The 144179-nt window shown below is 42.7% G+C and overlaps 1 protein-coding gene and 2 pseudogenes across 2 annotated transcripts; all 3 read left to right on the top strand.

Moving 5' to 3' along the window:
- The first annotated feature begins 2092 nt into the window (after positions 1-2092).
- LOC147883757 (uncharacterized) lies at positions 2093-2669 on the top strand (annotated as a pseudogene).
- Positions 2670-28965: 26296 nt separating this feature from the next.
- LOC147883756 (expansin-A2-like) lies at positions 28966-30054 on the top strand (annotated as a pseudogene).
- Positions 30055-81064: 51010 nt separating this feature from the next.
- On the top strand, positions 81065-135585 carry LOC147883755 (putative hexosyltransferase MUCI70). Of its 2 annotated transcripts, none has more exons than XM_087398383.1 (9): positions 81065-81659; positions 81864-82160; positions 82327-82546; positions 82632-82741; positions 82825-83015; positions 115047-115150; positions 134361-134548; positions 134663-134781; positions 134962-135585. In XM_087398383.1, the coding sequence occupies exons 1-9, from the start codon at positions 81350-81352 to the stop codon at positions 135214-135216; spliced, it is 1794 nt and encodes a 597-aa protein (XP_087254509.1). In that variant the 5' UTR covers positions 81065-81349; the 3' UTR covers positions 135217-135585. The 2 variants fall into 2 exon arrangements, with proteins under 2 accessions (XP_087254509.1, XP_087254508.1); XM_087398382.1 differs by having other exon boundaries at positions 134663-134862.
- Positions 135586-144179: the final 8594 nt, after the last annotated feature.

The following is a 144179-nucleotide window of genomic DNA, read 5'->3' as shown; positions in this document are numbered from 1 at the left end:
TTTATCGATGAAATGATTGCAAGTCACATGGTGAAGAATTTAGGGTGCAAATTTGCATGCATCTATGCCGAAACATTTATTAGTTGCATCAAGGAGATACTTTCATATTCAATTCACCATGATGATCATTTGTACAAAACTCATAGTTTTGACATGCAAACCTTAACTAAGATATGACATGATTGTCACATCTCTAGCAAATAGAAAAAGTTTTATGAAACCAACATGCTCAAAATTGAATATGTGATATTGAGATTAATATTCACGGGTACTCACATGATGTACTAATAGTTCTTCAATATGATTACTACATCTCTAGCAAATGAAATAGGTGCAAGACACCACAAAAGTTATGCATGTTCAATACTAAGGCATCACAAGCAAAATGAATTGCTTGAAGGGAAAAACTCATGTCAAATCACTAGACTCAATCTTCTTTACTGATGTCATCCACATAAATATTGCGATGATACCTTCTCTCTTTGATGGGGGCATTGAATGCAATGTCATTACACATCATCTCAGCCATAGCAAATGAAATAGGTGCAAGACACCACAAAAGTTGTGCATGTTCAATACTAGGGCATCATAAGCAAAATGAATTGCTTGAAGGGAAAAACTCATGTCAAGTCACTAGACTCAATCTTCTTTATAGATGTCATCCACATAAATATTACGATGATGCCTTCTCTCAGCTTCATATGCACAAATCCTTGGCTTTGATATGCACTATGGGAATTTCACTGAGTATTTTCACAAGGATCTGCATCGTTATGGGAATTTTCTCACCCCTTTTATTTTTCCTTTCATCTTGGGAGAGCTTTGAATTGAGTCGCCCAAGAGAGCAACAAATTTGAGACGTATCTTCAGCCTTCTCTTGCACTCTTGCACATGCTAATGACCTATAGTTCTTCCAAAAAGAGCATACCAAGGCCCTGATACTACTGAAACAAAAAAGGACTATTACCACTACTTAAAATTTCATAATCAAGCAACTCATGCACAACGAACAAGAAAAACATGAAAAGAGATGATACAATGCTAGGTTAGGTACAATCTCCCCCCTATAAATGGTAGTTCTAGCTCCCCATCTAGAGTATTTATAGATATACCATTGAAAAGCAAGGAGCCAATAATAATAAATTCTAGAGAAATCCCTTTTTCGCAAATAGAGGGATTCTCAACATAGCTTATTGAGCTTAAAATATCACAAGGCCCTTATCCAAATTAAAGGGAACAAATTTTCTCACGGCTTAATATGCATTATTTACAATATTAGCCTATGGCCCTTATTAATTGTAATTGATGACATCTTAATCATCTCCACTCCTCATTATCCACCTCATCATCTATACTCAAGATGGCAATTGTGTTAGTTATAACAATCAATCGATGAGTCATCACATCAATTAATCCCAACAATATCCACCATCACATACTCCCTCAGCCACCGTCACACTTAGTGTCACGTCTATAGTCATGTACACAATCCCCAAGTCATGACTCCACCCACAGTACAGAGGAGAGCAAATCTTGCAGTAGGGAGCATGGGCATGGAGGATGCAGCAAGTGCTTTGGTGGGGGAGGTGGTAGGGCATGCATTGAGAGAGGAGATAGAGGGAGAAGAGTTAGAGAAGATAGTGAGGATGAGGAGGAGGTGAGAGAGGTAGAGGGAGAGATATACTATGATGTGACGGATAGGGGCAGGATAGTGGTCGATGCGAGGGGGAAAGAGGTAATGAAATACATGCGTGGGGTTGTATCAAACTTGTATAGAAATTGTTTTATTAAATTTAAAGATCAAAATAGCCGATTAGTTGGAGAGGTGATAGATGTTGTACATAGTCGGTACCCAAATCCCCCACATGCGACATTCTTAGATGTATGGGGAAGGATGCGAATGAGGGAGATCTTAAGTAATAAAAGATCTCACCTTAAGAAAATCGTGTATGATGATTAGCTAAATGAAGCTGCGGGTGGCTATCCTACCGAGAAACCTGCCACTGCCCACAAATGCAAGTGGAAGGACACAAAGAAATGAGTAGAGTGTGGCGTGAAGAGTAGGCAGCATGTCGAGGCATGACGGATCCAGATGGAGACCATTGGATCTTCGCATTTTGGATCTGGAGGTGTCGAGTCATGGGAGGCAAAGTTTGTAAGTATCTAGCCACCTTATTTGATTTTTTACTTAATTCATTGATTTTATGATTGTTTTAATCTTACAAATTGTGTCGATTATGTTACAGGATGGGTTATGGGGAGGAAGCCCACAACCCATGAGATTGCATATGCTCGTCGGCATAGCAGATGTGACATGTGGGCCCTCTTCAAAATCAAGGGACGTATTACGGACGCATAGTTTGAGATGGCCATGAGATCATACGGTCGACAGGTATTGAAAACTCTAAATGAATGATTTTGGTTTATTCAATTTTGAATTACATATATATATATTTATATATGATATATTACTTGAACAAGCACAAGTTGCTACTGCACCTGCTGATGCTCCTGTCGCTGATGATCCACCCAGCATCGTCGCTATCACCACTGCTCCTGCTCTTGCTGGACGTGAATGACAGGGTGAGCACTACTCATCGAACATGTATACCAATGTGAGCTCATCTGATCCTGGAGGCAGTAGCTCATCATCATCTGAATCTGAGTAGTACTCAGACTTATAGTATCACATCCGCATTGAGAATGTGGTTGTATATATATTTTTGTAATTGAAGCCATGGGCTTTTTTAGACAAACCAATTTGATTTTGTATATATTTGTTTATAATTGAAGGCATGGGCTACTTCGACATATGGGCTACTTCGACATATGGACTCCCTTGTATATATGTTTTTGCATAATGAAAGCCATGGGCTTATTTTAGCACACATAAAATTTTGATAGTATTGCATTCATGTCTGTCTTGAATCGTGTATTGATAATGTTTGCATTCATGTTGTTCTTGAATCGTGTATTGACAATGCACAAAATGTTCTCCGTGGATGGTGCAATGCACTTTTAAAAAAATCCAAAGAGTGCTATTGGGTGCTGGAATGCTGGAACATCATTCAATTAAGCTTGAAATACATACATCAAAATACACATCCATCAAATGTGTCCATCTACAATAACACCAGTAAAAGTAGCAACAAGTATTGACATGGAATCACCCACAATACTAATCATCTAGCCTATCAAATGACAAATTTAATTAGGCATCCCCAATTAAACCTTACAAAATTTATCCTCCAAAACCCCTGCCATGTCTAGTGTAGCTCTATGGATAACTTTCCAATTAGTTCCCCACAATGGGTCTCATATGAGATTGACTATAGTAACAATTATCCTACAAAAGAAATATGACAATGAAAAGTAATTTATGTAACATTTTTGCACATGACAAGGTTAAAAATCCCATTGGTGGGCCGATTTGTTGCATCATTGAACGCCTCTTTTCATAGCTTCTTGTTATAATCTAGGGATGTCTTCAAGTTCTCAAAATCTCTATATCCGATACTTGATCGCAAAACATTTCCACATTTGTATTCTTCATGACATACTTTGCACAAAATGTCCTTGTTTGTAGTGGGCCTTTCCTCAGACGCCCCCAAATGGATTGCATTATATGAAGCGAGGAATTGGAGTAGCAGAGGAGTACCATGCAAGGAGGATGAAGGCCGTCGGCTACCAAAAACACAAACACGGTAGAGCCAAAGTAATGGAAAATCAAGTGCAACCTAGTATGTAGAAAAAACCAACAAAGCGTCAGCATGGAAACGAGGATAGTAGCAACAATAAAGAGCCAAAGGAAAAGCCAAGGGAAAAGCCAGTGTATTGGAGATCATGCATCCAGCAAAAAAATTTTATGGCTTGGCAAAAGCCAAGCTAAGACTTTTGCCCGGCGTGAAAGTCTCAGCTTGGCATTTGCTAGGGCAAAAAAGTATGATTGAGCTAGGCATGGGCAAAATGTTTTGGAAGTCTTAGCCTGGCTTTTGCTAGGCCAAAAATTTTTTCCCTGGCCTAGCTCAATGCAGGCATGGGCAGTAGCAATAGGACTGTGAAAACTTAACATGAACTTCATGACAAATTTCAAACCTCAAGAGATTATGAAGAGAGAGAGAGAGAGAGAGAGAGAGAGAGAGAGACGCGATAGGGAGCAGGTCTTGAAGAGGAACCAAACATGATAAAATCATAGCCGCATTGGACATACTAATTATCACCATATCAACATTGTTGATTTGGATTTTGCAAACATTGCAGCTTATTCCTACACCTATTTTACGCTCCCAATCTTGCCTTACCTGTCTGTAATTATCGAGCAATTGGCTTCCCTCAAGTGCAAGTTGCCATCTCATAGCTTCAACATACTTTTTGTCTCTGGACTTCCTTCCAATAGCAGATGTTAAATAAAGCACAATAGTTGTTGCCTCATCACTGTAAGCATCCATAGCCACTACCTTGTAAAACCTAGCCCTCATGACCCTTTCTCAGCTGCTTCCACAATTGGTGGAACAATCTCCAACCAACCCAGATTGGAAATCTGGGGAATGACCGGATTGAAAACTGTTGGCCATCCACAAATTAGGTAAGCCCCAATCTTGGACTCTCTAGCCTTGTTTATGAGGCTTCCTATACATTGTACAAGGGGTATAGCCCACAATGTCCATGGATTCAATGCTCATTATATTTCTTCTGGTCTTATATATCAAAAAATTGTTAGTATTCATCCTACCATGGTCATCAAGTGACCGAATTGATTATAACATAGTGAATTGGGTCCTCTCATCTTGAAGTAGTAGGAGCGATGAGGTGAAGGCAGTTTTCTTGATAGGGACATGTTAGATTGAGGCATGTTGAGGAGGTGTCCACATGTATCGTAGCAGCAAGGATTCATTGAAGGAGTCCAAGGGGAAGAATTTGCACCAAACTCCCCAATCCTACAAACTGTGGGCATTAAAGGTCACTATGCCTTTACCCCGGTTATGTACAATACTCAAACACATATATAAATCAATGAAAAAGAAGATAAGGGTGTTCTGCACCCACCAAAACTTGTGTGGCTCTCTGTTTCTCTCTCTCCCTCTTCCATTCTTGCTTCCGTTGAGAGCACTCTCAACTGGTATCAGAGCCCGGGTGATCTAGCTAAACATGTGTGAATGCTTGGAAGCTCAGCAACTTTGTGGGAGGAAGAAGAAGCTCTGTGGGAAACTTTGTGGGTGACTTTACTTGCATCTGAGTGTGTAGAGACCTTGGAGGAATCTTTGGAAAAGTCACTTTGGCTTTGCGAAGTGGTTTTGAGAGCCTGTTAAGTGTTTTCAAAGAAAAAGTCATTTTTTGAGCTTTTCCCTGTTCCGTTCGATGACAGAGACTCTGTATTGACTTGTAGAGGCAATTATTGCTTGCTTTTGGTGTCCACTTCACTTCAAGAGCTTGGAAACATCTTCATTCTTGAATCTAGGATCATTTCATTGGATTTCTGACTCGCTGTGTCAGTTTTTGTGTTTTTCTCCTCGGGTGTTGGAACTCAAGTTTGGAGTAACCATTTGCAGATCTGTCAGTTCCGGTGGACTCAAGAGGTCTAAAACTTCTTTATTGCTCATCATTTGCACTTCGGTGGAGTTTACAAATAGCTCTGTTTCCAAAAACGTTTTTCAGTTAGTGTGTTGGCCCCAGTGATTGAGACCACGGTTTCTAAAACTGCCTGTCCCATTGCATTTCGAACGCCTAAAAACCCCTACATGTCAGTTCTTATGCGATTCGGTGGAGGATTTTCAGAGTTATAGATCTATGTGTATTCGATTTCGTCTCTTTGTTATGCATTTTTCATTCTAAGGTTTTGAAACCTTAGATTTATGCCACATGGCAGTGGATAAGTGTTGACTCCCATTTCTCACTCATCGGTTGGGATTTTGGAGTTCCAACAGAAGAGAGATATTTGCAGATTTTCTTGCTGAGTCCGATTATGCAATGGCACCCATGTTTTGAGGCATCTTAGGTTCTATTTTTAGTAGCGGTCATTACTGTGGGACTATGATTTCTTGAGCAATACCTTATGCAGATCACTCTGGTTGCAGTTTGAGCAGTGTGCACTCATTCGTGGTGTCCATTGGGTTGCAGTGGATGATTTATAGGCCATTTGGATGCATTGTGGTCCTTATTGGATGCGCTGATAGGCCCAAATTGCCTTGTGGGATGCTATTTTTATGGACGTTTTGCACATGGATGCTATTTTATGCTGAGGGATAGCTTTGACACATTGCAAGTGATGCACTAATAGTGCTATGCTCTCTTGGATGAAATATTATTAATGCATATGCCAGTGGACAGTGTTTATGCTTGAGTCATTTAGCACTTATTGGCATTTTGGATTGCCATTGCAGTTGGCAATTTCTTTTGGGCCAGATTTGCTCATATGGATGCATAGTATATGCACATGAGTCAGATGCTTTGAGACATGAGTTTTGGTGATATTTCACTCTATTGTGGCATACACATTTGGGTGCACCTGGTATTTGGTGTGATTCTCTCTTATAGGCACTAGCATCTGGGATTTTTGCTTCATTTGCATCATGGCATCCTCTTCCATGTCTGAAAATGAGTTTTTTAGCATTAAAAAGTTTGATGGGACAAACTTCTCTTTGTGGAAAGAACAAATAAGGGATGTGCTTATTCAAAAGAAGCAAATTAAACCCTTGGCAGGGATTGAAGCTAAGCCTGCAAATATGTCTGAGAATGATTGGAATGAGTTGGATGCATTAGCAAAATCTACTATTAGACTTCATCTTGCAGAGTCAGTTTATTTCACAGTAGTAAATGAGTAGACTATGGAAGATTTGTGGAAGAAAATGTGTGCCACTTATGAAAAGGAAACTGCCTCTAATAAAGTTTACCTCATGAAGAGGTTGTTTGAGTTGCAGATGAAGGAAGGGGTCTCCATTACTTCTCATTTGAATGAATTCAATATTATTTTCAGCCAGCTTCAGGCTCAGAAGATGAATTTTGATGCAGAGACTAAGGCAATATTTCTCTTATGTTCATTGCCATCCTCATGGGATACCTTCCGTATAACTGTCAGTAACTCTGCACCTGGTGGAGTACTGAAATTTGATGATGTTGTGGGTAGCTTGTTGGCCGAGGAGATTAGACGGAAGTCTATGGACAGCAACAAGTAGGATGCATCCTTAAATGTGCAAAGGGGCAAATCACAGTTCAGGGGGAAGTCCCAAGAAAGAGGGAAGTCTCGTAGCAAATCTAGGGCACGCATTGAGTGTTACCACTATGGCAAGAAGGGCCATATGAAAAAGGATTGCTACAAGCTGAAAAGAGAGCAAAAGGATAAGAAAAAGAATGCAAATTGGGGTGCAAATCAAAAGAAAGAGAGTCCAAGGGAGGACAAAGGAAAAGTGAAGATCGAGGAGATCAATGCGACTAGTCACACATGATAGTGACAATGACGTTCTCTTCATGTCTAGTTTATCTGCAGAGTTGCTTACCACTTCAGATGATGCATATTCCCACAATTGGATTTTGGATTCTAGTGCTTCATTCCATGTTACTCCCCATAGGAAATGGTTCTCCACTTATGACAGTGGAAAGACAGGTTGTGTGCATCTTGGAAATGACTATGCATGTGACATAATGGGAGTAGGTGACATAAAGTTTTCTTTTGCAAATGGTTCTGCATTTATTTTGAAACATGTGAGACATGTGCCTAAGTTGACCAAGAGTCTTATCTAAGTGGGTTAGCTAGATGATGCTGGTTTTCACACCACTTTTGGCTTTCAGAGTTGGAAAATTCAGAAGGGCTCTATGCTTTTGGCCAGGGGTGCCAAGTGTGGGACTTTGTATCCCTTACATGTATCAAGGGTATTTGATCATGTTGTTGCAATAACCGAGCAGCCAAGCACTTCTTTCTGGCATTGCAGGTTGGGGCACATGAGCCAGAATGGAATGAAACTCTTATGCCATTTGGGTTATGCATATACCGCATTTGAGTTTCTCTGATTTTGAATTTTGTGAGCAGTGTTTCTATGGGAAGCAGACTAAATCAGTACATAAAAGAAGGGGAAAGAAAGAGTTTGAAAAGCTTGATTTAGTTTATTAAGATGTATGTGGTCCCATGCCTACACGGTCATTAGGCGGGGCTGAATACTATGTGTCAATTCATTGATGATTCAACTAGGAAAGTGTGGGCTTATGCTATAGCTCAGAAGAGTGATGTGTTCCAGGTATTTTAGAAATGGTTGGCCTTGGTTGAGAATGAGTCAGGTAGAATGCTTAAATGCCTATGGACTGAAAATGGTGGAGAGTATCTCTCTCATGACTTTTAGCATTTCTATGATACACGTGGGATTAAGAGGGAGCTCACATCCCCTCGTACTCCAGAGCAAAATCCAGTTGTAGAAAAGCCTGAAGAGGCATGGAGTGGCAAGAAGCCCTCTTACTCTCATTTTCCTATATTTGGGTGTGAGGCATATGCACATGTGCCAAAAGAGCTTCGAAAGAAGCTAGATCCTAAGTCTAAGAAATGCATCTTTCTGGGTTATGGTGAAAGTGGAGAGATGGGCTATCGTCTCTGGGATCCAGAAGCAAAGAAGATCATGGTGTAGTCTTCAATGAAAAGAAGATGCATAAGACACCCATGAGGGATGTGGAAATGATGAGAATCACTTTCCAAGATGTGAATCCACCTGCATATGTTGATAGACAGCAAGTTGTCCATGCACCAAATGTGCGAGAAATGGTACCACCAAGTACTCCCACAGGTATACAATATTTCCTCATGCAAATCCCCATGTAAGAAAGTTGTCTTGACATCCATCTGCATAAGCTCCATATCCTCTGATGCCACTAGTCCAAGCATGGATATAAGTGTGGTCATCTTCACAACCGGAGAGAATCTCTCATCAAAGTCCACACCCTTCTCTGATGGATCATCTATTGGTGGAAATGATGAGCCAAATGTGGCTGATATGCAGGTGGGACAGCAAGCTAAAATGCCCTTGAGAAAATCATCTAGAGTGTCTAGACCACCTGATAGGTTTGTTCCAGGGGTAGAATATGTGATGCTTACTGATTGTGGAGAGCCTTCTTGCTACAGAGAGGCTATGATGCGCGAGAATCAATGCAAGTGGGAGTATGCTATGCAATCAGAGATGAGTTCACTTATAAAGAATAAGACTTGGGACTTGGTTTCTATGCCACATGGAAAGAAAGCATTGCCATGTAAATGGGTCTACAAAATGAAGGTCACAGGTGATGATGTGCCTAGGTACAAGGCCCGTTTGGTTACTAAAGGGTTCAAGCAAGAGAAGGGTGTGGACTTTGATGAGATATTCTCTTCCGTTGTGAAGATGACCACACTTAGATGCGTGCTTGGACTAGTGGCATCAGATGATATGGAGCTTATGTAGATGGATGTCAAGACAGTTTTCTTGCATGGGGATTTGCATGAGGAAATTTACATGGTGTAGCCGGAAGGCTTTGAAGAAAAGGGCAAAGAGCATTTAGTTTGCAAGCTGAAGAAGAGTCTCTATGGTGTTAAGCAAGCACTTAGAGAATGGTATCAGAAGTTTGATGCTTTCATTTGGTCCCAGGGTTTTAGAAGGAGTGAAATTGATCACTACCTCTACACTAAAAGGGCTAAGGATAATAGCCTGATAATCTTGGCACTATATGTGGATGATATGCTATTGGCTAGCAAGAATACTTATGAGCTAGATGCATTAAAGGCCAAGTTGCATGAGGCCTTTGATATGAAGGATTTGGGACTTGCAGGTAATATTCTTGGTATGTGCATCACGCGTGATCGGAGTAGGAAACTCCTTTGGCTTTCACAAAAAGAGTATGTTACAAAAGTATTGCAGCGTTTCAATATGAAGGGGGGGAAGGCAGTGAGTACTCCATTGTCTCCATATGTGAAACTGAGTCATACAGATAGTCCCAAATCAAATGAGGAAAGGGCCATGATGGCCAAGGTTCCTTATGCATCACCAGTTGGGAGTCTTATGTATGCTATGATAGCTACTAGACCAAACATTGCATTTGTAGTGGGAGTTGTTAGCCGGTATATGGCTAATCCAAGAAAGATGCATTGGGAGGCAGTTAAGTGCATCATGAGGTACATGAAGGGTACCAAGGAGATGTGCATCTGCTTTGGTAGAGGAGACATGCGTGTACTTGGGTACATAGATTCAAACTATGCAGGGCATGTGGATAGTAGGAGATCCACTTCTGGTTATGTGTTCACCTTTGCAGGTGGTACAGTGTCGTGGATGTCTCGCACATAGAAGTGCGTTGCTTTGTCTACCACAGAGGCTGAGTATGTTGCTGCCACAGAGGGTTGCAAGGAGGCTATATGGCTTGATCGGCTAGTGGGAGATTTGGGGATTCATACAGGTGCACCAACATTGCATAGTGATTCCATGAGTGCTATTCAGCTAGCACGGAATCCGGTCTTTCATGCAAAGACCAAACACATTGAGGTCAGGTACCATTTCATCAGGGAGGTACTTGAGGACAAGCGCATAGAGCTTGTCAACGTTCATACAGATGATAACCCTACAGATATGCTAACAAAGAGTCTACCTAGTCAGTGGTTTGAGTATTGAAGGTGTGTAAAAAGTATTGTGCCCATCAGATATGCTTTGCATTGTCAATCAAGCATAAAACACCGCTTTTTCCTTACTGTCATACACAACCATATCAAAACATGGCCCTAGGTGTGTTATTCAAACAAGTACTTATCAGATGGGGGCCCCACTTTGCACGCAAGTCCGTTTCAACTACATTGAGGTGCATGCAAAGTATTATCACCATCAGATATGCTTTGCATGGTCGATCATGCATTATACAGTGTTTTTGCCCTAGTGATATGCACATCCGTAAAAAAACACGCCCTTAGGTGTGTTATCTGACCAAGTACTTATCGCATGGGTGTGCCTCTTTGAGAAAATTTCAATACCACCTAGGTTGAGGCATAGGAAAAGTGTTGTGCCCATCTAATATCCTTTGCATGGTCGATCAAGCATTAAATACTATTTTTGCTCTAGTGTCCTGCACATCCATTAAAAAACATATTGCTAGGTATGTTATCCGATCAAGCACTTATGGGATGGGAGTGCCACTTTGCATGTAAGTAAATTCCACCTAGTTGAAGGTGTGTGCAAAGTATTGTGCCCATCGGATATGCTTTGCATTGTGAATCAAGCATAAAACACCATTTTTGCCTTAGTGTCATGCACAACCATGAAAAAACACGGTCTTAGTGTGTTAATCAAACAAGTACTTATCGGATGGGGGCTCCACTTTGCACACAAGTCCATTTCAACTAGGTTGAGATGCCTGCAAAGTATTATTACCATCGAATATGCTCTGCATGGTCGATTATACATTATACAATGTTTTTCCAGTAGTGATATGCACATCGGCAAAAAAAACACGCCCTTAGGTATGTTATCTGACCAAGTACTTATCGGATGGGTGTGCCTCTTTGAGAACATTTCAATACCACCTAGGTTAAGGTGTAGGAAAAGTATTGTGCCCATGGGATATGCTTTGCATGGTTGATCGAGCATTAAATACCAATTTTGCCTTAGTGTCATGCACATCTGCAAAAAAACATGCTGCTAGGGGTGTTATCCGATCAAGTACTTATGTGATGGGAATGCCACTTTGCATGTAAGTCAATTCCACCTAGTTGAAGGTGTGTGCAAAGTATTGTGCCCATCGGATATGCTTTGCACTGTGGATCAAGCATAAAACACCATTTTTGCCTTAGTGTCATGCACAACCATATAAAAACACAGCCCTAGGTGTGTTATTTAAACAAGTACTTATCGGATGGGGTCTCCACTTTGCACACAAGTTCTTTTTAACTACATTGAGGTGCGTGCAAATTATTGTCACCATTGGATATGCTTTGCATGGTCCATCACGCATTATACACCGTTTTCCCCTAGTGATATGCACATCCGCAAAAAAACACGCCCTTAGGTGTGTTATCTGACCATGTACTTATCGGATGGGTGTGCCTCTTTGAGAACATTTCAATACCACCTAGGTTGAGGCATAGGAAAAGTGTTGTACCCATCAGATACCCTTTGCATGGTCGATCGAGCATTAAATACTATTTTTGCTCGTGTCATGCACATCCGTAAAAAAACATGCTACTAGGTATGTTATCCGATCATGCACTTATGGGATGGGCATGCCACTTTGCATGTAAGTCAATTCTACCAAGTTGAAGGTGTTTGCAAAGTATTGTGCCCATCGGATATGCTTTGCATTGTCGATCAAGCATAAAACACCGTTTTTGGCTTAGTGTCATGCACAACCATGAAAAAACACGGTCTTAAGTGTGTTAATCAAACAAGTACTTATTGGATGGGGGCTCCACTTTGCACGCAAGTCCGTTTGAACTAGTTTGAGATGCGTGCAAAGTATTGTCACCATCGAATATGCTCTGCATGGTCGATTATGCATTAAACAACGTTTTTTTGGTAGTGATATGCACATCGGCAAAAAAACACGCCCTTAGGTATGTTATCTGACCAAGTACTTATCGGATGGGTGTGCCTCCTTGAGAACATTTCAATACCACCTAGGTTAAGGCATAGGAAAAGTATTGTGCCCATCAAATATGCTTTGCATGGTCAATCGAGCGTTAAATACCATTTTTGCCTTAGTGTCATGCACATCCGTAAAAAAACATGCTGCTAGGTGTGTTATCCAATCAAGTACTTATGTGATGGGAATGCCACTTTGCATGTAAGTTAATTCCACCTAGTTGAAGGTGTGTGCAAATTATTGTGCCCATCGGATATGCTTTGCATTGTGGATCAAGCATAAAACACCATTTTTGCCTTAGTGTCATGCACAACCATATAAAAACACAGCCCTAGGTGTGTTATTTAAACAAGTACTTATCGGATGGGGGCTCCACTTTGCACGCAAGGCTGTTTCAACTACTTTGAGGTGCGTTCAAAGTATTGTCACCATCGGATATGCTTTGCATGGTCGATCATGCATTATACACCGTTTTTTCCCTAGTGATATGCACATCCGCAAAAAAACACGCCCTTAAGTGTGTTATCTGACCAAGTACTTATCAGATGGGTGTGCCTCTTTGAGAAAATTTCAATACCACCTAGGTTGAGGTGAAGGAAAAATGTTGTGCCCATCGGATATCCTTTGCATGGTCAATCGAGCATTAAATACTATTTTTGGTCTAGTGTCATGCACATCCGTAAAAAAACACGCTGCTAGGTATGTTATCCGAAAAGCACCTATGGGATGGGCGTGCCACTTTGCATGTAAGTCAATTCCACCTAGTTTAAGGTGTGTGCAAAGTAATGTGCCCATCGGATATGCTTTGCATTGTCGATCAAGCATAAAACACCGTTTTTGCCTTAGTGTCATGCACAACCATGAAAAAACACGGTCCTAGGTGTGTTAATCAAACAAGTACTTATCGGATGGGGGATCCACTTTGTATGCAAGTCCTTTTCAACTAGATTAAGGTGCGTGCAAAGTATTGTCACCATCAAATATGTTTTGCATGGCCGATCACGCATTATACACCGTTTTTCCCCTAGTCATATGCACATCCGCAAAAAAACACGCCCTTAGGTGTGTTATCTGACCAAGTTCTTATCGGATGGGTGTGTCTCTTTGAGAAAATTTCAATACCACCTAGGTTGAGGCATAGGAAAAATGTTGTGCCCATCGGATATCCTTTGCATGGTCGATCGAGCATTAAATACTATTTCTGCTCTAGCCTCATGCACATCCGAAAAAAACACACTGCTAGGTATCTTATCTGATCAAGCACTTATGGGACGGGCATGCCACTTTGCATGTAAGTCAATTCCACCTAGTTGAAGGTGTGTGCAAAGTATTGTGCCCATCGGATATGCTTTACATTGTCGATCAAGCATAAAATACCGTTTTTGCCTTAGTGTCATGCACAACCATAAAAAAACACGGTCCTAGGTGTGTTAATCAAACAAGTACTTATGGAATGGGGGCTCCACTTTGCACGCAAGTCTGTTTCAACTAGGTTGAGATGTGTGAAAAGTATTGTCACCATCAAATATGCTCTGCATGGTCGATTACACATTATACAACATTTTTTCGGTAGTGATATGCACATTCGTAAAAAAATACGCCCTTAGTATGTTATCTGACCAAGTACTTATCCGATGGGTGTGTCCCTTTGAGAAAATTTCAATACCACCTAGGTTAAGTCATAGGAAAAGTATTGTGTCCATCGGATATGCTTTGCATGGTAGATTGAGCATTAAATACCATTTTTGACTTAGTGTCATGCACATCCGTTAAAAAACACACTGCTAGGTGTGTTATCCGATCAAGTACTTGTGTGATGGGAATGCAACTTTGCATGTAAGTCAATTCCACCTAGTTGAAGGTGTATGCAAAGTATTGTGCCCATCGAATATGCTTTCCATTGTGGATCAAGCATAAAACACCGTTTTTGCCTCAGTGTCATGCACAACCATATAAAAACACGGTCCTAGCTGTGTTATTCAAACAAGTACTTATTGGATGGGGGCTCCAATTTGCACGCAAGTCTGTTTCAACTAGGTTGAGGTGCATGCAAAGTATTGTCACTATCAGATAGGCTTTGCATGGCCGATCATGCATTATACACCGTTTTTCCCCTAGTGATATGCACATCCGCAAAAAAACACGCCCTTAGGTGTGTTATCCGACCAAGTACTTATCAGATGGGTGTGCCTCTTTTAGAACATTTCAATACCACCTAGGTTGAGGCATAGGAAAAGTATTGTGCCCATTGGATATGCTTTGCATGGTCAATCGAGCATTAAATACCATTTTTGCCTTAGTGTCATGCAGATTTGTAAAAAATCACGCTGCTAGGTATGTTATCGGATCAAGCACTTATGGGATGGGCATGCCACTTTGCATGTAAGTCAATTCCACCTAGTTGAAGGTGTGTACAAAGTATTGTGCCCATCGAATATGCTTTGCATTGTGGATCAAGCATAAAACACCATTTTTGCCTTAGTGTCATGCACAACCATGAAAAAACACGGTCCTAGGTGTGCTAATCAAACAAGTACTTATTGGATGGGGGCTCCCGTTTGCACGCAAGTCCGTTTCAACTAGGTTGAGATGCGTGCAAATTATTTTCACCATCGGATATGCTCTGCATGGTCGATTACGCATTATACAATGTTTTTCCTGTAGTGATATGCACATCCGCAAAAAAACATGCCCTTAGGTATGTTATCTGACCAAGTACTTATCGGATGGGTGTACCTCTTTGAGAACATTTCAATACCACCTAGGTTAAGGCATAGGAAAAGTATTGTGCCCATCGGATATGCTTTGCATGGTCGATCGAGCATTAAATACGATTTTTGCCTTAGTGTCATGCACATGCATAAAAAAACACGCTGCTAGGTGTGTTATCCGATCAATTACTTATGAGATGGGAATGCCACTTTGCATGTAAGTCAATTCCACCTATTTGAAGGTGTGCACAAGGTATTGTGCCCATCGGATATGCTTTGCATTGTCAATCAAGCATAAAACACCATTTTTGACTTAGTGTCATGCACGACCATATAAAAACACGGCCCTAGGAGTGTTATTCAAAGAAGTACTTAATGGATGGGGGCTTCACTTTTCACACAAGTCCCTTTCAACTATTTTGAGGTGCGTGCAAAGTATTGTCACCATCAGATATGCTTTGCAAGGTCGATCACGCATTATACACTGTTTTTTCCCTAGTGATAAGCACATCCGCCAAAAACAGGCCCTTAGGTGTGTTATCTGACCAAGTACTTATCGGATGGATGTGCCTCTTTGAGAAAATTTCAATACCACCTAGGTTGAGGCATAGGAAAAGTGTTGTGCCCATCGGATTCCCTTGCATGGTCGATCGAGCGTGAAATACTATTTTTGCTCAAGTGTCATGCACATCCGAAAAAAAACACGCTGCTAGGTATGTTATCCGATCAAGCACTTATGGGATGGGAGTGCCACTTTGCATGTAAGTCAATTCCACCTGTTTGAAGGTGTGTGCAAAGTATTGTGCCCATCGGATATGCTTTGCATTGTCGATCAAGCATAAAACACTGTTTTTGCCTTAGTGTCATGCACAACCATGAAAAAACACGGTCCTAGGTGTGTTAATCAAAGAATTACTTATCGGATGGAGGCTCCACTTTGCACACAAGTCCGTTTCAACTAGGTTGAGATGCGTGCAAAGTATTGTCACCATCGGATATGCTCTACATGGTCAAATACACATTATACAATGTTTTTCTGATAGTGATATGCACATCCGCAAAAAAACACGCCCTTAGGTATGTTATCTGACCAAGTACTTATTGGATGGGTGTGTCGCTTTGAGAGCATTTCAATACCACCTAGGTTAAGGTAGAGGAAAAGTTAGTGATATGCACATCCACAAAAAAACACGCCCTTAGGTGTGTTATCTGACCAAGTACTTATCGGATGGGTGTGTCTCTTTGAGAACATTTCAATACCACCTAGGTTGAGGCATAGGAAAAGTGTTGTGCCCATCTAATATCCTTTGCATGGTCGATCGAGCATGAAATACTATTTTTGCTCTAGTGTCATGGACATTCGTAAAAAATCACGCTGCTAGGTATGTTATCCGATCAAGCACTTATGGGATGGGCGTGCCACTTTGCATGTAAGTCAATTCCACCTAGTTGAAGGTGTGTGCAAAGTATTGTGCCCATCGGATATGCTTTGCATTGTGGATCAAGCATAAAACACCGTTTTTGCCTTAGTGTCATGCACAACCATATAAAAACACAGCCCTAGGTGTGTTATTCAAACAAGTACTTATTGGATGGGGGCTCCACTTTGCATGCAAGTTCTTTTCAACTACATTGAGGTGCGTGCAAAGTATTATCACCATCGGATATGCTTTGCATGGTCGATCACGCATTATACACCGTTTTTTCCCTAGTGATATGCACATCCGCAAAAAAACACGCCCTTAGGTGTGTTATCTGACCAAGAACTTATTAGATGGGTGTGCCTCTTTGAGAACATTTCAATACCCCCTAGGTTAAGGCATAGGAAAAGTGTTGTGCCCATCAGATATCCTTTGCATGGTCGATCGAGCATTAAATACTATTTTTGCTCTTGTGTCATGCACATCCGTAAAAAAACACACTGCTAGGTATGTTATCCGATCAAGCACTTATGGGATGGGTGTGCTACTTTGCATGTAAGCCAATTCCACCTAGTTGAAGGTATGTGCAAAGTATTGTGCCTATCGGATATGCTTTGCATTGTCGATCAAGCATAAAACACCGTTTTTGGCTTAGTGTCATGCACAACCATGAAAAAACATGGTCCTAAGTGTGTTATTCAAACAAGTACTTATTGGATGGGGGCTCCACTTTGCACGCAAGTTCTTTTCAAGTACGTTGAGGTGCGTGCAAAGTCTTTTCACCATCGGATATACTTTGCATGGTCGATTATGCATTATACACCGTTTTTTCCCTAGTGATATGCACATCCGCAAAAAAACATGCCCTTAGGTGTGTTATCTGACCAAGTACTTATCAGATGGGTGTGCCTCTTTGAGAACATTTCAATACCCCCTAGGTTGAGGCATGGGAAAAGTGTTGTGCCCATCGGATATCCTTTGCATGGTCGATCGAGCATTAAATACTATTTTTGCTCTAGTGTCATGCACATCCGTAAAAAAACACGCTGCTAGGTATGTTATCCGATCAAGCACTTATGGGATGGGTGTGCCATGTTGCATGTAAGTCAATTCCACCCAGTTGAAGGTGTGTGCAAAGTATTGTGCCCATCAGATATGCTTTGCATTATCGATCAAGCACAAAACACCGTTTTTGCCTTAGTGTCATGCACAACCATATAAAAACACGGTCGTAGGTGTGTTATTCAAACAAGTACTTATCGGATGGGGGCTCCACTTTGCACACAAGTCTGTTTCAACTACTTTGAGGTGCGTGCAAAGTATTATCACCATCGGATATGCTTTGCATGGTCGATCACGCATTATACACCATTTTTTCCCTAGTGATATGCACATCCGCAAAAAAACGCGCCCTTAGGTGTGTTATCTGACCAAGTACTTATCGGATGGGTGTGCCTCTTTGAGAACATTTCAATACTACCTAGGTTGAGGCATAGGAAAAGTGTTGTGCCCATCGGATATCCTTTGCATGGTCGATCAAGCATTAAATACTATTTTTGCTCTAGTGTCATGCACATCCGTAAAAAAAACACACTACTAGGTATGTTATCCGATCAAGCACTTATGGGATGGGAGTGCCACTTTGCATGTAAGTCAATTCCACCTAGTTGAAGGTGTGTGCAAAGTATTGTGCCCATCGGATATGCTTTACATTGTCGATCAAGCATAAAACATTGTTTTTGCCTTGGTGTCATGCACAACCATGAAAAAACACGATCCTAGGTGTGTTAATCAAACAAGTACTTATTGGATGTGGGATTCACTTTGCAGGCAAGTCCGTTTCAACTACGTTGAGGTGCGTGCAAAGTATTGTCACCATCGGATATGCTTTGCATGGTCGATCATGCATTATACACCGTTTTTTCCCTAGTGGTATGCACAATCGCAAAAAAACACGCCCTTAGGTGTGTTATCTGACGAAGTACTTATCGAATGGGTGTGCCTCTTTGAGAACATTTCAATACCACCTAGTCCGTTTCAACTACGTTGAGATGCGTGCAAAGTATTGTCACCATCGGATATGCTTTACATGGTCGATCATGCATTATACACCGTTTTTTCCCTAGTGGTATGCACAATCGCAAAAAAACACGCCCTTAGGTGTGTTATCTGACGAAGTACTTATCGAATGGGTGTGCCTCTTTGAGAACATTTCAATACCACCTAGGTTGGGGTGTAGGAAAAGTGTTGTGCCCATCAGATATCCTTTGCATGGTTGGTCAAGAATTAAATACTATTTTTGCTCTAGTGTCATGCACATCCGTGAAAAAACACGCTGCTAGGTATGTTATCCAATCAAGCACTTATGGGATGGGCGTGCCACTTTGCATGTAAGTCAATTCCACTTAGTTGAAGATGTGTGCAAAGTATTGTGCCCATCGGATATGATTTGCGTTGTTGATCAAGCATAAAACACCGTTTTTGCCTTAGTGTCAAGCACATTTGTAAAAAAACACGGTCCTAGGTGTGTTTTGGATCAAGTACTTATCTAACCGACACACCACTTTTCATGCAATTAAATAACACCTAGGTTGAGGTGGGTGCAAAGTATTGTGCCCATCGGATGTACGTTGCATGGTATATCACGTATTAATCTCCATTTGTGCCTCAATGTCATGCACAACCATTAAAAAACACGCTTTTAGGTGTGTTATCCGAGCAACTGCTTATCAGATGGGTGTACCACTTTGCATGCAATGCAATCCCATAATTGTTGAGACTCATGCAAAGTATTGTGCCCATCGGATATGCTTTGCATTGTCGAACAAGCATTAAACACTGTTTTGGCCTTAGTGTCATGCACAACCGTCAAAAAACGCGGTCCTAGATGTGTTATTCGACTAAGTGCTTATGGGATGGGCACGCCACTTTGCATGTAAGTCAATAATACCTAGGTTGAGATGTGTGCAAAGTATTGTGATGATCAAATATGCATCGCATTGTCGATTAAGCATAAAACAACATTTTTGCCTTAGTGTCATGGACAACAACCAATAAAAAACATGGTCCTAGGTATGATATTCTAAAAAGTACTTGTCAGATGGGGGAGCCACTTTGCAAGAAAGTCAATTTCAACTAGGTTGATGTGCGTGCATAGTATTGTGTCTATCGGTTATGCTTTGCATGGGGGATCACACATTATACACCGTTTTCCCCCTAGTGTTATGCACATCCGTCAAAGAACACGCTCTTAGGTGTATTATCATACCAAGTACTTATTGAATGGGCGTTCCACTTTGCATGGAATACCATACCACCGCTTTTGAGGCATGTGCAAAGTATTATGCCCATCGGATATGCTTTACATGGTAGATTGAGTATTAAATACCGTTTTTGCCTTGGTGTCATGTACAACCGTCAAAAAACACGATCCTAGGTGTATTTTTCAAACAAGTACTTATCGGATGGGGATGCCACTTTGCACACAAGTCAATACTGCCTAGGTTGAGGAATGTGCAAAGTCTTGTGTCCATTGGATATGCTTTGCATAGTCGATTGCACATTATACACCATTTTGTTCCTAGTGTTATGCACAATCATCACAAAATACGTTTGGAGGTGTGTTATCCGAACAAGTACTTATGGGAAGGGTGCACCACTTTGTATGCAAGTCAATACGACCTAGTTTGAGGCGTGTACAAAGTTTTGTGCCCATCAGAGAAATGTAGATGCGATAATATTAGAAAATTCTCGATATGTGTATATGTGTGTGTGGCAAACAATTTTGATACAACAAAGTAAACACCTAGTGCACAAATTATGCACTTCATACCTTGAGTATTGTGTCAAAATAAAAGCTGAAATAAGCTTGTTGATGAGGATAAATACGCCCTTGAATAAAAGCACAGTTGTTGTATGACCACAATAGGATCGCTTTGACACTTGTGATTTTGCCCACATGTAAGTTTGCAAATAGTATAAACAATCATATAATAATATATTAATAGTTTGCAAAGGTGTATAGCAAGTGAGTAATGGGAAGTGGAAGTGGGAGTGAGGAGGGAGGAGTGGAATGGGAGAGGGAAGTAATAGAGGTGTATGATAATAAGTATAAAAAATAGTATAATAATATATTAATAGTTTTCAAATGGCAAGTGAGTAATGGGAAGTGGAAGTGAGAGTGGGGAGGGAAGAATGGAATGGGAGAGGGGGAGGTAATAGGGGAGTAGGATAATAAGGGAGTGAAATGAGTGAGGGGAATTAATAGGGGATGAAAAAGAGAAGGGTGAGATGGGGAAATATGGGATTTTGGGAAATGGGAGGAGTATGGGACGTGGTGGAAATGTGGGATGGGAGTGGTGGCAATTGGGGAGGAAGAAGAAATGGATGGGGGGAGGGCCAATGGAAGATTGGGATGAGGGATGGGGGTCCAATGGGAGAGGGGGAGTAATGGGAGCCAATGGGAGAGGGGAGAAATGAAAAGCCAATAGGAGAGAGGGGAGGAATGGAAAGCCAATAGGATAGGAGGAGGAAAACCTAATTTTCTTATATATAGTCTTCCTTCTTCATTCATTCTCCCCTCATTTCATTCATTGAAGCAAGAAAGTAAGGACGAGCAAGAAAGCAAGGAAGGAAGAGCAAGAAAGCAAGAAAGAGCAAACTTACAAACTTTCCACGTACTTGCAAGAAGCAAGGAAGGGATGGAGGGGCGGGGGGGGTCGAGGGAGGGAGGGGATGGAGGGGGGGGGGGGGCGAGGAAGGAGGGGATGAAGGGGGGGGAGGGGAGGGAGGGGCAGGGAGCGGGGTCGAGGGAGGGAGGGGGGGTTCTGGCGGCCACGGACTCCAGGACCCCAGGGAGGGGAAGGAGGGGATGGAGGGGGGGGGGGAAGGGAGGGAGGGGCGGGGTCGAGGGAGGGAGGGGGCGGGGGGGGTTCTGGCGGCCGCAGCCGCCAGGACTCCAGGGAGGGGAAGGAGGGGATGGAGGGGGGGGAGGGGAGGGAGGGACGGGGGGCAGGGTCGAGGGAGGGAGGGAGGGGGGTTCTGGCAGCCGCGGCCACCAGGACCCCAGGGAGGGGAAGGAGGGGATGGAGGGAGGGAGGGGAGGGAGGGGCGGGGGGCAGGGTCGCAGGAGGGAGGGGGCGGGGGGTTCTGGCGACCGTGGCCACCAAGACTCCAAGGAGGGGAAGGAGGGGATGGAGAGGGGGGGAGGGGAGGGAGGGGCGGGGGGCAGGGTCGAGGGAGGGAGTGGGCGGGGGGGGGTTCTGGCGGCCACGGCCACCAGGACCCCAGGGAGGGGAAGGAGGGGATGGAGGGGGGATGGAGGGGGTGGAGGGGAGGGAGGGGGGGGAGGGGAGGGATGGGCAGGGGGCGGGGTCGAGGGAGGGAGGGGGGGGTTCTGGCAGCCACGGCCGCCAGGACCCCAAGGAGGGGAAGGAGGGGATGGAGGGGGGGGAGGGGAGGGAGGGGCACGGGGCGAGGTCGAGGGAGGGAGGGGGGGAGGGGCGGGGGGCAAGGTCGAGGGAGGGAGGGGGCAGGGGGGTTCTGGTGACCACGGCTGCCAGGACCCCAGGGAGGGGGCGGGGTTGAGGGAGGGAGGGGGGGTTCTAGTGGCTACGGCCGCCAGGACCCCAGGGAGGGGAAGGAGGGGATGGAGGGGGGGGAGGGGAGCAAGGGGTAGGGGGCGGGGTCGAGGGAGGGAGAGGGCGGGGGGTTTTTGGCAGCCGCGGCCGCCAGGACCCCAGGGAGGGGAAGGAGGGGATGGAGGGAGGATGGAGGGGGTGGAGGGGAGGGAGGGGGGGGAGGGGAGGGAGGGGCAGGGGGCGGGGTCGAGGGAGGGAGGGGGGTTCTAGTGGTCGCGGGCGCCAGGACCCCAGGGAGGGGAAGGAGGGGATAGAGGGGGGGAGGGGAGGGAGGGGTAGCGGCAAGGTCGAGGGAGGGAGGGGGGGTTCTGGCGGCCATAGCTGCCAGGACCCCAGGGAGGGGAAGGAGGGGATGGAGGGGGGGGAGGGGAGGGAGGGGTGGGGGGCAGGGTCGAGGGAGGGAGGGGGCGGGGGGGTTCTCGCGGCCGCGGCCGCTAGGAGCCCAGGGAGGGGGCGGGGTCGAGGGAGGGAGGGGGGTTCTGGCGGTCGCGGCCGCCAAGACCCTAGGGAGGGGAAGGAGGGGATGGAGGGGGGGGAGGGGTAGGGGGCGGGGTCGAGGGAGGGAGGGGGCAGGGGGGTCCTGGCGGCCGCAGCTGCCAAGACCCCAGGGAGGGGAAGGAGGGGATGGAGGGGGGGGAGGGGAGGGAGGGGCGGGGGGCAGGGTTGAGGGAGGGAGGGGGGGTTTTTTGCAGCTGCGGCCACTAGGACTCCAAGGAGGGGAAGGAGGGGATGGAGGGGGGGGGAGGGGAGGGAGGGGCAGGGGGCGAGGTCGAGGGAGGGAGGGGGGTTCTAGCAACCGCGACCGCCAGGACCCTAGGGAGGGGAAGGAGGGGATGGAGGGGGGGGGAGGGGAGGGAGGGGCGGGGAGCAGGGTCGAGGGAGGGAGGGGGCGAGGGGGGGGGATGGAGGGAGGGAGGGGATGGAGGGGGGGGCATCCTGGTGGCCGCGGCCACCAGGACAGGAGCTAGGGGAGGCGAGGGAGAGAGAGAGGGGAGGGGAGGGAGAGAGAAAGGGAGAGGAGGGAGGGGAGAGGAGGGAGCAGAAGGAGAGAGAGGGAAGAGGAGGGAGGGGAGAGAGAGAGAGCGAGAGAGAGAGAGAGAGGGAGGGGAGAGGAGGGAGCAGAAGGAGAGAGAGGGAAGATGAGGGAGGGGAGGGAGAGAGAAAGCGAGAGAGAGAGTGAGGGGGGGAAGGTATGGGAGTGAGAGAGAGAGTGAGGGAGAGAGAAAGCGAGGGAGTAGAGGGAGAGAGGTCGAATTCTTATAAGAGCGACAAATAAGATTTGACTTAGGAAAAGAATGAAAGGTACTTACGAGAAGAAAGTATCAAAAAGAATGTTGAACACAAATTTGAATTCTTACAACTAAGAGTAGTTCAACTATCACGAGCTCTTCAACACAAATTTGAATGCTTACAACTAAAAGTAGAACTATCACGAGCAAGAGCGACAAATAAGATTCTTGCTCAAATAAGATTTGACTTACTATCACGAGTAAGAGTGACAAATAAGATTTGACTTACTATCACGAGCAAGAGCAAGAGCGACAAATAAGATTTGACTTACTATCACAAGCAAGAGCGACAAATAAGATTTGACTTACGAGAAGAATGAAAGAGACTTACAAGAAGAAAGTATCAAGAAGAATGTTGAACACAAATTTGAATTCAAAACTAATGTACGAGAAGAAAGTATAAGAAGAATGTTGAACACAAATTTGAATTCAAATTTATAATGAATTCAAATTTTCCTCCTTTTTTAAAAATTCAAATTTATGCGTGGGAAGAGTGGGCTAGTTTTTCTTATATATACTCTTCTTTACATTCATTCATTCTCATTCTCTCCTCATTTCATTGAAGCAACCAAGAGCGGAAGAGAAAGGATAAGTGGAGCCTTACTTTTTTCACTTTTTCCAGGTACTTGCATTCTTTTTCATTCGTCTTGTAATTCTTTTTCTTTACTTACAATTCTTTTTCAATTAGTTTCTTGTTAAAGTTTTTGAGTTCTATTTCTTAAAATTCGTCTTCTTTACTTACAATTCTTTTTCAATTAGTTTTCCAAATGACTAAGTGGTAAGAGGCAAGAACCACATCTTAATCTGCATCTGCATGGCACATGTGGGTTAAATTTCATGCTCACAGGAAATTAGGGAACTATCCAAATTAACAAACATGTATACCTCCTTGTTGGATGTCTCCTTCGTTGAGCAAGTCCTCTAGTGGCAAAGGATGTGTATCAAAATCTAATATCTAGTCTCATTCTTGCTTTCCTTCCTGGTAAAAAAATTGGCCCTTGCCTGGCTCAATGAAGGCCAGGGCAAAATTTTTTGGCCTGGAAAGCTGAGACTTTTGCTCAGAACTATTAAAATCCAACTAACAATAGTGAATAGAGGCAATGCAAATGATGCAAGCCCTTATGATGTTGCAATTTGTGAGACACCATCATGCACATGCTCAGATTTTTAAGGAAGAGTGACAAAGAAGCAACCCTATTTGGCATGCAATCATTTGTACTATGTGTTTGTAAGAGTACTAGGGTTGAACAAGGATATGCACTTGTTCATGCATTGACCCATTATGAAGAAGTCAGAAGTGAGTGCTACATTATCCAGGGAATGGACTTACTCTTAACTTGTAGGTGTAATGCATTGAAACACGTATCAACTATTACACAACTACTTTTTGAGGCTTCAACAGTTATTGTGGATGTAAGTTTTCGGGGATTTTTGAGAACAAGATATGATTATTGCAATGTATTTATATGGGCGGTGAGGTTTTAATTACGTGTGCATCACATATTGGGGACCGATACGTTATGTCTAGACTTTGCCTTGTAGGTGGAATCCCCCCCAACATGATGTTCATGACCACCCATGTTTGAGGCTTTAAAAGTTTTTGAGGATTTTGCAATGATTTGAGCTTTTGCATTATAGTGAATAAATGAGTTACAAAAAATTTATAGCCTTGGTGACAAGTTCCAAAGTAGTTTCAAGGTACTGACATGCATTAGTGTTTGTTGTGGATGTGGGAACCTCTCTAAATCCTAAACTGACACGGTCCCTTGTAGAACAATTAATACATAGTGAACTCATAGTGAATAATGTGTCCTCCTTGTAAAGTGATGATGACAACATGGGTTATTATGTGTCTAAAGAGTGTGAGTCTTGCATTGTTGAATCCTTTGAAGACTAATAGCATCCAAATGCAACCAACACATATGAAAACATCATATAGATGCAGAATATGATCTCAATATAATCTGCATGAAACTTAGGATTGATGCTAAGATTCATTTGCATGTTCTTTCCCATAATTGAAGCATCATAGAAAATGGAATAAGGAGAGGGAACTTAGAACCAATAGAACCATCTAGCAGATTGCGATAAGCTATAAAAATTGTTGTGAGCATTAGATTGAGTCCATATAGGAATTGGCGCTCCATTTTTGCCCAGAATATGCTTGCGCATGGCGTAGAAAATGGACTACCCAAATTCAAAATGAGTGGCCATAACAAGGGCAAAAACCAGATGACAAACATAAGCATGTACAGGTTTGCACGTTTGCATGATGGCCTAAGGAATATGTAGCTTAAATACTAAGAAGGTGAACTGGCAAGATTTTGCAAACATCTTCATGAATGTCCAAAACAGTTGTTGCTACTTGAACGGCCTGATTTAGAAGGAGTCATCTAAGTGAAGGCAAATAATTAATGCAATGGGGGTGACCACATCACTAAGTAGACAATCACTCCATTTTGTCAGAAGAGTACCTTTGTTACAGCATAGCAAAATGTTGTAGTAGCCCAATTTGATCACTAAGGGAGCATATTTTAGTGATAGAATAGTCATAATGAGAAGTGTAATTTAACGGCCAAGATTGAACTATCTAGTGACCATGGAAAAGGTCGGTAGGTGTGGTTCTACCATGGGAATGTGCATCATATTGTAAACACTCGAATTAGATTAGAGCAACTTGGAGGAATTGGCGTAGCCACAGAGCCCCTTGTATACGAAAATACTGCATGCAGACCCATGGACAATAATTTATGGATGTGTCTTCTCTAGTATGTTATGTAGGACTAGGGCTAACAAAGGGAAAAATTAAGTACTATGGCCCTCCTGGTCATTCAAAAGCTTGCCTCACTGGAAACCAGATTCTGAATCTAGATTTCAAAAGCTCACCAAAAGTTGACAGTTTACAAAAAGCTCGCTTCGCTCAAAAAAGCTCACCCCCAAAAGCTCGCCAAAAAATCACATCTATGACAATCTTCCTAGCCTCCTCATGCCACTTTGACAGAGCCCTCAATCAATCAAGGAGCATTTACGAGCATTGGAGTGCACTCCACACAAGATCACCTCCTCGGCTCAGCTCATACTCGCCAAGGTCTAAGTCCAACAAGCATGCTTCAATCATGCTCTGGCCTGGCCCTTATATATCAAAAGGGTGGCCGCCGTGCAAGGGGTTTCCATGGATCTTAGGCTATCCAAGGCCATACAAGATTTTAATATTCACATAATCACATGATTTTTTGTGGTTACACTGCATGATCAAAAATTACATGCAAAGGCGTGTAATCGTAGCTTTGTGCTATCCGATGACCTTGACCTACAACCGGCTATGCAGTGGTGGTAATCCCCAGAACACTAGCGGTAATACTAGAAGTACTGCCGGTAATGCATGCAGTACCACTGGGATAGCACTGGCGGTACATGCTAAAACACCATTGATAGTATTGATATTACCAGTGGTATATTACTGTCGCGAGTTATAAAGGTACCACTGGCTTATTTTGAGGCTTAATCAGTGAGAGATTAGAGGCAATCCCTATCTTGTCTACTCATCTTGGCCAAGGGCCTCGTCGTGAAAGTGGCTCTCGATCCCACGTCCTTAATAAGACCAGGGGCCAATCAGAACCATGAGCTAGATTGAATTCAAGTCCCCCTGGAATTGCATATTAGGGGAAAAATTTTGTCGATTTGTTTTAGGATTTCTTTCTGCATCCAAGCATGCATGACTCCTAATCTTGGATTCAGGTTCCCTCGGCATTGCGCATTCAAAAGATGTTTTTTTTTTTTTTTTGTACAAAAATTATGCATGGCACCAAACATGCACAAGGGTTGAAGCGTCCAAGGTGATTCCCAATCGAGAGCTCATGAAATGTAGTTTGAATGTAGTGTGATTCATCCATGTTAGCTGCTAAGGAAGATCTTTGGTAATTTGCGGTTGCAACATGCTCTCCCCAAAAGTTTGTGGGTAGAGAAACAACAATAAAAGATCATTGAGCAGGCTGCCTCAATCAAAGTAGGATTCTTGTGTCTGGCAACTCCATTCACTTTCAATAGTTGGAGTAGTATTCCCTTGCATTATTGGTGCATAAGATCTCGAGGGAATGGCTTGCCTTCCTTTCTACCAATTATTGATATTGTTGAAAGAATAAAGACATCAATTTTTTTGCTTGAGAAATAGACATATGTGAAAGTGCTAAAATCATCAATGAATGTTAAAAAATAGGATGTAGTGTAGAGAGATTGCATCGGGCCATAGAGAGGATCATTTGTGCTTTGGTGCCATTCATGCCAAAAATGAGTTGAACGTTGAAGGGTGGATGCGCTTGCATCAATAATTGTTGCGATACTAGCTCAAAGAGGACATAGTATATTTGCTTCAGCATATTTGCATACAACATGAGCCATGTGAAACACACTGTCATTTCCTTGAATGCAGGTATTAGCTCAAAGAAATGTGGCTAAAGAGACCGTAAACAAATTCTTGCAAGTGTGGGAGCATACTATACATCACAAAGAAGGAGCATTTGTCCATTATTAATGAATTTTATCAATACTCACCAACACCTTCTTCCTCTAATGCCGAATGGTCACCTAAATAGACTATGAGAGGCATTGAAAGGCAGAGTGTAGTCTTTAAACGAGGACTGGGATTAGAGGTCATGTGCTAGGAAGCACCAGTGTCAAGGTACCATTGTTCATCTTCATGTGAAATGTTGGAGATTGTAGTTGAAGTGCAAAACAACGTAAGAGAGAGATGAAGTTATGTAGTATTGGCATGAATAGTCCCTCATGTGGCGGGGGGGGGGAGGGCAAGGGTGCAAGAGAGGGCGGAGATGATGATGATGACAAGAAGGGTGGAGATGATGATGAGCATGAGACGTAGATATAGATTTGTGTATTTTTTACTATGGGCCATTTTGTAATCCTAGTGCCAATTGGCCATTTTGCACATTTTTTTATTCAACCATTTTGCCTTTTCGCTATATAGCCATTGTGGTATTTGGCTGGAATTTTTCATTGTATACACTTTCTTCTCTTCGATGGAAATATAAAAAGGATAACTTCTTGTGCCTTTTTTTGGTAGTGCACTGTGACATGAGTGTCACTTATTGTGGGGTAGAATGGGGTATTGAAGGCAGCACCATTTTTCCCCACAAAAAAATTGTTCTGCACACAGTGTTGGTATGCTCATCGATATACTCATTGATATGTTTGATGGTATCATCGACAAATATACAAACAGCTATACCGATGATTCTCTCTATAGCCATACCATCGGAGTTTTTTTGACAAATTTACCAGCGAGCATATCAACGTACTTTGACTTCAATTTAACAAAAAATTGATGTATAACTTTTCATCAGAATGGTTGTCGAAAAACGGTGTATACCTTGTAGTGGAAGACTTATTAAGAACATCTATTGCTAGATCATACGGGCAATGGTTGCAAGGTCATGCCACATTCTATGGGGAAAACGATGCGTCTGGCACCATGGGTAAGATTCGCATGCTGCCTCCCTCTTTCCTTGGATGTCATGCTAGTGATGTTAAACAGCATCCACTGCAACTCTTCCAAGTGTAAAAGGTCGGGAACTTTGAGAACATCCTTTTATGGATTCATAAGCCTAACGAATCAAATCTGCGTGTCGTTATGGAAACCTATACAGCAGTGGATACGGGACAAACACAGCGGCTTTGAGTACTGCCTTGTTCAATCAAGGGCTGAGCTGCAGGGCATGTTTCCAGATGAACTGCTGGAACAATTCCCAGTGGTGTTTGCTCGGAACTTCCATCACGGTCACTACCACAAATCTCTGCCCTCCGAATTATGCACTTGCAAACGATGCGGGTGGTTGGTGCAATCCTCTGTTGAAACACTTCGACTTGGCAGAGCCTGCTGCCTTCCAGAAGATTTCCATACTCCGTGTGGGTATTGTACCAGTGCTTTACAGAAGGTTGCTCCATACCCAGACCACTCTATATACTTCAGGGCATACTTAAGTTTCCTCCAAAATCTTCACAACTAGAACGCGCTGTAGGGAAAGTCAAAATTCTAAATGGGTCATGCACGTACCACTCGTCTGACAATAAAAGTGGCAATCTTGGTTTTCTTTATATATTCGCGGGTTTTACAGGGTTCCGTGCGTCAAGTCAGGAGGTATCAAATTCACGATGAACGGGAATCCGAATTTCAATCTAGTGCTGGTGTTCAATGTGGGTGGAAACGGGGACGTGGCAGCCGTGTCGATCGAGGGCTCGAGAACCGATGAAGCGTAATTGGGGCCAGAACTGGGAGAGTCATAGCGTGTTAACTGGACAAAACTTGTCCTTTCTCGTGACCACCACTGATAGAAAGAATGTGGTATCATACAACGTCGCACCAAACAACTGGCAATTCGGCCAGACTTCCGAGGGTCAGCAGTTTGGTCTTTGATGATCCGAGGACACCTTTAGATAGTCATGCCCCAATCCATATTCATATTCATTCATTCTTTGATTCTTCTTCACTTCATTCACCAAATTCTTTCCATTTTACCATTGTAAAGCCTTTGCCAAACCTCAAATTCTTTCGTGACTAAGAAATAAACGATTCGTTTTTTCATCTACTTCCTTCTCAACAATTATTAGAACTCATCACAATTTGCCCTCAACTATGCAATGATGCATTCAATTCTTTGTCTTTTAACCCATTGATGTTAATGCTTCAACTATTTTTAGCCATTAGTCCTTGCCCAACCAAGGATTTGACTTCCCACCTTTATACCATGTACAATTTGCACAAAGAATTAGTTTTTGATCAAAGTTGAATGCAAAAGGTAAAGCAAAACACCACATCCATATGATAGGTCTAAATATTTCCAATGAGGGAATTGACTTTCCATAAGTCTTTTTTTCGTGAAGAATATACATATGCCACATTGGTAGACTTAGAAGCTCTCACTAAATTTATTTAATTTAGGTATAAGGATAATCTACATGTCTATAATCATTACACATTTCCCACAAGGGAATTTCTTCCCAATAATCTACTGTTCACAATGTAATGTCAAGATGCGTAATATACCACATGGAAAAGTGAAAAGATATGCTAAAGTTCCTACATCCACACAATAAACACCGTATGCAATCGTTATACATTTCCTCCAAGGGGATCAACTTTCTAATAATCTAACATGCACAATATCCAGAAGGGAATTGCTTGTAGGATCACATGTGAAGGTAAAAGGTGAAAGTTAAATCTTCACGTTCTCAAGATGGAATTGAACTCCCATCATTCCACATCTGAAAAAATATAGATACCATTTGAAAGTTAGAGGCAACTCTATTATCCCTACGTACATGGAAAAAATTACCATAATTATGTCCATTGGAAAATTTTGACAATGGCATCGACTGGCCCATGATTTAGCATAAAAAATTTAAACAAGGGACTTGCCTTATAAAAATAGACCGCATGGGAAAATGGAAGATTAAAGTAAAAACAACTTATTCCTTATGGTAAATTTTAGATACTTGTCAGGGTTAGAACTATATTTATAATTCACCTCTAAGGCCTCACCTATAACTAGTAGATTTATATAGAGAACGAAACTTTGACTTTCCTTATATGTAGTAAAATTTCATTGTACTAAATCCTTCCAAATTTCAAAAATGTTTTAAACTATGCCTTGCTCACTTGTTCTAAGCATTTATCGTAAGAGAACGAGAGATAATGGATCCTTGGAGATTACATGTGCATGTCACTATGCTTATGCATTATAAAAAAAGATTGATCGCTTTTGAATTGATTAGTAAATGGTGATTTGCTACAATTCACGATGAACGGGAATACTAGTGCTAGTGTTCAACATGGGCAGCAACAGAGAAGTGGCAGCCATGTTGATCAAGGTGTAGAGAATTACCAGTTTCTTGCATGGAGGCATCCAAGTCCATCTGCCAATGCGTAGACGATGTGGAGGAGATTCTTGAAGAACCCATTAATTCGAAAAATTTGTTCTTTTTCAAAATGTCTTCATTCCCCCCAATTACTATGGCCATCAAATCGCGTCCTCTCTTCAAAACATGGCGGACATAATTTATTAGCACCAAGTAGGTGACTCCTTATATGAGGGTTACCTCTAGATCTCTCCTCATTAAAATATTTGCATCTTCACTCAACATAGTCACGTAGATTGATTGCAAACTCCCATTCTAGCCTAACTTATGTTTTTCACTCCCAATATTCTATGCTTTCCTTTGGGTCTCTTAAAAAGCATTCATAGACCTTTTAGCTATACCTCGACTATAACTCTCATGGATATTATGTGCTGACGGTGTTGCATCCACTTGTGATTGTGGAGCTTCACTTTGACTTGCATTAGGATTAGCAACTATAAACATAATCTCAGCAACCACACACCATATAACAATAAGTACCACTAATATCTAGACATTTACCACTATTGTAAACATCTCACTAGTATGTGGGCTTTTACCATCGATTTCACTATATTTACCACCAGTAAAGTACTTGACATGATGGTAGACAAAAACAAGCTCACATGAAGCTTGTTACTAAGCTTTTTGGTGGCTTGTTGGAGGTTTGTGGAGGTCTATGAGTTTGTTTATAGGTTTTGTAACCTTGCACAATACACTCTTAGCTTTGATGATGGTGGCTAGGGTTTCAACCAAGTCTTGGGATATGTTTACTGGATCGGTCAAGGCTATGGCTAGGGTGAGCTCCATGACTATAGCAATGCCCTAGGCTCTAAGCCAAGGAGCTAGGCTCAACTAGGGTTGGCAATAGAGAGCAAGCTAGCTATTGGGAAGAGAGAGAGAGAGAGATGTTTCTTGATTCCTCAATTGAATCAAGTTTACACCAATCCTACTAAGATAGGCTTGAGTATCCTCACTAATGTAGGAGCTTGTATGGTTGAATTCTAGGCTTCTATTACAATGGAGGTAGATGTGACATTGGAATTATCCCTTGTAACTTAACAAAAGTTATGTTTTTCCTTTTTCCACCTAGCTAATAATTTATCTCTTAATTGTTGAGTAGCCCCAACACCATGGCAAAGTCTAATAAATTTATTTGCAGAGCCAAGTAGGTGACTCCTTATATGAGGGTCACCTCTAGATCTCTCCTCATTAAAATATTTGCATCTTCACTCAACGTAGTCACGTAGATTGATTGCAAACTCCCATTCTAGCCTAACTTATGTTTTTCAGTCCCAATATTCTATGCTTCTCTACCTTGACTACTACAACTCTCATGGATATTATGTGCTGAGGGTGTTGCATCCACTTGTGATTGTGGAGCTTCACTTTGACTTGCATTAGGATTAGCAACTATAACCATAATCTCACCAACCACACTATGCACAACATCATGTGAGGCCTTTGTGTTATCAACTTGAGTTGCAAGACCTTACCTCCTACTTGAACCTCATTCTCTTGTTATGCTTCTAGTATCTATTCATATATTTCTCATCTCCATACTTAAAGGCTAAATGCTTTCAAACCAAAAGAGAAAAAGCATAAACTTGTATCAACACAATCTTCCCAAATGAAATTGGTACTTCACATGAATATAAACTCATGATTCCAATCCAAATCACTATACAAAAAGGACTCTTGAAAATCTTGGTAAACCTCTTTGCGTTCATTGTCTTGATTGTGTGGTCAACCCTCACCCCAATTCATAGATATAGGTGCAATCAATTACATGATCAAATGACAACTCTCTCTCTCTCTCTGTCTCTCTCTCTCTCTCTCTCTCTCTCTCTCTCTCTCTCTTTCTCTCTTTCTCTGTGTGTGTGCTCACGATGCACATGTGGTGCATCTTATTGTAGCACACTAGGTGTAGGAGCTATGGGCTACAATCTTGTTGGATGAAGAGTGCTTATGGCTCTTGCAAGAATTCTCTATATGCAAAAAAAAGAGTAACAAATCTATTAACATTATTGCTAGGATAAGCGTTGATATCACCATATAACAACAAGTACAATTGATATCTAGACATTTACCACTATTGTAAACATGTCACTAGTATGTGGGCTCCATCGATTTCACTATATTTACCACGAGTAAAGTACTTGACACGGTGGTAGACAAAAACAAGCTCACATGAAGCTTGTTGATAAGCTTTTTGGTGGCTTGTTGGAGGCTTGTGGAGGTCTATGAGTTTGATTACAGGTTTTGTAACCTTGCACAATACACTCTTAGCTTTGATGACAGTGGCTAGGGTTTCAACCAAGTCTTGGTATATGTCTATTGGATGGGTCAAGTCTATGGGTAGGGTGAGCTCCACAACTATAGCAATGCCCTGCGCTCTAATTCATGGAGCTAGCTCAGTTAGGGTTGGCAACAAAGAGCAAGCTAGCTATCAGGAAGAGAGAGCGAGAGATAGAGAGAGAGAGAGATGTTTCTTGATTCTTCAATTGAGTCAAGTTTACACCAATCCTACTAAGATAGGCTTGAGTATCCTCACTACTGTCGGAGCTTTTTATGGTTGAATTCTAGGCTTCTATTGCAATAGAGGTAGATGTGACATTGGAATTATCACTTGTAACTTAACAAAAGTTATGTTTTTCCTTTTTCCACCTCGCTAATAATTTCTCTTAATTGTTGAGTAGCCCCAACAGCATGGCAAAGTCTAATAGATTTGTTTGCAGAGCCAAGTAGGTGACTCTTTATATGAGGGTCACCCCTAGATCTCTCCTCATTAAAATATTTAGATCTTCGCTCAACATAGTCATGTAGATTGATTGCAAACTCCCATTCTAGCCTAACTTATGTTTTTCACTCCCAATATTCTATGCTTTCCTTTGGGTTTCTCAAGAAGCATCCATAACCCTTCTAGCTATACCTTGACTACAACTCTCATGGATATTATGTGCTGAGGGTGTTGCATCCACTTGTGATTGTGGAACTTCACTTTGACTTGCATTAGGATTAGCAACTATAACCATAATCTCACTAATCACACTATGCAAAACATCATGTAAGGCCTTTGTGCTATCAACTTGAGTTGAAAGACCTTACCTCCTACTTGAAGCTCATTCTCTTATTATGCTTCCACTACCTATTCATATATTTCTCATCTCCATACTTAAAGGCTAAATGCTTTCAAACCAAAAGAGAAAAAGCATAGACTTTTATCAACACATCTTTCTGAATGAAATTGGTACTTCACATGAATATACAGTCACGATTCCAATCCAAATATCTATACAAAAAGGACACTTGAAAATCTTGGTAAACCCCTTTGCATTCATTGTCTTGATTGTGTCATCAACCCTTACCCCAATTCATTAATATTGGTGTAATCAATTACTTGATCAAATGACAACTTTCTCTCTCTCTCTCTCTCTCTCTCTCTCTCTCTCTCTCTCTCTCTCTCTCTCTCTCTCTCTGTCTCTCTGTCTCTATGCTCACGATGCAAATGTGGTGTGTCTTATCATAGCACACTACATGTAGGAGCTATGGGCTACAATCTTGTTGGATGAAGAGTGCTTATGGCTCTTGCAAGAATTCTATATATGGAAAAAAATGAGTAACAAATCTATTAACATTATCGCTACTAGGATAAGCCCTAATACCACCGTATAACAATAAGTACCACTGATATCTAGACATTTACCACTATTGTGAACATCTCACTAGTACGTGGGCTTTAACCATCGATTTCACTATATTTACCACTAGTAAAGTACTTGACACGATGGTAGACAAAAACAAGCCCACATGAAGCTTGTTGCTAAGCTTTTTGGTGGCTTGTTGGAGGTCTGTGGAGGTCTATGAGTTTGTTTACAGGTTTTGTAACCTTGCACAATACACTATTAGCTTTGATAACGGTGCCTAGGGTTTCAACCAAGTCTTGGGATATGTGTATTGGATGGGTCAAGGCTATGGCTAGGGTGAGCTCCACGACTATAGCAATGCCTTGGGCTTTGAACCATGGAGCTAGGCTCAGCTAGGGTTGGCAACAGAGAGCAAGCTAGCCATTGGGAAGAGAGAGATAGAGATAGAGATGTTTCTTGATTCCTCAATTGAGTCAAGTTTACATCAATCCTACTAAGATAGGCTTGAGTATCCTCACTAATGTAGGAGCTTGTATGGTTGAATTCTAGGCTTCTATTGCAATAGAGGTAGATGTGACATTGGAATTATCACTTGTAACTTAACAAAAGTTATGCTTTTCCTTTTATCACCTATCTAAAATTTCTCTCTTAATTGTTGAGTAGCCCCAAGACCATGGCAAAGTCTAATAGATTTGTTTGCAGAGCCAAGTAGGTGACTCCTTATATGAGGGTCACCTCTAGATCTCTTCTCATTAAAATATTTGCATCTTCACTCAACATAGTCATGTAGATTGATTGCAAACTCCCATTCTAGCCTAACTTATGCTTTTTACTCCCAATATTCTATGCTTTCCTTTGGGTTTCTCAAGAAGCATCCATAAACCTTCTAGCTATACCCTGACTACAACTCTCATGGATATTATGTGCTGAGGGTGTTACATCCACTTGTGATTGTGGAGCATCACTTTGACTTGCATTAGCATTAGTAACTATAACCATAATCTCACCAACCACACTATGCACAACATCATGTGAGGCCTTTATGCTATCAACTTGAGTTGCAAGACCTTACCTCCTACTTGAAGCTCATTCTCTTGTTATGCTTCCAGGTTCTATTCACTAGTATGTGGGCTTTGACCATCGATTTCACTATATTTACCACTAGTAAAGTACTTGACACGATGGTAGACAAAAACAAGCTAACATAAAGCTTGTTGCTAAGCTTTTTGGTGGCTATTTGGAGGTTTTTGGAGGTCTATGAGTTTGTTTATAGGGTTTGTAACCTTGGACAATACACTCTTAGCTTTGATGACGGTGCCTAGGGTTTCAACCAAGTCTTGGGATATGTCTATTGGATGGGTCAAGGCTATGGCTAGGGTGAGCTCCACAACTATAGCAATGCCTTGGGCTCTGAGCCATGGAGCTAGGCTCCAGCTAGGGTTGGCAACAGAAAGCAAGCTAGCTATTTGGAAGAGAGAGAGAGAGAGAGATGTTTCTTGATTTCTCAATTGAGTCAAGTTTAAACCAATCATATTAAGATAGGCTTGAGTATCCTCACTAATGTAGGAGCTTGTATGGTTGAATTCTAGGCTTCTATTGCAATAGAGGTAGATGTGACATTGGAATTATCACTTGTAACTTAACAAAAGTTATGTTTTTCCTTTTTCCACCTAGCTATAATTTATCTCTGAATTGTTGAGTAGCCGCAACACCATGGCAAAGTCTAATAGATTTGTTTGCAGAGCCAGGTAGGTGACTCCTTATATGAGGGTCACCTCTAGATCTCTCCTCATTGAAATATTTGCATTTTACTCAACATAGTCATGTAGATTGATTGCACACTCCCATTCTAGGCTAACTTATGATTTTCACTCCCAATATTCTATGCTTTTCTTTGGGTTTCTCAAGAAGCATCCATAAACCTTCTAGCTATACCTTGACTACAACTCTCATGGATATTATGTGCTGAGGGTGTTACATCCACTTGTGATTGTGGAGCTTCACTTTGACTTGCATTAGGATTAGTAACTATAACCATAATCTCACCAACCACACTATGCACAACATCATGTGAGGCCTTTGTGCTATCAACTTGAGTTGCAAGACTGTACCTCCTACTTGAAGCTCATTCTCTTGTTATGCTTCTAGTACCTATTCATATCTTTCTCATCTCCATACTTAAAGGCTAAATGCTTTCAAACCAAAAGAGAAAAAGCAAAGACTTGTATCAACACAATCTTCCCAAATGAAATTGGTACTTCACATGAATATAATTATAGTTATGATTCCAATCCAAATAACTATACAAAAAGGACTCTTGAAAATCTTGGTAAACCCCTTTGCATTTATTGTCTTGATTGTGTGGTCAACCCTTACCCCAATTCATAGATATTGGTGCAATCAATTACTTGATCAAATGACAACTCTCTCCCTCTCTCTCTCTCTCTCTCTCTCTCTCTCTCTCTCTCTCTCTCTCTCTATCTCCCTATCTCTGTGTGTGCTCATAATGCAAATGTGGTGCATCTTATCATAGCACACTACATGTAGGAGTTATGGGCTACAATCTTGTTGGATGAAGAGTGCTTATTGCTCTTGCAAGAATTCTATTTAGGCAAAAAAATGAGTAACAAATCTATTGACATTATCGCTACTAGGATAAGCCCTGATACCACCGTATAACGATAAGTACAACTGATATCTAGACATTTACCACTATTGTAAACATATCACTAGTATGTGGGATTTTACCATCGATTTCATTGTATTTACCACGAGTAAAGTACTTGGCAGGATGGTAGACAAAAACAAGCTCACATGAAGCTTATTGCTAAGATTTTTGGTGGCTTGTTGGAGGTTTGTGGAGGTCTATGAGTTTGATTATAGGGTTTCTAACCTTGCACAATACACTCTTAGCTTTGATGATGGTGCCTAGGGTTTCAACCAAGTCTTGGGATATGTCTATTGGATGGGTCAAGGCTATGGCTAGGGTGAGGTCCACAACTATAGCAATGCATTAAGATAGCTATTGGGAAGAGAGAGAGAGAAAGAGAGACAGAGAGACAGAGAGACAAAGAGAGAGACAAAGAGAGATGTTTCTTGATTCCTCAATTGAGTCAAGTTTACACCAATCATACTAAGATAGGCTTGAGTATCCTCACTAATGTAGGAGCTTTTATGGTTGAATTCAAGGCTTCTATTGCAACAGAGGTAGATGTGACATTGGAATTATCACTTGTAACTTAACAAAAGTTATGTTTTTCCTTTTTCCACGTAGCTTCAATTTATCTCTTAATTGTTGAGTAGCCCCAACACCATGGCAAAGTCTAATAGATTTGTTTGCAGAGCCAAGTAGGTGACTCCTTATATGAGGGTCACCTCTAGATCTCTCCTCATTAAAATATTTGCATCTTCACTCAACATAGTCACGTAGATTGATTGCAAACTCCCATTCTAGCCCGACTTATGTTTTTCACTCCCAATATTCTATGCTTTCCTTTGGGTTTCTCAAGAAGCATCCATAAACCTTCTAGCTATACCTTGACTACAACTCTCATGGATATTATGTGCTGAGGGTGTTGCATCCACTTGTGACTGTGGAGCTTCACTTTGACTTGCATTAGGATTAGTAACTATAACCATAATCTCACCAACCACACTATGCACAACATCATGTGAGGCCTTTGTGCTATCAACTTGAGTTACAAGACCTTACCTCCTACTTGAAGCTCATTCTCTTGTTATGCTTCCAGTACCTCTTCATATATTTCTCATCTCCATACTTAAAGGCTAAATGGTTTCAAACAAAAAGAGAAAAAGCATAGACTTGTATCAACACAATCTTCCGAAATGAAATTGGTACTTCACATGAATATAAAGTCACGATTCCAATCCATATAACTATTACAAAAAGGACTCTTGAAAATCTTGGTAACCCCTTTGCATTCATTGTCTTGATTGTGTGGTCAACCCTTACCCCAATTCGTAGATATAGGTGCAATCATTTACTTAATCAAATGACAACTCTCTCTCTCTCTCTCTCTCTCTCTCGCTCTCTCTCTCTCTGTGTGTGTGTGTGTGTGCTCACGATGCAACTCTGGTGCATCTTATCATAGCACACTATGTGTAGGAGCTATGGGCTACAATCTTGTTGGATGAAGAGTGTTTATGGCTCTTGCAAGAATTCTATATATGCAAAAAAATGAGTAACAAATCTGTTAACATTATCGCTAGGATAAGCCTTGATACTACCATATAACAATAAGTACCACTGATATCTAGACATTTACCACTATTGTAAACATGTCACTAGTATGTGGGCTTTTACCATCGATTTCACTATATTTACCACCAGTAAAGTACTTGACCTGATGGTAGACAAAAACAAGCTCACATGAAGCTTGTTGCTAAGCTTTTTAGTGGCTTGTTGGAGGTTTGTGGAGGTCTATGAGTTTGATTACAGGCTTTGTAACCTTGCACAATACACTCTTAGCTTTGACGACAGTTGCTAGGGTTTCAACCAGGTCTTGGGATATGTCTATTGGTTGGGTCAAGGCTATGGGTTGGGTGAGCTCCACGACTACAGCAATGCCCTAGGCTCTGAGCCATGGAGCTAGGCTCAGCTAGGGTTGGCAACAGAGAGCCAGCTATTTATTGGGAAGAGAGAGAGAGAGAGAGAGAGAGAGAGAGAGATGTTTCTTGATTCCTCAATTAACTCAAGTTTACACCAATCCTAGTAAGATAGGTTTGAGTATCGTCACTACTGTAGGAGCTTGTATGGTAAAATTCTAGGCTTCTATTGCAACGGAGGTAGAGCGATAAGCGGTTGAAAAAGGGCAAATCAAAGGCCACTGCTGAATCATCAAATGAAGATTACATAGAGGCCATGACCCTGAAGTTGAAAGAAGACATGATGCAGGCCATGAAACAAAAAATTCACTTGTCTCAGCTGTATACTCAGACATATCCATGGCAAGAAAATGTTTGGTGTCCACACTGTATGGCCAATCGTACAGCAAATGAGTGCTTGGTCCTAAGAGCCAGGATCACTGCATAAGCAAATCCACCGCTAAGGTTGTGGTGCCATATCTGTGTCATCAGTAGCCATGATGAGAACATTTGCATCTTCAACATGCGCAATGACCCACCTCGACCTCAACAATACCAAGCGGCGCCCATGCCAGTATAAAGGTAACCGGCACTTGCACAAGCGCCCCTAGCTCCGAGGCTAAATCATGTTCCCGTTCGGACACAAGCCCCGCAACTACTTAGGAATCCGAATCCATGACCATATCCAAGAGCACCAAATCTAGCTCATCAGGCAGTTCTAATACATCAATTATAAGCCGAGGAAGTAGACTCGCCATTTGAGTATGAAGCAGAGTACCTAGTGTACTATGTAGAAGGTGCAAAGGGTCTAATACCAGTTTATGCAAATCAAGTACATCCCAACACATATCGTGCACCAATCAAGTGCTACGGTTGTGGAGAAAATCACCGAATCGCAGAGTGCCCTCATCGTGGTAGCCCAGCTACTTTCCAACCACTCTGCAGAGATTGTGGCATAGGACATGCATGTATGGATTGTCCCATGAAAAATAAGGTCCCAGAATAAACAAAAATTAAACCTGACATCCCCATCAGCATCATTGGGGTGGACCATCAAAGTATGGGTCCGACAAGTGTAAAATCACAACCTATAAATGTAATTACATGCCAAAAGAGAGAGGCCACCAAGGACCCTAACATTCTAATCCAACGAAAGCGACTTCTAAAAAAGAAAGCACAAGTGCCTCCACCTCCGCCAAGCAATGAGCAGCCGAGCTCATCCACATCAACTCTCGAGCCTCAAATAAAAGAAGCTCCACACCCCAATGTAGAGGTGGAGAAGGCTCGTTTTCAGGCACTTCAACAATGGGTACAAAACGAACAAGCTCAATTTGAGGCTAAGAAACAAGCTCAAGACCCAATTCATGACTTGGCCCCACAAAGTATTTATATTGTACTCGAGCCTCTGTTCCAACAACAGACTCCACAATATAATGTACCGCCATGTCAACTTGAAGGAGCCGCACTCTCTAGCATCTTGAGTTGCCCTATGTCAATTCCCATCGAAATCCTCCTACGGAATTGTCCCAATCTCTGGGAGAGTTTCAAAGGATGGATTGAACTCGCAAATCCCCCTCCACCTATGAATGACATTGAAGATATCCCCGTGTGGATGGGTGAGAGAGATGACATAGGCAACATTACTATGCCTTTGATCCACAAGGCATATAATGAAGTCCAAGCCATAGTGGATGGTGGAGCAAGTGTAAATATCCTATCAAAGGAGCTCTATGAAGAATGGGTTCTCCCACCAATGCAAAAGGCTAATTTCAACATATGCCTTGCCGATGATTCATGGACTAAACCCTTGGGAATAGTGAATGGCCTGTCCACAAAGATCGCAGGAGTCTCTTTTTCCCTTCAATTCACAATTTTGGATCTCCCCAAAAAATTCCTATCAAATCTTACTGGGATGTCCTTGGTTACGGGAAGCATCAGTCCTCCATGACTGGGGAACTGATAGACTGACAATCCAGAATCGTGACACTGCAGTCAGAGTGAATGTGGGGACAGGAGCTATTAAACCAATTGTGCCTAGAGCATTGGATGACACATCTTTAACAACAATCTCAAGAAAATCAGCTCCCTTACACCACCATGCCATAGCACGTGACTCACAAAGCAATGTCAATAACTGGATACAAACATTGGCAATCATCGACAATTGCCATTCATTAAACCCCATCTTCTCACAGATGGATGCTAAGGCACTACAGGTAGATCCTCCACTCCCACATGCAGAACCAATCGATATAGAGATGCCATTCTTTATGGCTGACCTCACATGCAGTTTGGTTGAGATTTGCCAAGGGTGTCTCTGCCACAAGTGCGGGTGTGGTGGTAGTTTTGTTGGGAGGGTTAGAGTGGTGTTAGTTTGTGTAGGGACCATCATGTTAATAATGTGCCTAAGATTGTCCTACGTGTGTAGGAAATGGTGCCGATGCAAACGGATCGTTAATCGGAGGTCACAGCATGAAGATATAAGCGAATTTGTGCAAAACGAGGCCCACATGGGGGTGTGAATGAGCGAGTGTTAGGGATGCCGAAATAGTGTGCAATGGGCTGGAAAAATACCCCGTAACTTGATGTTTTCGTGTGTGAAATCTGGGTTCAAACGGGGTTTAGTTTGGGTCCCAAACGGATGAGATACGAGAGTTTAAAGTAGGGGTAAAATTTGCTTTTTATGGAGGGGGGTTCTAAGGGTGGTGTGAATGGACTTCAAGTCCAACTGAGGGGTTGGAACCAAGTGACTCTAGTTAGGTTAACTAACCTAGATCTTCCCAGTTACTATAACTCGGAGGTTAACCTAACTAAGTTGACTAATTACAGTTAGTTACTAACTGGAGGTTAGTTAGACTAACCTAATTGTCAGTAACTAATCGAGGTTAAACCTAACCTAACCAAGGTTAATGAAACCAACTAGCCTAACCTAACCTAGGTTAACTAAACTAACTAAGGTAATCTAACCTAACCTAGGTGTGACTAACCTAATCGGGGTTAGTCTAGAACCACTGCTAGAGGACACTACAGGTCCACTAATATTTTGTGATTGCTGCTGTGAATTCTGTGCAGCATTACCATTTTGTGCATTTACATCATCAATCACATTTACTAGTTTATATCGGCTGCTCATCTCATCAAAAACAACATCTCTACTCGTTGTAAACTTACGAGTAGAAGGGTTATAGCATCTATACCCTTTCTGCTACAAAGAATAACCAATAAAGATGCACTTCTCAGCTTTTGGATCCAACTTGAATCTCAACTCATCTGGCACATGAACATAGGCAATGCAACCAAAACCTTTCAAATGAGAAATATCTGGTTTCCTACTAGTATACCTCTCCTCTAGTGTCATGCCATGTATTGCTACAGTGGGAGTCCTGTTCATTATGTAGACTGCTGTAGCAACTACTTCAGCCCAATAATAATCTGGCAGGTCTTTTTCATTGAGCATGGCACAAGATACCTCTCAAATATGCCTGTTTTTCCTTTCTGCAAGTCCATTTTGATGTGGGGTATAACTGCATGAATATTGCTGCTTTATGCCATGCTCCTGTAGGAAACTTGCAAACTCGTTTGAGAGGTACTCTCCCCCTCCATCTGACCTTAGGCATTTTATTTGCAAGCCTGTTTCTTTTTCAACCATATCTTTAAAAGCTTTGAAATGCCCAAACATTTCACTTTTCTTTTTATAAAATACACCCAAACTTTTCTGATGTAGTCATCAATAAAAGTGACAAAATAATGACAGCCTCCAATAGATGCAACTTTAGTAGTCCACAGATAAGAGTGGATTAATTCTAATGGCCTCTTACTCTCTTGAACATGTCTAGGAAATGGTTTCCTTGCTTGTTTTCCAAATTGAGCATCAGATGCCATTATAGAACACTACAAAATATTATCACTGCAAAAAAACACAACTTCTACCTCACAAGGGCAAATCTATAAAACTAACGAGAGTGGTATTTGACCACACAATCACTTCCTAGTGACAATTATGCATCAACAGGCAACAAGAATGATTTTGTCACTCCCAATATCTCTGTGCACAAGCATACGATGTAATTTCTATAGCAAATTTTCATCGACCTGTAGAACAGTGGTTGCATAGCAAAAACAAGGCGCTTTTTTGAGTGCATGCGAAAAACTTCTGCCACCAAAACGCGCCCCGAAATGGCCTCAAATCAAAAAAATAATGTCACCAAGAGCTTAGCCCTTGCTCGTAGCATATATTGCCCTCTCGCCACACTGCAAAGGTCATCCTAATTTGAGACAAGACACTCTTGCACTTTTCGACTATGCTACCTGCAAAGATTTGCTCCCAAACTCGAAAAAGGAAAGCAACACTGATCCTCTTATCAAGACACTGCAAACTTGGTTTGGTTTCTTGAGCTCCTTACCATGAACCGAGCTTCGATACCATGAAGAGAGTGGGAGAGAAGTAAGGAGTCTCACTTGCAGCTTTCTCACATACACAATGGGGGAATACACACAAAGGTGGAGGCTGAAAACAGTTTTCCTCTTCTTAGTTGTGAAAGCCAAAAGAACTCTCTCTTAGTACAAAAGGAATAGGTGAACCCTATATGTGGGTCTTAAACCAAACTCAACTAACCTAGGTGGCATACTAACTGAGCCACTAACTGAGCCACTAACTAGAGTACATAAAGATAGCTGTCATCTAGCTATTATTCATGGGCGGTGTACCAACCGCATCTGCAGCTAACAAGTTGGTGACATAAATGCACAACAATCACCCTAGCATATCACGAGTGGAGCTCAATATCTCAACACAAGGTTGAGCATGTGCTCAACTAAGGGGGGCCCTTCAGGTTGAGCACATGCTCAACCTTGAGAAAGCCCCAATAAATTTTTTATTAGAACTTTTTATCAAAAAAGGTTTTTTTTCTTAATCCAAAATTTTTTCATTTTTTTGAGAACTTTTTTTTTTTGGCTCCTTAAAGGTTGAGCATTTGCTCAACCTTAGGCGGAGCTATAAAATTTTTTTGCTCAAATTTTTTTTGGTCAAAAATAAAAATCCTAAAAATTTTGTGTTTTTGAAAATGTTTACTTTTTTGCTCATCTAAGGTTAAGGGTGTGCTGACCTTGAAGGAGCAGTAAAAATATATATATTTAAAAAAATGGGAGGGAGGAGGAGAAGAAGGTGGGAGGAGAGGGAGGAGAAGATTGTGTGTGTCATTTGCACCTTATCATCCATCCATCATTTGCACCTCATTTTTTATTGTATGAAATTAAGATCGTGTGTGCCATTTGCACCTTATCATCCATTTGCACCTCATTTTTAATTGTATGAAATTAAGATCGTGTGTGTCGTTTGCACCTTGCATCCATCATCACCTTGCACCTTATCACATCAAACATCTTGCATCGATCATAGTGTATACACTATCACATATGCATGCATGCATGCATCCTCACGAAAGTTTATATTGACACGTGTAGATCTTGCTGCTCACTTGCACTCGTACACGCTCACCTACACTCGTACACGCTCGCTTGATAACCATTGCAAACCCATGAGAATGGTTGAGGAACAAAGACCCCTCTACACAAGGAAGCAGAAGGGTCTAGATGGGCAGGAAAGCATCTGTTAATGCAAGAATAGGCCAAAGAAGAGTTCAACATGCTGATACTCAATGCTTGCACTTGGAGCACCTCTGTCAAGTGGCATCAACTCCTCTAGAGCACATGCTCGAGACAAGGATTACAAGGATGTCAAAGTACATGGACCCTAGTGGTAAGCATGCTTGATGGTTTGTGTGTTAGTATGTTTGCATTGAAATTTGGAATAATTATTGAAATTTGATAGCCTGTGAAGTGAATCTTGATTTTAGAGGCATGCAATGGAAATATGTGAACAAACTTGTTTCCAAGCAAGATTTGTTGAACATCTGGCCATTAGAGCTTGATGATGCCAAGGCTAGAAACAGCCAACCTCGTAGACAACAAAGAACATTGCACGAGGGTGGCACCCCCACACAAGCCCTCGACCAATATGCGTGATGGAAGATCGCCAATTGTAGAGACGAGTGGATCTGCTTGCATGCCCTTGGCATATACATAGAGGTTTATGGAAAGCCACCTCATCACCAACGAGGTCTTTTTATACCTGTAGTTTGTGAAGGGCATGCGAGTGGACTTCTCGTCCTACAAGGATAAGCTCAAATATGAGCTGACAATAAGTTGAGCACAATTATCAGAGGTGTTGGAGGGTGCTTGAGGACCTTGAGAGCGGCAGGTGGCACAACTACAAGAGGAGAACCTATCGAGATTCAACGAAGTCTAGCGCCTATAGAACAGGTGACCCCAAACAGAGGCAAAGTTATAGAATGAAAACATAGCCTTGTAAGTGCGCTTGAAGACATTAGAATACTTGAATGCATGCTTGTGGCAAGAGGCTTGAAATGCACGATTGGCACTACATGGGGATGTGCAAGCAAAGGTGCGGTTGGATCTATGTCCCCACCCAAACTCGGTTTGTTGTCATGCTACCCACATCATCCAAAGCATTAATATCCTCTTAAATTATATGGCTCATGCCAGCCATCTAAGCAATGTCTCCAACATTGTCTTTAATTGGAACAATTGCATCGATTGCATGGTTAGTAGTGAGGGTGCTGAGCATGAGGAGTGCTACTACAACATCACCGTAGAGCACATATATTACTACAACTATGATTACAAAAAATGGAATGATTACAAACATGTAACCTCAACTCACACTTTTAACATCTAGAGTATGAATTATAATCCATAAAAGTATGTCATCTTTGCATTTTTTATTTACCAGAGCCATTTGTGCTCTTATTTGTAAGGTGGATGCTAATGGTATACTTTCTCTACTTCACCCTTGAGGTTTAGGCTTGCTAGTCATCTTTAGCACGCTAGTTGCACAAATTTGCATCACTTAGTTGGATTTTACCCAAAATGATGTGTGCTTGACTTGTGAAGCTAGTATAAACATCAAAGACATTATGACATTGGTTGAAAATTGAGGCTGGAGATTGGGGACAACACTAAAAATCATGAAAGATACAATAAAACACCATATTTGGAAATTTGGGAAATTCCGGATGATTTGAGAAAGCCCAATGATAAAAATCCCACTAATTTTGAAACTTTAGTAAAATTTGGAACTCCCAAGTGAGTCTGTTTGGTTGCTATTTATTGCAGATGCTATAAAGCATAATGCTAATTTTTTAGTGCATTGCCTTCATCGCAGTGTTAACTTGACCTCAGTTTTGATAATACTCTCATTGGTGGTGGTGTTTATAAAACACCTTTTTTTAATACTTTTAATAGTGGTGTTTAGAAACACCAGTTGGAAGGGAAGGGGAATCTTTAAATATCGATGTGTTGCCTCACCAAAGGCCAGCCATAGATTTTCCTATGCCTTTGCCACATGTTTTGGTGGTATTTTTATTTTTTTGGGTGGTTTAATGCTTTTATGCATCCAGGAAAAGACAATGCTATCTACACTCTCCCATCGCATTGGATCCTTAGAGTTACACATCCAAAATTTATTCGAGCATCCGGAATAAACTTCTTTTTCTATTGCATTTCAATGAATACAAATAGGTGCCCAATATTGTACAAGTATCTTCTTGTAGTTCTCTGAGGTCCTATTAACATCTATATCACTTTGTGCTACTGCAAGCCATATTGGGTAACTCACATTTGCCAGTCTAACAAGCACAAAATCACCATTCTTCACATCCAACATTGGCTTGAATGCCTCTTTGGGTTGCTTATGTGAAGGTCCACAATAGTGGTCACCCAATTCTTCCAACTCTTCTAAATCATCCGTGTCATCCATTGCAACAGATATTCCATCACCATGCAACCTAGGCTAGAAATCTTTGAACACTAATTCTTCTTGCATATTGGGAATTTCAAGAGCCTCCACCATACTCTTCCAATACTCAATCACCAATGCTATGTACTACGTGAACTCAGCTTCAGGACCTTGCAATTTTGACCATCTTTCCCAATATCTAACATAACCTTTGATGCCACTCACCACATCTTGGTGGTCTTTTATGTATTTCACCTTCCCTAGGTAGCCACTCTAATGACTTTGGATGCATCTTATACTGCATGTTTGGCATGTTTCCCTTCATAAAAAACCTAAATTGTAATGGCTTTGAATATCCCACCAATTCCTCATGTGTGAAGAGAGTGGGAGAGAAGTAAGGAGTCTCACTTGTAGCTTTCTCACATACACAATGGGGGAATACACACAAAGGTGGAGGCTGAAAATAATTTTCCTCTTCTTAGTTGTGTAGGCCAAAAGAAGCCAGTACATAACTTTTATGGCTCTCTCATGCCAACCTTTAAATTCTTGCAACTCCTGTTGATTGGGAGCATTAGGAATAACTGGTTCTTGTTCAGCTCCAGTAATGAACTCCCAATAGCCTTTTCCCTTAAGGAAATTCGTCATTCTAAACTTCCATGCTGGGAAGTTGTTCTTATCAAGCTTTTCAGTGACTATCTGTGAAAGAGCATTAGACGCCATTACAGAACACTACAAAAATATTATGTTACTACAAAAACACAACTTCTACCTCACAAGGGCAAATCTGCAAAACTGACGAAAGTGGTATTTGACCACATAGTCACTTCCTAGTGATGATTATGCATTAATAGGAATTAAGAATGATTATGCCACTCCCAATATCTCTACACACAGGCATACGATGCAATTTTTGCGATAACTTTTCACTGACCTACAGAACAGTGGTCGCATAGCAAAAACAGGGCACTTTTTTGAGTGCTTGTGAAAAACTTCTGCTACCAAAATGGGCCCCAAAATATACTGCCCTCTTGTCACACCGCGAAGGGCTTCCCAATTTGAGGCAGTGCACTCTTGCACTTTCCGACTATGCTACCTGCAGAGATTTGCTCCCAACCTCGAAAAAGGAAAGTAACACTGATCCTCTTACCAAGACACCGCAAACTTGGTTTGCTTTCTTGACCTCCTTACCACGAACCGAGCTCTGATACCATGTGAAGAGAGTGGGAGACAAGTAAGGAGTTCACTTGCAGCTTTCTCACATACACAATGGGGGAATACACACAAAGGTGGAGGCTGAAAATAGTTTTCCTCTTCTTAGTTGTGTAAGCCAAAAGAACTCTCCCTCTTAGTACAAAGGAATAGGTGAACCCTATATGTGGGTCTCAAACCAAACTCAGCTAACTAAGGTGGCATATTAACTGAGCAACTAACTAGAGTACATAAAGATAGCTGTCATCCAGCTATTATTCATGGTAGTGTACCACCCGCATCTGCAGCTAACAAGTTGGTGACATAAATGCACAACAGTCACCCTGGCATATCACGAGTGGAGCTCGATATCTCAACATCATGTTTATCACACAAGTAGCCATCGATGTATGTCTTGAAATCGGGGACATAGGTTATTAGGAATGGTGCAAACTTTGAAGATTGACATGTTTGAAAATGTTGCATTAAATGTGGAAATGTGAAAGTCATGCTTGTCCTTTGCTTTTCAGAGAACTTGCTGAACATAGCATCAATGTCTTCATGTGTATGACCGACCATGAGGAATCCTAGTTGGACCATTTTGAAGGTTTCACATGCAACCAAGAGTGACAAAAAAGCAAACAAGTAACGGATTTTGTTCTCAGAAGCACAATTGTCTAGTTGTAGCAGTAAGTTTTCATGCAATTATCTGGACTCTATTTGTGCATCACTCGATGGCAACGTCTCCATAGAAGTATCCAAGTTGAGTTGACCTTGGTGATGATCTAATGCCTTTTGTGAATTCAAGGCATTCAATATTGAATTGCTTGTTCTGAAAATGCCATCCTTTGCTAAATCACCCATATCATGCCTGTCCGACTACTTACATTGCTAATGATGCAATAGTGAAATTAGGATCCTAAGGCCACAATCCGAGAGCAAAGTTTCCATACTACCCTTCCCCATGGCCATATGCTATCATGCCTATTAGGGAAACTGACACAACTGAGTGCATTTATCTGTCTCTTTGGATCTCTATCTCATTCTTGGTATCACTGTCTTTTGTTGATCCATCTTATCATGTATAATGCATAAATTCTTGTTTGAATTTAATTGTGATGCTAGATGCCATGCATAATAGAGGTTCCTATAGCTTTGTTATTGTAGCATGTGCCCTCATCGTTGCCTCAAGATTCTATCATGTTCTTGTACACATTTTGTTGCTACCAACTGTCCTTTAATCTCTGAGTAAGTGGTACACTTGGAGAACTCACTGGCCTTTGCAAGACTTATGTGACTGAACTTTGTGTTCCATATCCTGTTGAAGGTGGACATAGACATTTTCTTACCATGCAAAAGCTAATCCAATGTTGTGTTCACTTTATTGAAAATGTTGACCTGCTTATACATATTCGGAATCCCCAATTGTGTTTGTCATGACCCATCTTCTCCTATTCGGCTTTTGTGTGGCATTTGTTTTGCATTCTTATCCACAAAGTCTCTCATGATTGCCCTTCCCAATTGAGTGTGATCCCAAGGCTTCCTTAAGACCCCCTTGTTTCCATGGATAGCTCTCTGCACGCCTTGCTCGTACTATCCTCTATACCTATAAAATGTCATCTTTGGGATGTCGTGTATTTTATACCATGCCATCGTACACACATCCTTTCCCTTCAGCACAAAACTATATCTTCTTGTACCCACACTATCAACATGACTTGATGAGTCTAATACATCGTACACATAGTTGGTGCAAGATTCCAAGTTTAAGCTCCAGAAGTATTTGCGGAGCTCACTTATTTCTTCATGACGAGTGAGCTGACAACATTTTTTATCACAATAAACAGTTGATGCTACTTGTAAAACATCATCCATAGAAAGTTGCAACATAGTTGGATTTTGTACAAGAACCCTCGCTTTTCTATTTACCATACAATATGTTCTCTTCTTGACATAGATCAAATTCTTGCTTGGGACGAAGCAATCAATCTGATCCCCTGTTCTATCTGCTATGAAATTTTCAAAAGATGCGCCTTTTGTATCATCGTCCTCAAGCAATGGTCTTCCATCCTCAAATGTGTCTCTTGATAGGCCACCTCACTAGATTAACACAATCCAAATCTTCACCCGAAGAAACAATTTCATTGGCATTGTAGGTCTTATCCACCACCACACCCACATCAAGCTCTTCTAGCAATTCAATATCGATAGCCTCATATGGATAAGCAAGCAAGATTATTCTTGTGCCTATGCAATGAGTATTATCTTCAGTTAACATCATAACTCGCCTTTCTCTCTAGCTATCATGCACATTCATACAATCAAAAACTTCAAGCACCTCACCATTGCCTCTTCACCGTCGAAAGTGTCTATATTGTCCGAAGCATTGCGTTTTGTTCCATCATCTCTTGGAAGCAATATTGTCATGTTTTCGCTATTCCACTTGACAATACTTCCCATAGCATCACAAACTTTGCATTCATCATCTGTTGAAATGGCAAAATGGCACTCACATTGATACATCTCTCCACAAAAACTGAGGTGGCAGAAGCGTGCTTGTTTTGTGGGCATGGATGGTGGAGGTGCTCCATGGTTCTCATGTTGCCACCTTAATCAAGGTATTTATCCCATAAGATATATGGTGTGGGAGGTAACCCTAATGTCTACTTAAGCCACCATCTTGGAGGGCCTCACCATTTTCGAAGTCCCCACTCTTTGATGTGAAGGTATGCACCACTTGCTCATTTTCTTACGTTCTTTATTGTTTAGGCTCATTAAAATAGAATGTAGATGTATTCGTGTATCATGTGCACATGTATGCATAGGCATCAGCACCCAATATAGTTATGGATGATTTGGTGCATACCATCGAGAGATTGTAGGCTGAGTTGAGTAACACATGGGGGCCTCTTTAGCGACACTCTGTCTTGCCTACACGAGACAGAGGCTCTACTGCAAGAGACCGAGGCTCGCCTTACAGAGTTACATGGCACACAATGTCCCTTGCATGACACTATGGCTTGCCTAACGGAGACAGAGGCCCACCTCGTAGGTACACAAGCTTGCTTGGATGAGGCCATCATCATGTGCAGGATTGTTGAGCACTTTCACAGGCATTATTTACAGTTTGATCATCAAGGTGGGATTACGATGGCATTGGTGCATCCGTACATAGCATTGTACTTGCAACCTATGTCACAGTTTATTGGATTGCCTCAACTCCTTGCAGGTGCACCGTCATTCATTCACGACACGAGTTGTCCCATTTGCATGTCAGATTTTGATGGGACAAGATTTCATGGGCTCAAGTGCAGGCACTTGTTTCATTTGGACTGCATTGTACGAGAGATGTGCTATAGATCCAGGTGTCCCTCTTGCTTGGCGAGACGATCCCCATCATCACATATAGGGTTCTTGTATTGATGCCCTTTATCCTAGAGATGTTGAGGTAGACCCGATGACATTGAGGCTAGTATCTCACACCACATGTGAGGATATTGAGAGGATTGCACATGAGGAGGGATTTCACGATGTTCTAGATGGTATCGAGGAGCCTGCCCTTATTTTGTGGAGACATGAGGACTTCGAGGATGGCATCTTGGCTCATGTGTTGAGAGAGACTCAGGAGAAGGCAGCACAGTAGCAGGTAGCCCGCAGAGCAGAGGGAGAACAAGAGGAGACTCGACGCATCATAGAGGTTGAGAGTGCGGGTCATCAGGAGTTTGACATATGAGTGAGAGCAAACTTCCACTTGTGGTGTGTCAAGGAGAGGACTATGAGGCAATCACTTGAGGTTCATGCCCAGAATTGAGCATTGGTGCTGAATGGCACTATCCCACCTCCCACAGCACATTGGCTTCCTAGCATGCCACGATTGCTGATCGAGTGGCATATGGTATGAGACAGAGAACCGTGAGGCTTTAGGCACATGTAGCTATTGTTGATAGTGATAGTGAGTTAGAGTATGCAAACTCAGAGTAGCTGGGTTGCCATGATTCTATGTATTATAGGAGAGTGGACATGTATTTTGTATATGCTAAACTCAAAGTACCTAGGTTGGCAGTCTTCTGTCCACGGTTTTGTCAGAGATTTTTTTGTAGATGCTAAACCTAGACTTAGTAGGTTGGCACTTTTTCATGGATGTACTTTTTTCCTATGGTTTAATATGATTCATTGCATACATTATATCTTTTGGTTTTACATGGCACCCTTTTGAAGTGTACTGCACATCTTGTTTTTTGTTGACTAGGCCTGCAAACCATTTTTTAGTTGATTGTATTGGCATCATATTGCATGTCTGTATTGCACATCGTATTGCGCATCCATCAAATACGGTTTTACATGGCCACCGTATCTGAGGGATTGTTGATATGTACACATCCGTATTGCACATTATGCATCGTGTATTGCACATCTATATTGCAATTCTACATTCACATCTATATTGCACATGCATATTACACATCATGGCCATAATATTTGAGAGAATTTTAATATGTGCATGCATTATTGCAGGCCACCGTATTTGAGGGAATGTCTTATTTGAGGAAAAATACGCATCAGCCAACAATATTGATATGTGCAGTTCTCCAATTGGTACCGAACTTGGCAAGGGTCTTAAGGAAAGTGGGTTCCATGATCCTACCAATTATCAAGTCCATTGGACCCCACATGTCTGGTTGGGAAGCCCAAGTGCCCGATTAAGCATGTGAATGGTACGTATGTGAAGGAAAAATAAAGGTCGGACAATGACATTGCTATGTGCACTTGTCCGATGGGTACCAAAATCGATGGGGGTCTTAAGGCAAGTGGTTTCCATGATCTTGCCAAGTATCAAGTGCATCAAACCCTCTATGTGCAATTGGGAAGACCAAATTCCCGATCAAGTGTGTGAATGGTACGAATGTGAAGGAAAAATACACGTCAGACAATGACATTTTTATGTGAACTTGTCCAATGGGTACTATAATTGACGAGGGTCTTAAGTTGAGTGGTTTCCATGACCTTGACAAGCAATAAGTGCACCCGACACCGTATGTCCAGTTGGGAAGGTCAATTGCCCAAATTTCCATATGCATTGTATGCATGTGAAGGAAAAATATGCATCGGACAACGACATTGGTATCTCTCTCTCTCTCTCTCTCTCTTCCCAATAGCCAGCTTGCTCTCTGTTGCCAAGCCTAGTTGAGCCTAGCTCCATGGCTCAAAGCCCAAGGCATTGCTATGAGATGTAGAGGAGGTGACCCTCATATAAGGAGTCATGTACTTGGCTCTGCAAACAAATCTATTAGACTTTGCCATGGTGTTGAGGCTACTCAACAATTAAGAGATAAATTATAGCTAGGTGGAAGAAGGAAAAACATAACTTTTGTTAAGCTACAAGTGATAATTCCAATCTCACATCTACCTCTATTGCAATAGAAGCCTAAAAATCAACCATACAAGCTCCTACAGTAGTGAGGATACTCAAGCCTATCTTAATAGGATTGGTGTAAACTTGACTCAATTCACGAATCAAGAAAGATCTCTCTCTCTCTCTCTCTCTCTCTCTCTCTCTCTCTTCCCAATAGCTAGCTTGCTCTTTGTTGCCAACCCTAGTTAAGCCTAGCTCCATGGCTCAGAGCCCAAGGCAATGCTATAGTCATGGAGCTCACCCTAGCCATAGCCTTGACCCATCCAATAGACATATCCCAAAACTTGGTTGAAACCCTAGCCACCGTCATCAAAGCTAAGAGTGTATTGCGCAAGGTCACAAAACCTGTAAACAAACTCATAGACCTCCACAAACCTCCACCAAAAAGCTTAGCAACAAGATCTGATGCAAGTTAAAGTGAAGCTCCACAATCACAAGTTGATACAACACCCTCAGCACATAATATCCATGAGAGTTGTAGTCAAGGTATAGCTAGAAGGTTTATAGATGCTTCTTGAGAAACCCAAAGGAAAGCATAGAATATTGGGAGTGAAAAACATAAGTTAGGCTAGAATGGGAGTTTGCAATCAATCTACATGACTATGTTGAGTGAAGATGCAAATATTTTAATGAGGAGAGATCTAGAGGTGACCCTCATATTCAAGGTATAGCTAGAAGGTTTATGGATGCTTCTTGAGAAACCCAAAGCAAAGCATAGAATATTGGGAGTGAAATGTGGGGGTTAAAGGTCACTGTGCCTTTACCCCTATTATGTACAATACTCAAACACATATATAAATGAATGAAAAAGAAGATTAGGGTGGTTCTGCACCCACCAAAACTTGTGGCTCTCTGTCTCTCTCTCTCCTTCTTCCGTTCTTGCTTTCGTTGAGAGCACTCTCAACTAGTATCAGAGCCCAGGTGATCTAGCTGAGCGTGCGTGAATGCTTAAAGCTCAGCAGCTCTGTGGGAGGAAGGAGAAGCTCTGTGGGAAGCTTTATGGGTGACTTTACTTGCATCCAAGTGTGTAGAGACCTTGGAGGAACCTTTGGAAAAGTCACTTTGGTTTTGCAAATGGTTTTGAGAGCCTGTTAAGTGTTTTCAAAGAAAAAGTCGTTTTTTGAGCTTTTCTCTGTTCCGTTCGATGACAAAGACTCCGTATTGACTTGTAGAGGGAAATATTGCTTGCTTTTGGTGTCCACTTCACTTCAGGAGCTTGGAAAAACCTTCATTCTTGAATCTAGGATCATTTCATTGGATTTCTGACTCACTGTGTCAGTTTCTACATTTTTTGCCCGAGTGTTGGAACTCAAGTTTGGAGTAACCATTTGCAGATCTGTCAGTTCCAGTGGACTCAGGAGGTCCTAAAACTTCTATGTTGCTCATCATTTGCACTCCGGTGGAGTTTACAAACAGCTCTGTTTCCAAAAACGTTTTTCAATATGTGTGTTGGACCCACTGATTGAGACCACGGTTTCCAAAACTGTCTGTCCCATTGCATTTCAAACACCCAAAAACCCCTACTTGTCAGTTCTTGCGCAATTCGGTGGAGGATTTTCAGAGTTATAGATCTCTATGTATTCGATTTCATCTCTCTGTTATGCATTTTTCATTCTAAGGTTTTGAAACCTTAGATTTATGCCACATGGCAGTGGATAAGTGTCGACTCCCATTTCTCACTCATCGGTTGGGATTCTGGAGTTCTGGCAGAAGAGATATTTGCAGATTTTCTTGCTGAGTCCGATTATGCAATGGCGCCCATGTTTTGAGGCATCTCAGGTTCTATTTTCAGTAGCAGTCATTACCGTGGGACTATGATTTCTTGAGCATACCTTATGCAAATCACTTTGGTTGCAGTTTGAGCTGTGTGCGCTCATTCGTGGTGTGCATTGGGTTGTAGTGGACGATTTATAGGCCATTTGGATGCATTATGGTCCTTATTGGATGCGCTGATAGGCCCAAATTGCCTTGTGGGATGCTATTTTTTATGGACGCTTTGCACATGGATGCTATTTTATGCTGAGGGACAGCTTTGACACATTGCAGGTGATGCACTGATAGTGCTATGCTCTCTTGGATGAGATATTATTAATGCATATGCCAGTGGACATTGTTTATGCTTGAGTTATTCAGCACTTATTGGCATTTTCTTTTGGGCCAGATTTGCTCATATGGATGCATAGTATATGCACATGAGTCAGATGCTTTGAGCTTTGAGTTTTGGTAATATTTCGGTCTATTGTGGCATACACATTTGGGTGCACCTGGTATTTGGTGTGATTCTCTCTTACAGGCACTAGCATTTGGGATTTTGTTTCATTTGCATCATGGCATCCTCTTCCATGTCTGAAAAGGAGTTTTTCAGCATTAAAAAGTTTGATGAGACAAACTTTTCTTTGTGGAAAGAACAAATAAGGGATGTGCTTATTCAAAAGAAGCAGATTAAACCCTTGGCAAGGATTGAAGCTAAGCCTACAAATATGTTTGAGTATGATTGGAATGAGTTGGATGCATTACCAAAGTCTACTATTAGACTTCATCTTGCAGAGTCAGTTTATTTCACAATAGTAAATGAGAAGACTACGGAAGATTTGTGGAAGAAACTGTGTGCCACTTATGAGAAGGAAACTGCCTCTAATAAAGTTTACCTCATGAAGAGGTTGTTTGAGCTGCAGATGAAGGAAGGGGTCTCCATTGCTTCTCACTTGAATGAATTCAATATTATTTTCAGCCAGCTTCAGGCTCAGAAGATGAATTTTGATGTGGAGACTAAGGCAATATTTCTCTTATGTTCATTGCCATCCTCATGGGATACGTTTTGTACAGCTGTCAGTAACTCTGCACCTGGTGGAGTACTGAAATTTGATGATGTTGTGGGTAGCTTGTTGGCCGAGGAGATTAGACGGAAGTCTATGGATGGCAACAAGCAGGATGTAGCCTTAAATGTGCAAAGGGGCAAATCACAGTTCAGGGGGAAGTCCCAAGAAAGAGGGAAGTCTCATAGCAAATCCAGGGCACGGAACATTGAGTGTTACCACTGTGGCAAGAAGGGCCATATAAAAAAGGATTGCTACAAGCTGAAAAGAGAGCAAAAAGATAAGAACACACATGATAGTGACAATGACGTTCTCTTCATGTCTAGTTTATCTACAAAGTTGCTTACCACTTCAGATGATGCATATTCCCAGGATTGGATTTTGGATTCTGGTGCTTCATTCCATGTTACTCCCCATAGGGAATGGTTCTCCACTTATGACAGTGGAAAGACAGGTTGTGTGCAGCTTGGAAATGACTATGCATGTGACATAGTGGGAGCAGGTGACATAAAGTTTTCTTTTGCAAATGGGTCTACATTTGTTTTGAAACATGTGAGACATGTGCCTAAGCTGACCAAGAGTCTTATTTCAATGGGTCAGCTAGATGATGCTGGTTTTCACACCACTTTTGGCTTTCAGAGTTGGAAAATTCAAAAGGGCTCTATGCTTTTGGCCAGGGGTGCCAAGTGTGGGACTTTGTATCCCTTACATGTATCAGGGGTATTTGATCATGTTGTTGCAATAACCGAGCAGCCAAGCACTTCTTTGCGACATTACAGGTTGGGGCATATGAGCGAGAATGGAATGAAACTCTTATGCCGTTTGGGTTATGTACCGCATTTGAGTTTCTCTGATTTTGAATTTTGTGAGCATTGTCTCTATGGGAAGCAGACTAAATCAGCCCATAAAAGAAGGGGAAAGAAAGAGTTTGAATAGCTTGATTTGGTGCATTCAGACGTATGTGGTCCCATGCCTACACGGTCATTAGGTGGGGCTGAATACTATGTGACATTCATTGATGATGCAACTAGGAAAGTGTGGGCTTATGCTATAGCTCAAAAGAGTGATGTGTTCTAGGCATTTCAGAAATGGCTGGCCTTGGTTGAGAATCAGGCAAGTAGAACGCTTAAATGCCTACGGACTGACAATGGTGGAGAGTATCTCTCTCATGACTTTCAGCATTTTTGTAATACACGTGGGATTAAGAGGGAGCTCACATCCCCTCGTACTCCAGAGCAAAATCTAGTTGTAGAAAAGATGAACCGTACCATTCAAGAAAGGTTGCAATGCATGCTTTCCAATGCAAGTCTTTCTGGTGGTTTTTGGGCTGAGGTAATGAAGACTGCAGTGCATGTGATCAATAGATCACCTAATAAGAGTTTGGATGGCGGTATTCCTGAAGAGGCATGGACTGGCAAGAAGCCCTCTTACTCTCATTTGCGTATATTTGGGTGTGAGGCATATGCACATGTGCCAAAAGAGCTTCGAAAGAAGCTAGATCCTAAGTCTAGGAAATGCATCTTTCTAGGTTATGGTGAAAGTGGAGAGATGGGCTATCGTCTCTGGGATCCAAAAGCAAAGAAGATCATATGCAGCCATGATGTAGTCTTCAATGAGAAGAAGATGCATAAGACAGCCATGAGGGATGTGGAAATGAAGAGAATCACTTTCCAGGATGTGAATCCACCTACATATGTTGATAGACAGCAAGTGTCCATGCACCAAATATGCAAGAGATGGTACCACCAAGTACTCCCACAGGTATACAATCAAGGGTAGATGATGGATCATCTATTGTTTGAAATGATGAGCCAAATGTGGCTGATATGCAGGTGGGACAGCAAGCTGAAATGCCCTTGAGAAGATCTTCTAGAGTGTCTAGACCGCCTGATAAGTTTATTCCAGGGGTAGACTATGTGATGCTTACTGATTGCAGGGAGTCTTCTTGCTACAAAGAGGCTATGATGCACGAGGATCAATGCAAGTGGGAGTATGCTATGCAATCAGAGATGAGTTCACTTATGAAGAATAAGACTTGGGACTTGGTTTCTTTGCCACATGGAAAGAAAGCATTGCCATGTAAATGGGTCTACAAAATGAAGGTCACAAGTGATGATGTGCCTAAGTACAAGGCCCGTTTGGTCACGAAAGGGTTCAAGCAAGAGAAGGGTGTGGACTTTGATGAGATATTCTCTCCAGTTGTGAAGATGACCACACTTAGATGCATGCTTGGACTAGTCGCAGCAGAGGATATGGAGCTTGTGTAGATGGATGTCAAGACAGCTTTCTTGCATGGGGATTTGCATGAGGAAATTTACATGGTGCAGCCGGAAGGCTTTGAAGAAAAGGGCAAAGAGCATTTAGTTTGCAAGCTGAAAAAGAGTCTCTATGGTCTTAAGCAAGCACCTAGAGAATGGTATCAGAAGTTTGATGCTTTCATTCAGTCCCAGGGTTTTAGAAGGAGTGAAATTGATCACTGCCTCGACACTAAAAGGGCTAAGGATAATAGCCTGATAATCTTGGCACTATATGTGGATGATATGCTATTGGCTAGTAAGAATACTTATGAGCTAGATGCATTAAAGGCCAAGTTGCATGAGGCCTTTGATATGAAGGATTTGGGATTTGCAAGTCATATTCTTGGTATGCGCATCACGTGTGATCGGAGTAGGAAACTCCTTTGGTTTTCACAAAAAGAGTATGTTACAAAAGTATTGCAGCGTTTCAATATGGAGGGGGGGAAGGTAGTGAGTACTCCATTGCCTACATATATGAAACTGAGTCATACAGATAGTCCCAAATCAAATGAGGAGAGGGCCATGATGGCCAAGGTTCCTTATGCATCAGCAGTTGGGAGTCTTATGTATGCTATGATAGCTACTAGACCAGACATTGCATTTGCAATGGGAGTTGTTAGCCGGTATATGGCTAATCCAGGAAAGAGGCATTGGGAGGTAGTTAAGTGCATCATGAGGTACATGAAGGGTACCAAGGAGATGTGCATCTGCTTTGGTAAAGGAGACATGCATGTACTTGGGTACACAGATTTAGACTATGCAAGGCATGTGGATAGTAGGAAATTCACTTCTGGTTATGTGTTCACCTTTGCAGGTGGTGTAGTGTCGTGGATGTCTCGCGCACAGAAGTGCATTGCTTTGTCTACCACAAAGGCTGAGTATGTTGCAGCCACATAGGGTTGCAAGGAGGCTATATGGCTTGATCGGCTAGTGGGAGATTTGGGGATTCATACAGGTGTACCGACATTGCATAGTGATTCCATGAGTGCTATTCAGCTAGCACGGAATCTGGCCTTTCATGCAAAGACCAAACACATTGAGGTCAGGTACCATTTCATCAGGGAGGTACTTGAGGACAAGCGCATAGAGCTTGTCAAGGTTCATACAGATGATAACCCTACAGGTATGATGACGAAGAGTCTACCTAGTCAGCGGTTTGAGTATTGTCGTGTATTGATGGGCATCGGATAGTATGCTCATTGGTTGTTCTCCCTTAAAGGCACATTGTCCTTTAAGTGGGAGGTTGTGGGGTTAAAGGTCACTGTGCCTTTACCCCGGTTATGTACAATACTGAAACACATATATAAATGAATGAAAAAGAAGACTAGGGTGGTTCTGCACCCACCAAAACTTGTTGCTCTCTGTCTCTCTCTCTCTCCTTCTTCCATTCTTGCTTCTGTTGAGAGCACTCTCATGAAAAACATAAGTTAGGCTAGAATGGGAGTTTGCAATCAACCTACGTGACTATGTTGAGTAAAGATGCAAATATTTTAATGAGGAGAGATCTAGAGGTGACCCTCATATAAGCAGCCACATACTTGGCTCTGTAAACAAATCTATTAGACTTTGCCATGGTGTTGGGGCTACTCAACAATTAAGAGATAAATTATAGCTAGGTGGAAAAAGGAAAAACATAGCTTTTGTTAAGTTACAAGTGATAATTCCAATCTCACATCTACCTCCGTTGCAATAGAAGCCTAGAATTCAACCATACAATTTCCTATAGTAGTGAGGATACTCAAGCCTATCTTAGTAGGATTGGTGTAAAGTTGACTCAATTGAGGAATCAAGAAACCTCTCTCTCTCTCTCTCTCTCTCTCTCTCTCTCTCTTCACAATAGCTAGCTTGCTCTCTGTTGCCAACCCTAGCTGAGCCTAGCTCCATGGTTCAGAGCCTAGGGCATTGCTATAGTTGTGGAGCTCACTGTAGCCATAGCCTTGACCCATCCAATAGACATATCTCAAGACTTGGTTGAAAGCCTAGACACCATTATCAAAGCTAAGAGTGTATTTTGCAAGGTTACAAAACCTATAAACAAACTCATAGACCTCCACAAACCTCCAACAAGTCACCAAAAAGCTTAGCAACAAGCTTCATGTGAGCTTGTTTTTGTCTACCATCATGTCAAGTACTTTACTCATGGTAAATATAGTAAAATCAATGGAAAAAGCCCACATACTAGAGTGAGATGTTTACAATAGTGATAAATGTCTAGATATCAGTGGTACTTATTGTTATACAGCGGTATCAGGGCTTATCCTAACAATAATGTTAATAGATTTGTTACTCTTTTTTTTGCTTGCAATAGCCATAAGCACTCTTCTTCCAACAAGATTGTAGCCCATAGCTCCTACACATAGTGTGCTATGATAAGATGCATCACATTTGCATCGTGAGCATACAAAGAGAGACAGAGAGGGAGAGAGAGAGAGTTGCCATTTGATCAAGTAATTGATTGCACCAATATCTATGAATTGGGGTAAGGGTTGACCACACAATCAAGACAATGTATGCAAAGGGGTTTACCAAGATTTTCAAGAGTCCTTTTTGTATAATTATTGAGAGTGCTCTCAACGAAAGTAAGAACGGAAGAGGGAGAGAGAGAGACAAAGAGCCACACAAGTTTTGGTGGGTGCAGAACCACCCTAATCTTCTTTTTCATTCATTTATATATGTGTTTCAGTATTGTACATAACTAGGGTAAAGGCACGGTGACCTTTAACCCCACAACCTCCCACTTAAAGGACAATGTGCCTTTAAGGGAGAACAACCAGTGAGTATACTATCCAATGCCCATCAATACACGACAATACTTGAACCGTTGACTAGGTAGACTCTTCGTCAACATATCTGTAGGGTTATCATTTGTATGAACCTTGGCAAGCTCTATGCACTTGTCCTCAAGTACCTCCCTGATGAAATGGTACCTGACCTCAATGTGTTTGGTCTTTGCATGAAAGTCCGGATTCTGTGCTAGCTGAATAGCACTCATGGAATCACTATGCAATGTCAGTACACCTGTATGAATCCCCGAATCTACCACTAGCCGATCAAGCCATATAGCCTCCTTGCAACCCTCTGTGGCTACAACATACTCAGCCTCTGTGGTAGACAAAGCAATGCACTTCTGTGTGCGAGACATCCACGACACTGCACCACCTGCAAAGGTGAACACATAACTAGAAGTGGATCTCCTACTATCCACATGCCCTGCATAGTCTGAATCTGTGTACCCAAGTACATGCATGTCTCCTCTACCAAAGTAGATGCACATCTCCTTGGTACCCTTCATGTACCTCATGATGAACTTAACTACCTCCCAATGCCTCTTTCCTGGATTAGCCATATACCGGCTAACAACTCCCACTACAAATGCAATGTCTGGTCTAGTAGCTATCATAGCATACATAAGACTCCCAACTGCTGATGCATAAGGAGCCTTGGCCATCATGGCCCTTTGCTCATCTGATTTGGGACTATCTGTATGACTCAGTTTCACATATGGAGGCAATGGAGTACTCACTGCCTTCCCCCCCTCCATATTGAAACACTGCAATACTTTTGTAACATACTCTTTTTGTGAAAGCCAAAGGAGTTTCCTACTCCGATCATGCGTGATGCGGATACCAAGAATATGACCTGCAAGTCCCAAATCCTTCATATCAAAGGCCTCATGCAACTTGGCCTTTAATGCATCTAGCTCATAAGTATTCTTGCTAGCCAATAGCATATCATCCACATATAGTGCCAAGATTATCAGGCTATTATCCTTATCCCTTTTAGTATAGATAAGACCATAGAGACTCTTCTTCAGCTTGCAAACTAAATGCTCTTTCCCCTTTTTTTCAAAGCCTTCCGGCTGTACCATGTAAATTTCCTCATGCAAATCCCCATGCAAGAAAGCTGTCTTGACATCCATCTGCATAAGCTCCATATCCTCTGATGCCACTAGTCCAAGCATGCATCTAAGTGTGGTCATCTTCACAACCGGAGAGAATATCTCATCAAAGTCCACACCCTTTTCTTGCTTGAACCCTTTAGCAACCAAACGGGCCTTGTACCTAGGCACATCATCACTTGTGACCTTCATTTTGTAGACCCATTTACATGGCAATGCTTTCTTTCCATGTGGCAAAGAAACCAAGTCCCAAGTCTTATTCTTCATAAGTGAACTCATCTCTAATTGCATAGCATACTCCATTTCTGAAATACCTGGAACACATCACTCTTCTGAGCTATAGCATAAGCCCACACTTCCCTAGTTGCATCATCAATGAATGTCACATAGTATTCAGCCCCGCCTAATGATCGTGTAGGCATGGGACCACATACATCTGAATGCACCAAATCAAGCTTTTCAAACTCTTTCTTTCCATTTCTTTTATGGGCTGATTTAGTCTGCTTCCCATAGAGACAGTGCTCACAAAATTCAAAATTAGAGAAACTCAAATGCGGTACATAACCCAAATGGCATAAGACTTTCATTCCATTCTGGCTCATGTGCCCCAACCTGCAATGCCACAAAGAAGTGCTTGGCTGCTCGGTTATTGCAACAACATGATCAAATACCCGTGATACATGTAAGGGATATAAAGTCCCACACTTGGCACCCCTGGCCAAAAGCATAGAGCCCTTCTAAATTTTCCAACTCTGAAAGCCAAAAGTGGTGTGAAAACCAGCATCATCTAGGTGACCCACTAAAATAAGACTCTGGGTCAACTTAGGCACATGTCTCACATGTTTCAAAATAAATGTAGACCCATTTGCAAAAGAAAACTTTATGTCACCAACTCCCACTATGTCACATGCATAGTCATTTCCAAGATGCACACAACCTATCTCTCCACTGTCATAAGTGGAGAACCATTCCCTATGGGGAGTAACATGGAATGAAGCACCAAAATCCAAAATCCAATCCTGGGAATATGCATCATCTCAAGTGGTAAGCAACTCTGTAGATAAACTAGACATGAAGAGAACGTCATTGTCACTATCATGTGTGACTACATTGATTTCCTCGATCTTCACTTTTCCTTTGTCCTCCCTTGGACTCTCTTCCTTTTGATTTGCACCCCAATTTGCATTCTTTTTCTTATCCTTTTGCTCTCTTTTCAGCTTGTAGCAATCCTTTTTCATATGGCCCTTCTTGCCATAGTGGTAACACTCAATGTTCCATGCCTTGGATTTGTTGTGAGACTTCCCTCTTTCTTGGGACTTCCCCCTGAAGTGTGATCTGCCCCTTTGCACATTTAAGGCTGCATCCTACTTGTTGCCATCCATAGACTTCCGTGTAATCTCCTCGGCCAACAAGCTACCCACAACATCATCAAATTTCAGTACTCCACCAGGTGTAGAGTTACTGACAGCTGTACAGAACGTATCCCATGAGGATGGCAATGAACATAAGAGAAATATTGCCTTAGTCTCCGCATCAAAATTCATCTTTTGAGCCTGAAGCTGTGGCTGAAAATAATATTGAATTCATTCAAATGAGAAGCAATGGAGACCCCTTCCTTCATCTGTAGCTCAAACAACCTTTTCATGAGGTAAACTTTATTAAAGGCAGTTTCCTTTTCATAAGTGGCACACAGTTTCTTCCACAAATCTTCTGTAGTCTGCTCATTTACTACTGTGAAATAAACTGACTCTACAAGATGAAGTCTAATAGTAGACTTTGCTAATGCATCCAACTCATTCCAATCATCTTCGGACATATTTGCAGGCTTAGCTTCAATCCCTGCCAAGGGTTTAATCTGCTTCTTTTGAATAAGCACATCTCTTATCTGTTCTTTCCACAAAGAAAAGTTTGTCCTATCAAACTTTTTAATGTTGAAAAACTCCTTTTCATACATGGAAGAGGATGCCATAATGCAAATAAAGCAAAATCCCAAATGCTAGTGCCTGTAAGAGAGAATCACACCAAATACTAGGTGCACCCAAATGTGTATGCCACAATAGATTGAAATATCACCAAAACTCAAAGCTCAAAGCATCAAAAGATGCATCTGACTCATGTGCATATACTATGCATCCATATGAGCAAATCTGGCTCAAAAGAAAATGCCAACTGCAATGGCAATCCAAAATGCCAATAAGTGCCAAATGACTCAAGCATAAACAGCGTCCACTGGCATATGCATTAATAATATCTCATCCAAGAGAGCATAGCACTATCAGTGCATCACCTGCAATGTATCAAAGCTGTCCCTCAGCATAAAATAGCATCCATGTTCAAAGCGTCCATAAAAATAGCATCCCACAAGGCAATTTGGGCCTATCAGCGCATCCAATAAGGACTGCAATGCATCCAAATGGCCTATAAATCATCCATTGCAACCCAATGCACACCACAAATGAGCACACACTGCTTAAACTGCAACTAGAGTGATCTGCATAAGGTATGCTCAAGAAATCATAGTCCCACGGTAATGAGCGCTACTGAAAATAGAACCTAAGATGCCTCAAAACATGGGCGCCATTGCATAATCGGACTCAACAATAAAATTTGCAAATATCTCTCTTCTGACGGAACTCCAAAATCCCAACCGATGAGTGAGAAATGGGAGTCAACACTTATCCACTACCATGTGGCATAAATCTAAGGTTTCAAAACCTTAGAATGAAAAATGCATAACAGAGAGATGAAATCAAATACACAGAGATCTATAACTCTGAAAATCCTCTACTGAATCATGTAAGAACTGATAGGTAGGGGTTTTTAGGCATCCGAAACGCAATGGGACAGATGGTTTTGAAAACTGTGGTGTCAATCACTAAATCCAACACACGGACTGAAAACCGTTTTTGGAAATAGAGCTGTTTGTAAACTCCACTAGAGTGCAAATGATGAGCAACATAGAAGTTTTAGGACCTCCTGAGTCCACCGGAACTAACAGATCTGCAAATGGTTGCTCCAAACTTGAGTTCCAACACCAGGCAGAAAAACGCAGAAACTGACATAGTGAGTCAGAAATCCAATGAAATGATCCCAGATTCAAGAATGAAGGTGTTTCCAAGCTCTTGAAGTGAAGTGGATACCAAAAGCAAGCAATAGTTGCCTCTGCAAGTCAATACGGAGTCTATGTCATCGAACGGAACAGAGAAAAGCTCAAAAAACGACTTTTTCTTTGAAAACACTTAACAAGCTCTCAAAACCACTTCACAAAACCAAAGTGACTTTTCCAAAGGTTCCTCTAAGGTCTTTACACACTCGGATGCAAGTAAAGTCACCCACAAAGCTTCCCACAGAGCTTCTCCTTCCTCTCACAGAGCTGCTGAGCTTCAAGCATTCACGCACGCTCAGCTAGATCACCTGGGCTCTAATACCAGTTGAGAGTGCTCTCAATGGAAGCAAGAACGGAAGAGGGAGAGAGAGAGATAGAGAGCCACACAAGTTTTGGTGGGTGCAGAACCACCCTAATCTTCTTTTTCATTCATTTATATATGTGTTTGAGTATTGTACATAACCGGGGTAAAGGCACAGTGACCTTTAACCCCCATAGTTATTTGGATTGGAATCGTGACTTTGTATTCATTTGAAGTACCAATTTCATTTGGGAAGATTGTGTTGATACAAGTCTATGCTTTTTCTATTTTGGTTAAAAGCATTTAGCCTTTAAGCATCGAGATGAGAAGTATATGAATAGGTACTAGAAGCATAACAAGAGAATGAGCTTCAAGTAGGAGGTAAGGTCTTGCAACTCAAGTTGATAGCACAAATGCCTCACCTAATGTTGTACAAGTCAAAGTGAAGCTCGACAATCACAAGTGGATGCAACACCCTCAGCACATAATATCCATGAGAGTTGTAGTCAAGGTATAGCTAGAAGGTTTATGGATGCTTCTTGAGAAACCCAAAGGAAAGCATAGAATATTGGGAGTGAAAAACATAAGTTAGGCTAGAATGGGAGTTTGCAATCAATCTACGTGACTATGTTGAGTGAAGATGCAAATATTTTAATGAGGAGAGATTTAGAGGAGGTGACCCTCATATAAGGAGTCACTATTTGACTCTACAAACAAATCTATTGGACTTTGCCATGGTGTTGGGGCTACTCAATAATTAAGAGATAAATTATAGCTAGGTGGAAAAAGGAAAACATAACTTTTGTTAAGTTACAAATGATAACTCCAATGTCACATCTACCTCCCTTGCAATAGAAACCTAGAATTCAACCATACAAGCTCCTACAATAGTGAGGATACTCAAGCCTATCTTAGTAGGATTGGTGTAAACTTGACTCCATTGAGGAATCAAGAAACATCTCTCTCTCTCTCTCTCTCTCTCTCTCTCTCTCTCTCTCTCTCTCCCTTCCCAATAGCTAGCTCGCTCTCAATTGCCAACCCTAGCTAAGCCTAGCTCCATGGCTCAGAGCCCAGGGCATTGGCATAGTCGTGAAGCTCACCCTATCCATAGCCTTGACCCATCCAACAGACGTATCCCAAGACTTGGTTGAAACCCTAGCCACTGTCATCAAAGCTAAGAGTGTATTGTGCAAGGTTACAAACCATGTAAACAAACTCATAGACCTCCACAAACCTCCAACAATCCACCAAAAAGCTTAGCAACAAGCTTCATGTGAGCTTGTTTTTGTCTACCATCGTGTCAAGTACTTTACTTGTGGTAAATATAGTGAAATCAATGGTAAAAGCCCACATACTAGTGAGATGTTTACACTAGTGGTAAATGTCTAGATATCAATTGTACTTATCATTTTACAGTGGTATCAGGGCTTATTCTAGCGATAATGTTAATAGATTTGTTCTTCATTTCTTTGCGTATATAGAATTCTTGCAAGAGCCATAAGCAATCTTCATCCAAGAAGATTGTAGCCCATAGCTCCTACACATAGTGTGCTACGATAAGACGCACCACATTTGCATCATGAGCACACAGAGAGAGAGTTGTCATTTGATCAAGTAATTGATTGCACCAATATCTATGAATTGGGGTAAGGGTTGACCAAACAATCAAGACAATGATTGCAAAGGGGTTTACCAACATTTTCAAGAGTCCTTTTTGTATAATTATTTGGATTGGATTTGTGACTTTTTATTCATGTGAAGTACCAATTTCATTTGGGAAGATTGTGTTGATACAAGTCTATGCTTTTGTTAAGTTACAAGTGATAACTCCAATGTGACATCTACCTCTACTGCAATAGAAGTCTAGAATTCAACCATACAAGCTCCTACAGTAGTGAGGATACTCAAGCCTATCTTAGTAAGATTGGTGTAAACTTGACTCAATTGAGGAATCAAGAAACTCTCTCTCTCTCTCTCTCTCTCTCTCTCTGTTTCTCTCTCTCTCTCTCTCTCTCTCTCTCTCTCTCTCTCTCTCTCTTCCCAATAGCTAGCTTGCTCTCTGTTGCCAACCCTAGCTGAGCCTAGCTCCATGGCTCAGAGCCTAGGGCATTGCTGTAGTTATGGAGCTCACCTAGCCATAGCCTTGACCCATCCAATAGACATATCCCAAGACTTGGTTGAAAATCTAGCCACCGTCATCAAAGCTAAGAGTGTATTGTGCAAGGTTACAAAACCTATAAACAAACTCATAGACCTCCACAAACCTCTAACAAGCCACCAAAATGGTTAGCAACAAGCTTCATGTGAGCTTGTTTTTGTCTACCATCGTGTCAAGTACTTTACTCGTGGTAAATATAGTGAAATCAATGGTAAAAGCCCACATACTAGTGAGATGTTTACAATAGTGGTAAATATCTAGATATCAGTGGTACTTATTGTTATATGATGGTATCAGGGCTTATCTTAGCGATAATGTTAATAGATTTGTTACTCATTTATTTGCATATATAGAATTCTTGCAAGAGCCATAAGCACTCTTCATCGAAGAATATTGTAGCCCATAGCTCCTACACGTAGTGTGCTACGATAAGATGCACCACATTTGTGTCATGAGCATAGAGAGAGAGAGAGAGAGAGAGAGAGAGAGAGAGAGTTGTCATTTGATCAAGTAATTGATTGCACCAATATCTATGAATTGGGGTAAGGGTTGACCACACAATCAAGACAATGAATGCAAAGGGGTTTAACAAGATTTTCAAGAGTCCTTTTTGTATAGTTACTCATGACTTTATATTCATGTGAAGTACCAATTTCATTTGGGAAGATTGTGTTGATACAAGTCTATGCTTTTTCTCTTTTGGTTTGCAAGCATTTAGCCTTTAAGTATGGAGATGAGAAATATATGAATAGGTACTGGAAGCATAACAAGAGAATGAGATTCAAGTAAGAGGTAAGGTCTCGCAAGTCAAGTTGATAGCACAAAGGCCTCACATGATGTTGTGCATAGTGTGGTTGGTGAGATTATGGTTATAGTTGCTAACCCTAATGCAAGTCAAAGTGAAGCTCCACAATCACAAGTGGATGCAACACCCTCAGCACATAATATCCATGAGAGTTGTAGTGAAGGTATAGCTAGAAGGTTTATGGATGCTTCTTGAGAAACCCAAAGGAAAGCATAGAATATTGGGAGTGAAAAACATAAGTTAGGCTAGAATGGGAGTTTGCAATCGATCTACATGACTCTGTTGAGTAAAGATGCAAATATTTTAATGAGGAGAGATCTAGAGGAGGTGACTCTCATATAAGGAGTCACCTACTTGGCTCTGCAAACAAATCTATTAGACTTTGCCATGGTGTTGGGGCTACTCAACAATTAAGAGATAAATTATAGCTAGGTGGAAAATGGAAAAACATAGCTTTTGTTAAGTTACAAGTGATAATTCCAATGTCACATCTACCTCCGTTGCAATAGAAGCCTAGAATTCAACCATGCAAGCTCCTATAGTAGTGAGGATACTCAAGCCTATCTTAGTAGGATTGGTGCAAACTTGACTCCATCGAGGAATCAAGAAACATCTATCTCTCTCTCTCTCTCTCTCTCTCTCTCTCTCTCTCTCTCTCTCTCTCTCTCTTCCCAATAGCTAGCTTGCTCTCTGTTGCCAACCCTAGCTAAGCCTAGCTCCATGGCTCACAGCCCCAGGCATTGCTATAGTCGTGGAGGTCACCCTAGCCATAGCCATGTCCCATCCAATAGACATATCCCAAGACTTGGTTGAAACCCTAGCCACCGTCATCAAAGCTAAGAGTGTATTGTGCAAGGTTACAAAACCTCTAAACAAACTCATAGACCTCCACAAACCTCCAACGAGCCACCAAAAAGCTTAGCAACAAGCTTCATGTGAGCTTGTTTTTGTCTACCATCGCGTCAAGTACTTTACTCGTGGTAAATATAGTGAAATCCATGGTAAAAGCCCACATACTAGTGAGATGTTTACAATAGTGGTAAATGTCTAGATATCAGTGGTACTTATCGTTATACGGTGGTATCATGGCTTATCTTAGCGATAATGTTAATAGATTTGTTACTCATTTTTTTGCATATATAGAATTTTTACAAGAGCCATAAGTACTCTTCATCCAAGAAGATTATAGCCCATAGCTCCTACACGTAGTGTGCTACAATAAGATGCACCACATTTGCGTCGTGACCACACAAAGAGAGAGAGAGAGAGAGAGAGAGAGAGAGAGAGAGAGAGAGGTGTCATTTGATCAAGTAATTGATTGCACCAATATCTATGAATTGGGGTAAGGGTTCAGCACACAATCAAGACAATGAATGCAAAGGGGTTTACCAAGATTTTTGAGAGTCCTTTCTGTATAGTTATTTGGATTGGAATCGTGACTTTATATTCATGTGAAGTACCAATTTCATTTGGGAAGATTGTGTTGCAATGAATGCAAAGGGGTTTACCAAGATTTTCAAGAGTCCTTTTTGTAAAGTTATTTGGATTGGAATCGTGACTTTATATTCATGGGAAGTACCAATTTCATTTGGGAGGATTGTGTTGATACAAGTCTATGCTTTTTCTCTTTTGGTTTGAAAGCATTTAGCTTTTAAGTATGGAGATGAGAAAGAATACTCAGCACATCCACCTCAAAAATTGGCACAAGAGATGGATTTCTTTTAAGGAACCATTCCTCCTCAATCACCTTCCACTTCGGCCACCATGTTAATGCCTTTAGCCTGCCAAGGGTTGAACCCTTTTTGGTACACTCCTTGTTGGAACCTTTGCCATTTTGAATTTCTTCTTTCCATTTCTCATGGTCACCCTATCAGCCCCCCAATCCTACTTGATCTTGGCTACCCGAAACCACGGCCTGCCAAATAACATAGAATAAGATTGCTCATCTCCCTCTAACCTGAGGACAACAAAGCTAACCATAAACGTCAATCCGCAAAATCCAATCTATTGATTCCTCAAATTTCCTAGAGGTTGGACCCTCCTTTGGTCCGCCATCTTCATCCGAAAAGGGGTTGGTTCTAATTCATTGAGACATAATTTCCTGTAAAGGTCTTCAGACAAAATGTTCACACCTGACCCTCCATTTAACAAAACTTCTGGTATCATCTGTTCATTATATTCCAACTGAATATGTGGTACCCTATAGTCCACATCCTCAATTTGTGCTGCATTAACAGCTGGGTCAACTTCCAAAGACTCTCGCTCTTCCTTTTTTGCCTTATCCATTAGGCTCCCCATGTCAACTAACAACTTAGTCAACAATTGTTTTTTGAGTTCTAGTACTAGATTAAGAAGTTGGTCCAATGTGATATTGATCTTAGCCTTGAGCAAGCTGTGAGATAATTCTTCTTGTTCTCCTATAACCGCATTTTCTGGTCATTTAAGTACGCTGGGGTCTCTTTGCAAACCCCTTTCTTTTTTGGAATACTTACTTTCTGGCCTTCCTCTTGCATATTGGATTATTTAGGTTGCACTATGCTCCCTCTGATGTCACCCTGATCTTCCTTTGGCTCCTCCTTAATCACTGTTGGTTTTGCATGTTGAGGCTGGACTCTTTTCTCTCCTGGTTGCATTGCTTCATCAATCTTTACTTTGGTAGGTATAGGCTGTGTGGTGCATGTCAATGCCCCCTAACCTTTTTGTCAATGCATTTACCTTATCCAAAGCTTTAAGAACCTCATGTCGAACTTTCTTTTGCTCATCCCAATCAATTGGGTGCTTGCATTTGTCTACCATTGGCACTTTCTCTTCCTTTAGTATTGGTCCCTTAGACCTTGTTACAACCAATGTTGTCGGGTCACTCTGTCCCTCTGACATGTTACTCTCCTGTTTGCACCATGAACAATCACATAAAATAGCCAGTACCAACTTCATTACCTTCTTCTCTTATGCTACTATATGCTTCGCCTTCACAGGTCCTTCCTCTACCCCATTCTGCTCGAGCTGTATGATCACAGCTTTGGCTTGGCTAGTGGTGGACAAGGTGGATTCTGCATTTGTGATCGGGTCTAGTACTGAACAATCGGGATGCCTCTCTCATTGCAGTTTTTACACTAGAGCTCACATCCTGGACCTTGCTGGTGTCTAGCTTTTCCATAGTATGTGCAGCTCTATCCATCATTACTTGTATTGGCTTGGCGAGGATTTCTGATATGCTGGTCTCCTTGTCTAGTTAGCATTCTCATTAACCCCTACCTGATTGGCTGCAGGTGGTTGTGTCACTACTCCAATAGCTTGTATGTGAGGAGGCAATCGTCCCCTATAATTCGGATTGTACTAGCAATTGGCACTGTCATGATTTTGTTTGAAACAAAACTCACATTGAGCTTTCTCAGATGAACCGACTTCCGATAGCCCCATACTTTTCAAATTCTTTTTGATCTTTTTCTCTAACTTCTCATCCCCTGAGGAAGCTTTTGCCTTTTTCTTTGACTTGGAACTCCCCTTGGACTTTCCCTTCTTGGATTCCTTCTTTCTTTTTCTCTTGGACTTCATGTCATCTAGATTGTGGACTATGTGTGTACAAATGGAGATGTCATGATGTAGTGATTGACAGTAGATTTGAGTGCAATTTGTGTGTGCATGATCCATGGCCAGGGCAACTCTTGGTTGTTTAAAGGTTGGGAGGAGGTAGATGCTGAGCTAAACGACCTTCTGCAAGTTGTACATGACTACGCTACCCATATATCAAGCTATACATGACTATGCTATGCTTGATGATATTTCTAGGTTTCTTCGTTTTGTCCTATGCAAATGCAAAGGGCCCAGCTAGCCGCAACCAACTTTTCGACACCAAAGGTGTTAGGTGCACACATGTTTCCACATATATGCACGGGATTGTGCACATATGTGCACAAGCACATGCATGGTGTAGTGGTAACATAGTAGGCTCATAGGTGCAAGGTGATGGGTTTGATCACAAATGTGTAACCCTTTTTGCATAGATGTACAATGGGTGTACAATGCACTTTTTGGTTGTGTTTCCAACATGGGAAGCCTAGCACATAAGACAAAAACAGGGAGTGTAACCCAAAGGGCAAGTGGATCCTCTACAAAACAATGAATGTGGTGACTAGGAAAAGAAAATGAGAGATCGGGAGGGAAAAATTCTATGTTCTTATTCTCAAAACTGGGAACATGACTCAGCTTCATTAGAATCCACCAAGGACAGTTTGAAGATGTCATAAGCTTTTGATATTTTTGTAGATGGCATGAGATAATGGGATTAAAAAATCTAAACATTGAACATATGGAATTAGAGAGGTGAAACAAATATTAAGTATACTGAGAGAATTCATTCGACCATGTGTGCTCTTGGATACAAATACTTGTTTGGCATCATAGTAGATAAGGTGATATATTGTCAACTTTTTCATTTGGTCAATGATTGTGGTCTTAAGCTACATTGAGGTTCATAAGGAACCATCTCAACTTTACCCCAGGTTGGTTTTAATTTATTGGGCAGACGCTAAGAGATTCATGCTTAGCTCCCTCACACTGTCTCATTTTGTTTTAGTTCCTCCTTTGATGCTTTTTTGCCCAAGATGATTGTTCTTTCTTGAAAAAAATAGACTTTGATGGGTATTGATTCTTTATATTTATGTTTGCATAGTATTATGGAAGGGGCAACTTTTGTTTCCTGACATTCTTCTAATCTTCTCTTAGCTCTTATATAGATTTTTTCGACAATGGTCAGTAGTGTTACTTGCAAGGTGTAGTAATATTTTCAGTTAAGCATGGGACTAGTAGATGATGGCACTATTTTCATGCTTGTTATTTTTACTCGGCTCATGAGTGATTCCCAATAGATCTATGCTACTACTTCTTATTCTACCCATATCTATTCTTGAGGTTTCTTGCAATTAGACTATGGGTAGATTAGCAATGTTATGCTTTGCTTTCTCCATGAGAGATTGCATCTATGATGGTAGAAGTGGCTTTGTACTTAACTAGTAGATTTACCTTTAGGATGGCGACATGATGAAAATCTTTTTGAAGCTTTAATAGTCAGAGATAGACTAGTAGGGAAAATTAATAATTACTAACAAAACTACGGAGATGTCTAAGGATAGCAGTAGAGTAAGCATTGAAAGCGATTGTGGATTCATTGAATCAACACTTTATTCTTGAGAATATTAGTTATCTTATTGGCATATTATTGAGAGACTAATACAAGAGGGTGCATGGATGAATTAGTATATTCTTTTCACTTACATCATTAGTGAAATATGTATGCCATTTGCCTATACTTAGACCTATCTTTATGGATTTATCAGTTTGGACATTATATATTTTGGGACTCCTAGTTTTGGAAAATATGGTTGGATTTTTCTAGTGAAAAAAATAAATTATAGCCTTGATTCTCATACACTACAATTCATATATGACAACTTGTGTTCTAAAGTAGAACTATGGAAAAATAGGATGCTCTTGTGGCAATGTATTTGAAAACATTGCTCTGACTTTCAATGAAAAGGAAGTTTCCATTGGAGTTTCTTTGTAGAGATCTTTGAAGCTATTTCCTCATTGAGATTTTACTATAGTAGGATGGCCTTGAGTAACACTTTTATTTGCTCAAGTGCCCAAAATTATTTTTAATGTAAAAGGAGATTTTTCTATATGCTTGCGGGAAAGTAACATGGTACTAAGAGACTTGGGACTATTTACCTTTTCATGAATATATATTTTACAAGTTTCTCATTGACCATTCAATAATTACTTTCAAATATTAGAATGCCAAGATTTGATTATGCTAGTCTAGATACAGTGACATGGATAACAATTATGTGCCAGCATTGAAGCATAAATACATCATTGTATCTACTAACTATGCTACTAAGTGCACCGAAGCTAAAGCACTCTGAGATGACTTGGCTTCGAATAGTGCCAAGTTCATTTTTGAAAATATTATTTGCATATATGGATGCCCTCTATAGCTTGTTAGTGATCAAGGTTCACATTTCCTTAATGACGTTGTGCAGTTGATTTTAAAATCATGCATATGGTTTCCACCAGTTATTATCCTCATGGCAATGGTGAAGCTAAGTCCAATAACAAAATACTTAAGCTTATCCTCATGAAGACAATTCAGTCATCCAAGAGCAAATGGGATACCAAACTTCATTCTGCTTATCCTCATGAAGACAGTTCAGTCATCCAAGAGTGAATGGGATACCAAACTTCATTCTGCTTTTGCTTGGGAGTAGTCATTCCCTTAGAATTTATTGTTCTCAGTATTTGTATTGCTATCAAGCATCACTTGGATGAGTCGGAAGTAATCAAGCAATGATTCTATTAGTTAAGCCATTTGGATGAGCTATGCCTCCAAGTAGCCTAGTCACATTAGGTGATAGAGCACAAGAGAAAGGCATGGCATGATAGGCATATTGCCCCTAAGCATTTGAAGAAGGGTATGCTCATATTATTATACAATGCCAAGTTGGGGCCTCTCAAAACAAATTTCAAATTTAGGTGGAATGGTCCCTATCGGCAGTTAGCTAAAGTTTTCTCCAATTGGATAGTTCAATTGAAGATTTGCAAGGGAATGTATTCTCAGAGTTAAGTAATGGAAGTAAAGTGAAGCCGTACCAAGCTGTGGGTTCCTTGGTTAGGCAAGGCTCAGATGCAAACTACTCAAAAATGCCTTGGTGAATTTTATACCAACAAGAGTGCTAGTTAGCTATTTAGTGATAGTGTAAGAGATACATAGTATGCTAACATGTGGCTGTTTAGACGTTGGGGGCACATTAATGCAAGATAATCATACCCAAGAAAAGGAGCCTCTATCCTATCATCATGCAGCCAGCAGTTCTTTGACAGGGCATCTAATTTTAGATCCCATTTGGATACATTTGGTTGTGGTATTCTGTCATCTTCTCCATTTGCTTTTGCAACCTTATAGTGCTCTTGCATCCCGTCATTTATAACAACTCTCTTCTTTCCATCGTGCCCAAAAATCTAATGTGTTTCCTAATCGTCTTCATTGTCCTCATCCCCAATCAGTTTCTATGCAGTGTTTGTGACCATAGAGGAGTGGAGGGAGCATATAAACCGACAAAAGAAGCAAAAAGGACCCTCTCGCATGTCACCTCCACACCCAATTGAAAACTTTGAGAACGACCTCCTTAAAGGAATTTTATGGAGCAACAAGGTCCTAACATGTGTATGACTCCCATGGAAGAAGTATGGAATGAAGCCTTGGTGGAGAAGACCTTGGATTCATATAACAAAGACAATCACAGCATTGTGATAAAGGACATACATGTCCACCTGAGCTTAAAGTTGCTAGAGGAAGTGCTTTGATTCAAAGCATGCCCAAGGCTTGAAGAGCTTACCTTTGTTGAAAGGTGTGATGCATATTTTAATGAGGATAGCTACTTGACGTCACAAGGCTACCTCATCAACAAGGCATTTAATGAAGGCCTGAGGACGATTGCAAATTCTTGTTTGAGTTTATCGATCTTAAGAAGTGCATGGGCTATGTTCCACAATAGTTTGTGGCTTGGCTGGAGGCAGCTTTAGAGAGGACAACTTGGCAATGGATAGGTTCACCACCTTTGAAAAGGCATTCAATCCCAACTGAAGGTAGTGAGCAAGAGACAAATACACTGCAACCTCAACCCTCATCTATGCATGCTGCATCACTATCTTACGATTGGCTAGGTTGCATAACTCAATGCCCTTCTAGCACAAGGTGGAGCAAGTCATCAGGATCTAAGGATGACAAGCACTCAGAAGATCAGAGACAAGGATAGAATGACATTGGCCAGGATCAACAAGAGCAGAATGACAAGGGTGGCAAGGAAGAGGCACAAGAGAGTGGCAAGGGTAGGGGCACTCCAAGGAGTAGGAACATGAACAAACTCTTGAGGGGAACAATGGCAAGGGCATCCAAGGAGCAATTGACTCAAGAGTTTGCAAAGGGGACTAAGGAAAGTGAAACACTCAAAGAATAGAGGATGATGAATCCCTCCTTCAATACTCTATCGCAATAAAATTGGATCTTGGTAGGGAGCTTGTGGTTCCCCCTTCAAGTCTCAGATGTTTGGAGCTAGAGGAGATCTAACCATATGATACGGTTAATCTTATCTCTTGGGATCGACTCAAGTGGCGCATCCATGCTATATTGAAAGGGGGGAACCTGTCTATCTAAATACCATGCTTGGAAAACCATGTGGATATATGTACATAACATGTGTCTGCTCTGCTCTCTGCTAGTCATTTGGATGACTCTAAGGCTAGCCTCGGAAGTCAGCAATGAGGTAAGTCCCAAACGCTATCGCTGGACGTCAATGTCTAAAAGAGGGCATCAACTTGGAGAGGTGTCATGGTGAACTCTGCTTGTACTATCTCATGTGGGACTGAGGGCTAAATACGAATCATCCTAGACCCCATAGTCACCTTTTAGCTGCTCAAATTTCCTCCACTCTACCATCAAGAGATCACTCCCATAGAAGGTTGCTTCATACATGGCTTTCGGCAGCAATAAAGTGTCAAAAAGCTAGCCCTAGATTAGTGGATCCTAATAGTGTGCCTAGAAGCACTATCTCTCTAATCGTGCACACTACCCATGTGTGAGTCGTGCCCTGGCTGCATGAGTCATCATGAAGCTGGGTCCTGTGACGATTGCTCTCAGGTATCTGTAGGACTGCATTATCTCCACTCGCTCAACTTGGTAGATGAAGCTATGTCAGTGAAGCACTGCGCGCGAGGTGTTGGAGATCATAACCTTAGTTTTCCTAAGGTTGACTATTAGGTCTCTCTCTTTGCAAGACACCTCCAACGCCTCCAAATGTCTCTACAGAAGGCATTGAAGATGATATGAGGATGAGATCATCATCATATATCTATATTTATATCATGAGATCAGCTAGTAGTGATCCTTCACCCCCTTGGCGATCTATAAAGGATGTAATCTCATCAATGTAGAGTCCATAGAGGTTCGGTGAGAGGGGGCACACCCCTAGTGTGCTCTCGACCCAATCCGATAAACCCCCTAGGGCACAAACTCTCCCTCTGATGGACTCATATAGGCTTATCCACCCCAAATTAGTGTCTCTGGGATCTACATCTCCTTGATCATGTAGGATCATGGGTACAATGTCGAAGGCCTTTTAAAAGTCAAAGCAAGCGTATAATTTTTAGTGTTTAGACCTTGCATCCAGCCCTCAAAGTGAAGATGTAATCTAGAGTGGAATGCTTCCTATCAGTCCTAGTGCCCCCGAGCCTCTGTATGACTCTTGAGCTCCCTCTCTAGTATCGATCCATAGATCTTGGCCAATGTGTTTCCAATCATGAGGGTGCAGTAGTTCCCAGTATCCATGGGGTCTCCTGCTTTGTGTATCAGTATAATAGTGGTAGTACTCCAAGCAGGTCGGAGGCCATGGCATATAGCATGGTTGAACTCTGTGCTAGGATCAGAGCTAATACCTCTTGCCCATATGCAAAATCCTCAGTCCATAGGCTCCCATGATTAGTATGCTTTCTAGTTGTTTAGCCCATACATTTTGTGTACTAAACAAAAGACAAGTAGTGGGCCTTGGCATGGAGGACATATCCAATGGTGCATGCATTGGGACATCACAGAGAGAGCATGCATAAGTGTGCCATACATTTGGATTAGTGAGATCTCCTTTGCGAAATTATTTGATAATGTGATCCATCTTGTGTGAGGAAGGCCCACCTTTTACGGCATGTCAGTCATCGCCCGATAGATCCACTGTGCCTCAAATGACATCAAATGGCCCAAGGCTCGCTCCTGTGTGAGGTGTGCTCTTGTCTCTCTGCACTCATGATCAAACCATGGTTTTTGAGGCATCTTCCCATCTTGAGCCCGTGTGGATCGGGTTGTGGGGAAGGATCTGGTGGTTGCATCTTGAACCACAGAGATAAGAGTGTCCGAGGCATGGGGAACGATATGGCTGCATCTTGTACCACTGAGACAAGAGTGGCCGAGGCATGGGCAAGGTCTAAATCATCTCCAAGTAGGACCAGAAGCTCTCTGGCTAAGTCAAAGTGGATCTGGACATGAATGGGTGTGGGAGGAGTTGAGAAACGAAAGGCTAGGTATGAGTAGTCAGCTACGAGTGGGTAGGGGGTACAGTAAAGTCGTGTATCTATGAGGCAAAGGCTAATGGGCCCAGTAGGTAGTCCACTATACTTGTCCCACTAGAGCCGCCCAGATGATGGCCATCCTTTATAGATGATCAGGTCATGGAATCCCCCCAACGAGAGAGAGAGAGAGAGAGAGAGAGAGAGAGAGAGAGAGAGAGGGAAAGAGAGAGAGGGAGAGGGAGAGGGAGAGGGAGAGGGAGAGAGAGAGAGAGAGAGAGAGAGAGAGAGAGAGAGAGAGAATACTTGCCAATTCTATGCACGCTTGCCCAAAAACATTCCCTAAAAGATAGTACCTAGTTTGTCATATGACAGCTCCCATTATTGCTATTGTGACTAGGGTTTATGCTTGGGGAGTGCATTATGGGATCTACTCTTACATTTGAGAACAAAAGGAGAGGAAATAATAAGTGTAGGTCATAATCCCTTTTTGTCCTCTCAAAGTACATTTTTGCTCATGATTCAAGAAAGTCTAATATATCATAGCTATGGTAAGGCCTAAGTGTACTTTAGATCTACCGCGCTCTGCCACCCGCCTTTTGTCGTGATTAACCTAAGCTAACAAATTGCACTTGTGTCCCTCCACCGCGGTTATCATCCTCAGCCAGTTGCTCTCCCTCCTCATCGCTCAGAGCTCTCGCCAGCTCTCTCTCCCTCCCTCAGAGCTCTCCCTCCTCACCGCTCCTCCCTCCCTCCTTTCTCCTCCCCTCCTACTTTCTCCTCTCCCTCCTCATCCTTCCTCCCCTCCTCCTCCTTCCCACTCCTCCACTCTCTCTCCCCCTTCCTCTTCTCCCTCTTCACCACTCCTCCCTCCTACTACTCTCTTCCCCCTCCGCCCCTTCTTTCTATCTGTGTTGGGAGGGCTTCACAACCCCCTCCCTGTATGTCGCCCCCCTTCCCTTCTTATATGCTGTGGCAGAAGCTTCTAGATTTGGTGGCTTCTCGACCTCGCCTTAGATTAATTTCGCCATCACGCCCTTGCCTTAGGTTAATTTCTCCATCCTTGCACGCAATAATACCACCCCCCGCGCTAAGACTAATTAATTGATTTGCCAATTAATTTGGGGAGGGGGGGTCCTACTTGACGGCCTCTTTGCACCTGTATTGCTGAAAGTGAGAGTTGCGTGGTATAGCCCAAGAGGGGGTTAAGTGCAACTGAATCATGAATGAATATGGACTCTTGCAATCATGAACGATGAGCGATGTTTCTACCAAAAAAGGAGGGGGCCAATAACTTACGGTTCTAGTAAAATCTCACACTCCTTAAATAGGCGTCTTCTTTATGCAATTCACAAGAGCTTGCTTTTGCTCTCTTGAGGAATGCTACTGCAGGTAAAGCTTCCAACCATTGGAAGCGTTTGGATCACAGAGTAGCGATCGTTTTTGGGATCGGAAGCGCACATGCTAACACGTTGGAGCCATGTAGCACGCGGATCCGGGGTTTCTTTCTCCGCAACGAGGCGTCCAGCGGGAGTTTTTAACAAACCAAGCCGTACGATTGATCTCTGTGAATCCGATCGCGCGAAAGCGAAGCTCTGCAGGGCTGTGGGGCAAGATTTGAACAATGCGATGAGCTCCTTGCCTGTCCCAAGCAATGAGCGCCGGTGCTCTCATCCCCCGCAACGGGAGCAGTAGCAACATCAATGGCCTTTCCCAATGGCAGGCATTTGGTTTCCCCTCTGCGACCGCTTCTAACGGCCGCAAGCACGGGAAAGCCATGGGCTCGCAATTGCAGTTACACGGTCATCTGGCCAGAGAGCGTGAGCGTTCTTGTCTCCGATGGCAAAGGCTTGTTACAGGTCGACGGGTGGGAATGTTTGTGGCAGTTCTCATATCTTGTTTCTCCTTGCTTATGCTGATCCATGTTGGAGGCCGTGTATCTCTCCATTTCAATTCAGTCAAAGGTACTCCTTTCGGTTATTTGTCTTCGATTTCTATCAAAGTTGACTTTAGATATCGCAAGAACTCGTATGAGCTCAGAAATCTGTCAGGTGACGTAATAGGGAAGAGCTTCGCAAGATGAAAGCATAAAACCGCGGAAAGATTGAAAATCGGTACGAGTCTCCTAGGAAGCAATGGTCAGACGTACTAATACCGGCCTATTTCAGATACGGAAGTGCCATTGGAGGTTGTCACCAAGCGCACTCAGAATACGAGTACGGAGGATGCCAATGCTCGTGGGACCAATTTTACTACCCTTTTTCAGGAAATTTCTGAAAGGTCAGGGATAAAAGGAGAGTCTACTGTTGAAATGCAGCATGCAAGCTCTGACTTACACGCTCCAAGCTTCGAAGATCGTGGCAGGCCTCTGGTGAGCTCAGATCAACCGCTCCCTCACGGTCATCCTTGCCAAGGTTTCACCCTCCCTCCTCCCCCAGCTGACAAAAAGCGAACGGGGCCTCGCCGTGAGTACTGAACTCATAGCCAGTTGCATTCCCAATTCTGGTAATTGCTCTGTATACTTGAGCTTTGAAGCTTCTAGGAACAGAGGAAGATGGTTATCTGCAACTGATGGGGGCCTTTTAAAAAATTTGCCAAGTTACAATGTCTATATCATATATTTTTTTGCAGCATGCCCAGTTTGCTACCTACCGATCGAGAAAGCTATTGAGCAGATGCCTGCAGTTAACGCCTCTACATCACCTATCATAAAAAATCTATCGTACGTTGTCGAATTGCCCACCTCTCAACCAACTGAAGGGCATGAAGGCTCAGAATTTGGAGGACATCCTAGCTTGGAAGAGCGCAAGAAGTCCTTTCAGATACGGGAGTCTATGAATGTTCATTGTGGGTAGGTGATCTGTATGGTCGTCTCCTGTTTCGCACACCGACTGGAAAAAGTGCACGTTGAGAGAGCCAAAGTTTATATTTTGCAGTTTTGTGAAAGGAAGCAAACCAGGAGCTGGAACAGGATTTGATATTAATGAAGAGGACCGCCTGGATATGGATAGATGTACAGGCATAGTGGTTGCATCTGCTATATTTGGTAGGAACTGAATCTTGCTGGGATATAGAGCTGTGATCTTCGTTTCCCCCATCAATTATTTGCAAATAATCATTTTGCTGCAGGTAACTATGACCGACTACAACAGCCAAAACATATAAGCCCAGAATCCAGGAGGACTGTTTGCTTCTTCATGTTCATAGATGAAGAAACTCAAGAGTCTTTGGGTAGGGTCAGCTCGGACAGGAAGAATGGGCTGTGGAGGGTGGTGGTCGTGCGTAATTTGCCGTACTCAGATGCTCGTCGAAATGGAAAGGTAAGAGGTTTGCACACCCTTTTAGCAGAAAATAACTTTTCTAACTTCAGAAGAGTTAGAACTGAAATGTGACAAGGCTCTTGAGGCAAACAGTTATACTCACTCTCTGTGCTGCTCACTACTATATGAACTGGAAGAACGATGCACTCAAAACATAAGTGATACTATGGAGTGAGCGAGAGAATCAGAGGGAGAGAAAATAGCGGGCCTCTGAAGAGGGAAATGAATAATGAACAAATGTCTAGCCCAGAGGGCTGAATACAACTGTAAATAGACAAGTATTGTATGGAGGGAGATCCCTCACTACAAAAGAGAGAACTAAGAACTGCTGTACTGGACTGAACCGGATGTAGACTAATGGAAGGGGCGTCTGGGCTGCTGCAGGCTTCTCTTTCCTTGATCTTGGTCCCAAATGCTGCAGCTGGCTGAGGCTAGAGCTTTCTGAGGTGGATGATGAATGAGGGCCAAAGGCTGTCCTTTTATAGGGTCTTTTGGACCCTGAATATACCGATTGGAGGGGCTGCTGTACCCAACTGGATTAGTCCGTTGCACTGACGTGTCTTGTCAACCCGACTGCCACGTGGCTGCTGGCGTCATCGTGTTGGCGTGGCACCTAACTGTTGTCCGTCTACATGTCTTGGCGACCTGCGTGGCCCCTCTGCTTGCGTGGCTGTTGCATTGGCTGCCTGCATGGTAGCTGACGTGGCTGGCTGCATGGCAGCTCAGCATGGCCACAGCTGCAGATGCCATTGACATCCCCTTCTGCTGAAACTCCAACTAGGGTATGGAAAATGCCTCCTTGTATGCTGCGAAGAGGTCTGGAAATTTGATCATCTTCCACCCATGGTGTCTCATGGGAGCCCCTGTGCTTGTTGTCGATTGCTTGTTCACTTGAAGCAAAATTTGCTCAGGCTCAACGACCTCGCCTCATCAACAATTTCAGGCTGCTCCACATCTGGTAGTGTTGTTAGTGTGAGTTCCACATATGCCATGACACATGGAAAACAGGATGCATGGTCCATGTTGAAGGTTTCATGGCCACATCTTCACTACGTTGACTATCGGAAAGGGGCCAAAGCTTCGATGAGAGTGCTTTGGGCACTTCTTCCCAATTTGCTTAAGGCATTTCGTCATGATCCGGAGATAGACCCACTACCCTTCCTTGTAAGTCACGTCGCGCTGGTGCTTGCTGGCTTGTGTTCGGTAGGTCTCCAAGGCTTTGGCAATGCGGCCCTTCATTGACTTCATGATCTGCTTATAGGTTTTGCGTGATGCGGTCAGCCTCATAGACCTTCTCAGATGTCCTGGTGAGAAGGGACTTGGGAGAAGTCTAACTCACTCTCTCTCCTGCTCACCACTATCTGAACTGGAAGAATGATGCTCTCAAAACACAAGTGATACTATGGAGTGAGTGAGACTCAGAGGGAGAGAATACAGTGGGTTTCCGAAGGGGGAAAATGAATAATGAACAAATGTCTGCCCTAGAGGACTGAATACAACAGTAAATAGACAACTACTGAATGGAGGGAGATCCCTCACTACAAAAGAGAGAACTAAGAACTGCTGTACTGGACTAAACCGGATGTAGACTAACTGAAGGGGCTGCTGGGCTGCTGCACAGTGCAGTCTTCTCGTGCCTTGCAAAATGCTGCTGCTGGTTGAGGCTAGAGCTTTCTGAGGTGGATGATGAATAGTGCCAAAGGCTGTGCTTTTATAGGGCCCTTTGGACCCTTAAAATACTGATGGAGGGGCTGCTGTACCCGACTGGGTCAGTCCGCTGCACACCTGTCCTATCCACCCGACTACCACATGGCTGCTGATGTCATCGTGCTGATGTGGCACCTGTGTGCTATCCGTCTGCGTGTGCTGGCAGCCTGCGTGGCCCCTCTGCTTGCATGGCAGCCTTGTGTGGTTGCTTATGTGGCAGCTGATGTGGCTGCTGTGCTGCCTGTCTGCATGCCAGCTCAGCATGGCCATGGGCTGCAGATGCCCGTGACACTTCTGGCCAGTACTCAATCTTGGTAGCATTTTGAAGACTAGGAGATTAAAGAAATCCCAATCTCTTCTATTCCTAAACAAACAGCCAATGTTAAGAGATCAAGATCAAGAGGACTGAAGATTGGGAATGAAAGGATTGATGTTTTTGAACAGCATGAGCTGATCTCAATGATTTAATGATTGAATTTAAATATGTTTTTCCGTCTGACTTGCCCAATGGTTTAACCCTTGAGAGAGAAGTAGATCATAAAATAGATATATTTCTTGGATCTACCCCTGTTTCTTTTGCTGGTAAAGGATGGTACTTTAATTACCGAGCTTTAAATAAAATTACAATAAAAAACAAGTATCTTATGCCTCGCATTGATAAGCAACAAGAGGCACAATATTTTACTAAAATTGTTTCATGTGCGCACAAAGCACATTGAGGTCCATTATTGTTATGTTTGAGAGCGACTGTCAGCTGGAGACAGACAGTTGTCCTGTTCCCAGGGAGGACAACTTATCAGATCTCTTCACGAAGGCTCTACCACGGCCCAAGTTTGAGGCTTTTCGACATGCATTAACTTGGCACCAAGAACTGTGTGTTCCTTCAGCTTGTTGTTTGCTCCCTTGCACTCCACTCCCATTCCATTGCTTCTCGCACCCAACAGATGCTTCATGTGGTTTTCCTCGGTGCATATAGTTGATAGGGACGGAGGAAGAGTGGGTTTGAGAGAGGGTCGTGTCGTAGCCCTGTTGCCTGCTGTAAGACTGTATCCTGTTGTAATACTGTGTCTTGCTGGTGCCGGCCTCGAGCCCCTTGAATGACTGATATCAAAGTCGAGGTGGAACACCCTTAATCCAATAGGTGAACTTGGACCCATGGTCTGGGATTTTGACGTCCAAGCCTTGGTGTTGATAATCTGGTTAGACTTCGAACTGGTGCCACCATTGTGCTCCCAAGATGACGTCTGTTCCCTAAGTAGGTGCAACCCTGAGTGGCCAACTGTGTATGCACCTTGAGATCTTCAGAGTAGTTGAAGCTATCTGCATGTATCTCTCGATCTGTTGCTCTGGAAATGCACCATTCAAGATCATTGGTTCCGTTGGCATAAGAGGCAACTGAGCCTTTTGAGCTGTTTTGGTGGAGATGATGTCCTACTTGAATCCGCCAAGATAAGGACCTTCTAGCTGAACTTTAGGCTCGTGGATGACCGCTAGGGTTGTCTGTGTAGTCTGTTGTTCTTCAAGCTCCTCGATGACTACTGGGGTTTTTGAAGCTGTTGCTGAACCGCTTGACGCGGCTCTTGCTACTAGAAGCTTCTGGTAAAGCGGGCAATCTTCCTTAATATGGCTCGGCACATGACAATGGAAGCATCAGTTCTCCTTGGCATAGAGTGCTCGTGTCGCTTTATCCAAGTACTCGCCATAGCCCTTGCTATGCTTTGCCATCTAGCTCTTCTTCTGTGCCCATTCCCACCATCAATTGGCGTGCAATCCTGGGACTTCTTATTGTTGACCTGCTTGGATCCTTGATCCTTGTGCATGAGCTCAACATTCTGAGCAAGTTCGTATGCACAATCATAATCCCGTGGCCTGACATACCATTGGATGTCTATACACAGTCCATGGAGAAATTTGCTTATCCTTCAGTTGCAACTGTATAAACACCTGGGTGAATTTGTTGGCATAATGGTTCACCGACTCGGTGTCTCCCTCGCGTAGCTCATAGGATTGACTTTGGAGCCTGTCCAGGTGGTGGAGTGGCAGGAATTGTTATCTGAGGTCTTTCACGAACTTTTTCTAATTGTAAAGAGGTGTCCCCTCATCTGCATCAGAGTGGTCTTTTTGCCACTTGAGCCACCAGGTGACTGCCTCGCCTGTAAGGTGCATGGATGCTAGGACGCACCTCTCGTCGTTCGTAGGTATTAATAAAAAATAGCTTTCAAATTGATTGAGCCACGAAGTCAACACTAAGGGCTCCTGCTTACCATCATACTATGTGAAGTTGAGCTTCCCTGGAAAGGAAGGCTTGACTGGCGGTGGGGGCCTCTCCTCGTCTTCCTCTGCTGGTCTGAGTAGAGTAAGGAGGAGTTTCCGGTCCTGGTCTTTCTTCTCCTCCCGAGCGGCATGCTCTCTGTGCATCCTTGGCCTCTTGAGCGTCGTGGTCCCGGAGTTCCTTGGCTTCCCGAGCCTCTTGATCGCGCTCCTCTCTTGCCTCCCGAGCTGCCCTGTCGTGCTCTTTGGCGGACTGCTCATGATCGTCCCGCATTTCCTGGAGCTGGGCCATTCGGGTGAAGAAAGCCTCGGACTGCTGCTGCTGCGTCTGCATCATGGCCATCATGGCAGGCATGGAAGTATCTGCATGATTCTGTGTTGGGGGGAATGGTGGTGGTGGAGGCGCTGAACCCTCATCCCCCCCTGCGTTGGACTGCTCATTGGTGCTCATGGTGTCCTTACCGGTTTTTGTCTACCATAAAACAATAGAGCTGCCCCTAAACTGACCCTCCCTATCTCAGGAAAGAAATTCTTAAGCTCTAATACCAATGTAACGGGAGATAGACTATCCTCACTTTCTCTCCTGCTCAACACTAACTGCAAACTGCAAGATGATGCACTCGATACAGAAAGTGATGGTGTGGATGTGAGTGAGAGAATCAGAGGGAGAGAATGTAGTGGGCCTCTGGAGAGGAATGGATACAATTGAATAAGGAATGCCCAAAGGGCTGAATGTAACTGTATGGAGGGGCTGAAGCTCTCACTGCAAAACTGGGAAGAACTAGACTAACTGGAGGAGGTGAATCCTCACTAGATCCCTGAAAAGGTTGAGGCTACTGTGCTGGGCTGCTGCGGGGAGGCCTAGCTGCTACTGAACAGAGGCTGGAAGGCCTGAAGTGGGATGGAGAATGAAGTCCAAGGGGGCTGCCTTTTATAGGCCCCCTTGGGCCTCAAATAGACCCACCAGCAGGACCGACTCCTGCTGCTGCTGAGCCCTGGTCCACCGACCCTTGCTGGGTACCAACCTGCTGATGTGGCAGATGATGATGTCAGGGCTGCCATGTGACAACTGCTGCGTCTGCCTGTGTGTCCTCCTGTGCTGCCTGCGTGCCCTGCTGGCTGCCTGCGTGGACTGCTGCTCAGCTGGCTGCCTACGTGGCAGTCCAGCATGGCCACGGGCTGAGGATGCCCGTTACAATTTATGCCTTTTGATACAGCACCCATAGGTGGCCCCAAGGCTGAGCTTTTGTTAAAAGAATATCTTCAAAGTACACATTTTTCCCATGTGATTGTTTCTGACTGTCACAATAATTTTGTAAGCATTTTTGGATATCTGTGGCAAATAATGAAGGGGGAAAGGGGTTAATTTAGGGATGCTTTAGTGTGGGTTAAAGGGGATAATAGAGGGGTCTACATAAATCCAAGCCTGTGACAATTTGTGCCTTGTGATACCCCACCCATAGGCCCCAAGGCTCAGCTTTCCTGAAAAAAATATCTTCAAAGTACACCTCTTTCCCATGTAATTGTTTCTGACTGTCACCCATAATTTTGTATGCATTTTTGGATAGCTGTGGCGAATTCCTTGGCCAATGTAATGAAGGGGAAGAGGGGTTAATTTAGGGATGCTTTAGTGAGGGCTAGAGGGGATAATAGAGGGGACTATATAAATCCAAGCCCTGCACTCTTGTAACACTTTTGATGAAACATCTAATTCGATCTGCTCTCGCTCCTCTTCCCTTCTACTTGCAGCCCTCTCTCTCTCTCTCTCTCTCTCTCTCTCTCTCTCTCTCTCTCTCCCACCTCTTTCTTTTTCACACGATGCCGCATCACAAACTTCTATACATTTGAGTCAGCCCCACGACACAGCGAAGTAGAGGAGGAGGAGCTAGCTGATATGAGGGCAGTCTGTATTAGCAGAGAGAGCCGACACGGTGCTGCCAAGAGAGGGACACAGGGACCATGCGCGAGATGGAAAGCAACTAGAGCACATTCTATTGAGGTCTGGCCTATCATAGCCTTCCTTAGGGGAGATTGACAGAGGCGACAAGGGGTTACTTTGGACGAAGCTCAACGGGTTGAGAGATCAAGGAGACCGGGGTCCCCGCCATAGCGTGAGATAGCTCGACAAATGCTGATCCGAGATATCTTCACAGCTCATCAGAGAGCCACCACGGTGCCGGAATTCGGCTTTCGAGTCCTAGCTCTCAGTTTCAGTTTTAGTTTCAGCTTGTATCTGACTTTGATTTAGCTTGAGCTCTTGAGCACATTAGATCAGCATATATTAGTACTCAGCAAGGGCCCTAGCTGCCCTTTGCTCCAGCCCATTGAGGCTGTATGAGTTTTTCCTTTGGTGCACTTTGTCCCATAGGCCCTCGAGGCCTCCCGCGGATGTTAATACATCCTTATTTCTTCCTTTCTTTCTCTCTCCTACCCCTTCTCCTTTCGTCCCCCCCATTCTCTCTCCCTTTCACTCTTCTATCCCCCTTTCGCTAATATGCCCTACCCCCTTTTCTAATTTGGTATCAGAGCTGTGACCCTGGCAAGGTAATACAGCGGAACCCTTGTTTTCCAAAGCAAGCAATGCCAAAGCTAGCACCGTCCCAATGCTTCAGTCGACTTGAGCGACGCCAAAACTCATAAAGAAGACAATTTCTAGACGCACACCCAGTAGAGAAAAATTGCAGATCTATTCGCTGCCCTACGTCAAGTGGCTGTCCTTTGTTGCCCTACGTCAATCTGTTTGCCAAGTACATAGGGCGCAATCTGTCAGCTTTCATCATGGGTCGGCATCGCTTTGAATTGTAGGCCAAGACTAATCCCATGGACGAGCGCCGTCGCTCGTTGCAAACCACAGCCATTTGCTGCTAACCAAAGCTTCTGCTCACGATCGTGGACATCGGTTGAGAGCAATCCAATAAAACCAGAGGAATCACCAAAGCGATGCTCCCGCTCACCTTGCTCCCCTTTGCATGCAAAAAAATCGTCGAGTCCCTTCCGTTCGCTGCGTTGTTTCTTCCCTGCGCCACTACGCTCGTGGACGCATCGTTTCAAGGTTATCCTTAATTGATTATTAGGTTAGCTAGGCGGGGTTAGGTTAGGTTAGAACATGCTAGGTTATTTAGGTTGGGGTTAGGTTAGTAGGTCTATTTTAGGTTAACTAGGGTTAGGTTGGGTTGAGTTGAGTTATGGCTTGGATTAAGTTACAAAAACTAAGGGTGGCTTAAGAGTCCTTACTGGCTTAGCTGTCCTAGGCCACTATGTCTCCTAGGTGACCTAGGGACCCCCCCCCCACCAAAAAAAAAAAAAAAAAACACAAAAACACAAAAAGAGGGCTTTTTTTCCAGCCTCTTTTCAAGGCTTTCCTGTTGGAAAGGTCACCTCCCCATCTGTAAGCCCCCAAATGAGGAGAGCGTGGGGAAGGGAGACCTAGGGCAGAAGATGCCCAGAGAAGAAAGAGAGAGGGGGTTGCCATAAAGCTAGCTACATTTAGCCTTCCTTTCTCCCGTGGCAATTTCACCATGGCACCCGAGTGTGTCCCTCGTGTCGAGGAGGCACCGCATGACAATGATGAGGCTTCTCAGCATGAGCATACACCTCCCACTGCGGGTGCATCCACTAGTGGTATTCCTACTACCACTCAGCCCCTCTCTCATACATCTCGGGCTGAGTAGGCTTAATCCTCCATGGTCCAAGGTACATCTCAATAGTTGGGACAGCAGGTCTGTCAGCAGATTGGCCAGGCTGTTGCACAACAGCCTATACCCCAGCATGGGGACCAGTCAGATAGCCATGATGCATTCTCCGCATCACGTGGGGGTTTTATGGCAGATTCTCGATGCACAACAGGATTTTAGTCGAATGGAACCCTTTCGATTACCATCTACAATATGTTATACCATATTACATTGGATGTGTTGCATCAAGTATTTTTCCCTTTTGCGCTTATTGGAAGATTATTATGCATAAGATTTCAGGTATGTCCAAGCTGAAAAACACTTCGCATGGACTGATGCTTTACAAGCATGAAACATCTTGCATGTTCCACACACTGCCCCTCTGACACCCATCTGGTTACACCCCCTGTATTGGATATCTATTCACAACCTGAATGGCCAAGAGGGGACTTCCAATAGCAGAGGAGCAACAAACATGCTTCCAAAATAACCAAATTCAATCAAAGTGAAAGGGATAGCGACAAGAGAACTCAGACCAGATTCAAATGACTTCAAATCCAACTCCAAATGGTTCTAGTTCAGCTCCAAGGAGCTCCAATCTAGTCCAGAACACCTCTAGGGCAGCTGATCCGGCAAGCAAGAGGCAGCAGGAGGAATTGGCCGCGGATGGAATAGAGAGAAAGAGAGTAGGATGATCATGGGCATGAGAGAGGAGCTGAGCAAGGCGTGCAACTGCGTTGAAGATGTCTCGGGATGCATGCCAGTAGCAAAAGACAGCCATACAGCCAAGAGAATCATCCGTACCAGAAGCAAAAGATTGTACAATAGTGTAAAGGCCCCACCAGTTGTCACGGGGACGTGAAAAGTGATGTAAAGTATCTTCGTAACTCAACCTACGCTTAACTCGAGGTTAACCATGGTTAAGTGTTGTAATGTTTTGGCCATGAGGGATTGGCTAGCGGAAGTTCACACTTCTTAGAAGTTCCTAGGGGCAAAGTCTAGGTGCACCACTAGGTCCTAGGGGCAAGGCAAAGGCTTTAAAAGAGGGGTCTAAAAGTTGGGCCCAAGGACAACCAACATTGTCCTTGGTATGGGGGTTAGGACTTTAATGAAGGGAAAATGGCAAGAAGGAGGTGCCATTTGTCATGCATGTGTATGCATGCCCTTCCCTCACCTTCCATCTCTCTCCCCTCACTCTCCCAGAGGTACTGGACCAGTCGTTCTTGTGTAATTTTTGAGCTGTTTCAAGCCTGTTTAAGCTGTTCCAAGGCTAGTACGCAATTCTAAGAAGTGCCAGAAGTCATTTTTTAACTTTTTGAAAATTTTCGTACGGACTGTACGGACGTTCGTATGGCTGTACGAAATCCATACGGACGTATACAACTCCAACAGGTGCCCGAGGTTGTCTTTTGCTTTTCTTGGACCTTTCTGCACGTGTTTCTGCTTGCGTGGTGCCTTCTCAAGCTGTTTTGGACCAGTGCAGGCTGCAAGAGGAACTTTCCCTGCTGCTTTTGGCATGCTCTCTTAGGAGGACTCATGCATAGATCTCTAGGCAGTCATTTTGGGACAGATCTGTGGACCATCTTTCCTCTACAGCTCTTTCTTGTTCACCCGCCGCTCTCTACCTTCATTTCTCTCTTATTTTGATTGCTGGAAGACACCTGTATCTTGCGGGGAGCCTGAAGAGAGGATAGGTGCGAGGAAGGAGCTCGCCCCTCTGCCACAGACAGCGGGAATTGGTTCCAGGTTCTGTTTTTCCTTGTTCTTTCTTGCTTTGCAGCTTTTTGCGTGTTGTTTGCAGTCCTTTCAAGACTCCTATAGGTTCTAGCAAGCACCCAGAAGCAAGAGTGTTCTTATGGAAGGCCTAAGGACAGTGTGGATGCATGATATAGCCTTGAGGCTGCCTTGAGCTCAGTTTGTCACTGGTATGGATGCCTAAATGCCTCTCAGTTGGGTCAGATCAGAAGTGGATGCTTGAGTATGCCTTGCTAGTTGGAATTCTAGCGGTGCACTTGGATTAGATGCCCTAAAGACAAGTAGAGGATTTGCAGAGAGGAATAGTGCAGGGGTGAACCCTTGTTGTAAAGCATTTCCATTCAGAAGCATTAATTAAATACCGTAAGGGGCACCAAGTCATTTGGGGCCAGTGCACTGTGTATTGTTTTCATTGAGCAGGGGCATTCTAGCCTCCCCTTTGTTGTTGCTAAGTTTTGCTAAGTGCTTGAAGTGACTGAAGCTTGCATTGTGGCTATTTATGAAGTTTATGACAGAGTAGAAGAAGATCACTGCCCTTTTGTTTATTGAAAGCCGGTTTCACTAGCAGCCCGTACAGTAGTACGATTGCTTCAAATCACCAACAACATGTCTGTATAGCATTACGGTGACCTCGAGGAGCGTGCAGTAGTTGCACAACTTGCAAAAATGCCTCGTGCAACGTGCATAGGACTCGTACAACAAATGATAAAGGTGCCTTGGGATGTGTGTCAAAAAATGTGTGCAAGGGAGCGTCCTCGAAAATCGTGCCAGGAGAAAAACATTAGAGATCCCGTGGCCTTTTTTCCAAAACGTCAAAAATCCCATCAAAAGGGTAAGGGGGGTGGTTGGTGGTGGGTGCATGGGGGTTTGCCACATGGCTTGCCTCCTTGATTAATGCCCCTAACCCTTGTAACCAATGACAACGTTGGTTTGCCCCCACAATAAAGTTCTAACCCCTAAAACCAATGACAACATTGGTTTTCCTTGGGCCCAACTTTATGACCCCTCTAAACTTTGCCTTGCCCCTAGCATTTTAGGCATAGTGTGTGCACCTAGGGATTGAACCCCTTCCCAGGGACTTGTGGGAATCGTCGCTTCCCTTGGGCTAGTCCCCTAAGCCAAAGTTAGCACGGTTCATAAATTTACGTCTATCCTCCTCTTGAAACAGCAAACTATCAAGTTTGTTGCTATGAACATAAACAACCAGCAATGATGATATGGTCTAGGAGAGCGCGCGAGTCCTTCCATATATCAATGGATCATATTGTGGAGTGGGTGATACACTCATCATAGAAGTCCATAGCAAATGTATTGTCAGCAAGCAGTACCTCGGGTGAGACATACAGTGTCACCAAGCGACTTCTAGATACTGTGAGCCTGTCTGTTGACAAGGGAGTGGAGGAATTACCCCCCTCTTGAGCATCATGCAATGCTCCAAACCTACGCTCTGCTGAGCCTGAAGGAGCTACAACCGAAGTCAGCTCAAAGCACGACAATTGAGTGGACTACGCCACTCTGAGTGAAATCTGCTAGTTCACTCTCCCCCAAGAACTTGAACCACACACGCATGGGATTATTGGATCCTAGGAACATAGATCTCGGTACTCGATATCCTTTCAGACTTGCATGGATTTACTTCTCAAGCCATGCCGAGCAACAAGAGCATCCAAAACAGGCATGTGATACATGGATTTGCTGCTCTAGCCATGCTGGGCAACAAAAGGCGATCAAACTTCTCCAAAACTGAGAAAAACCAGTCAACCAGCGCGTGGGACCACTCGAAATTCAACAAAAAGCTGTAGCTTTGCAAGAGGAGAGGCCCAGGAGGCGGTAGAAGCAAAAAGGTCCAGAAAAAGCCACTTTTGCAAATTCGACCAGCAAAAGAAGTGCTCAGCTCTGCTCGTCCTACCAAACGCACGGAGGGAAAAGCATATCACTACGAAGGGGAGGCAGAGGGGAAGCCATCGGGACAAACGGAAATCGAGGAATCCAAACAGGTGAGGAGTTATGAAGAAAAACGGAATTCAGCTGAAGGAGGCTGAAAAACCAGTCCAAAATCTCAACAAAGGGAGAAGATGAGAGAGAAAACCACACATGTGAAGTTTAGAAGGCTCAAGAAGGTCCAGGAATGGCAAAGGAGCATGTAGAAGGCACTAGAGCCACCTGGAACTCTAGGGGGGGCCACTGAAGGTACATGGCCCTCTAGGGGACTCATTAAAAATGCCACATCATCATTTCCCAACAACCATTCTTTTAATTCCTTGGAATGCCTTTGGGCCTAAGGATTAATTACGCTTATGTGCTAGGCAACATGCCGCGTTTAATTACACATTATTAAGCCCACGCTTGGACTTTTAAAACCAAAGTTGTCATGGTCTTGTAGTACATTAAAGTACTTAGAATTTCACGCCCCCGTGACAAAAGCAATCCAACACTGTTAAGGAATACTCATCCCTCAATTTACCATTCAGCCTAGAAAGAGGAAACTCTCCATCTTCTGACTGGTACAAAAAGCAACCGAACTTGCAGGGAAGAACCATCCTGCAAGTTACAATGCAAAACGAGCAGGGAATAACCATCCTGCGAATAACAATGCAGCCTAGAAAGAGGAGACTCCAGTTTCTGGCTATTACAATAATCCATACCAGAATTACTGCTTCTTACCAAAGAAAAACAAATCTCCTAGCGCGCTCTTTGGGACTGGGCTTACTATCAAGCCTCGGGTCCACATCAGACTTGACTTTAGTTGTCTTGGCAAATTTCCTTTTCGTGAAAGAGTCATCCTACTGCTTACCTTTGAACCCCGGAGTCATCCCTTGCATGAGAGCATAGGCTGTAGTAGCATTCTCAATCAACTGAGTGGGGACCTTTGTCTTGGTGCAATTGTCACGAAGCTCCTTTGGCAGCCCGCAGCAATATGTTTGCTCGGACAGAGGTACATGCCTGTAGCAGTTCACAGGCAACAAGCCTTCCCAAAACTTTTTATTGTACTCTTCCAAATTTCTGCAATACCCCGCATCTAGCTTGTACCAAGCGGTCATAATATCCGCCTTGAAAGTGGTGGTTAACCATGCGGTGGGAGAACACCTGTTTGAATTTAACCTAGGTGGTAGGTGCTCTGCCCTGCAAAAGTAAATTAGTCCACCATTGGAGTGCATTTCCCTTCAAGAAGGTGGCTGCCACTTTGGAAGACTCCGTGAAATGACCACCTAATAGGCGGCATCATACTGCTGCACAACAGTCAAAGCCCTTACTTTGTCCTGCATCCCATTGAAAGTTTCAAATTTCACAGCTGCCCCTCTCTCATAATCTTTCAGCTTGCCTTTGGGGGTAAGATTATCAGAAACAGGGGTCTGTAAAAACAGCGGAGTCGCGCATTTTGAGCCATACCACCAGTACCCATGGTGGGGTTAACCATTCCGAGTCCCACTCCCTGCATCTGTGGCATATTCCAAGTGCTGCCCATCATTCCAGGCATCCCTTTCTGCATACCGGGCATTCCTCCCATCATATGCTGCTGGAAATTCTGCATTCCGGGCTGCATGCTGCCCACATAACTGTCTGGCATTCCGGGCCCTTCTGTGGGCTGTCCCACCATTGCTTGGAAAACTGATCCCCCTCCAAAATACCCTGGCTGCATCATTGCTTGGGGAAGAACTTGCTGTCCCTGATTTACTGAGTGAAAGTTATTTGCATTACCCACTCTAGGGGCAACCAAAGGTACCACGAGTGGCTGTCCACTTGAAGGAGCGTGCTTGTGAGACTGCTGATGCTTCTTTTGCTGCTTCTTGGCTGTCTTCTTGCTTTCAGGAGGAGCATTACTACCAAGAGGAGCTTGCATAATCTCCATGAGACTCTATTGTAACTGTGACATAGCTCCCATTGCACTTTGCATTTGCAACTGGAAAAGGGCATTCGGATCAAGCTACTCAGCCTCATCTACCTCGTCCTGCAAGTCCTCAGTGGCATGCCCAGAAGGAACGGGCCGTTCCCCACTGTCTGGCTCCTCATTACCCCCACTGATGCTATGCTCCTCCTCCAAGCTATCAGACAACCTGTCTTCCTCTTGCGCTGAAACAATCAGAGACCTCTCACGGTGTGACATGCTTGTTGTTGTTATGGCTGTAACAAAATTGCAATATAGGATTTCTTCACCCAACACTACCAGGGCTCACCTCTGTGGAAAGATGGTGACTATTCCAGCGATGGAACCACAGTAACCAGCCTTCAGTTTCCTAAAGGGCAGTAGACCGTAACTATCTTAGTATATTCATTATTCATAGCCATATTGCATCATTTCCAACCTCTTAATTTTTTAACAATACCTCTTAGAAACAACTTGAGAAATAACTGGAAGGAGGCTAGAGTGCCCCTGCTCAATTGAAACCAAATACCACACTGGCCCGAAACGCTTGGCGCCCCTTCCTGTATTTATTTATTTCTTTAGAAATGGAAATTGTTCATACAACAAGGGCTCTCCCTTGCACAGTGTTTCAAGCTATTCCTCTGTCAAAGCCAAACTTCAAAGTAGATGCTTGCAAGGTCATGTTAGTGTAGGTTTTCTATCACCCTAAGAGTAGTTTCTGTGAAGTAAGAAAGCCATAATAAAACGTTAAATAGATATTTTGCTACTTGCAACACCATAGTAGTCTGAGCTCATTTTCCAAGCTTGGAAGTTGAGCTGGAAAATGCATAGCGCATAAAGCATCATGTCCCATACTATTGCAAAAATTCTTAGGGACAGCATTGAGTACAATTTCCATGCTGCCATGTTGAGGTATTAGACTCAAAACAATAACTACTTTATTGGATGCACAATGCTTACTTCTATCTCAACTACCTTCAACATAATTCTAGTTAGTGCTTTGTGGGTGTCCTTAGCTCGTCGTTAACCAACCAAGCTATGATTATGGTTAATATTTGAACGTTTGCTGTTACACTCAAGTTGAGGCAACATGACCTCGGAAGGGTCAGTCGACATTTTCCTTTAAAGGATCAATGTTTGTATTATATTTCTTTGGGCTTCACATAAATGATCAAAAGGGAATTAAGGTCAAGGTCCTTGGTGAGGGTGACATGGCACAAGACTAGGTGGATCTAAGGCTAAAGGGTCTAGATGCATTAAATGTGCCAAGGGGCAAATGATTTCAATGATATCCCAAGAGAGGGGTAAATGATGCATTTAGGAGGTACCTTAGAATGAAGACATGTGGCATACTAGATCCATCTAGGGAATTGGGGTTCGGTGGAATTTTGCAAGCAGGAGCTTTCACATAATATTCAGATTCTGAGTTTTGCTACCACTGAGGTTGGTTGGGAGGAAAGTGTATGTGCCTGTGCCTGTGAATTACAAAGAAAGTTAGGTGTTAATAGTTTTTTTAAATGTATCATTTGGTATCAGAGCCCTGGTCGCATGATTGTATTGGGCTGTGGGAGTTTGGAGCGACGCTTCGCTCAGAGTGCAAAGAAGAAATGCACACAAAGTTATACGGGATTGGAGTCAAAGACGAAAGCTGTACGTGGGCTTTGTGATGGGAATCTAACGAGCTGTTGACGATTTGAAGCAGGAGTTCACGACTGCAAGCAGAGGGTTATTGTGTCGTTACGGGACTTACATGTGCTACTTGAAGGGCGCTTGGAGTTGGATACCAAGGTCCATTTGTTTGGTGGAAAGGAGCTGCGTTGGATATTAGAGTGGCGCACGCGTAGGTTTACGGGTGGTTACCTTCAGGGCTCCTTGGCATCGCGGGGACTAGTTGTCGTTATATTTTGGTATTTTTCGTCGTTGATTTAAAGGCGTGGAAGACGAGATTATAGGAGCCTGTGAGCACAGGTTAGATTTGCAATTACTTATATCGTGATTCAGTGGGTAGTCGGGGCTAGTGCTTACGTATGGCAGTTTGATGGTAAGCGGTGCGCTGACGATTCTTGTCCTTGTACGGTGGTGAGAGAGTCCGTGAGCGGTTCATATATTTCTGTTTGGTAATTCAATAGCTTTGCAAAGTTTGTGCATTACGATGGACAAATGGTTGTGTTAGTCGTGACAACTCTGCTCAGGGCTTGACTAATGGATTGTTGAGATACGTGCATTTTGCTGTGAACGAATATTGAGAAGATTGGTTACATTTAGTCATATCAAAAGATTAATGAGTGTGTTCACGAAGACCTACCTGGTCAGCAGTAGCCAAATCGACGTCACATATTGAAACAAGAGAAGAAAATTGGGTTCCAAGACAATCGCATTCAAGAAGTCGATTCTGAGTTACAGATCGAATGGTGGCTAGCAAGAAGAAATTACCAGGGAGCATCCTACTCTGCTTTTCTTGAATTTTGGTATTTCTAGTGCTATTTCAGATTTTATTTGTCTTTAGTTTGGAGTTCCTGCTCGTTGTATTGGGTTCCAGATTTGGGAGGCATATTGGATTGATGCAAACATTCGGTTATATGCTTGTTATGCATGGGATATTTGCAGTTTAGGTGTGCAGGAGGTTCCCTAGTATAGGAAAAAGTGGTTTTGGTTGCAGTTGATATAATGCCCGGTTAGCTGTAAATTTGGGAGTTGGGCTTTCGATTCTGGTTACAATTTAGGTGTGTTGAAAAAAAACACACACAATCCCATCGACCTAAATGGAAGTAGAGGAAGAAGCTTCTAGGGTGGATCCTGTAGAGTCGGGAGTCCGGCCGACCCCGCAAGTATCGCGCCCAGCAGGCCATACACTATGTGGTAGAATTGCATTATTGGAGGATGCCTTGCAACAGATTTTAGCGCAACAGTTACAAGCAAATGTAGGGCAATCCGAGCTTAGGAAAATGGTTCATAGTATGTCTGCTAGACCATCTCGTGAAGAGAAAGGTAAATCTCCAATGGAGCTTGAAACCAGTGTTCATACGGTCGAGCCTAGGAGGGCTAAGGTGCCTAATATTGCCAATTATAGGCCAGAAAAGTATTCTGGTCGGATGTCTGACCGTAGTTTTGATATCGTAGAGACCTGGTTACACAAATGGGACGAGGCCTTCGCCATTTGTGAAATTAGGAATGATATGAAGAAAATCCGCGAGGCCACCCATATGTTTAATGAGGCAGCGGATAGGTGGTGGATAAAACAGCAGAAAGATGGAGTGGCATCCACTACTTGGGAAGGGTTTAAAAAAGAATTTAGAAAACACTTCTTACCTCCTGACTAAGCGTCTTGAGCTTGGGATCAGTATCGAAACCTTCGTCAGAGAAATTTATCAGTGGCGGAATACACTGATAAGTTCAGAGAAAGTGTAATGAAAGTTTATGAACCCCTACCTCAGTCAATCCAGGTAAAAGATTTAATCTTTGGATTGAATGACCGGATCAAAATGGAAGTTCGGGCTAAGTATGCGAACACGCTAGATGAAGCAATTGCCATAGCCTTGAACTATGAGGATGCAAAAGGGAACAGACCAAGTGGGTTTGTGTAGGTTGGGACTCGGTATGAGTACCCGAAGAAAATTGGGTTTAAGAAGAAGTGGATTAGCAAAGAAAGTGTCTCACAGCGTAGTGGTCAAGCCAAGCAGGCGAAGCCAGTTGGAAGCCGATTGAGACTCCTAAATCAAGTACCACCATTGGAATGAAAAGAAAAGTAACACCAATGGCAGCGCGGGCTTGGTCGAAGTCTTCTTTGAACCCAGAGCAATGAACCCAGAGCAAAGAGAAAAAGCGAGGAGAGAAGGCTTGTGTTTTGGATGCCTTCAGTCTCATCAGTGGAAAGATTGTCCACGAAATAAGGATCATCGGATGGCTGAGATGGTGATCTCAGAATGCGACGTGGAAATGGAGGGAAGTCCCAGAGCAGAACAGATGCAGATTCAGCTAGCGGGATCTTCTCAAAGGTCAGTACCTGTTTTGTTATGTGTGTTTGTTGCTAAGCTAGTAACTAGTGTACCTGATAATGTCCTGTCAAAGCCCGTAGCAACGGGATATACAGCCTTTAACGATATGAAGTTAATTAAGATGAAGGAGCCTCTGTATAGATTACATAGCATTGAATAATATCACTATTAAGCACAGGTATCCGAGGGCTCGGATCGATGATTTGCTAGATGCGTTACATGGGGCCGTAATTTTCAGTAAGATAGATCTTAAATGTGGCTACCATCAGATTCGTATTAGAGCCGTGGATGTGCATAAAACTGCTTTTAGAAGTAGGTTTGGACATTATGAGTTTTTGGTAATTCCGTTTAGACTTACTAATGCTCCAGCTACATTCGTCATGCTTATGAACGATTTACTACGTCCGCATATCGGGAAGTTTGTAGTACATTTTATTGACGATATTCTTGTGTTCAGCAAAAGTATTGCTGAGTATCACGAACACTTAAGAATAATGTTGAATACTTTGATGAAAGCCAGTCTTTATTTAAATAAAAAGAAAACTGTACTGTGTATGGTAAGACTTGAATATTTAGGATTCATTATTACTCCTGAGGGGGTAGAAATGGATCCAAAGAAAGTGGCTGCGATACTAACTTGGCCAATTCCTCAGAGTTTGATCGCTTTGTGATCAATCTTGGGATTTGTCCAATTTTATTGAAGGCATATCAAAGGATATTCCGAAATAGTATTGCCATTGACTGATCTGACCTCAGATAAAGTACCTTTTATATGGGGACAGAATCAACATGAGAGTTTTAATACCATAAAACAAGCTGTGGTCTTAGGACTGGTGTCAAAAATAGTTGATTTTCAGAAAACGTTTTTTCTTGAAACCGACGCAAGTGGCATTGCGGTAGGAGCAGTTCTCCTCCAAGAGGGAAGGCTAGTAGCCTTTGAAAGTAAGAAGCTTTCTCCCTCTCAACGAAATTGGCTAACTCATAAATTAGAGTTGTATGCTGTTGTCCATGCTCTGAAAACATGGAGACATTATTTGTATGGGTCAGAGTTTTATGTTGATGTTGATCATGATACTCTGAAACATTTTTGTAAACAACCTAACTTGAGAGGCCGCCAAGCTAGGTGGGCAGAACTCATGCAGGAGTTTAACTTGACGATTCAGTATCGAAGAGGAAAGGATAATAAAGTTGCTGATGTGTTGTCACGCATTATGCATAATATGAGTTTCACGGTATTAGAAAGTGCTCTAATGAGCGAGATTAGAGAAACTCAAAAGGTGGACGAGTTCATTCAGAGCATTTGGCCTAAGGCTCATGTGTTTAAACTCGGGGAAAAGGATGACTTGGCATCCAGAAAAGGCCAAACTTATGCAAGATATACCATAAGGGATGGTATGGTAAAAAGAAATGGCAAGGTAGTAGTACCTAATCAGAATGATCTCAGGCAGAGAATCATTCAACAATGTCTGTAGGCCATCTTCTGGTGGTTCTAGTGATGCCCTATAGGCCATGGTATGTGCCTTGTAGGCATAAATGTAGGCACTTGTAGTGTTAGTGCCTTTTAGGCCACATAGGACACTTAGTTCTACGTGACACCTAGGACACTTAGTCCTAGGTCTAGGTACAACTTGTACTCCTATTTTTCATCATCCAAGATTTGACGTGACGGCTAACTCATCGCTTCTTTAGCTACTTGCACTCTCTCTCTTCTAAGCGATCCTACAGTGGTATCAGAGCCCAGAATTTCTTCATGCGCACCCTTTCTATACAGTCCGTACAACTATACAGACGTTTGTATAGACACATACGGATCCTGCATCAGATCCCGTACGGCTCATACCTGTGTCGTCGTACGTACTTGCGTTGCATACAGTCGTCGTATAGCTAAGTAACTACATCGCCGTACATTTGTACCTCCTCTGTATTGCACTACATACGTCTCTGTACAGGCACTGTACATGCATACCAGCCTCGTACCTGCATCCGTATAGTTTTCGTACCAGCGTACCAGGCTCGTACTTGCATTAGTACAGATCGTACTATTTGTACCGTACAGTCGTACGACTGTACGTTGGATTCAGCACACCTGATCCGTACAGCCTCCGTACAGTTGTACCTGCTCTGTACAACTTCCGTACAGTCATACATTCTGTCAGTACATATCGTACTATTCCCGGGATTTCAGTACAGGTTTGGCATGTGTGAATTATTTGCAGTATATTCTCAAAAATTTGGGCTTTTGAGGACTTTTGCTATCCTCATCCTCCTTCTACTGTTTGAAATCTTCCCAAGCCATTTCAACAGTTTGGAAAGCCTACATCTTGAGGTCTATACTCTGGGACAGGTGCACTTTTGCAGTCAATTTGTGGACAGCAAGTCCTAATTTTGCAGTTGCAAGCCTTGAGGCTATTTTTTGGGATTTGGTATGCAATTTCTCTTTTGATTGCAATACATTGGGACAGATTGGAGAACATTGAGTCACATTTGCAGGACATTGAGTCAGATTCGCATACATTCGGTTACATTTGCAAAAATTTCAGCAAAATTTGGGGCTTTTCTGCATTTGCCCTCTTTTTGGCCTATTTGCCCTCATTAAATTTGGGGCTTTTGCCAGGTTTGCTGTTTTTGCAGTGAACATTGCCTGCCGCAGTCACATTAGATCTGCATTTGCCCTTTGATTTGGGTCAGAAATTTGCAGATATTTGCTGCCATTTTTGGACAGCCAGTTTTTTGCAGTGATAGCCTTGAGGCTTTTGGGTTTTCATGTCTTTTTCAAGGTATCACATTTGCTATGGCTGGGAACAATCAAGATTTATTTGGAGTTCTTCGTGAAGATGATAAGTTGGATGGCACCAACTATCCGATGTGGTCTTATCTCATGAAACATATTCTTGCTGCAAAGCATTTGTGGAATATTGTTCTTGGGGCTGATCTTAGGCCAGCGAATGCTACAGTGGTTGCCTCTACTGCTGGTCCCTCTGCAGGGGGTACTACTCCTGATGCCTCTTCCTCTAGCACTCCTGCGGCTGCTCTTCCAACTCAAGAACAATCAAGATGGGATGCAAGAGATACAAATGCACATTCATGCATTGCTTTATCATGCAAGAGAATCATTATTCCACACATCCGGTCTTGCAGGACAGCAAAGGATGCTTGGGATAAATTGGCTTCTCTCTATCAGATTCGCAATGAAGCTCGTGTTGCATATTTGAGAAGGCAATTACAGGAAGTCAGTATGAATGAAGGTGACTCTATGGATGCATACCTGACAAAGGTCAAGGACCTCATGGAATAGCTTGCCAACATTCATGAGGTGGTGCCAAATTCACAGCTTGTCAGTACCACATTGAATGGACTGCCAGATACATATCAAGGGTTTGCTACAACCCTTCGATTAGTGGCCATGGGTTATCCAGACCACTATTCTTTTGATGAGCTAGTTACTTTGCTTTTGCAGGAAGAGCAAAGTAGAGCTAATAGACAAGCCATTATTCCTGATCATGCATTTGCTTCACAGCAGACATGAAGAGGCAAGGCTTCCAAGCCTATGGGCAAGCCAAAATCTGCGCAGAGCAGCTGCAATTCCTCCCATGCATCTAAAAATACAGCAGATAAGTCAAAGAAGAAAAGATGCAACTATTGTCGCAAGCTTGGACATGACATTTTACAATGTAGGAAGCGCATTGCTTCGGAGAAAAAGAAAGCAGGATTGACAGTTAATACCTCACATGCTATTGAATCCCATGAGCCAAAAGATGCTTCACATGCACACGCTCTTCAGGATGATTGGGCATGGGCTGTATATTGCTCATTTGATCCCTCCAAAGCTGATGCATTCTTTACTGCTAATGATGCTCAGTCCTGGTACTTTGATAGTGGTGCTTCCAAGCATGTCACATCTTGCAGACAGTTGTTTCATTCTTTAGGTGATGCACCTCGAGGGGGGACTGTTACATGTGCTAATAATGCTTCATATGCTGTAAAAGGAGTTGGAGATGTGCAGCTCACATCCATTTCAAGCCATCCTGTCACTCTGATAAATGTTCTTTTTGTGCCTGGTATTGAAGTCAACTTGGTTCAATTTCAGCAATTGTTACTTCAGGTTTCAGAGTGATTTTGATGGCTATAGATGCCTAGTTTATGATCTTCGTGATGACAATGCCATAGTTCTCACTGGCACTCTGCAAAAAGGGCTTTATCATCTTGATCATCACTCAGCTGCACTTTCTATTGAAGCGTTGGCTATTTCAGATTCACAGCTTGCTGAAACTCATCTTTGGCATGAGAGAATGGGCCATCTCAATTATAGAGCTCTTACAAAGCTACATTCACAGCAGATGGCAAATGATGTACCTCAAACTCACACAGTTTCCAAACATGTGTGTGAGGGTTGTCTTTTGGGTAAGATGCATCGATTTCCTTTTCAAAAGAATTGTCCAAAACTCTCACAAAGGAAATTGCAGCTAGTACATAGTGATGTCTGTGGCCCAATGAGGACAAATGCCATTGGGGGGTATAAGTATTTCATGACTCTCGTTGGTGATTTCACAAGATATTGCTGGGTATATCCTTTAAAGGCTAAATCTGAAGTTTTCTTATGCTTTCAGAGATGGCTGAATATGGTTGAGAATGAATCAGGATGCAAGCTTGTCACCCTCAACACAGATAGGGGGGGAGAGTATATGTCAAAGGAGTTTGATGCATTTCTGTCTTCACGGGGCATTATTCACTCATGCACTACTCCTTACACTCCTCAGCAGAATCGTGTTTTTGAAAGGAAAAACAGGTCCACAATGGAGATGGCCAGATGCATGTTTAAGGCGAAGTCTTTGCCCAATAAATTTTGGCTTGATGCAGTAATGTGCGCCAACTATGTGCTGAATAAATCACCTACACGGGCATTGAAGACTATTACACCTTATGAAGCATGGAAAGGCAGGAAGCCTTCACTTTCACACATGAGAGTTTTTGGGTCTCTTGCATATGTTCATGTACCATCTCAGCTGAGACATAAGCTTGATGACAAGGCAATCAAATGCATATTTATTGGTTATAGCCAAGAGAGCAGAGGGTATCGGTTATATCAACCAAATACTAGGAAGATTATTGTCAGTAGAGATGTAATCTTTGCTGAACATTCAGCTTCTCCTCTTGTGGACTGCAAAGCAAAGCCAGATGTTGACATGTTTGATGCCTTTGAATCTTGGTTACCTCTGCCATCAAGAGAAGAGGATTTCGATCAGCAACATGAGCCTCCTGCAGCCCCTCCACTAAGCAATAATCAGCCACAACCTCATGCTGATTTGCAGGTTTCTCTTCCGGCACAAAATGATCCCACTACTCATGATGCAGTCATTGAAGAAAGGGCTGTCAATAGACAGCAAAGGCAAGTTCCCAGATGGCTTCTTGATACATTGAGGGACAGCAAACAAGATCAGCCTTTTGCTGCCCGGACAAGATCAGGGAACAGACAGCATGGTCACTTTCTTGAGTTTGCACTCCTTGCTACAGCTTGCAATGAAGAGCCTCTGTGCCATAAAGATGCTTTTGACAGCAAAGAGTGGATGGATGCAATGAGAGCTGAGTTACAATCTATTGCCAAAAATGACACATGGGAATTAGTAGATCTTCCTCCCGGCAAGCATGCCATTGGAACGCGGTGGGTCTACAAATTAAAAAGGAAATCTGATGGCAGCATAGATCGATACAAAGCCCGTCTTGTTGCAAAAGGGTATGCCCAACAACAAGGCATTGACTTTGAGGAGACATTTGCTCCCACATCCAGGATTACTACCATTAGATGTGTCATTGCTATTGCAGCCCATCGTCATTGGCAAGTGCACCAACTTGACATCAAGACTGCTTTTCTTCATGGAGATCTGCAGGAAGAAGTCTATGTCACACAACCTCCTTGCTTTGAGGTTGTTAATTCTGAAAATAAGGTATGCCGGCTTAGAAAAGCCCTTTATGGTTTGAAGCAGGCACCCGGGGCATGGTATGCCAAAATTCATGCACACTTACTATCCCTTGGTTTTCAGAATAGTCCCTCAAAACCCACTCTTTATGTCCGTGGGAGTGGATCTGATTTTTTAGTGCTGATTTTATATGTGGATGATATGCTCATCACGGGCCCAGATACTCAGCAAATTGCAGCTTTCAAGGCTGATTTGCAGCAGATTTTTGACATGTCAGACATGGGACGGCTCCGTTATTATTTGTACATTCAGTTTGCTCATGTTGAGGGGGGTATCATGATATCTTAGTCCAAGTATATTGGACAGCTCCTTGATCGTTTTCAGTTTGAGGATTGCAAGCCAATCTCTACTCTAGTGGACCCTGGCTTCAAATTCTCAGCTCATGATGGGAGCCCACCATGTGATATCACTCTTTATTAGTAGGCTGTTGGATGCCTTATTTATTTATGTCACACCAGACGTGACTTGTAGTATGCAGTATCTCAGCTCAGGAGATTCATGCACATGCCCAGTTCACAGCATTGGCAGGCAGTGAAGAGAGTCTTCAGATATCTCAGAGGCACTCAGGATTTAGCCCTCTTCTATGGTGATCAGGGTTCACTTACCATGCATGCTTACACGGATAGTGACTGGGCAGGATGTTCCGATACCAGAGTGTCACATACTGGCAATTGTTTTTTGCTTGGCAATTCATGTATCTCTTGGCTCAGCAAGAAGCAACCAACAGTTGCCACGTCTAGTTGTGAGGCTGAGTACAGGGCAGCTTTCACCGCTACAATAGAGTGTGTTTGGCTTCGACAGTTACTTACAGAGCTTGGTATTTGCCAGACATCCTCCACTATTGTCTACACTGACAACCAGAGTGCTTTGGCCATTGCGCGTAACCCAGTGTTTCATGCGCGTACCAAGCATATTGAAGTTCACTATCATTATGTTCGGGAGCGGTTGTCAGTAGGAGACATAGAGTTGTCCTATCTTCCTACAGAGCACAACATAGCAGATATGTTTACCAAGGCACTTCCTCGTTCCAAGTTCGAAGTCTTCCGACAGGCTTTACACTTGGTTCCCTTTGTTACATGATCTGACATCCCTTGTATATTCATAGGTGGCTATATCCTTTTGGATGAACATGTGCCACCATGACCAGAAAATACCAGGTATTTTGAGACGTTTCCAGAGTACTTCAGCCCATCCCATGGAGGGGGGTTTGTAGGCCATCTTCTGGTGGTTCTAGTGATGCCCTATAGGCCATGGTATGTGCCTTGTAGGCATAAATATAGGCACTTGTAGTGTTAGTGCCTTTTAGGCCACATAGGACACTTAGTCCTATGTGACACCTAGGACACTTAGTCCTAGGTCTAGGTACAAGTACCTCGTACTCCTATTTTTCATCATCCATAAGTGTCCTAGGTCTAGGTACAAGTTGTTGGGGTAAAGGCACATTGCCACCCTTTAAAAGTTATGACCCCTATGATTGTCTTAAGACAGTCATAGGGTGAATCCCTAATCCTAATAAAATCTATGAGTTTGTGGTGTGGCTCAACACATTTTTTACACACCCACACTTCTTGTGTCTCCCTCTCCTAACGTTCCACCCCTATCTCTTTCCCTCACAAGTGGTATCAGAGCCTTTTCTCTCCCTCTCACTCCGCTCTACCCCTCCCTCTCCCCTCGGGTCTCGTGCCCTCAGCAGCGAACAGGACGCGGCAGCAGCAGCAAGGCAGTAGCGTGCGAGCAGCGCGCGCGCAGGAGCAGCCGCGCGCAGAGAGCAGCTATAGCAGCAGCAGCAGCTAGCTGCTAGCTGCTACAAGGTGGCCGCAGCCAGCCAGGCAGCCGCAGCCAGCCGTACCGGCTGTACGGACGCCGCTAGTGCCCTCGCAGGTACAGAAATTTCAAAATTTTTTTGGGGGTTCCGTGCCCTCGCAGGTACAGGGTACAGCAGGTACCCTCCGCAGGTACAGAAGGTACAGCAGGCACAGATTTTTTTTTGGGGAAGAAGGAAAAGAGTGAGAGCACTCTGCCCTTTTGCGTGGTACTTGCAAGTACACGCAGGTACAGAAGTACAACGAGGTTTTTCTTGATGCATTCTCGGAATTTTTCAGTTCTAAAACTGTGCGCTTGAGGTACAGCAAGTACACTCGTGTCCCTCGTGCTTGAGGAGTGCCACAGTGTGTGGTGGTTGCATAGTTATTTTGTTTCGGGAAGATCAGATGCCTTAATTTGCAGAGGGCTTTTATGCTTTTGCTGAGTGCAAATCTCAGTTTTCGGGTGACAATTTCAAAGGGCTTTTGCCTGGAAGTGTATGCAGTTTATGCCTTGAGGCAGTGTGGAGCCAGGGTGCCCACATTGGTCTTGTTTCCGCAGTGTACTCAGTGACATTTCTTGCAGGTCACATTCTGTGTACGACACTTTGAAAATCTCAGTTGAGCCACGCTTGGCCAGGGCGCATCGTGGTTACTCGGTCCCTAACTGTCCATCGTTGACAGTGCTCAAAAGATCTTCTTTTCGGTGTTTGTACGTTGGGATCTGTGTTGCCACTGTGCACACAGGCAATTTATGCATTACTTTGTCAGGTGAAAGTGCCAAGAGAGCGCTGTATTTTGTATGCTACCTCAGTGTTGAGGTGTTTTTCACTTGGTACAGGTGTCAAATCAAGGGGCTTTTGCCCAGATTTTGCTTGTGAGCACTTGAATTACTGTTTGAGAACTTCAGATGCCTTTTATCCCCTTGGCAGAAGGGTGATTGTTTGGGATTTGTCCCATACTTTGTTGCAGGTTTTGTGACAGGCTGAGGTGTTTGGAGTCTTTTTCAGTGGACAAAACAGTGTATGACAAGTGGTTTATGCATATAAAATCAGTGCAATACCTCATCTGAGGTGGGAGAAGTGATCAGGACATCAGTGTTTTGTGTTTCGTCAGATGATGATGCACTTGTAAAGCACTTGTGGAACAGCTGCAGCATTCTGTAGTTACTGTTTTATGCCTATTTGAGCACGGTACAGTGTGTCAGAAGGTACAGTGACTGGAGGGAAAATTTTATGTTTTGCTGCAGATTTTTTGACAGTAAAAAACAGCACGATTGTGAGTGCTCCTGGCTCTTGATAGAGCAGGTTTTCTGAGAAATCAGAATTTTATTTAGTCATTTTTTGACTTACAGGAAGTCAGGCACTTTCCTTATCTGATATGGCATCAGGCAGATGACTTGGATGCAGTGAATGTTGCAGCAGAGGACAGTGACAGTGACAGACATGATGTATTATGTTCTTCTGCTGTAATTGCACATACATTGATTATTGATGGCCATGACATGCACACCTGGCTCTTGGATTCAGGTGCTTCTTTTCATGTTACGCCTCATAGGGAGTGGTTTACTTCCTACACAGGTACTCATGGAGTTGTTCACCTTGGGAACAACTATGTATGTCAGATTGCAGGGATTGGCAGTATACAGATAGTATTCTCTGATGGACGCATATTTATGCTTGATGGTGTTCGCCATGTGCCGCAAATCAAGAAAAATCTGATTAGCACTGGCTTGTTGGATGACAGTGGTTACCACACCACATTTGGGGATTCCAAATGGGTGATTACTGATGGCCAGGTTGTAGTGGTTGAGGGTTATAAGAGTGATACCTTGTACCCTCTTTATGTTTCCAGTGTAGGTAATCATGTTGTTGCCATAACCGAGCTGCCGAAGGTTTCATTGTGGCATAGCCGGTTGGGACACATGTCCGTTAAAGGAATGCAAGAACTATCACGTTTGGGTTATCTGCCGTCTCTTTCATTTTCAGATTTGCCTACTTGTGATCATTGCATTTTTGGAAAGCATTCTACAACTCCTCATAAGAGGAGAACTCCCCAGAATAGAGCACCGCTTGATCTAGTGCACACTGATTTGTGTGAGATGCCACAGCTATCACTAGGGGGTGCAAAGTATTTTATTACTTTTATTGATGATGCCACACGCAAAGTGTGGGTCTATTTCTTGAAGCATAAGAGCGATGCCTTAGATGCTTTCAAGAAGTTTGTCGCTCAGGTTGAGAATCGGACAGGACGCAGGCTGAAATGCCTCAGATCCGATAATGGGGGTGAGTATGTGTCACATGCTTTTGTAAAGTTCTGCGAAGCTAAGGGCATTAAACAGGAACTCACAGCCCCTCATAATGCATCTCAAAATGGTGTGAGTGAGCGGATGAATCGAACTATTCAGGAGAAAGTTCGATGTATGTTGTCTTATGCTGCATTGCCCCATGGCTTTTGGGCAGAAGCCGTGCAAACAGCAGTTCACCTAATTAACAGGTCGCCGAACAAGGCTTTGGAGTTGAAAGTGCCAGAGGAGGTGTGGTCTGGCAAGCCACCTTCATATAAGCACTTACGTGTGTTTGGCTGCGAGTGCTTTGCTCATGTACGCAAAGAACTGCGCACCAAACTGGAGCCAAAGTGTTTCAGATGCATCTTCATGGGTTACGGTGACGAAGGTGAAATGGGGTACAGGTTATGGGATCCTGTCAAACGGAAGATTATACGCAGCAATGACGTCATCTTTAAAGAGGATAGTGTACACAAAGAACCCATGCAACCTGTGGAATACAGGAGGGATGATGTCGGACAGCAAAGAATGCCCATTAATATGCAGCAGCAGGCTGCTGTAAATAACCCTGTTCAAGAGGGTATACAGGCTGAAAATCAGCCAGACAATTTTGCCAATGATGCACCACTGGATATGCCAGCAAATGGCGCTGTAGAACAGCCAAATATGGTGGTACAGCCACCCGTCATGCATGACGAACAGGCTAGACAGCAGCCTATTACGGAACATTTTGTTAGGAGAAGCACCCGTGTACAACGGCCTCCTGACAGGTTTGTTCCAGGAGCCAATAATGTGGCTGATTTTATCATGCTGACAGATTGTGGTGAGCCTTCCAGCTTCAAGGAAGCTATGGGAAGAACAGAGAAAAGGAAGTGGGAGAAAGCCATGAAGTCAGAAATGGACTCCCTACTTCAAAATGATACATGGGACTTGGTGCAGCTACCTGCAGGCAGAAAGGTTTTGCCGTGCAAGTGGGTTTACAAAGTCAAAGTGGATTCAAATGCTTTACCGAGGTATAAGGCCAGATTGGTTGCCAAGGGATTTAAGCAGGAGAAGGGCATTGACTTTGATGAGATCTTTTCCCCTGTAGTCAAGATGACTACTTTGAGAGCAGTGTTAGCTCTTGTTGCTCATGAAGACATGGATTTATGTCAGATGGACGTGAAGACTGCTTTTCTTCACGGAGATCTCCATGATGAGATCTACATGAGTCAGCCAGAGGGTTATGCTGTTAAAGGGAAAGAGCAGCTTGTGTGTAAGCTCAAGAGGAGCTTGTATGGACTCAAGCAGGCACCAAGGGAATGGTACAAGAAGTTTGATGCCTTCATGCAGTCCCAAGGGTATCATAGGTGTGAAACCGATCATTGCTTGTACACCAAACGGGCAAAGGATGGCAGTTTGATGCTACTCATTCTATATGTGGATGACATGTTGATTGCCAGCAAATCTCAGCAGGAGATTAGTGCTTTGAAGAAGCAACTGCATAAGTCTTTTGACATGAAAGACTTGGGTGATGCAAACCATATTCTTGGTATGCGGATTATTCGTGACAGGTCCAAGGGACTTCTGTTTCTGTCACAGAAGGAGTACATTGACAAAGTACTACAGAGGTTTAAAATGGAGGGAGGGAAGTCTATTAGTACCCCGTTGCCTCCACATTTAAAACTCAGAAGTAAGGATAGCCCCAGATCAGATGATGACAAGGCTGAGATGGCCAAGGTTCCGTATGCATCTGCAATTGGTTCTTTGATGTATGCCATGGTTGCCACTCGTCCGGATATTGCTTTTGCGGTGGGAGTCATTAGCAGGTATATGGCAAATCCAGGCAAGCGGCACTGGGAAGCAGTGAAAGGCGTCTTGAGGTATCTCAAGGGTACCAAAGACTTGTGCATATGCTATGGTAGGCAGGATGCATTGGTGCATGGTTTTACAGATTCAGACTATGCAGGGAATGCAGATAACCGGAAGTCTACTACCGGTTATATTTTCACATTTGCAGGAGGTGCTATATCATGGGTGTCTCGGTTGCAGAAATGCATTGCACTGTCAACCACTGAAGCTGAATATGTTGCAGCCACTGGGGCTTGCAAGGAAGCAATATGGCTTACTCGGCTGGTGGGAGATTTGGGCATTACAGGAGATATGCCAGTTTTGCATTGTGATAGTCAGAGTGCTATCATGTTGGCAAAGAATCCGGTCTTTCATCAGAAGACCAAGCACATAGATGTGAAATACCATTTCATCAGGGAGGTACTGGAAGACAAGCGGCTTGAGCTTGTGAAGGTGCATACTGATGATAATCCTGCAGATTTTCTCACTAAGAGCTTGCCTACAGAGCGGTTTGCACATTGTCGCCACATCATGGATTAGGATGAGACCATTCTTATTTTATGGTCTTGTATACAGTAACTGTATATTGCTGTAATTTTTATTCTTTTCTCCCCTTTAGGCACATTGGCCTTTAGGTGGGAGGTTGTTGGGGTAAAGGCACATTGCCACCCTTTAAAAGTTATGACCCCTATGACTGTCATAGGGTGAATCCCTAATCCTAATAAAATCTATGAGTTTGTGGTGTGGCTCAACACATTTTTTACACACCCACACTTCTTGTATCTCCCTCTCCTAACGTTCCACCCCTATCTCTTTCCCTCACACAAGTACCTTGTACTCCTATTTTTCATCATCCAAGATTTGACGTGACGGCTAACTCATCGCTTCTTTAGCTACCTGCACTCTCTCTCTCCTAAGCGATCCTACAATGTCATGATAGCCCATGTGTGAGACATCTAGGAGTCGAGAAAACATATGATCTCGTGAAGCGAGATTTCTTTTGGCCAAAGATGAAAAAACATATTTATGAATATGTGACACGTTTTTCGTGTCAGGTAAGTAAGGCAGAGTGGGTGGTGCCACTCAGACTTTTACAGCCTTTGGAAATACCACTAGGTAGGTGGGAGAGCATTTCCATGGACTTTATTATAGGTTTGCCTACGACATAAGGTGGATATGATTCTATCCTTGTAGTAGTTGATCGTCTTACCAAGATGGCTCACTTCATTCCAACTAGAGAGTCTGTTAGTGCCCCGCAAGTAGCGGACTTGTTTATTAAACATATATTTCGTTTGCATGGATTACCCAAATCCATAGTGTCAGACAGGGATGTCAAATTTACCAGTCATTTTTGGACTGCAGTGTTTGAGACACTAAGGACTGAGTTGGGAATGAGTAGTGAGGATCATCCAGAAACGGATGGTCAGACGGAAAGAATCAAGCAAATTTTAGAGGATATGCTTAGAGCATATGTGTCATTGAGGCAACATACATGGGACAAGTGGTTGCCATTGTTAGAATTTGCCTACAATGATAGAAAACATTCCTCTACAGGGTTTGGTCCGTTTGAGCTGAACTATGATTATAGATCAGCGAATCCAACTACAGTTGGAGTACCTCAGAAAGTGCCTAGTGCCGCGAACTTTGTGGTTCAGATGTGGGAGATGCCATCACTTGCGAGAGCTAACATCCGCTAAGCTATGGATAGAGCTAAGGCGTATGCGGATGAAAACATATCCGTTAGAGAATATAAGGAAGGAGAAAAATTTTTCTCAGAGTTCCTTTGCACTCTAAGTCTTTGACTGCAGGAGAGTGTGCTAAGTTATCACCCCGATATTGTGGGCCGTGGTTAATTCTCAAAAGAATAGGCAAGGTAGCCTATAAATCAGAATTATCACAGGGTTGTAAGGTGCACCCAGTGTTTCATGTTTCTCGTTTAAAGAAATTTTTGCATACAGGTGACTCACTAATCGAGGGTGTTGTTTTGTTTCAGGAGATAGAGGATAATGCAAGACGCAAACCAACAAGAATCTAGAAACAATGCAAGTACGCAATCGGAAGATATCCACGGTGTTGATTGCATGGCATGGTTTACCTCTATTAGAAGCTACCTGGGAATCCGTATACCAGTTACGGAGAGTGTTCCCAGACTTTATCATTGAGGACGTTGATGCTTGAAGAGGGAAGGAATGTTACGCTCAAGTTGAGGCAACATGACCTCGGAAGGGTCAGTCGACATTTTTCTTTAAAGGATCAATGTTTGTATTATATTTCTTTGGGCTTCACATGAATGATCAAAAGGGAATTAAGGTCAAGGTCCTTGGTAAGGGTGACATGGCACAAGAGTAGGTGGATCTAAGGCTAAAGGGTCTAAATGCATTAAATGTGCCAAGGGGCAAATGATTTCAATGATATCCCAAGAGAGGGGTAAATGATGCATTTAGGAGGTACCTTAGAATGAAGACATGTGGCATACTAGATCCATCTAGGGAATTGGGGCTCGGTGGAATTTTGCAAGCAGGAGCTTTCACGTAATATTCAGATTTTGAGTTTTGCTACCACTGAGGTTGGCTGGGAGGAAAGTGTATGTGCCTGTGCCCGTGAATTACAAAGGAAGTTAGGCGTTAATAGTTTTTTTTAATGTATCATTTGCATTCCCCATAGCATGCTTATTATGCTAGTGTTGGGAACATACCTTGTAATTCATCGATTTATGATAATGTCTTTACTTTGTTGGTGTAAATACAAGGATGGCATAGAATATGTTGTGTTACAGCAATAAACATGTTTCTTGGAATATCGTGACTCTCGGTTGTTCTATCATCATTATTGCACTGAGCTATCAATGGGTGATTGGTTTCAATTTGTAGATTCCGAAGTTATTGCTTCATCGACTCTTTCCTAATTCAAGGTTCTCACTATGGATTGATGGAAAGCTTGAGCTTGTTGTTGATCCTTACCAAATTTTGGAAAGGTTAGTGACATCTCATTAGTTTGGTCATGCTTTGTTCATAGTGTAGAGACTAATATGTGATATATTGACTATGCAAAACATCATACAATACTCATGAACACGTTGATAAATATTATCAGATTGTCACAACATTGAGGCATCAAGTGAAATTATAGTATGCTGATACCTTTTGAACCAATGTATGAGCATCCCTTAGGTGTAGAAGTTGATTACAAGACAGTGAGATCCTTTCTTTTGTATATAATTATTGCTTTTTGTTACGTGCAATAGAAAGAAGGTTAGTCTTTTGATTCACTATATGCATGATGAGGATCCTTAGAGCACCGTGTTATGTCCACGTTGGCTGGTCAGGTTAACCTATGGTCACGTAACCTAACCTTAGCTTAATTGAGACATTTTTGGGAGTAGGACCTGCTGAGAATACCCAGCTAAGATGAGCCTGTCTGGGCTTGTGATTCCCTAATAACATTTGTGTGCTTACGAGACTGCGTGGTATGGGACACGTCGTCTTATTTGGGAGATCTTTGGTATGGGGTTGCTTCTCCTCTAGCGCGGGGGTGATCTTTGCCAAGGTTCAGTGGTTGGATAGAGTCTACACCTTTTGTGTGTTTGCGTTCTAACTCTTGTTGGGGCTTGCTTTTGGATACAAGACTGTTGTACCCCTCAGTTATCTAACCTGTAACGGGTGCTTCATTTGGTATCAGAGCCTACTCTATCTAGTTGCTTCAAAACGTCTGCTTGCTTTCTGTACCACAACCCTTCCCTGCTGACATTGCTCTTGCAACTGTTCGCAACAGCTACAGCACCCTACAGCAAGCGAAAAACAGCTCCAGATCCATTCGTCACACATCAAATCAATCATTAAGTCTCCTAATTCTGAACCAGAAATACTAAAACGGAAACAAAGTGTGTGCAGACTCTCTACGCTCAACCAGCGAATTGCTGCTACAACAAAGCGAAACGAAATTCGAAGCGTGACAATCCTCAAAGGCAACACACGATTATATAGATCAGGAGAAGCAGTCTACTCATGCTGTGAAATCCCAGCATATAGAAACTTGATTTAGCATCCTTGAGCTGCAAACAACAAAAACAAAATTGCATGTGGCAGAGGGGCAGAGGGGCTGTTTGCAAAGAACACAGAAATGCTGTTCTGGTATTCAGTTCCGTACTAGCAGATTGTTGCAGGCTGAAGGTGTCCGGTGTTTTTTGGCAGGGTTCATTTGCAAGTTCAGTTGTACATTCAGCCATTGTTTGGCTTAGCATTTGGGAGCACATTTGAAGCTTTAGCAGACATTGCAGTTGATCTGCAAGTTTTGGAGAATTTTGGGGCTTTTGCGATTACACTGCAATTTGGTAGTGAAATTTGGGGATTTTGCAGGCAGAGTGCAATTTATGCAACATTTGGGGCTTTCAGAGCATTATGCAATTTCCCGCAAGAAATTGGGGCTTTTACATTTGGGTTGCAAATTTTCAGGTAAAAGAGCATTTTGGAAGTTTGCAAGCAGTTATGGACTCAGTTCGAGTCAATTTGCAGACTTTCGCCATTTTTGCAGATTCTATTTGCAGATTTTTGGGCATTAAGCAGAGCATTTTGGTGCATTTTGAGCCTTTGATAGGTTGTGACTATTTGTCACTGTGGGCAGATTTTTTGTGTGGATTTTACTTGTGCATTTGACATCCCAGAAGGGATTTTACTTGGTTAGTTTGCTGTGTTTTTTTGAGATTATCTGGTGAAAATGGCTCAGAACAACCCTAATGAGGTGTTCGGAGTTCTCACATAGGAGGATAAGTTGGATGGCACCAACTACTCCTTGTGGAGTTTCATGGTTCGCAATATCTTGGTTGGTAGACATCTTTGGGATTATGTCAATGGAGATGAAGCAAGACTAGATACAGTGGCTACACCTGTCACTCCTACAGCTGGAGGCAGGGGTAGAGGTGCAAATGCAGCACAAGTAGTTGGAGTAGCCGCTCCAAGAGCTCCCATTTCAGAGCAGAAAAGATGGGACTCGAGAGATGCACAAGCTCTTTGAGTGATTTCTCTCTCTATCAAGAGGTTCATTATACTTCACATTCGGTCATGCAAGACATTAATGGCAGCTTGGGAGATATTAGCGAGTATGTTTGCAGCAAGAAATGATGCCAGAGTTTCCTTTCTGAAGCGAGAGCTTTCCCATACGCATATGGATGAGGGAGATTCCATGAATTCTCACCTCACAAAGCTTCAGCTGAGACTTGAGGGAACAATTGCTGAATATTGATGAAGTCATTCCGGATTAAGAGATGATTACCACCACTCTGAATTCTCTTCCTGAGTCCTATCTCGGATTTCACACCTGGCTGAATTTGTCATTGAGGGGGGGCAGCAATCCTCTCTCTTTTCACGAGTTGGTAGGACTTTTGTTGCAGGAGGAACAGACAAGAAGAAATATGGCAACTCGGGCTGGTGAGCATGCCATGCTTTCCAAGTTCAAGCCCAAGGGGACAGGGCAGCAAAAGCCACATGCCATTCTGCCCGCACATCGGCATAAAGCTGATTCAGGACAGCCCTCTTATAAGGCAAAGGGTGATGCAGATAAGCAGAAAAAGAAGGGCATTTGTCACTATTGCAAGAAGCCAAGGTGAAGAATCGCATTGCCATGGAGATGGATAGATGCATGCTTACAAGTAAGAAGTTGCCTCACAGGTTTTGGCTTGAAGGCCTCATGTGTGCCAACTATATTTTGAATCGGGCTCCCACAAAGGCTTCAAAGACAATCACTCCCTATGAGGCATGGCATGGGAGAAAGCCTTCAGTGGACCATTTCAGAGTTTTTGGTTGTGTTGCATATGCCCACGTGCCTGTGGAGTTTTGACACAAGTTGTCAGATAAGGCACTTAAAATGTATTTTTGTGGGATATATTTCACAAAGCAAAGGCTATTGTCTCTACAGTCTTGCTACACGCAAGATTTTTGTGAGTAGAGATGTTATATTCTCTGAAAATTCAGCACACACACATGCTGAATTTCAGATTCTAGCTTCTTCAGATGATGTGTTTGAGGGGATGCTTCTTATAGCATTTGGTTCCCCCGCTGAAAATCAGAATTTATAGCAACCTCCTCCCAATCCACATGCCCCGATTCAGCCACTGGTTGATTTTGTACCTCCACAAGGTGTGGATGAAGTTATTAGGTAAGAGATTCAAGAGATACATGCAGCCAAAACAGTCCCGAATTGGTTGCTACAGACTCTCAGGGAGAGTAAGCTTGAGGCTCCATTGCCTGGTAGGACTCGTAGTGCAGTAAGGCATGCAGGGGGGGCTCGTTCAGTTGAGACAGCTTATGCAGGGACTCTTCTTGATGAAGAGGGGCTTGACTCTTTTGAAGAAGCAAAGGATAATGTGCATTGGATGCATGCCATGCACAATGAGTTGCAGTCCATAGACAAAAATCAGACTTGGGATGTTGTGGATTTGCCACCAGGTAAACATGCCATTGGTACCAAGTGGGTTTTCAAGGTAAAAAGGAAGCCAGATGGGTCTATTGACAGTTACAAGGCAAGGTTGGTTGCCAAAGGCTATGCACAAAAGAAGAGCATAGATTATGAGGAGACTTTTGATCCTACATCCCGGATGACTACCATACAGTGAGTTATTGCAATGGCTGCAAATTTTGTGTGGAATGTCCATTAGTTGGACATAAAAACACCTTTCCTTAATGGGGACTTGGAGGAAGAGGTTTATGTTAAGCAACCTCTTGGATTTGAACTTTTTGGCAATGCACTTCAGGTGGGCAAGCTTAACAAAGCTTTATGTGGGTTGAAACAAGCCCCACGTGCATGGTATGCCAAGATAGATGCATTCCTGGCAAGTAAGGGATTACACAATAGTCCCACGGAAAGCACCCTCTACATCAAGAAGGATGGGGGAGATATTTTGGTCATCATTCTTTATGTAGATGACATGCTGCTCACAGGGTCAAATGAGGATATAATTGCAGATTTCAAAGCTGAGTTGAAAGCTGAATTTGACATGACAGATTTGGGCATGTTAAATTTTTATTTGGGGATCCAGTTTATACAAGACAAGCGTGGCATCGTTATGTCTCAATCCAAGTACGTGCAGAAGCTCTTGGATAGGTTCAACATGCATGATTGTAAGCCTATTGCCACTCATGGAGCCGGGGCTGAAGCTTACTATGTATGATGCAGGTGAATCAATGGATGTCACACTTTACAGCCAAGCTGTTGGATGTCTCATATACTTATGCAATACCAGGCCCGATATTCAGTATGCAGTATCTTAGGTGAGCAGATATATGCACAGCCCAAAGACAACACATTCGCAGGCTGTAAAACGCATCTTCAGATATTTGCAAGGCACAAAGTCTTTTGGCTTGATATTTCCCAAGGGGGGTGACTTGCAGATGCATGCTTACAGTGATTCAGATTGGAATGGAGACTATGATACCAGGCAGTCCACTAGTGGTATTGTTTCTTTTTGGGCAAAGCTTGCATTTCTTGGCTGAGCAAGAAGCAATCTACAGTGGCTACTTCCTCATGTGAAGCTGAGTATAGGGCAGCTTTCACAGCGACAGTTAAGTGTGTTTAGCTGCGACGTTTATTCGCTGATCTTCGTCTCATATTGGAGGGTCCTTCTCCAATTCTCAGTGATAGTCAGAGTGCTACCGCAGTGGCAAAGAATCCTGTGTTTCATGCTCGCACGAAGCACATTGAGGTTCATTATCATTTTGTCAGAGAGAAGTTGCATGCAGGGGAGATCAGTATGATCTAAGTGTCAACACGTGACAATGTTATAGACATCTTCACCAAAGCACTTCCACGTGAGAAGTTTGAGGCATTTCGCAGTGTCCTAAACTTACCTCCTTTTGGTGATTGATCACTACGTTGTACACCACATTGACACGGCAGGGGGGTGTTAGAATTATTATTATATTCTAGGCAGTGGCCAATGTAATGTAATAAGTGAGTTAGGGGTACTTTTCCCTCTTACGGTTTAATCTCTAACTACGGTTAGTGATTAGATAGGGTTTTGTCACTTAGACAAAACCCTCATCTCTTTCTTTGTACTTCACTTCAGTTCAGTACATTTGGGGAGTGAACTATGTTCAGCTCACTCTCTCTTTGCACACTCTTGCTCTTGCTTCCGTTTTCTCACACCATAATAGTTCACACTTTTTATCAAGTCGTGATTCATAGCTCGTGGATTGAGGTCTCTCTTGTCATATGACACTTAGGAGGGTTGGGTTCACTTTATATAGTATTAGACCTGGGGAAAAATATATCAATGTATGATATGGAAGCCGACCATTAAATACATGTTGTATATGGGATAATGCCATGTGGCAGGCTACAATGTACTAGTCCTTTATTGGTGTATAGCTAGAGCACTAGCGCTCATAATAGACATGTGAGCACTTGAGTCATCTAGAGAAAAAGATCTAGCAAATTGTATTATGAGGAGCCACTAATATCACATCCCACACTTGGCCTAATGGCACTTGTATCTGCAATAATGAAATCCTTTGTCGAGAATTTTGGGATACATATGCCAAATTAAATAAGGGGAACAACCTTTGCAGAGAAGAATGTTGCTTGTCCTGGAGATTAATGAAAAAGTATACTTGATGAAAACGTATACTTAGTGGATTACCACAAAGTAGGTCAGAAAACATGCTATTTTGGTAGTAGCTGCCAGCTTAACAAACTAGCAAGGTTTTATCCCAAAATTGAAATTTCGGCTTGCTCAAGTCTTTCTTAACTTTCTAGATTGCATATAGACATCGTGACACAATTCTCTACTCAATTCTAGCAATCTCTGTTGCAAAATCCTGAAAATACATTGAACTTATTCCAGGACTTTGTTAGTGGGTAAATTGCTACCTTCGTCTGACTAGGAGCCAAGCGAGAGCATTTGTACAAAAAAATCCCTATGCTCACATACCGCATGCTCCCCCACGTGGCCACCGCCAATATGCAGTACAAGTCATCTTCTAAGTCTTGAGTTCCGGGTGGAACCAGAAATGGTTTCCAATCAAAGAGCAACACGTCTAACCAATCATATTTTAAAGAAAATTTCCATCCAACGGAAGACGTGAAAAGATCAACTTGTCCACTACGCACTCCTTGGCACAATCTACTAACTTCACAGCAAAGGAGGGGAAAGAAGAAGAGGGAAGATAGAAGCAAGAGGGGAAGTGAAAGAAGTGGGACTTGAGAGGGGAAAAGGGACTGCGAAAGACGAGAAAACGGCATAGAAAGAGGGAAGGAGGAGGGAAGGAGAGCCCAAAGGAGCTGAGGAACAGCCCTCAAAGGGCAGATAGTGAAAGAGGTTGTGTGAGAGCCCGTGGGCTCAAAAATGGCCTACAAAAGGCATAAAAGGACGCTTGGTGTGTTCCAATATGGACCACAGAGTTCAAGCATGTAAGTCTTTCAAAGACCAGTGAGTTCTCCAAGTGCAGCACTTGTTCGGAGATCAAAGAACCGATGGGGGCAACAAAATGTATACAAGAACGTGAAACTAATGAGGCGACGTCGATGTCACATGCTACAACAACAAAGTTGTAGAAATCTCTATTATGCATGGTGCTTGGCATCACAATTGAATCCAGAACAAAACTTATGTATCATACATGACAAGATGGACAACAAAAGACAGCAATACCAAGATTGAGGGTGCGATCGAAAGAGACAGATAAATGCCCTCAATTGTCAGTTTCACTAACAGGAGTTATCACACATGGACATGGGGAAGGGCAATATGGTCACTTTGCTTTGGGATTATGGCCTCATGACCCAAACTTCACTATTTCATCATTGTCTATGTGTTTACAAAACTTAGAGAGGTCGGAGAGACATGACAAGGGTGATCTTGTAGAGGATGGTATGCTGAGATCAAGCAATGCACTTCTATATGCACTAAATTCACGAAAGGTGCTGGATCATGACCAAGGTAGTATCAATCAAAACATGTGTGTGGATAAGATGGTAGAATCAGTGGTCAAATGGAGTTCAAACGATTGCTTGAAAACTTACAACTACAGCTTGACAATTGTGTGCATCAGAGAATAAAAATCGCCACTTGTTTGCATTTTTATCACTCTTGGTGGCACGAGGGACCTTCAAGATGATACAACTGGGATTTGTTATGGTGTGTCATACACATGAGGACATTGATGCCATGTTTAGCACATTCTCTGAGAAGCTCAGGACAAGCATGACTTTGAAAGTAATATGTATGCATTGATGCAAATGCATTGAGCGTCATCAAATTCAAAAAAATGCGGTGCCAAAATCTTGTACATCCGGCACACAAGCTTTTTCATTTTTTAAAACACTTGATTCTTTATGGAATATTATTGTGCTATTTTACTCTTAGCTCCATCTGTTTGGGTTTTAGCAGTGTGGAATCTCTTAAGCTGAACTTTGGCCATATCTTATAAGAAACCTATCGATCTGGCTAGCGCTTTGAGAGAAGGATGGAAAATTATTGAAATTGAGATGAATGAGATTTCGATTACTTTCATACTGTTGCTCAAGGCATCAACAAATTTTTTTTAATAGAGAAATAGTAACATATTCCATTCGAAATGATAAATTACGACAACTTACAGCAGAGGCGGGAGAGTATAATCTCTATCCCATAACCTTTGCGAAAACCAAAAACAGGCAAGTGCTAAGATAAACTCTCATTCCACAACCTCTAAAAACCGATCAAACACAAAACCCCTGCTTCTGATATAAAAAAGGAGCATGAAGCCTTGCCCCAAACCCTACAAAGTAAGGGACTTGACTTTTCCTAGCAAAACAAGCTCATCGCTTCCTGGAGCGATAGGAGCGTTGGAGCCATTAAAGGTGTTTTGAAGGAAGTGTTAGGAATAACCACAACAGAGGGTATACACAGCAGAAGATAGATATGTGTAGCTTGGGCACTCACACAGTGTTGTTACCAGTCCGGAAACAGAAAAAGCATGCAAAAAGTAGCCTTCCTCTACCTAGGTCGTTTGAACTGGAAAAACCTTGAATACAGCAAAGAATAGGTGATTCAGCTGTGGCACAGCCCAAAGGCAGCTCCAAAACAGGTCGCCCTACCTCGAAAAGGCCCTAACTCAGAAGCACCATCGAGAAAACAGGTCGCCTCTCTTCCTGCATTCTGTCTGCAACCCGGGAAGCAGCTTGATGGGTCACCTCTTCTCCTGGAGTCCGGATATCAGTGAAATCAGCCTGTGGAAGAGTTCACAGCCCTCCTGGAGCCTAGAAAACAGCAAAACCATCCTCAACAGAACTTGTAGCAATTCCTTCTCAGCTTCGGGTAATAGACACAGCCTGTAAACAGGTCGCCCTGCCTTCTGGAGGTCACCAACAGCGGCAAAAGACTAGAAACTCAGCCAGAAACCAGTCGCCAAGGTTACACTCCTTGTCCATGAAAGTTGCGACTGATTTTGTCTCTTCTGGCCTGAATTTGGCCCCTTGCATGCCAAATGGTGTCCTGTGCTGTTTTTGGAGTCCCATGCCAAGAATAGTAAATTTTGATTGCACCATTCTTTTGCCCCTCTGTTGCACACACTGGTCCTAAGGAGTTAATTGCCTAGTAATTGGCTTGCACATCACAATTTTGCAGGGGCCCACTAGGAATTTTAACTCCCTAAGTCTTGCACATGTGGCCAGACTTCCGTTCCCCCGTAAATTACGGGAGTCGCAAAATCGAAATTCCCAAAAAATCACGTCCTTGTGACATAACCCCCTCTTGAAAGCAGGCAAACGTCCACGATTGCTTGCAAACAAAAACAACAGAAAAAGAAAAAGAAAATAGCAAAAATAAAAGCCAAATCTAAAAGGACAGCCAACAATGCTGCCAATAGATCAACCAAATCTGAAAGGATAGCCAACCAACAGCCAACCAAATCTGAAAGGACAGCCAACTGTGCCGCCAACAGATCAACCAACAATGTATACATATTTGTAGAGCCATAGATAACAAATATATATAGCATTGCACATCAGATGCATCATGACCAAGTGACTAGTACACCAATCATAGAGGCCTTGTAGTAGAAATACTACCTCGGGTGAGACATGCTGTAACACCAAGCGACCTCTAGATACTTGAGCATGTCTGTATAGAGAGAGTGGAGTTGCTAACCGCCCCTTGAACATTAGGCAATGCTCCAGACGCATGTCGCTGTGCTGAACTTGAATGAGTGCCAACTAAAGTTGGCTCCAATTGGAAAGCCTCAAAGTAAAGCTGCAACACCTGAGGAGTATCTGCCGGTTCCTCCTCCTCCAACCACTTCACATGCAATGATGAATAATTCCAAGTAGCATCGGGTAACTTTACCTTTTACCTTCCTTTCCTTATGTGCTAGACAAGAATTCGTCTAATTCTTTCACCTTTGGCTACATCTCCCAAGGAAGATCCTTAGGCACATCACCCTGAAAAGGCTTGAGAAGACTCACATGGAAAGCATTGTGAATCCTCCAATGATTAGGCAACTGTAACCGAAATGCTACATCATTAATCTTCTCAGCTATCTTAAAAGGCTCATAATACCTCATACTCAACTTAGAAAAAAGCCGAGTATGACCCCGTGTACTTTTCAGCCTTGCCTTCTGAAAACGCAGCAAGACATAATCACCTTCTTTAATATCAACTTCACGACGGTGTTTGTCTGCTGTCGTCTTTTGCTTATCCTGTGACCATTGAAGTGCTTGCTTGACCTTTTGAAAGCTACATCCATACTCTCCACATACTTATCAGCCTCAAAGATTTTATTTTTTGTCTGCAAGATGGGTGGAATCTTACAGTTGCCTTCCGTTATCTCAAATGGAGCTTTACTTGTAGAAGAATGTACCATGTTATTGTATCTTCTTCGCTCTCTAAGTTTCCATCTAATACTGAGGCCACAATTGAGGTGTCACTGAATAAATAAGGTGGGGGGAAAGAGTTCTCTATGAGATGCTTGGTGGGTGTAAGTGCCTCACATAGCGAAGGTGGCTCTCAAAACAAAACAAAACATACTCAACCAACGGTAAAAACTTATTCCACTGTGATTGGTGCTCCGAAACATAGAACTTAAGCAAATCCAAATTAGCCTCCTGATTGTCCATCTCCCTGTAGATGAAAAGCAGAAGAGAACTGGAGACTAGTGCCCATACTATCAAAAGTACCCGCTAGAACAAGCTGGTCATGCGAGGGTCTCTATCACTCATGATGGACTTAGGCATGCCATGATACTTGAAAATATTATGCATAAACAACTTTGCCATATGATCTGTCACAATCTTCTTCCATACAGGAATGAAATGTGCGTGCTTACTAAATCGATCAATGATTGTCCATATTCCATCATTACCTGAGCAAATAAAAAATAAAGTCCATGGCTATGCTTTCCCATGGTCCATTTGGAATAGGCAAAGGATGTAACAATCCAGGAGTCTTTTGACGATAGTACTTCACCTTCTGACAGGTCATGCATGTACGAACATATTCTTCAACATCACGATGCAGCGTAGGCCAATAAAAGAAATGCTCCACTGCCTTAACTGTAGCATCAATACCACGATGTCCTGCATACGGTGGATCATGACATTCACTCATGACCTTCTGACTCGACTGCTTAGTGACACACAGCTTGCCATGCATCTTTATATAACCATCTTGAAGCACATAATGCTCATGTCTCTGCCCATTCACAAGCTGATCATAAATTCCAGCAAATTGCTCATTATCTGAATACTAATCCTTCATGGCATCAAGCTCATTGTGAGAGGCAATTGTCACAGCTGAAACTTTTGGCTTTCCGGACAAGGCATCTGCAACCACATTCTTCTTGCCTTCAGCATATACAATCTGAAAATGAAACATAGACAAGAAGTTTGCCCATTTTATGTGCTTGTTGGACAGCTTGGATTGCGTCAAAAAGTAACGCAAAGATTGATGATCCGTCTGTACCGTAAAATCAGATCCTAGAAGATAATGTTTCCAAGTGGACAAGGCGTGAAGTACAACCAACATCTCCTTCTCAGAAGTCTGTAAATGCTTTTCATTTAGCTGTAATATGTGACTCTCATAGGCTACAGGGTGCCCAACTTGCGTTAGAACAGCTCCAATACCATTCTTACCACAAGCATCCGCGTGCACATGAAAAGATTTTCGCAAATCAGGCAAAATCAGCACTGGATCTGTTATAAGCTTCTGTTTCAGCTCTCGAATTTGACCACAGCTCCAGCTTCTCTATGGTCTCTCACTTTCCCTTTCGGTGCCAAATTATCATATGCAGGTGTTTGAGCAAAGGAACAACAGCACCCACACTATCTCCAAGAGCTGTATTATTCAGACCAGCTCCTGAATTTTGCATATTTGGCATAACCATGTTACTGGTTGCTACACTAGGCATACCCTTTTGCATCCGTGGGGCTGCCCCAATATTTGCATACATTAATCTCTGTCCCATGGGCTGCATAGTAGGATGAAACCCTACCATTTGACTTGTAGGCATACGAGCAAATTGTGCTTGAGGGCTGACCATAGCCTGAAAAACTGATCCTCCACTGAAATAACCCTGTTGCACAGGGGGTGCAATAACTCCTTGCTGTCTGGAAACTATAGACTGAACATTATTGCCTTGATTCGGCCGCGGAATAACATTAGATTGCTGCAAACCATAGATGTTTTGCGAGGTCTAATCCTGATAATTCACATGCGGCCTCTTGTTAGCTTCCAACTCCTTATCCACATTATCGGACTTCCTTTTCTTTGGCTGCGTTTCAGAATTCAGAATCTTTTGAAGACGAGGGTCCTATGTGAATCGAGAAAAAGCACTCATAAAGCTTTGCAACTGCGCCTTGAAGAAATCCACATCCTCCTCATCAGTATTGTCAACCTGATGCTCAACAACATGTTGGTATCCCCTTTCTCACGCCTTGATCATCAATAGCGGTCAGTGACATCCTCTCTTCGCCTTCCTCTTTCGTGAGAGTGAGAGATCTTTCCCTGTGAGACATATTTACTAGACTGTATGCTGTATCCTTTTCCTAGTTTGCTGGACTTGCACCAAGCCAACCACAGGCTCACCTCTTGAAAAAGTTAGGTGGATCTCGGCAATGGAACCATGAAACCGCCTTCACTAATCAAAGGGTGGTAAGATCCACTTTAACCACATCATACACAATAAAGTGCCCCTTTTGGTATTTCTTTAATATTCACATAAAGCCAAGAGGTTGATTACAAGGTCTCTTGAAAGTTGCACCACAGGCAAACCACTGCCCACATACTTCCAATATCCTGCACACCTTGCAATTCCTGCTCAATTTTATTTGGCGAATATGCATCCAATCACTAGGCAATCACGCACTCTTTCTTTTGACCAAGCATGCAACAGAACACAAAGGCAGACAGATAGGCATAAACTGTCTGTCTGCTTATTGCACCTGCACAACCAGGTGCCCAACTAGCCAAACACGGCTAAACAGTTGCAGAAAAGTTAAAGACAGCCAAAACTGTGGCACATCCAGCCGGGAAAATGCTTCCAAAATAGGTGGCCCCTATCTGTAGTCAGCCTGGGCACTGCTCAACAGCATAAGTCAGCCTTCCTCCGCCTAGAAACAATACCAAAGGCAATAATCAGCCAACAGCCAGTCCGGAAATGGCAAAAGCAAGAAAAAACTAGCCTTCCTCTACCCAGAATCCACAGGAATTGGGTCGTTTGAACTGGAAAACATAGTTACTAGGGAACGTGCACGCCAACGGAACGCCAACATCGTAGGGAACGGGAACGCCACAACCCTAGGGGACGGGAACAGGAAGGGAACGCCACATCACCATACTCATTAAAAAACACACTATCTGCACAATTGGTTTTGGAAGAAATTTGGAGTTAGGATGTCAAGACATAAACAAAATCTTGCTGATAGATGATCAGCACTCCAAATTTGGAGTGAGGAACTAAGGACGTAAACAAAATCCTAATGATAGACAAGACTTAGGTTGGGGAACGACATAGGGAATGTTCCCTAGACATTCATAGGTGTTCTCTAGCGTTCCGTAACCGTTCTAGAAGTCTGATGTTCCATAACCATTTCTGAAGGGAACGCCGTTCCAGCGTTCCAAAGCTTGGAACGGGGTTCCTTGGCAACCATGTTGGAAGAACCCTGAATCCATCAAAGAATAGGTGATTCAGCCCTGGCACAGCCCAAAGGCACCTCCAAAACAGGTTGCCCCACCTAGAAAAGGCCCTAACTCAGCAGCAGTTGGCAGAAATCAGTCGGAAAACACTGGATACAGGGTGAGAGCATCCAGAGGATTGCACTCCACGAGGCAGTCCCTCTTGACAGCCTAGCTCCTCCTCCTAGGGAGGACAATGTTTGGGAGGTGGTAGCCAGCATCACGGCTTGGAACATTTGGGTGGCTCGTTGCAGTCTTGTGATGGGTGAGCACCCAGTTCCACTCTCGGCTACCCTAGATGCCATCTGGTAAGATATAATTTACACTCTACAGTCCACCTGGGAGCGCGGGACTCCCGACACCAGGGCGACTATTGAGAGGCGTGCTCGTTTTTACAAGGCTTGGCCTGCAGGGTTTTCTACATCTTCACCACGCGAGGGATTCGTTGGCTGTATAGTCCCCCCACTTGGCTGTTAGCCCGAGTTCCTAAGATCCCCTAGGCAGTGAGCTGGGTTTCTCTGGAAGAGGCCGGTTTCTTTCTTTCAGCATTTTCCGGTTTTTTCCATATGCTGTCTTGTATGAAATCTTTCAAGCATTAATAGAAGGCTCCTTTCTTTGGAAAAAAAAAAAAATCAGTCAGAAAACAGGTCACCCCTCTTCCTGCTCTTCTGGCCTCAAATCCCCCCCTTATATGCCAAACTGGTGTCCTGTGCTGTTTTGGAGTCCCTTGCCAAAAATAGTAAATTTTAATGCACCACTCTTTTGCCCCTCTATTGCACGCAGTGGTCCTAGGAATTGCTTGGTAATTGGCCTGCACATCACAATTTCTAGGGGCCCAGTAGGAATTTTAATTCCCCAAGTCCCACACACGTGGCTAGACTTTCGTGCCCTAGAGGTTCAAGGTAGTCACACGCAAACTACGGGAGTTGCAAAATCAAAATTTCCATAAATTCACGTCCTCCTGACACTCTAGGGTTGGCCAATCAAGCTAGTTTAGGGCTAAACCTTGGTTGGGTCAACCGACCTGGCCTGGTTGGTTGATTGACCTTGGATCAGTCACATGGCTAGCTTGGGGTCTGCCACTTGGCAGGCCTATATAAGGCCCTTCCCTCCTTTCTTGTTCATTATCTCTTGGAGCATCTCTCCACGTCATTTTGGTGATTCCCTTGCTGTATATACAGTTGCCATGGCCTCATGTTTGTGTCGATTCTCTCTCTCTCTCTCTCTCTCTCTCTCTCTCTCTCTCTCTCTTTGATGTATGCTTCCGTAGTGCACCACTCTCACATGGTATTAGATGATTAGGCGACTAGGGACCAAGGAGGGTAGCCATGAGGTGCAATATCTGAAGGCATTGGCACGTTTAGAGGGCTGCTAATTCGTTGCTGCTGTGCGCTCTGGAGGTGCTAACTAGAGGCGATTGAGGCAGCCCTTGTAGGTGGCTGTTTTGTGCAGTCCGCACATCTACAACAGGGCTTACGAGTCTAGGTAGAGGTTCACGGCGTTGATAGGAAAAGGGTTTGGCGGCCCATATCCTAGCCCACATCGCCCATGGATGAAACCATTGCCTATGTCTTGTCCAAGATCATATAGATCCAGGTGAGCTGCCAAGATCAGCTGTAGGTTCTGGAGGACGGGGCAGTTCCATGGGATTCCTTTGGATGAATATGGAAGCACACTCACATGTGCACATGAGTGTAAGGAGAACGTTCTACTCCAATGAGAAGAAGGGTCACTTGGCACAAGATTGTTGAAACAAGGGCAAATTCAAGGCTAGGGACAAGTCTTTCATAGGTAAAGACAAGCTCGAGGATTGCAGTTTTTCGACAAAGGTTTCGAAGTTTCTAAAGGCAATATTTGCTCTAGAGGCTCTAGAAGGTGTGTTCCTCTTGTCGTAAAGATGCCCTCCATGGGTCACAGGGGAGAGGGCTTGTGGGCAGGAGGTTGGGTTGCTTTTGGCCCTAATCAGTTGAAATTCTGGCAAGCAAGGTAACAGTGTGGGGCCATGGGCCAAATGAGTTTGAGGTTCACTGCTTGGTGGCCTAGAGACTATGAACATGGTGTTTCTAGCGTCGAATTGCGAAGTTTCTGTACGTGATATGTTCACTGGAGGATATAGGTTGTGGTGGGTACCACAGATCATTGTATCCCACTAGGAACTCAGTGCGATTGGCTTGGAAAATCATAATTGAGGAAGATCCTTCTCTATTTGAGGTGGCATTTTTGGTTTGAGGATCCAGGTTATTTGGTGCTCATCGAGGTGAATCCAATATGCCGGTGCTGGAGGGTCCATGATTGCATCTTTATTGACACGTTTCTTCATATCATATGCTTACTTTGAGCTATAGGGAGGGTATTGGAGTTATGTGCATCTTATAGTGAGTGAGGGCTGATTTCTGGGTGGGCCTGGCCTATCTAGGCTAGGTATTCCTTTGAGTGGAGGCCTATTCCAAGGCTGTCTGTAGGGCTGCATGGCTTAGCCTCCAGGGCTGGCTAACCAAGCCAATTTAGAGTCTCCCTATTTAAAGGGTACTCCTCCAAGCTATCCATTTTGGGTGGAGGAGTCCTCTATATAGGATCCCCCTCACTAGCCAACCTGGCCAACCTAGGGTTGGATGTAACCCAACCTGTTGGTTTGATCACTGATGCCTGGTTGGCCCCCCAATCAAGGTGCCTACGTGGCGGCTTGTTGGTAGCTCCAAAGATAGCATGGGTGAAAAAACATGCACGCACCCCTTGTCCTATTCGTAGCCACTGCGCCTACATGGATGTGCACACTTTTCAAGCAAAAACCTACGAGCAGAAAAGCCCGAGCGATAATTTTTGACACCAACCATGCTTATATATTTCTCAAAGGAATATACAATTCTTTTCATTATAACCCTCATTTTAGAGAACATCATCTATATATGAACAAATAGTGAACACTTTAGAAACTCCTATAAATACCTCCCTACCATACTCTCTTTTGAGGATTATGGTAATTAAATCAATTTAAAAGAGTTTCCCTAATCTTTAGCAATCCCATATTTGAAGCTCTCATATAACAATGTATACCATATTCTTTGGATGAGTAGGAAAAAGATATTGGAAACCTCATACTTGAGGCCATTATAATCGATCATAAATTAATCTCTAATACATTATCAAATATGGGAGGCAAGGAACGAATTTTCAAAATATTCCCAATTCTCCAAACCTAAGTACTTTTAAGGAAATGTGGTCTCTATTGAACTCTATTGAACTCCTTCCTACCATAATATGAATTAGGGAGAAGTTGTAACTCTCATATACATCTTGAAATTTTTACTTTTTATCTTTTGTAACTATCAAAAGTATAATTTTAAGCCTACCATTGCATAGATCATGAAATTTTGTACATTTTTCCTTTTTACAGCTCCTCAATCTGAGATAAGGAGCAAAAGTTATGACCCCTTCTGCGTAGGCTCTCCAAGGGTATTCCGCCGGCAGAATAGGGTTAGGGGGCAAGCTCTTCAAACCATATTCCTTTGGAAAATTACATTTAGAGGGTCTATTAAAAAAGTAATATATTATTTTCTTAGGTCATCCTGAGGAACTATAAAGAGGATATTTGCTCAAAATTTCATGATCCAATCAATGGTGAAAGGAAAAGAAAGGATTTTTGAAAGTGATAAAATAAGTCACCACTTGGACATTATATATGTATATTATATAAAGGTATATTTATATCTATATCTATTTATTAGTATTTCATATTTACTTACATATTCCTTGAAATAATTTGGATTTTTTTGCTCCCTAAAAATGACTTGAGCCTATATATTTTGACCCCTCCTACCTTTTGTCCGCTCGTCGCTTGGGGGTTTTTGCTCGGAAAATGGAAACCCCCTGCCTACATGGCGGCCTACAAGGAGCACCAAATACACTCCCTCCTTCCTCACAGGGGCAGGCACACCCACAATAAAGACCCTCACTCTATTATATAGGAGATGCAAACTCTTAACACCTCCCCTTAGCTCCCGGATCATGAATCAGTCTCAGGGAGTTGGAATGAGCACCAAGCAGGGCTTGGTAAACATAATATCTCAATATGCTTCGTCTGAGCATGAAACACTGGATTTCGAGCAATTGCTATACAGCTTTGATTATCATTGTGGATGATGGTCGGGGACATCTGCGGGAACGCAATCTCACCAAGCAATCTGTGCAGCCAGACTGCCTCATAGGTAGCGGAAAAAGCGGCCCAATACTCAGCCTCGATTGAAGACAAGGCTACGGTGGGTTGCAATTTACTACTCCATGTGACTGTTGCCGATCCGAGGATGAAGCAATACCCCGTGGTTGAGCGCCGAGTGTTTGAATCTCCTCCCTAGTCAGAATCACTCTAGCCTAGTAGTTAGATTCTAGACTACTACCCTGCTTGATAGAAAATCCTCGGTCATGCGTACCGTGTAGGTACCGGAGGATCCTTATATCTACATCCCAATAGGTCTTCTTCAGTGTTTGCATAAAGGAGCTCAACAACCCCATGTAGTAGCGGAGATCTAATTTGGTATTAAGCAACTAGATCAATGAACCAATGAGCTTATGGGGTATTGACTTGCATCCACCGACGGCTCAATAGGATCATACTTGGACAATTTGGCGTTGGGATCCATGGGGAAAGAGATAGAATTAAGTTCCTCCATCTGGAAAGCTGCTAGAAGCTCTTGTACATACCTACCCCTTTTGAGACACAAAGTAGCCCTCCTTTCCCTGCCAGATCTCTGGGCCAAGAAAGAAACGAAGTAATTGAAACTGGCCTTTTGTTTCCTAAAGGGCGGTAGACCATAACTATCATTGCATATTCATATTCACAGCTACATTGCATCATTTCCAGCCACTTAACTTTAAACAATACCACTTAGAAACAACTTGAGAAATAACTGGATGGAGGCTAGAGTGCCTCTGCTCAATGAAACCAAGTACAAGACACCACACTGGCCCCAAACACTCGGCGCCCCTTCGGGTATTTATTTATTATTTAGGAATCAAAATTTGTACATACAACAAGGGCTCACCCTTGTGCTCTGCCCCACTGGCAATTCCACTGTCCAAGCCAAACTTTGGCTACAACCTGCATTCCATCCTAGTGCACACACTAGTGCCCAAGTGCCAAGGCAAGGCTAAGGCATTCACCATTGTCTATGACCAACTGTAAAGCTATCCAAGCATTCCACAAAGCATCCAACTTGCTCAACAGGAGCTTCCAAAATGACCAAATGCACTCAAAACGAAAGGGATAGTGACAAGAGAACTCAAACCAGCTTCAAATGACTTCAATCTAGCTCCAGATAGTTCCAAATCAGCTCCCAAAAGCTCCAACTCAATACATCCAGGGGCAGCAAATCCACGGAACAAGGGCTAGCAGGACAAAATGTTGACTATTGGTGTTACCTTGGCAATTGCAAAAGAGATTCCTCCGCATGGTTGTTGTGAAAGCTAGCAACTACGAAGATGACGTGTGACATTTTAATGACAGATTAGAGATTATAGGGTTACCCTAAGAATACCCTAATTTTGGGCAGCCCAACTATGTATCCTCCTCATCAGACCACAAGTCACTGCACTAAACTCACAACCTAAACAGGGACTTCCATCCACATAATGTATTTTTATGTGGTACTAGGCTTGAAGCAGCTTATCTCCCTCTTCGTCAATGACAATATCGTACTCTATTTGAGGCTGGATTTAACTTATAGATGGGCACTCCCTCATGGTTTATTAAGAGCGCAATTGGTGAGATGAGAGCAAGAGTTGAGGACGGGAAGGACTCAATAAATTGAGGAATTTGGGTTAAAAAACACATTCTAAGAAAAGGAAATAATTCCAATAAGCAAAAAACAAGCGGAAAATTACACTAATTGAGTTTCAAGTCTTGGCTAAAGCATGATCTTATAGTAAGAGTACTACCAAAGAGTCTTCCTTCTTTTGTTGTGCCTTTTTTTGCATCAATAGTTCTTTTGACATTGGTTATAGTGCTCACATTTGTAGAATCTTATCAAGAGAAAATACGCTTTCGATGCAGATTTCTGTGGAGAGGTAATCAAATTTTTGCTATATCTCAACATTACAAACGTCTTGATGTCTTCGATGAGGCTGAAGCAAACAAGGCTGCTGGGAAATACGATAATGCCTCCATTGATGCCCAAATAGAGTTTTATCAGAAGGAAGGGCTTCAACACTATGATAAGTTGAAATCATCTTTTCCAAGTGGTGCGCGCCTTTCTATCCCTCACCTTGTCCATTGAAGTTTGAGTAATTATGGAATGGTTTGTTCGTCTGTTCCTTAACAAAGTGACATGTTTTCTGTGACATACCTGCAAGCAGATGTCCCCGAGGGCTGTGTTATTATACGAGAGCATACACCAATCACAAACTTGTTCACTTGCCTCTGGTTCAATGAAGTGGATCACTTTACATCAAGAGATCAGCTGAGTTTTGCAATTGTGCGTGATAAATTGCTTGCAGTCACTCCTTGGAGGTTAAGCATGTTTCTTGATTGTGAACGAAGAAATTTTGTGGTCCAGGTTGGTACTAAACTCAATGGGATTTAACATACTTATTTTTTAAACAACTGAGAGTACTTCCTTTTTTAAAATATGCATAGTTCTTTTGATCATGATCAGGCCTATCACAGAGAATTATTGGAGCAGAATAAGACTTCCCAGGTTTTTCTCAATTCTAGTATGCATACCAATGGGACAAGTCAATCTCATACAGATCTACCTGTTGGAAGTCCCCCAAACAGGTTTGCTACAAGTTTGCAACGCATCAGGCATACACCAAATTCTTTGTCCAGGAGAGCATCTGGAAGAAACAGAAGAGGAGCTGGTACTAAACAGAAAATGGGGTCAAGGACAACAAGCAGCAGGCATGCTTGAAAAGAAAGGGGTCTTTAGTCTCATTAGTCAAAGACTGCTTGGAGATGATCTATATCCTGAAAATCTTTGGCTGTAGGCAGAATTCTAGATGTGGATGGATCTAAGAGCAGGTTGGTATCATGTATCTTCCAGTCGCAAATCCCTATGAAGCTTATCTGGGAAACTAATTATCGAGCTCTTCATCAGTTAGTACATTTGTTCTGCCTTGTAAGATGGAGCTGTGAAGCTATCATCAACGCAATTGTTTTCATTCAAATGTAATTAATTTTATGTGCCTTTTTTTGCTCCACCAGCATTTCTGCACCTCCATAAAACTGAAGAAAAATAAAGCCTTGAAGGAGGTTCTGGAAAACTAATGAACATGTTATATGCTTGCCCCCCAAACATTGCAGAGTCAAAATGGGTGTAATAAACTAGATTTATCAACATCATGAATGTGCTAGCTGTTTGTTTTGTGTATAAATACGACTATGTTGCAGGTGGATAATAGTTTTTAAAAGCTGCTTCCGGAAGCAGTTCTATTCAATCAGAATGGGATTAGGTTTGATCGGTGATTGTAGAGTGTCTCTGGATATTTCACGTAAGGATATGGACTAGAAAGCTAAGAATACTGAACGCCAATAAAAAAACATGTAATCTAATTTAGTATTTTGATATAATTTAACTACTACTTGCCTGCAATTTCTAAACTAGAACATTATTAAGTACGAAATTGGTATCGAAGAAGTCTCATGTAACACCATAGTCAATCTCATCATCATTCCTCATCATTGGACAGTATTCCCTACCCAGGATGCCAAATGATATGAATTGTTAACAAATAATTTGAATGTAAACATTTTAAATAGACCAATATAATTGATGCTTGGAACACAAACGTTTAAAATGTGACACTGAGCATCATAGCGCCATCAATAAGATTGGAGTCACTCAAGATGTCAACAAACCAAGAATATTCTACCGCCATCGGTAAAAAGTAGACAAACATTGGATTAAGCCAACATGGCACATGTTCACTCAAGATCTGCTAATTAAACCTTGGAATATAGAATGAAAAATTGTCTAGTGTTTTGTTTCACAAGCTCATTTTGTAAGAGTTAACCACTAATCCAAACAAATATATTATCGAGACAATTTCCATAACATCCCTCTTGCTAGATAGCAATTTATATGAGATGACAGATGCAAGAAAGGATAAAAAGAAACTATTTAAGCATCCACTACTGGCAACATAAACACTTCTCTCCATTAGGCAACTTCTTGTAAGTCTACAACATGTTCAAGCTCAAGTACGACTTCCTCATCTACCATGATGAGCTGTTCACAAAGGACACTTAAATGATTTCCAATGCTTAGTGTGAAAAAGTAGCATTATCTTCCAATGAGGGGGGAATTCCAATCTATAAGCAAGATGCTTTACATGTTGAATTGTGGTATGTAAGTCTTAGCTCTCAATAGTTTTGTAGTCTTGTTTTCTCAAAGAACATAATCTCTTTATATTATAGTAGATCTTGCCCAAGGTATTCTTTGGTGTTGATGAAGGATTGACATTTCATTTACCACCTTTGCCTTTTCCTTTAGATAATAAATGTTAGTATGAACCCTACCTTTTTTGTGTTTCTTTGGAAATGACACACGTGACTTGTGGTTGTTGAAGCTTGATTCTATGGTCCTCTTTGAGAAGAAGACTAGATGGAAGCTTTTCTCATGTGGATAACCTTACCTCACAATAAAATCTAAAGGACTCTGTAAGGCTATCAAGAGTGATTTCAACTAGATATTTAAAATTTGCCCAAGAACTCTTGAAAATGCTTCCATTAGTAGCCAAATGTCCTCAAAACTATGGTCAAAATCTCCTTGAAAATTGAGGTCCAAACGGCTTTTGAAATCTCTTTTAATTGAGTTCCAAACAAAGGCTTTGTAGAACATAAAATCTTCTACTTTTGTGTAGGTTAAGGTCTTTGATTTTCCAAAACTGAAAATTACTCGTGGCACTTGACTAGAGCTTGCACTTGCACTTGACCTAACCAAACCCTAACTATAGCTAGGTCTATTATGGTTAGTTTCAACTAATCTCAATTGGTTAGGATAATTATGATTCAAGCTTGCCAAGGTTTTATTGACCCAGTTCAAAATGGCATGGGAGTACTACTGTGGCAAGCTCACCTTTTTGCAAATTGACAAGATGCTCACAAGGTTTTTGGAGCACACTCTCAAGGTTTATACTTGCAAGATTGCAAGGTGCTCACAAGTCTCTTGAAACTCACGATATCTTCTAGGAAGATTAGTAAGGTTTATATACTCTCAAGATTGCATGGTACTTGCAAGTCCCTTGAAACTCGTGATTCTCTTCTAGGAAGATTCACTCAACCTTTCCTCCAATTTTTATGGACCCTCTGCAAGCTTAACGATTTGGAACCACTGTTGTGAGCTTATTTAAGCAAAAATTTATAGACCCTTAGACTTCTTCTATACTTGGCTCATTGAACTATCCACACACATCTCGGACCCTCATAACTTTAATAGCTAGTAGAATGGTTTCCTACTAACATACAAGAATACATGGATACTTGCAACCACACGAGGACTAGGAGGTCCCATCCACTAATAATTAGGGCCAAATTTACTATTGCACCATCTTGTTGCACGTGTCCAATGACCCGTGAACTAGTTAGCCAATTCATCCAGCCTCATGGCACTATTGCTCAGTTGTTGTTGCTAGCCTTATGCTCATAGGAGGCTTTTGCCAACTGGCTAGCCATCCAAAATGTTGTAGGACCAAGAGAAAATACATAGATGTTTAGTCTTCCAACGAGTCACGCAAATGCTCCTCACATACACAGGTGGAGCTTCAAACATTTTCAACCATTGCATATAGCTCAAGTCCTCTCACAAAGCCTCTTGTCTTCCTTGTGAGAGTATAGTAGTATCCAAAGCACATTATAACAAAGTTGATACATTTACACAGACCTTGCGCCTCACTTTTTGAATGCCTCATCCTCCAAACATGACTCCAGTGTTCTTTCATAGGTGCACTAGACATTTAGTACTTGAATTAGTGCAAGAAATCACATTGAACTACTTAGTTGTAGAAGCCTACCATCACCAACCAAAAGAGCATATGGGCTCTAAATAGATGAAGTTCAACACACTAAAGGCCAATGTACCTCAAGTTTTTGCTATCAAGGAGTTTTAGGACCTCACAGAACTATAGCCTTGGATTGCTTTTGTCCATGTCCCTGCCATCAGGGAAATTATGAGATGATGGTTGGTTTTTGGGCCACATAGTTAGCCTCCAAATACACTACATGGTGAATGGAGACCATATTAGTTACATTAGAGGTTAGATGGTATCTTATTATCTTGATGAGGGGTTTAAGGTTTCATGTTTGGGACTTATGGTTCCAAGTAAGCCTTTATTAAATGTATGACACCCACCTTTAATGGTATCCCTCTCTTTACCTCTTTTGTCTCCTCCTTTTCTTGCATACACTTACGCATTTCCCTTAACTTGGTCTTCCTCCATTTCCTCTCCCCCCATTTTAACTCGCTCGTCTTCCTCGTCTAATAATTATTGAAAGATTTATTTTATTATTTGTTGGAGCTACCTAACGTTGTCCTAATGGTGACTTAGAGTTTTTGCTACCTTTTTTTCTAGGTTCTACATTATACGTATCCTTAATATTTTTGCATTCTAGGTTCTTCATCTTGCATAGCCTTGATATGTTTATATTCTAGGTTCTACATTATACATTCCTTAATATGATTGCTTCTTTGCCATACATAGCTTCTAAATAGATTACACATATACATATACATATACATATACATATACACACATACACATACACATACACATACACATACACATACACATACACATACACATACACATACACATACACGTACACATACATATATATACGTATATACATACATACATACGTATACATACATACAAAAATTATATATATATCTATATAAATATAATATATACATAATTATATATATATGTGTGTGTGTGTGTATTTATATATGTATGTATGTATGTATACAATCACTAAGAATAAGAAAATCTACATTGGAGGAAATCGTAAGAAAAACTAGAATTGGTATCATATCAAACATGAAAATTTCCAACAGAATTTTGACCTTAGAATAACCTTGAATAATTTAGAAGGACCTTAAGGAAATATGCACATAAATATTTGCAATTCCAAGAAGGATTGAAGAATACATAAGAAAGTTGGTACATATTGTGGTTAAGGGATTCAAGCTATAAAAAAATTTGGGGTCGTAAAAACATGTACATAAAGGATTATGATATTCAAAAGGAGGTCCAAAGTTCATTGTGTTAGTATTGAGGTGCGTAACACATATACTAGAGAGTAAGGGATTGAGACTATGAAAAAATTGAGGGTTGTGAGATATGTTACAAAAATTTGATGCTATGAAAAATTTAATGATTATGTTAAGTGGTCTTACTTTGAAGGAGGTTCAAGAAAAATAATTCATATTTGAATCAAAAGGACAATTTGAAAAACCACATAATAGATTAAATTTAAAGAAGTGAAAATGAAAGCATAAAGAAGTTTGAACGCTTGTTGACATGGTATCATGTTGGATGTACAATGTAAGAAATTTTTTGATGGAATTTTTAAGTGAGAGAAATATAAATTTGTTACACTAAATAGGGCATTACTTTAAATGCCGTCATGGTTCTTTCTATTTTCAAATCTTGTAGCATAGAGAAAAGGTCCTTAAATACATATCAATATGTCGCTTTAGAAGCGTTGAAGGTGAATACTAGACTAAGATTAGAAAGTACGCACACTAAAGGCACAGTCATTCCATTCGGAAAATGAAGAGGTGTGGGCCTTCTTGGTCCCTAACTTCCACATGAAGTGTTGTAGATCTAGGAATTTTCCCTTCTAAGACTACCCAATTGTCTTGGATATATTGTAATGTTATGTATTGCATGTCTTGTTTTTTTTGCACTATATTATTGATGTATTGCATGTCTTTTGGGAGAGAGGACAAGGGCAAGACAAGACAAAAAATACACTTTTGCATTCTTGGATCTATCTTTTCCTCTTGAAGGGTGTTGGTTACCCTTTCATACCGGGGGATCCTGTGGTCTTCATGGCCACTTAGGAGAGAGGCTAATGAGAAAGATTGTGTATGAGAAATGTGTGCTATCTAGGAGAAAGAGACTTGAGGTGGACGGCTTCGGCCAAGGATAGAGAGCCAACAAGAGAAACCACCTGCCTATAGTCATGAAGAATAAACATGGTGGATGAGGAATGGCTATTCTTGAGAAATGTCAAGGGCAGCCTATTTTAGCAAAGAGCCAGCAATGAGAAGGAGCAACAACTGCCAAGGCCCCAAAGACCTACCCATGAGCAAGACGACCTAATCAACAAAAGCAATGGAGTGGTGCGAAGCATCTTGTTGCATATCAACACAGCCATGCAGTCACCATTAACCTGTTCCTCTCCATCGAGTGGAAGGTGCCCTATGTCTGTTGATGGTCTCTGAGATCGCATTTTCTAATATGTGGACGAGAGATCTACCAGCATGTAATAAAGTTAATGATGATAAAGAGTAAAGAGCACTCCCCGATCTGCGCTTCAGCCTGTGAGAAACATCCATCTACAAAAGAGGTCAATGGGTGATGTGTGACCCATATGATAAGGATGATGCATGTTTGAAAAGAATAGGAGAAGCATATTATTTGAGAAAAGCAGCCTATCATAACAAGATGAATGACATTCATGAGGCCTACCTGGAAGAAGTGTGCTAAAAGCAATAGGAGAGAGACTATGTATGAGAAATGCGGGCTGTCTAAGAGAAATATACACTTGAGGTGGAAGGCTTCGGCCAAGGATAGAGAGCCAACAAGAGAAACAACCTGCCTATAGTCATGAAGAATAAACACGGTGAGAAATGGATGTTCTTGAAAAATGTGAAACAAGGAGAGATGTGGATCAGAGGATCCCACAAGTGTTGACTATTCCAAGGGCACTCTCTATATATTAAGAGGCCTATCATGTATTGTTGAATTGAGATATACATTTGCTATCTTCCTCTCATGTCTTACTCAGTGTGCTTTGAGCCTCCTTGATCTCTTGCTTTCACATGGTATCAGAGCTCCCTTGCCAGCTCCCTTGCCTTCCGCTGAGGCATTGTGATCCTTGAGAGAGTGAGAGTGATTGAGAGTTCTCTTGAGTGTTCTTGTGAGAGTTCACTTCCGTTGAGAGACTTCCATCTATTGATAGAAAATTTCGTTCATTGAGTGAAGAAATTCTGTCCATGAGAGTTTGAGAGATTTTCGTTAATCTCCTTCCATTTGATTCATTGTTCTTGAAAGAAATTTATGTCATTCCATTAGGGAGAGACTCTTCCATTGCGAAAGGAATTCCGTCCATCGAAAGATTCTGAGTTGAGAGATCTATGGTGAGAGAGAGTGTTCATCTTTATTTGTACTTTGAGTGAGAGAGAAAGGTTTGCATTGAGAGACAGAGCTAGTTGTCAGAGAGAAAGGGATCTTGAAGTCTCTATTTTGAGACACTTGAGAGAGATTTCTGTATCAAGAGAGAGTTTCCTTGAGGAAAAGAGAGATCTTTGGAGCCTACAACCCATAAGGCACCTCCTACAAGCAATGCATTACGCATTACCTGCAAGCACAAAGGCCACTAGCTCATCTCAACAAGGCAACTCCTACACGGCTCCTTCAACAAGCTGCCAGCAATCCTTCACGACGTCAAAGGCATCCACCACAACAGCCTCAGATTGTAGCGGCCAAACAAACTGATGCCTTCCAGCCTCTTGCCCACGGACGGCTACAGTTTCATCAATGGACTAAGGCACTGATGCTTCAAAGAGCCTCTTCTAGCAGCCTGAGAGACGGCTCTACAGCCCGATAGCCTGTAACGACTAAGGCAGCTGAACAATAATACTACAACCCACAGTATCGGCTCCAAACGGCTCTCCTCTGTGCCAATCGACGAGAAGGGTGGGGATGGTGAAAAGCACTATGAGTGCCACCTTCGGATCCAACCTCCGGTTCCACAAGCTCCTACACCAGCAGCAATAACCCAACAGCCTGGCGACTCCTACCACCTAGCGGCAACCAGCTCCCCGCCATGATCTAACAAAACTGCTCCAAGGCTCTGGAGCAAGGGCAGCCGCACCGCCAACGGAACGGTGGACACCATGAGCTGGAAGAAAGTGCAGATGACTTTGTCCAATTGAGCGTCGCCCACGGGACCTCCAAAGCTCACGACAACCAGGCTCCTGCATACCCGAACCTCCACAAGACATAACCTACAAACAAAACAACCAGCCAGCCAGACACGGTTGAGCACACACAAGAACGGCGTAGTTCGGTTGGTCATCTCACGTAGCAACGAGCTACATAGTAACGTCTCACACATGCTAGCAACCCGAATCGCTCTAGCAAGCGGTTTCAAAGCTCACGGCCAGGAGCTACCTATGCAAAATAACGACCCATGCTCCCACAACGGACGACTCCTCACGGCGATTCAAGCTTTTTCTGGAGTCCTGGGGGAGACGACGCCAAGTGGTAGATAAGGCCACGTGGCTAACCTAGACCGTGGTTAGTAAAATCTTGGTTAGCCACACCTAAAGGTCAGCAATGATTGACATGTGGCAAGATTGAAACTAACCATGGTTTAGTGTCTCTACCCTTGGTTGAGTATGTTTGGTTAAGTTAACTCATAGAGTTAAGTTTCCACAAGTTGGGTTAGGTCAAGGTTTAGTCAACTCAGTGCCACCTAAGCACATAGCCCTTGCTAGGCAAACTTTGTATTCTGCATGTGAATTCCTATGCCACATCATCAAAGGCCTTTTCTTCGTAAAACTTCGACAAGCCGTAACTTGCAATCCAAGAGAAATTTGCACACTCCAAAAAGAAAAAGTGATTCTTTTTTAGCTCTACGCGCTTGTCAAGTCAAAATCATTGTTAGGAATTAGAAACTACCATTGAAGCAAAACGAAGCTCATGCATGGTAAGACCTTTGCAACAAATGCTAAAGCAACGCATGAACATAAAAGGCATGCAGGAAGCACAAGTGCATGAGATGACCATAGCACAGAACATGGCATCCACACATAAAGCATTAAGGCACATGGAAGAACAAAGCATCATGCATCAAGCTACATCAAGCAAAGAAGAGAACGCCATCGACAACATGTATTGAGAAGCAAAAAACCTTGCCACCTTTAGGCCACACGTTTGTAAATCAAACCTGACTACCTGAGAGTAGCCATGTAAGCACCCAGGGGAGGATTTGATCTTATAAAAGCCACACTTGACCACCTTATGTAGCAATGTATGCACTAAGGGGAAATGATGGATTTGTAACTCGCATCCGACCACCTTGCAGTAGCCAATGGATCATGGCACCAAGGGGAGGTGTTGAGATATGGTGCCATGTGCACATAGATTAAAGGCTAAGGTATGGTATAGGAAAGAATTAAAGTAGCCATCCTAGGATGTCGACTACATGATGTGGAGATGTGGATCAAGGATATCCACAAGGAGAGATGTGGATCAGAGGATCCCACAAGTGTTGACTATGCCAAGGGCACTCTCTATTCCTTGATCTCTTGCTTTCACACCCCCTAATTCTTTCCCTTTCCCATACAATGACATCTTCTTAGCATGAAGCTCTTGTAAGAGAGCTTGTTTCCTTGTGGAAAATATGAAAAAATAATGTGGGATGGTAGAATAATTCAAGTGATCTCATTTCCTAAAAGTATGTGACACTCGATCGTTTATTGCATGTGACTTTGAATTTTTACTTGTAATATATGTATTGCTTTGATTGCAAAATATTTCCTGAAGCATTTAAGGTGCTGTCACCTTTTTCAAAATTGAGGAGATTTTTGGGCACTTTTCTCAATTGCCTACTCAATTTTTATGATTTGGCCTCAAAAGT

Source organism: Dipteris shenzhenensis, chromosome 27 (genome assembly GCF_047967505.1).
Source record: "Dipteris shenzhenensis isolate YYH24624 ecotype China chromosome 27, Dip_SZ_1.0, whole genome shotgun sequence".
In the NCBI taxonomy this organism is placed as follows: domain Eukaryota; kingdom Viridiplantae; phylum Streptophyta; class Polypodiopsida; order Gleicheniales; family Dipteridaceae; genus Dipteris; species Dipteris shenzhenensis.
The sequence above is the reverse complement of the archived record's forward strand: the minus strand, read 5'-3'. Positions and strand labels throughout refer to the sequence as shown.

Coding starts and splice junctions, on each gene's coding strand:
- LOC147883755 (XM_087398382.1), top strand. CDS start 81,350: ATGAGCGCCGGTGCTCTCATCCCCCGCAACGGGAGCAGTAGCAACATC. Junction 115,151..134,360: donor CCTTACCAAATTTTGGAAAG/GTTAGTGACATC, acceptor CTTTCGATGCAG/ATTTCTGTGGAGAGGTAATC. Junction 134,863..134,961: donor GAAGAAATTTTGTGGTCCAG/GTTGGTACTAAA, acceptor GATCATGATCAG/GCCTATCACAGAGAATTATT.